At 43.8% G+C, this 121046-nt stretch overlaps 1 protein-coding gene across 6 annotated transcripts; it reads right to left on the reverse strand.

Annotated features, from left to right (window-relative positions):
• Positions 1-29355: 29355 nt before the first annotated feature.
• IWS1 (interacts with SUPT6H, CTD assembly factor 1) lies at positions 29356-73609 on the reverse strand. 6 transcript variants are annotated; one of them, XM_081142017.1, is made up of 14 exons: positions 72840-73609; positions 70847-70962; positions 50349-51483; positions 49297-49486; positions 48431-48488; positions 43734-43831; positions 42496-42646; positions 41353-41435; positions 40141-40270; positions 39171-39288; positions 36769-36880; positions 36190-36246; positions 34861-34972; positions 29356-29716 (listed from the first exon to the last, which is right to left on the reverse strand). In XM_081142017.1, exons 1-14 carry the CDS (start codon positions 72871-72873, stop codon positions 29585-29587), a joined length of 2526 nt encoding a protein of 841 aa, XP_080998143.1. In that variant the 5' UTR covers positions 72874-73609; the 3' UTR covers positions 29356-29584. The 6 variants fall into 6 exon arrangements, with proteins under 6 accessions (XP_080998143.1, XP_080998147.1, XP_080998148.1 ...); XM_081142021.1 differs by having other exon boundaries at positions 49297-49483; positions 72840-73163; XM_081142022.1 differs by having other exon boundaries at positions 70847-70965; positions 72840-73137.
• Between the last annotated feature and the right edge of the window lie 47437 nt (positions 73610-121046).

Genomic DNA, 121046 nt, shown 5'->3' on the forward strand with positions numbered 1-121046 from the left:
TGGCATAGCCAGACAGCTTCTAGAGTGATGGCATGAGATCTGCCGCTCTGCTTGCCATGAAATTAGTGAAAATATAAAAACAAACATTTAAAGTCTCTGGAAATGATTCTAAGGGCAAACAAAACAGGGATAGAAATACAACTTTCAAACCAACTTGACCCGTCCAACGGAAAACAAGCGTAAAGACAACCAGCACAAAAATCAATTGCGTTTCTACATACAACAATGAATATGTGGAACTCAAAGTTAAAAACAGAATACTGGTGCCAATCACTTGTAAAAAAGAATAGAAATGAACCCACATTAAAATAGAGCTGGAGCTACCCTGCCAGAGGAACTGCCTTGCTGGTCTTACACCTCAAGCCTCTGTGATGTTAAAACAGGGCAAAACAACCTGTGGACTGGGCCTTGGGCAACCTTGTGTCCCAAAGAACTGCTTGCAGAGGTAACAAGAGAGCAGATATGATGACTCCCAGAGTGAAAATTAAAAGCATTATTTAGAACTAACATCACTAGATTATCTTCTCTGCACCAATAGAAATGCCTTCCTTCTGCTGATGTGATCGTTCCCCTTTCCATTCTCATAAACACCCCTTGCCTTGGTCTCCTGATCAGAACACTATTTGGGATTCTGCCTGAACCAGTGCTTCCCAAATAACTTTTCAAAAATTTCAAATAACTGCCTGTTGTGTCTCACTTTGGCCTTTTATTTTTAGGTTAACAAATTCTAAAGAAAATGAAGTACTGAGCTATAAATTATAGAGGCCACGTACCCAGATCTGTGTGATGAAAGTTATAAAATAGTGATAAAAAAAATTAAGGAAGACCAAAATACACAAGGAGACATATTGGGAGACTCGACACAGAGAAGATGTCAATTTTGCTGAACCGATATAATCTAGATATAGTAATCAAGGCTGTGTTATAGTATTGGCGGAGGGAGAAACACAAAACAGAGAATCCAAAAATAGGCCCACGCAACTATGGCTGTCTGGTTTGGACAAAGGTGCAGAAGCAATCCAATGGAGGCAGGAGAGCTTCCCAATACAGCGGCAGCCTCCACAGGCCAAAGCATGACCCTTGGCCCGCTGGCAGGATCCAGCAAAGGGCCCACTGAGCCCGCCCGTCCCCGCCCATTTGTTGAACTTCCGTGTGTGTCCCTTGGACCTTGGACCTTCTCTTGCTTTTGGTAGAGGGTCAGGCTTTATTTGAGTTGTATTTTTAAATCCTCGAGGTGTAACTAAGGTTAAGGGTCGACAGAGCCCAGGCTAAGGAGAGAAAGGAGGAAAAATGGGTGGCTGGTTTTAACTCTGGCTTTTCAATTGGAATTGCTTTCTGAGAATCTGAGCAAAAACCTTCGCTGTATAAATGAGACCTGAATTCGTTCAGTTCTGAAGTCCTAATAAGTTTGCTCAGACTCAACAGATATCAAAAAAAGAAACGAAAAATTAATATGGGAAACTGTCCCTCCAAGGCCAGAAACTCCCAGACCCCGGCCTTCATTAATATCCCTGATAGGAAGTCTTTACCTGCGAGTGCTTTACAGAAATGGGAAGATTTAACTAGCAAATATCAACTTACAAATGGCCAAAATGCAGTTGTCTTTGGGTATCTAAATTAATATTTTGCATGCATTAATTAGAAAAAAAAAGCCAGCTCTAAAATTACCCTTTGTGAATGATCTGCTGTGCACACTAGTAAATAGTACATGTCTCTGGTCATTGTTTTGTGCCTCTCTGTTGTTTGGTTTAGTCCCACTTTGCTGGCGGCGGCTGCTTTTGGGGAGCGGGGGTGGGGGCGGCCCCGTGAGCAGGGGCGCCCCTCGCTGCGCGGCGGGGCGGCGGGGCAGCAGGCCTGGGGCCGAGGGCCGGTTCCTCCTTCGGGGGAGACTCGCTGGTTTACTTTGGGGCGGTCTTGTGCCTGTTCTGAAATAGGGTAAGATCCCCTCTTATGCGCAAGGCTTCGCGTTGCTAGGTTGCGCGCAGGGGGACGGCCTGGAGAGCCTCGCCCCGCGGCCGCTCTGCGCTAGGCGCCGCGCCCGCCGCCGCCAGGACCCCGGGCCCGGGAGCGCCGCCGGCGTCAGAGCCGGGGCAGCCGTCAGGACGTGGGAAACGGACGTCAGCGACACGCAAGGCTGAGGGCACAGCTTGTCGGTAATAGGCATGTACACGCCCAAACAGCCGTCCAAAGCCTTCAGTAACTTAGGCTTTGGAGTCCCCCGGGTCAAAGGGCAAACGGGTCGCGGCCGGGCAGGCGGAGCGCCCGGGGCGCGGGTTCCTCCGGCGCGGCCGGCTCCACCCCAGCCACGCGCTCGTCGTGATGTCTCTCCCCCCTCTCCGCTCCTCTCTTGGAAATCAATAAGGATATATTAAAATAATAATAATAACAAAAATTATTAAATATCTAGGTATTTTGAAATAACAGGACACTGGAATATTAGTTAATCCGAGTTGCCTACTTTTGACCTCTTATTACAGAGAATCTACAGGATGGATTGGAATCTGTTAATGAATATGTCTTGTATTTTATTTAAAATATATCTTAAAAATTGTGAATGTATTGCTAACTTGAGGAATACTAATTATCGACTTGTCACCTAAAAATTAAGGTTTCTAAGAGTTAAGAATTCTAACTTATTGGAAAGAAATTGTATGGTTTTGGTAGAGAAGACATGAGGTATGAAGATGCATTTTGAAGAAAAAAAAAGTGAGTTGTTCTAAAGCTGGTTATTTCTGAATGGGTAAGAAAGTTTGTGAAAGTTGTAGAAAGGTTTGTAAAATGTTATGAAGGTTATTAAAGTTGGTGAAAGTTTTAAGTTTGTAAAAAATAATTATTGCGTCTTCTCTACAAAAAGTAATAATTCAAATTATGTATATGGCCTTGATATGTATTTAGTCTTAATGTGTATGGTCTTTATATGTTTGTCTGTGTATTATATGTGGTGTGTTTTCAGCCTCTGGATGGCATTACTTAGGGGTGATATTTTATTGGCTTAAAACGATTAAATACTTACAGAATTTTGTGGTCTGGACAAAATATTTAATATTAAAACCAGTTTAAGTTTGATTAATGTCTTTTAGAGTTATTACCATAAAATTATGTGTTTGTTTTACCTGGATTTACAAAGAGCTTATGATATATAATCTTTTAAAAAGTATATTTGACAACCTTTCCAAGGTTTAAATTTTAGGAGACCTTTTAACCGAGAGATGACTTGGAGTCATTCCAGTGGGCCCTGGAGTGCTGCAAGGATTTATTCTCTCTTCTTATAAAAGAAATGTGTGGTTTTTAAAACTAATTAGGCCTATTTAATATACTTGAAATTACATGAGAAGCTTTGTGAAATAAAAGTTAATAACTATGTTCTATTTGTATACATATATTTTATTAAAGTGGATGTACTAGAAATTTCATTCTGCTCTAGAAAGGAATTTGCAAAGATTCAGAGCCAAGTTCAAACTCTGAGGGGTGGCAGGTGTCCAGTTAGTGACACTGGGCAAGCCAAGAGTGATGTTTCCCTGTGAGGGCATCCAGCAGTGGTACTTAAGACATTGGGAGTCTATGAATTATTTCCAGTGCTGAATACACACTTCCAAAAAGCCATGCAAAATGTTTTAAAATCTTACATATTTGTGTCGAAATTTGTGTATTGAATCTAACTGTACATAGACTTTATATTCTCTGTATCTTTTTATAGTAATTACTATTTACCAAGAAATTGTTGTCTTGGAATATTATATCTTATAGAAAAGCAAAGTTTTTATCAATTGCATTATAATCAAATCTCTAACCATGCCACTTTAAGTTTTATAATTTATCGGCAGTGATTGTTTTACTCTGATGCATTTGGAGATACATCTTTAGAAAATCCATGAAAAGGACTCTGACTTACTCTAATTATAGGCTTCTAAGCAGGTCACATCTTTGAAGTGGATGAAGATTGATAGAATCTAAGGAATAACTGAATTCACAAAAATACTGGCAAGTAATCAGGATAAACAAAAAATTTGGTTATAGGACTAAGTGAACTGAGGATGATTATTGTTCTTATGACTTTGTTTAAAACGTTGCTGATTTTTAAATATTTTTGTTATCCAAATATAAGGAAAACCAAAAGCAGACATTCTGTATTATTATCAATGACACATTAACAAGGTCACAGGGACTAATAAATTAGTAACATTCATTTCACAGTACTCCCAGGAGACAAAGACTCCAAAGTCCATAACTTACAACCAGGAGATTTTGTCCATTGAGAAAGACATTAATTAAAGGCTCTAACAGTGTTAAAAAGGACCTTACCTTATCAGATGCCTAACCACAAAAGGATGTCAGCCCCTGGCTCTGAAACTCCTCTGCAGTGGAGATCAAAGACTTGAATGATGGAAGCCGCTGACCATGGAGGCAGACAGCTATCCCAAGACGTCAGCAGAGCCTGTGTGCTCGCACATTGCTGCTGCTCAAACCTTGTTCTTATATCACCTAATTTTTATTGACTGAATGTGCATAAAATGATTTTATATTGTTATCTTCCACACGGTTTCCTAGTGGAAATAGCATCTGTCTCCCCAGGCCCCTTCCTTATTAGAGAGGAAAACATTAACTTGGGCACCTGCTGATCTTTCCCACCTGCTGGACAGTAATGTTCTGATGATCAGGTATGGCGATGAAGTTAACCCTTTGTTGGCAACACAGTGGTCTTCTCCTACTATCAGCATAAGCTTCCATCAGCTAATGAACATCATCCATTAGAAAAAGACTCTTTATCTAAAACAAGTCATGTAGAGGGATGCTGTTTCAAGAAGGAAAAGGGTGGGAAGCAGCAGGGAAAGTCAATAAAGCCTTAGCTCAGTGGGTAGAACAGACTCAGACTACAGACACTCCTGCACAAGCCAACACTGGGACCGTGCCTGTGCCCTAACTCAAAGGGTCCTACTGTCTGTGCTAATGCAAAAGGAAACTGAAGTAGCCATGAAACAATGGCCAACTATAATGGGGGCCGAAGCCCAGGCCAGACACTTATGGGACTCAGCTGGTTCCCATGGAATTTGGAAAATTTTGGATGGGAAATGTGATCTATGATGTTGTGTCTTAAAAGCCCAGGCACCCTGGTTGGATCCTAAATTTAAATTCCTAGTAGTTCAACTGGCTGGCATAGGGACCATACTTAATAATACTATAATATTTCCATTGGGAAGTAGATGGGACATATTTAAAAATAATAAACAGTGGGAACCCATCTCACTACGTGATTGTGAAAATTGAAAAGGCAAATGGTTATGCCCCAATCTATATGGAATACTGAACTCACCCAATCTTGGCCTAGTGTATCTACCCCAACAAATAACAACATATGGTATATGGGAAAGGGGAGTTTTTGTTGGGAAGGGTTAGAAAATTCTTCTGTTATACTAAGTGATTTTTATTGTAATGACACCAGGTTTACATTAAATACTACTGGACTATGGTGTAATACTGAAATTATTGGCAGAATAACTTGCCTGAGGTTAATAAGACCTATGATAGTATTGATACTGAAAAGCCAATATACTGGGAGATTGGACTTAATCTTCCCCGTGAAGTCATTTCTATGGAAACTAACTGGCCAGAAGAAAAATTAGAGCTAATTGGTGTTACTGGTTTAATATTGTTTCTTTTGTTCCTGGTATATAAATGTTATACTAGATGCAGAAAAACAAAACTTAAGCAGCTAAAAGACTCGAATCGTGGTAGCTCAAAAATTAGAAATGATCCAGAGTATTTTTAACAAGGACATATAGGACCTGACTGTCTCCCATTCACCTGCCTTTTTATTTTTGATAATAATAATTCAACCTTGAATGCCATCTAAGGTTATGGTCTTGCCCCATCCCCAGTAGTCCACCCTGTTCAGTAAGACAAATGCTGACCCTGATACTTCCTAGGAATGAGCATTCCTAGCACCATGGGACCTTATTATCTGACCAAAGGGTTGGTCATCAATGCATCCTTTAGATTGATTTATGACCAAAAGGGGACCGTGTGGACAAAAAGGGGCCACATGCTAACCTGACAAGCTCAGGGAAGGCCTACATGGCGACCTTGCAAACTCAGAGACCTAAAGGTCACCAGAGGATTTCATGTAACCCATTTACATCTTCCCCTTTGATTGTAATGTACAAAGCAAGTGCAAAACTGCAATTTTCCCAAGCGTTATCTCAATCCATTGAGGCTTTGGCTTCCCAGCAATTGTTAACAGTGTGGCTCAAATAAACTCACAAAAGTTCTTCACAGGTTTGAATGATTTCTTACGTTAACAAAATTAACCATCACAAAGTGTTATGGGTTGAACTGCGTCCCCTCCCCCACAATTTGTATGTTAAAGTCCTAACCCCTAGAACCTCAGAAGGTGACCTTATTTGGAAATAGGGTCATTGCAGATGTAATTAGTTAAGATGAGATGATACAGGAGCAGGGCGAGCCTCTAATATGACTGGTGTTCTTGTAAAAGGGGAAATTTGAACATAGACACACCATAAGGGAAGATGTGAACACAGGGAGAATGCCTGTGGGCAAAGGATCAGGAATAGGTGGCTAAGCCCCAAAGGGGCAAGAGAGGCTTGGCAGAGAGAGAGGCCCAGGGAGGAGGCCACTGGTTGGGGAGTGTGGTGCTGAACACTTCCGCGCAGCGGACCCTGTCACAGTCTCCTCACAGCAGCCAGAGGGAAATGCAGACAGACTCTTTCCCTTTATTTTATCTTTATTGTTGAAAGTAATACAGATGTCTCCTCCCCCCCCCCCTTTTTTGGTACAGTGTTGGTGGGAATGCAGACTGGTGCAGCCACAATAGAAAACAGTATGGAGTTTCCTCAAAAAAATTAAAAATGGAACTGCCATTTGACCCAGTGATCCCACTTCTAGGAATATATCCTAAGAATCCTGAAACACTAATCAGAAAGGACATATGCTCCCTTATATTCATAGCAGCCTAAGTGCCCATCATTAGATAAGTGGATAAAAAATCTGTGGTCCATTTCTACCACGGAATATTATGCAGCTATAAAAAAGAAGGATCCCTTACCATTTTAGACAACATGATGGACCTAGAGAGTATTGTGCTAAGTGAAATAAGCCAGTGAGCCTGGCCTGGTGTGGCTCAGTGGTTGAGCATCAATCTATGATCCACAAGATCAAGGTTCGATTCCTGGTCAGGGCACATGTCTGGGTTTCGGGCTCGATCCCCAGCAGGGGGCATGCGAGAGGCAGCCGATCAATGACTCATCATTGATATTTCTATCTCTCTCTCCTTCTCCCTTCCTCTTTCTGAAATCAATAAAAATATATTAAAAAACAAAAATAAGCCAGCTAGAGAAAGACAAATATCACATGATCTCACTCATATGTGGAATCTAATGAACATAATAAACTGATGAACAAAATAGATCCAGAGTCATAGAAGCATAAACAGAGTGAGGAATCTCAGAGGGAAGGGGGTGGGGGTGGAAGAAATTAACCAAGAACTTATATGTATGTATGCATGACCATGGACACAGACAATAGTGCGGTGAAGGCCTGGGAGGAGGCGGGAGTGGGGAGGAGAGGATCAATGGGGAAAAAACAACAAACAAAACAGACTCTTTCCCTTTTGATGAGGAGGGAGAGGTCCAGAGGGGCTCCCTGAGGTACTCCTATTGGGGGAGCCCATGTGGGAGCAGGGGAGGCTCCAGAGTTCATGTCCTCTGTGACATGGAACCAGGCTGTAGGTGAGCGAGAGGAGTCATGTACGGTTGGACAGTGGCAGGACCTGGGCTCTGTCAATATTTGGGGTGGCTCAATCATTAGCCAACTTCAGCCTGTCCTTTGGCATGCTCCCCTCGGGCAGGTGCTGGGCTAGCCTGGCCCTGGCACTAGCCCTTGGGGACTAGGTCTCTGACCCCCCTGCCTGCCGGGGGCTCCTGGGCCTTGGCCAGAATTGCACGTGGAGGGCAGGCAGGTGGCAGCACCGGCCCTCTCTGCTCAGATCTCCCCACAGGAGGTGGTTTCTGACCTGCCCGGGTGCCAGACAAGCGAGCACTTGAGGCACGGAAACAGTGGGGGAAATGAGTCTTAAAAGAATCTGTCAAGGAAAAAAAGCTTTGGAAGTGATCATCATCGAAGGTCAGAATTTGGATGGACTTTATTGTACTTATTTCGTGGTTTAGTATTATTTTTATTTTAAATTATGTATTTGGGCACAGGGAGCACACCATAACTTTTCTTTTTTTAAAAAAAAAATCCTCACCCAAGGATTTTTTCCCATTGCTTTTTAGTTAGAGAGGCACATCGATTGGCTGCCACCTGCATGTGCCCCAACTGGGGCAGAGCCCACCACTGAGGCACATGCCCTTGGCCAGAATCAACCCGGGGACCCTCAGTCAAAGGGCAGATGCTCTCACCACTGAGCAAAACCAGCCAGGGCCACACCATGATCTTTCTAGTGCTCTGCTCACCTGATCTGTGCCTAGGGCCAGGGGACCCTTCGAGGCCCATCATGTGCATTGTTTGATTTAACCCTCAGATACATGCTGCTGGTCTCCCATTTTACCCAGAGGAGCAAACGGAGGCTCAGAGAGGTGAAACTACTTTCCAAATGCACACAGTGAGTATGGAGAGAGTGAAGTCTGCCCCCCAGTCTGTCTGACTTGAGGAGAGGACCCTTCAGTTCGTGTTGGTCCTGGAGAGACCTCGGCAGAGTGAGTACTGGGCAGGGGTTGGGGGCAGGTGCAGGTGCCCCCAGTTTTGGTAGAGAATGGAGCTGGATGGAACACAGGATCTTAACGGCTGACATGCCTCTGTTGTGTGGTCTCCACAGATGGGGGTCTGGTTCTATTACAAAGTGAGGTCCAGGAGAGAGTGACCGCCGCTCTCCCAAGATGAGGCACGTGTGCCGGAGCTGGGGAGGAACAAGCTCCGGAAAATCTGTGTTGTTTGGGCGCCAGTCGTTTCACCCCACTGGAACAAAGCATTCATCAAACTGTCGTTTGGAAGGCAAGAAAACCCAGGTCCCACAGCTGGTTGGTGGTAGAGCGAGGCCTCTCCACCCTGTGGAATGAGCACAGGGCCAGAGCGTGGGTGCTGAGTCCCACGGACCCCTCACTGGGCAGGACTGCCCAGCCCGCGCAGGGAGCTCAGCATCAAATGGCACAGAGGGTCACGGCTGCCATCCGCCCCCATTGCTCCTTCTCTCTGTGCTGCTTTAAGCAGTTCCTATTACCTCCCTTCAAGGCCACTGGTTCTGCCTTCTCCTGAGTCCAGTCCCTGTGAAACCTATCCAAAACGTTTTAACCTCAGATATCGAACTTTCCAGGTCTAGAATGTCCATATGATTCTTCTTTGCATATTTCATTTCTTTGTGAAAACTTTCCATCTCTTTTACCCATTTTGCCCAATTTTCTTCTGTCTTCTATTTTTTTAAATCCTCACCCAAGGATATTTTTCTCCATTGATTTTTTTAGAGAGAGTGCAAGGGAGGAAGGATGGGGAGGGAGAGAAAGAAACATCGATGTGAGAGAGACATGATTGGTTGCCTCCCGCACACCCTGACCAGGGCTGGGATTGAGCCTGCAGCCCAGGTACATGCCCTCAGCCTGGAATCAAACCCAAGACCCTTCAGTTTATGGCTGACGCTCTAACTACTGAGCCAACTGGCCAGGGCTCTTCTATCTTCTTTTTAAAAACTATATCTTTATTGATTTCAGAGAGAGGAAGGGAGAGGAAGAGAGAGAGATAGAAACATCAATGATGAGTCATTGTTGATCGGCTGCCTCCTGCACGCCCCTGCCTGGGGATCGAGCCCGCAACCCGGGCATGTGCCCTGACCGGGACTCGAATCACAATCTCCTGGATCCTAGGTCGATGCTCAACCGCTGAACCCTGCCCCGCCAGGCTCTTCTATCTTCTTTAACATATTATTATAGTCTTTTTAAACCATTGTCATCTAATTCCAACATCTGGATCATCTTTGGGTCTACATATATTGATATTTTTCTCTTTATTGTTGGTTACATTTTCCTGTTTCTTTGTCTTATAATTTTGGCAGTATGTTAAAACCTGTTTATAAAGGAACCACACAACTTAAGAGTACATTTTTTTCTTATCAGAAAACGTTTTCTCTTTCTGGTTCAATCAAGAAGTAAATCTGGAAACAGCCCACGTGCCCATCTGTAGATGAGTGGATAAAAAGCTGTGGGACATTTACACCATGGAATACTATGCAGTGTAAAGAAAGATCTCTTATTCTTTAAGACAGTATGGAGGGACCTGGAGAGTATTATGCTGAGGGAAAGAAGCCAGGCAGCAAAACACAAACATCACATGATCTCACTCATATGTAGAATCTAAAGAACATAATGAACTGATGAACAAAAGAGATCCAGAGACGTAGAAGCATGGAACAGACTGAGGGATCTCAGAGGGAAGGCAGGGATGAGGGAGGGGGTGGGGAGAGATTAATTGAAGAATTTGTTTATAAGCATAACCCATCGACACAGACATTGGTATGGAAAAGTCCTGGGGGTGGGGTGGATGTGGGGTGGAGGAGATCAATGGGGGGGAAAGGGGACATCTCTAATACTTTCAACAATAAGGATAAATTTTTTTTAAATTTACATAAAAAAAAGAACTTTAAAGAAGAATAAAAAATCAATAAATAAGTTGGGTCCTAGACGGTTTTGCTCAGTGGTTAGAGCTTCAGTCCTAGGACTGAAGGGTCCCAGCTTCAATTTTGGCCAAGGGCACGCACCTCGGTTGCAGGCTCAACCCCCTGCCCTGGTCAGCTAGGGAGCGGGAAGCAACCAATCAATGTGTCTCTCACGTTGGTATTTCTCTCTCCCCTCTTCCACTCTCTCTGAAAAGCAATGGGAAAAAATATCCTCGAGGGAGGGAGGGAAGGAGGGAGGAGGAAGGAGGGAGGAGGGAGGGAGGGAGGAGGGAGGGAGGGAGGAGGAAGGAGGGAGGGAGGGAGGGAGGGAGGAGGGAGGGAGGGAGGGAAGGAAGGAGGGAGGGAGGAGGAAGGAGGGAGGGAGGGAGGGAGGGAGGGAGGGAGGGAGGGAGGGAGGGAGGGAGGAGGAAGGAGGGAGGGAGGGAGGGAGGGAGGGAGGAGGAAGGAGGGAGGGAGGGAGGGAGGGAGGGAGGAGGAAGGAGGGAGGAGGAAGGAGGAGGGAAGGAGGGAGGGAGGAGGAAGGGAGGAGGGAGGGAGGAGGGACGGAGGGAGGGAGGAGGAAGGAGGAGGAGGGAGGAGGAAGGAGGGAGGAGGAATGAGGGAGGGTCTCAGTGCATATTCACCGTCCCTGGTACTGCTGAGTGAACATCCCAGCTTTGGACTGAGAGCCTGAGTGGTCTGTCTTGTTCACCCCAAAGATGCAGGTAGTTGTCCTTCCCTTTGGCAGTTTTGAACTCTGCTGTTCAGTTTCCCACTCACGCTGTTTCCAAATTTGGCAAATATCCTAAAAAGGAGCCTGGCAGTGTGTTCGAGGCAGGCCCTCTTCCTGAGAAGGACATTTTCTCCAGATACCTAGGCTAGACTAGCTCTGGCATTAAGACATCCCCTAGGGGCACACACAGTTAAAAAGTTAATAGATGTTTTAAGGACAGTTTTACCTTTACAAAAACAATTGACTGCAAGGTACAGAGGGTTTCCACATATTCCTCCCACCCCATTTCCCCCGGTTTCCCCTATTATTAACATGGTACATTTGTTACATCTGAGCCAGTATCAATGCATTATGAACTAAAATCCAGTCTACATAGCAGCTCTGCCTTTGTATTGCACGTTGTGCGGGTCGTGGGAATGCACAGTGACGTGTGCAGCATTGCATGCCCACAGGCTAGCTTCGCTGTCCTAAAAAGCCCCTGTGCCGCCCACTCACCCCTTCCTCCCCCAAGTGCCTGACAATCACCGTTTTTTTCCTGTCTCCACAGTCTGGCCTTTTCCAGGTCATACACTTGGGATCATGCAGTGGGCAGCCCTTGCAGGCTGGGCTCTTTCGCTGAGCAATATGCAGTTAAGCTTCCTCCATGTCTTTTTGTGGCTTGATAGGTTTTTTCTTCAATCACTGAGTAGCATTTCACTTCTGAATGCCCCGCAGTTTGTTTACCCATGCCCCTATTGAAGGCCGTCTTGCTTGCTTCCAAGTTTGACAGTTATGAATAAAGCTACTTAAACATCTGTATGCAAGTTTTTGAGTGAACATAAGTTTTCAACGCATGGTAACATAAATCAACATTGGTGTAAGTGCCAAGGAACATGATTGCCGGGTTGTATGGTAAGCCTGTTTAGTTTGTAAGAAACTGCCGAACTTTCTTCTGAAAAGGCTGAACCGTTGCATTCCCAACGGATGAGTGTTCCCGTTCCTCCTCATCTTCACCAGCGTTTGGTGGTGTCGCTGTTTTAGATTTTTGCTGTCCTGATAGATCTGTAGTGCGATGTCACTTAATTTGTGATTCCCTAGTGACATTTGATGTTGAGCATCTTATCTGCCACTTGTGTATCTTCTTTGGTGCAGTATCTGTTCAGATCTGCTGTCGACGCTGAAGTTCGGACTGTTCGTTTCCTCGATGAGCGTGTGTGTACAGCAGGTGCACAAACCCAGTTTCACTCAGTGTCATTTTGTTACGTCGCTGAGATGCTGTAGGAGCTTAACTCTTGTTTATGTCAATTAGCCTGGGATAAAATCGGTATCGTTACATGTTGTTTCACTTGAACATAACCTATTGCAGAACCTATCAATGACACTTAGTGAGGACAACGTATTTTGGACATCGGCCCCTGATCAGATGTGCATTTTGCAAAGATTCTCTGCCAGTCTGTGGCTTAGCTTTTCATTCTCTTTGCAGTGTCTTTTGCAGAACAGCTTTTAATTTTAATGAAGTCTAAATTATTTTTTTTTTATGAATTGTACTTTTGGTCCTGTAATTTAGAAGTCATTGCCAAACCCAGCGTCACCTAGATCTCCTCCTAAGTTATCTTTTATTTAGGTCTGTGATCCATTTTGAGCTAATTTTTGTGGAAGATGCATGGTCTGTATGTGTGGAACAAAGGCAACTCCATCTTGAAACTAACCCCCCATCTTGACCCCTGAGTGGACCTGGGCCCGTGGCTCTTGCCCTGGATCTTGGAACGTACAAGAGATCTCTGTGCTAGTCACGCAGTTCCCATTGGCTTCGCACCTGCAGGGAGGGGTCCTTGATGTCATGTCTCTTAAGCCACTCTGATGCACGAAGTGATCCACACCTCCCAGCACCTGGTCCTCTGCTTGCCCACACATTTCTTTCCCAGCACATGTGCCCACTGCGTTAGCTATATAACTCACAGTCTGGGGGCTGGCGGGCACAGAGATATGACGTCTTGCAGTCACCCAAGGCGATGTTGCTGTTTGTAACTCTCTTATTAAACTCATTAACCGACCAGCTGGACTTGTCTGCCTCATTCCTCGTCTCTCAGCTTCTTCAACATTTGGGAACCCCTTTGCATATACGGACCTTTCACAAAACATCTGTGTCTAGACTCTTTTTGTTTTTTTAACATGTGGGTGTCCAGTTGTTCCAGATACAAATTTTTTAAACCCTCACCCGACCACTGCTTTTCAGAGAGAGTGGAGAGAAAGAGAGAAACATCGGTGTGAGAGAGACACATAAATTGGTGGCCTCCCCCACACACCCAACTGGGGCAGGGGATGGAGCCTGCAACTGCTGTACGTGCCCGTGGTCAGAATCGAACCCGGGACCCTTCAGTCCAAGGGCCAACGCTCTAACCACTGAGCCAAAATGGCTAGGACCAGAAACTTTTTTTTTTTTAAACTCTCATATATATATATATTTTAAAATATATCTTCATTGATTTCAGAGAGAGGAAGGGAGAGGGAGAGAGAGAGGTAGAAACATCAATGATGAGAGAGTCCATGATCGGCTGCCTCCTGCGCGACCCTGACTGGGGATCGAGCCCACCACCCGGGCATGTGCCCTGACCGGGAATCGAACCCCGATCACCTGGATCCTAGGTTGACGCTCAACCACTGAGCCGCACCCGGCCGAGCTAGAAACATTTTTTAAGACTATTCTTTATCCATTAAATGGCTTTTGCTCCTTTATTAAAGATTACTAGACTGCATTTGTGTGGGTCTGTTTCTGGGCTATTTATTCTGTTCCACTGACCTGCTGCTTTTTGTTCACGAATGCTGTCATGATCACTAGCTTTACAGTCAGTGTGGAAGGCAGACAGTGACAGGCTCCAATTTTGTTTTTATTCGATATTGTGTTGGTTATTATGGGTCTTTGCCTCTCCATATAAGCTTTAGATTCAGTTTATTAATTTCCATAAAATAATTTTCTGGGATTTTGTGTGGGATTGGATTGAATCTGTAGTTCAAGTTGGTAAGAACTGACATCTTGACAATACCGAGTCTTCCTGTTCACGTAATGGAACATCTCTCCATTTACTTAGGTCTGATTTCTTTCATTAAATTTTTATAGTATCTCTCACATAAATCTTGTGCATATCTATATGTTAGATGTATACCTAAGTATTTTCATTTTAGGGGGTATTAATGTAAATGGTATTGGGTTTTAAATTTCAAATTCCAGCTGTTCAGTGCTGGTATGTAAGAAAGTAATTGACATTTGTATATTAAGTTTATGTCCTGCCACCTTGCTATAATTCCTATTCATTCCAGGAGGGTTTTGTTGTTTCTTTGGGATTTTCTACATAGGCAATCTTGTCATCTGTGAACAGACAGTTTTCTTTCTTCCTTCCCAATCTATAAACTTCCCATTTTCTTTCATTCCTTCTCTTATTGCATTAACTCGGACTCCCAGTACAGTGTTGCGTAGGAGTAGCAAGAAGGGACATCTTGCCTTGTTCCTGACCTTAGTGGGAAAGCATCTAGTTTGTCAACATTAAGTATAATGCCATTTTTAGTTTTTTTGTAAATGTTATTAATCAAGTTGAGAGAGTTCTCCTCAATTCTAGTTTGTTGAGAGTTTTTATCATGAATGAGTGTTGAATTTTGTAAAATGTCCCTGATCATGTGATTTTTCTTCTTCAGACTGTTGATCAGGTAAACTGCATTAATTTATTTTCAAATGTTGAAAAGCCTTGCATACCTGGTCATGGTGTATAATTATTTTTATGCATTATTGGATTTAATTTGTTAATATTTTGTCAAGAATTTTTGCACAACTTTTATGAGAAACAGTGGTGTGAGTTTTTTATTCTTGTAATGTCTTTGTCTAGTTTTCGTATTAGGGTGTTTCTGGCCTCATAAAATGAGTTAGGAAGCGTTCCCTCTGCTTTTATTTTTGGAATAGATTTTACAGAATGTTTGATAGGATATACAAGTGAGCCCATCTGGCCTGGCACTTTCTGTTTTGGGAGGTTATTAATTATTGACTCAATTTCTTCAGACATTGACCTATTCAGATTATGTATTCCTTCTTGTGTGAGTTTTGGTGGCTTGTGTCTTTCAAGGAATTGGTCCATTTCCTTTAGGTTATCAAATATGTGGGTACAGAGTTGTTAATTGTTCATTGTATTCTTTTATTATCTTTTTAATGTTCTTGGGGTCAACAATGGTGGACTCACTTTCATTTTTGATATTAGTTATTTGTGTCTTCTCTCCTTCTTTCATAGTTAACCTGGCTAGAGATTTATAGATTTTATTGATATTTCCAGGAACTAGCTTTTGGCTTTGTTAATTTCCTCTATCCATTCCATTTCCTGTTTTCAATTTCATTAATTTCTGCTCTAATTTTTATTATTTCTTTCTTCTGCTTACTTTGTATTTAATACACTCTTCTTTTTATAGTTTCCTAAGGTGGAAGCTTAGATTATTGATTTGAGACCTTTTTATTTTCTCTTTTTATGTTTTAATTTATCTTTATTGTTGAAAGTATTACAAATGTCCCCCTTATTCCCCCATTGATCCCTTCAACCCTGCACCCCTCCTCCCAGGCCTTCACCACACTATTGTCTGTATCCATGGGTTATGCATATATGCACATAAGTTCTTAGGTCAATCGCTCCCCCCACCCCTGCCTTCCCTCCAAGCTCTCTCAGTCTGTTCCATGCTTCTATGTCTCTGGATCTATTTTGTTCACCAGTTTATTTTGTTCATTGGATTCCAAATATGAGTATAGTCATGTGATACTTGTCTTTCTCTGATTGGCTTATTTCACTTAGCATAATACTCTCCAGGTCCCACCATGCTGTCTCAGAGGGTAAGGGTCCTTCTTTTTCAGAGTTGCATAGTATTCCGTAGTGTGAATGTCTGAGAAGATGCTCGATATGATTTCAGTCTTCTTGAACTTGCAGAGACTTGTTTTGTGTCCTAATATGTGGTTTATCTTTGAGAATGTCCTGTGTGCACTTGACAAGAATGTATATTCTGCAGCTTTGGGGTGAAATGTTCTGTAAATGTCAATTAAATCCATCTGATCTAGTGTGTCACTAGGAGTCACTGTTTTCTGGTTGACTTTTTATCTGGAAGATCTAGCCAGTAAAGTCAGTGGGGTGTTAAAGTCCCCTACTATGACTGTATTGCTGTGGATCTCTTCTTTAAAGTCCTCCAGAAGTATTTTGGTGTTTTTTTTTCCAGCTTGTGTAAATCTTTTGTTCTGAGGTGGGTCTCTTGTAGACAGCATAAATTTGGGTCTTGTTTTCTTATCCATTCAGCTACCCTATGCCTTTTGATTGGAGAGTTTAATCCATTTGTATTTAAGGTTATTATTGATAGGTACTTATCTATTCCCATTTTATTTCCCTATGCCTATGTTTCTCATTCTCTCTATTTCAACTTCTTATTACAGCAGTCCCTTTAACATTTCCTGCAATGGTGGTTTGATGGTAATAAACTCCTTTAGCCTGTTTTTGTCTGGGAAGCTCTTTATTTCACCATCTATTTTGAATGATAGCCTTGCTGGATAGAGTAGTCTTGGTTTGAGATCCTTGCTTTTCATTACCTTGAATACTTCATGCCATTCCCTTCTGGCCTATACAGTTTCTGATGAGAAATCAGCTGACAGCCTTATGGGGGCTCCATTGTAGGCAGCAGACTGCTTTTTTCTTGCTGCCTTTAAGATTCTCTCTTTGTCTTGAATTTTTGGCATTTTAATTATGATGTTTCTGTGTGTGGGCCTCTTTGGGTTCTTGCTTGGGGCTCTCTGTGCCTCCTGATTTTTTCTTTCACCAGGTTAGGGTGAAGGGTGAATGGAAGTTTTCTGCCATTATTTCTTCAAACAGATTCTCTAAATCTTGCTTACTTTCTACATCTTCTGGCACTCCTATGATGTGAATATTGTTATGTTTCATGTTGTCCCTCAGTTCCCTTAAACTGTCCTCCTGTTTCTTGTTTTTTTCTTTTTGGTTCTCTGATTTTTTTTTCCTTACCTTGTCTTCTAATTCAATGATCCATTCCTCAGCTTCCCCTAATCTGCTGTTTATCGTTCCAATGTTTTGTTTTTTTTTATTTCTACTATGTCATTTTTTTTTTTTTTTAATATATCTTTATTGATTTCAGAGAGAGGAAAGGAGATGAAGAGAGAGAGATAGAAACATCAATGATGAGAGAGTCATTGATTCGCTGCAGCCCACAACCCAGGCATGTGCCCTAACCGGGAATCGAACCCTGTTTGCCTGGATCCTAGGTTGACGCTTAACCACTGAGCCACACCCAGCCGGGCTCTACTATGTCATTTTTAATTTCCTTCATAGTTTTCATTTATTTTCTTATGTTGTTGAGCATCCTTATGATCAGTATTCTGAACTCTATATCTGATAGATTGCTTATCACCATTTCACTTAGCTCGTCTTTGGAGAATTCTTTTTTTCTTTCATTTGGGGCTTGTTTTGTGTGTGTGTGTGTGTGTGTGTGTGTGTGTGTATTTTTGTCTCCCCATTTTGGCTGCCTGTTTGGGTTTGTTTCTATGTATTAGGCAGATTTACTGGGACTCCTAGCCTTTTGGATGGTCACTGGTGCAGGCAGATGCTGTTTGTGACTGGCACTGAGTACCCTATTTAAAGCTTTCTGCACTCCACAGCTTGTTTTTACCTCTACTGGGGCTGGGTGTGCTTGGAAAGGACCAAGATGTGCACCAAGATCTTTCTTCTCCAAGCCGTGGGTCCAGAAGCAAATCAGGCAAAGACTCAAAGCACCCAGAAGCTAATTGCTCTTCAGTCTCTTAATGAGCCTCAAGCTGTAGGAACTCCACAGGGTGGGGGGAGAAGTTTTCCAACAGGGTGGGGCAATTGCTTGAGTGGTAAATGTTTGCTTGAGAAAGATGTCCTCTGCAATATGGGGGAATGACAGGAATCCAGATGGCTGCCCTGTGAGCTCTATCCCCAGAGCCAGAACCTTAGATTCTCCTCACACAGCTCTAGTCAACCCTGCCCTCCCTCTGCCAGAGCCCAAGGTGAGTGGCTGCACACAAATTTTGTGTGTTAGCCCTTTAAGAGGGTGTCTGTATTTCCAGCTGTCTCTCCTTGGCAGATGGCAACCCTGCTTTATTCACAGCCAGATGTTATGTGGGCACCTTTCTCAGTTCTGGTGCTCTTGGCTGGGAAGCCCAGCTTGGGGTTTAGAACCCAGAGTTTCTCAGTGGGAACCCCCACAGCTGAGATCTCCCTCTGGACCTTCAGCTGCTGACTGTGGGATCCCAGCCAGTTCGCACCTCCGCATTTTCTCCCAGCTTCTATGCAGTCTCTGCTTTAGGTCCTTGGTTATAAAGGTGCTTTCCAGCTAGTCCTCAGTGAATTATTCAGGATGGTTTTTCTATATTTTAGTTGTAATTGCAGTTTGGTCCTTGGAGAGTATCAGTGTAGAGTCCACTCAATCCCTCTCTATCATGGAATCCTCTCATTTTTATTTCCTATGTAAAATGTATAAATTATGCATTCAGTGCTCTAAATTTCCCTCTAACACTTCCTTTGCTGCATCTCACAAATTTTGATAAGTTGTGTTTTCATTTTCATTTAGTTGAAAATATTTAAAAATTCCCGTTGAGACTTGTTATAATTGGGGGTTTCCCAGCTATCTCTGTTATTGATTTCCAGTTTAATATAACTGTGGACTGACAGCAGACAGTGTATGATTTCTATTCTGTTAAACCAAAGGGATTTTTTATGGCCAACAAGGTGGTTTATCTTGATGAATGATCCATGTGAGCTTGTGAGGAATGTGCATTCTGCTGTCATTGAATGAAATACTCTAAGATTTCAATTTGGTTTACTTGATAAATGGTGTTATTCACTTTAACTATGTCCTTAATGATTTTCTGCACACTGCATCTGTCAATTACTGACAGAAGAGTGCTGAAATCTCCAACTATACTAATGGGTTTATCTATTTCTCCTTGCATTTCTATCAGATTTTGCCTCACATATTTTGACACTCTTGCTAGGTGCATACATATTAAGCATTGTTATGTCTTCTTAAAATTGACCCCTTTGTCATTATGTAATGCTTCTCTATCCCTGATAATTTTCCTAGCTCTGAAGTTGGCTTGGTCTGAAGTTAATACAACTATTCCAGCTTTTTTTTCTTTTAGAGAGAGAGGAAGGGAAAGGGATAGAGATTTAGAAACATCGGCTGCCTTCCACATCCCCCCCTACTGGGGATCTAGCCCACAACCTGAGCATGTGCCCTGACCAGGAATTGAACCAGTGATCTCGAAGTTCATGGATTGACACTCAACCACTGAGCAACACCAGCCAGGCCAGCATTCCTTTGATTAGTGTTAGCACAGTTTTTTCTCTATCATTTTGCTTTCAATTCATGTCTTAATATTTAGAGTAGATTTCAAGTTTCTATTCATTGCCCTTGTTCTTTGTTTATTTTTTCCTTCCAATATTTTTCTACCTTCTCTGGTATTGAACATCTTACTCGAGTTCCTTTTTTCTCCTCTCAGCGCATTAATTACACTTTTAAAAACTTTTTGTGTTTTTCTTGAGTTTGCAATATACTTTTACACCCAATCCAAATCCTCTTTCAAATAAAACTATACCACTTCATGAATAGTGCAAATAACTTATAAGAGTATTCAGGTTCCCATGGAATTTTGCTCCTGGGTTTCTGGTACAATAAGTTCTGATTCTCTGTATCTGCCTTCCTGTCTCTTTAATTTTGGAGGACAGCAGTTGCGATCTTGAAACTCTGATGGTTCTAAGAATAGTAGTTTTCAGATTATTCATCTTTTTTCTTGTGAGATTGGCAGTGATGACTTTCAAGGTTTCTTACATGCTACACTGAAATCTAGCAGTGTTTTTTGAAGAGCAAAAGTTTTTAATTTTGAAGAAACCAACTTATAGATTTTTTCTGTTATAGTATGTGCTTATCTGTCATGTTTTTAAAAACCCTTGAGAGACTCAAGGTCATTAAAATTTTCTCCTAGAAATTTTATTGTTTTAGCTCTACAATCAATTTCGAGTTATTTTTTTGTATGTGGTATGAGGTCAGTTTTGAGGTTTAATTTTTTGTATATCCAGTTGTTGAAGAGTTCTTATAAAAATTTCTTTCTTGTAAAGATTATCCTTTCCTCATTGAATTGTCTCAGAAACTTTGTCAAAAGTCATATGTGTGTGAGTCTATCTAGTCTCTTTATTTTGCTCCATTGATCTGTTTATCTCTCTTTATGCCAATACCACAGATTTTATTACTGGAGCTTTATGTCTTTAAAATATGTAATCAATGTAAGTCATCCAAAGTTTTTCTTTTTCAAAAAAAACCAAAAATTCAACATTAATTCTTTTTCAAAGTTGTTTTTGCTATTCTAGGTCTTTTTTATTTTCATATAAATTTTAGAATCAGTTTGTTAAGTTTTATAAGAAGTCTCCTGGTATTTTTGTTGGTTGCAATGAATTTATTGATAAATTTGGGGAGATAATTCATATATAAAAATAGTGAAACATGATCATAATGTATCTCTCAACTTATTTAGGAATTCTGTAGTTTTTCTCATCAATTGTATCTGTCAGTGTAAAAAACTCACACATCTTTTGTCAGTTATTCATAAGATTCAGTAATTTCAGTGCTATTTTTATTTACAGTGGAACCTTGGTTCTCAAACTTAATTCGTTCCAGAAGGCTGTGGGAAAAGCGATTTGTTCAAAAACATAACCATTCTTTCCCCTTAGAAATAATGTAAATTGAATTAATCTATTCCAGACCCCCAAATGATTCCCTGTTTTAACCTTTATTATATACAGTACATATCTAAGCTCTGTCATTGTTCTCACCACTTTCCTTTTCACTTTGCTGATATCACTAACCTTAGCACCCATGGTGACCTTGACTGATCATATTTCATAATAATAAGCATCAACAAAAGCAAAAAAACAAGAAAATATTACAGCATAATTTCCTAAGATGTTAACAATTTGAGGTTTAGTGGTAAACTGACTCATACTCACACATTTTCTCCTTTGTCACCTGAGAGACACAGGACTGACTGAACATACAGGCATTGGCATGAAAAGGTTGTTGGGTCAAGAATCAAAGTTTTGTTCAACAACCAAGACATTTTTCTATGAACAATTTGGTCAAGAACCAAATTGTTCAAGATGGGAGACTTTTGAGAATGGAGGTTTGACTATATTTATTTTTAAATTTTTTTAAAATTAATTTTCATTAAATATTTTGTATTAGTTTCAGATGGATTGCACAGTGGTGAGACAACCATATACTTTACAAAGTGTTACCCTTGATATTTCTGGTATCCAACTGGCACCATACATAGTTATTACACTATTATTGACTATATTCCCTATGCTGTACTTTACATCCCTATGACTATTTTGTAACTACCACTTTGTACTTAATCCCTTCACTTTTTTCACCCAGTCCACACCCTCCTCCACCCTCTGGCAACCCTCAGTCTGTTCTCTGCATCTATGAGTCTGTCTCCGTTTGTTCACTTACATTGTTGTTTAGATTCCACCTGGCTCCTGCCCCACCCCAGGCATTCACTGAGTTACAACTGACATGCAATATTAGTTTCAGATGTACGCCCCCGTGATTAGACGTTATATAACTTACTAAGTCATTATCCCAATAAATATTGTACCCAACACTATACATAGTTATTAGACTATTATTGACTATACTCCCTATGCTTTCTTTACATCTTCATGACTACTGCATAACAACCAATTTGTACTTCTTAATCCCTTCACCTTTTTCACCCAGTTCCCAACCCTGCTCCCATCTGGCAACTGACAAAATCCTGTCTGTATCTATGAATTTGTTTCTGTTCTACTTGCTCATTTATTTTGTTTTTTAGATTCAATTGTTGATTGATATGTATTTATTGTCATTTTCCCAATTGTATGTTTTATCTTTCTTCTTCTTCTTAAAGAACATTCTAACGTTTCCTGTAGTACTGGTTTAGTGGTGATGAACTCTGTTAGTTTTTTCTTGTCTGGGAAGCTCTTTATCTGTCCTTTGAGTCTAGGTGATAGCTTTGCTGTGTAATCTTAGCTGCTTTTCATCACTTTGAATATTTCTTGCCAATTCCTTCTGGCCTGCAACGTTTCTGTTGAGAAATCAGCTGCCAGTCATATGGATGCTCCCTTGTAGGTAACTAACTGCTTTTCTCTTATTGTTTTTAAGATTCTCTCTTTGGGCCTGGCTGGGCGTGGCTCAGCGGTTGAGCATCGACCTAGGATCTAGGAGTCAAGGTTGTATTCCTGATCAGGGCACATGCCCGGATTTTGAGCTCCATCCCCAGTAGGGGGTGTGCAAGAGGCAGTTGATCAATGACTCTCTCATCATTGATGTTTCCACCTCTCTCTCTCTCTCTCTCTCTCTCTCTCACTCTCTCTGAAATCAATAAAGGTATATTAAAAAAAAAAAGATTGTCTTTAACCTTTGGCATTTTAATTATGATGTGTCTTGCTGTGGGCCTCTTTGGGATCCTCTTGTTTGGGACTCTCTGTGCTTCCTGGACTTGTAAGTCTATTTCCTTCACCAGGTAGGGGAAGTTTTGTGTCATTATTTTTTCAAATTGGTGCTCAATTTCTTGTCCTCTCTCTCCTCCTTTTTTCACCCTCATGATGCGAATGTTGGTACAGTTGAAGTTGTACCAGAGGATTCTTACACTATCTTCATTCTTTTTATTTTATTTTACTTTTTTATTTATTTTTTAAAATTTATCTTTATTGTTCAGAATATTACAGGTATACCATTTCCCCCCCCAATTGATCCCCTCCACCTCGCTCCCACCCCCTTCCCAGGCCTTCACCTCGTTATTAACTGTGTCCATGGGTTATACATATAACTTCTTTGGTTAATCTCTTCCCACCCTCCACCCCTCTTCCCTCTTTCCCCTGAAATATGATCGTCTGTTACATGTGTCAATGTCTCTGCATCTATTTAGTTCATCAGATTCTTTTGTTCATTAGCTTCTTGTTAAAGAAGACCCTTCAACATTTCCTGTAGTGCTGGTTTGGTGGTGATGAACTCCTTTAGCTTTTCCTTATCTGAGAAGCTCTTTATTTGATGTTCAATTCTATTTTTTTTTTAAATTATATCTTTATTGATTTCAGAGAGAGGAAAGGAGAGGGGGGAGAGAGAGAGAGAGAGAGAGAGAGAGAGAGAGAGGGAAACATCAATGAGGAGAGAGTCACTGATCGGCTGCCTCCTGCACGCCCCTGACGGGATCAAGCCCGCAACCCGGGCATGTGCCCTGACCGGGAATCGAACCCCGATCGCCTGGATCCTAGGTCGACGCTCAACCGCTGAGCCACGCCCGGCCGGGCTGACGTTCAATTCTAAATGATAGCTTTGCTGGGTAGAGCAATTTTGGTTGTAGTTCCTTGTTTTTTATCACTTTGAATATTTCTTGCCTCTCCCTTCTGGCCTGCAAAGTTTCTGTTGAGAAATCAGCGAACAGTCATATGGGTGCTCCCTTGTAGGTAATTAACTTCTTTTCTCTTGCTGCTTTTAAGATTCTCTCTTTGTCTTTAACCTTTGGCATTTTAATTATGATGTGTCTTGCCGTGGGCCTCTTTGGGTTCCTCTTCTTTGGGACCCTCTGTGCTTCCTGGACTTGTAAGTTGATTTCTTTCCCCAGGTAGGGGAAGTTTTCTGTAATTATTTTTTCAAATAGGTTTTCAATTCCTTGGTCTCTTTCTTCCCCTTCTGGCACCCCAATAATATGAATGTTGGGCCTCTTGAAGTTGTCCAGAGGCTCCTTATACTATTTTCATATTTCTGGATTCCTTTTTCTTTTTGCTCTTCTGGTTGGGTTTTTTGTTTCCTCATGTTCCAAATTGCTGATTTGATTCTCAGCGTCCTCTACTCTGCTGTTGATTCCCTGTAAATTATTCTTCATTTCAGTTCCTGTAGCCTTCATTTCAAATTGGTACTTTACTATGTTATCGATTTTCTCAGTTATTTCCCTAACAGTCTGCATAAACATCCTTATAACCAAAATTCTGAACTCTCTATCTGTTAGCTTGCTTGGATCTATTTCATTTAGTTCCTCTTCTAGAGATTTTTTCTGTTCTTTCCTTTGTGACATCTTTCTTTGCCTCAGCATTTTGGCTGCTTCCAGGTGTTTGTTTCTATGTATTAGGTAGAGCTGCTATGTCTCCTGGAATTTGTAGAGTAGCTTTGTGTAGTAGGTGTCCTGTGGGGTCCAGTGGCTCAGCCTTCCCAGTCACCTGAGCTGAGCCTTCTAGGTGCTCCCATGTGGGCTGTGTGCACTGTCCTGTTGTAGTTGAGCCTTGGTTGCTGCTGGCGTCCCTGGGAGGAACTGACCCCCAGGCCAATTGGCTGTGAGGACCAGCTGCAACTACAGCCAGAGAGCTGCTGTGCTGGAGACACCCTTATGGATCAGGATTTACTTCAGTGTGCACCCCTTGTCACTCGTGGATGTGGTAGGGTTGTAATCCAGTGTGGTAGAGTCTGATCACCAGGTGCACTGTCTCTGGGGCCTCCCAGGAGGTGCCAAGTCAGCCTCTGCCAGTGCCTTGCCCAGGGCCACCCAACATGAGCTACACAGCAAACCGTAGTTGGCTGCTACTTGTGCTGGGCTTAGAAGTGTCCAGGAGAGACCAAGCTATGAGCCAATGCAGGCTGCCGCTAGTGCCAGGACTGGGGCCACTTATCAAGCTGTATGGGGGACGCTGCTGCTTGTCTGAGAGATTTTAGGAAAGTCCTAAGCATGAGGCTCGAGAGGCCACTTGCATAGAAAAGCCCCTGGAAATAGCCTGGATGAGCTGCAGGTGGGGAGGGGAGGGGCCAAAGGTGTGAGTCAGATGCTGGTGATTCACATATGGCGCCTGCCTGCTGGCTGTGTCGGGGAGGACTTGCCAAAGGAGCCATGGCCTCCGCCAGCCCTTCTGCCTGGGAGGAAGCCACCCTCCACCTCTCGCCCCGACTTCAGGCAGGTTAGTTCCTCCCCGAGTATCCCAGGTCCTTTCAGGCTGCTGCCCGGCGCTGGGCTCAGAGGGAGCGTCCGAGTGAGTCCGTGCACAGGCCCTTTGAGAGGAGCTACTGGGGCTCCTGCAGCCTCCGCGACCCTCAGGGACAGTCCCCGCTGGTTTCACAGCCCAGAGTTGTGGGGACGTCTCTTCCCGGCCTGGAGCTCTGGGCTGGGGGCCTGCTGTGGGGCTGGGACCCCTCCCTCCTCCGGGAAACCTCTGCCAAGATTCTCTCCTGGGTTTGAACCGCGGCACTGGGTGTGGGCCCACAGCACGTCTTTGTGATTCAGCCCCAATCCGGCAGGATCTGCGCCCCTCCTACCGGTCTTGGTGCTTCTTCAGGTCCCTGGTTGTGGGGCTTCTGTTCAGCCAGATTTCAGGAGGCTCAGAGTGATGGTGGTTTTGTATTTTAGTTTTAATTTTGATGTGGTTGAGGGAGGCGGTGGGTGCAGCTGTTACCTACGCCGCCATCTTGTTGTTCCTCTTCATTCTTTTTTCTTTCTTTTTGCTGTTCTGATTTGTATTTTTTGCTTCCTCATATTCCAAATTGCTGATTTGCATGCTTCATCTACTCTACTGTTGATTCCCCGTAATTTATTCATTTCAGTTAGTCTTCTTTCAGCTAGTGGTTCTTTTTAATAGTTTCTGTGTCCTTTTTATGCTGTTGAAGTTCTCATTAAGTACCTTGAGTATCCTTATAACCACGGTTTTGAGTTCTATACCTGGTAGTTTGTTTGCCTCCATTTCATTTAGTTCTTTTTCTGGAGATTTGTATTTTTCTTTCATCTTGAGACCTGTTTCTTTCTCCCCTCATTTTGGCTACGTCCCTGTTTTGTTCAATGTATTAAGCTGCTATGTCTCCTGGAATTGGTAGAGTGGCCTTGTGTAGTAGGTGTCCTGTAGGGCCCAGTGGTTTAACCTTCCTGGTCACCTGCGCCAGGCACAACAGGTACTTCCCTGTGTGGGCTGTGTGCACTGTCTTCTTGTAGTTAAGCCTTGATTGCTGTTGGCATCACTTGGAGGGACTGACCATCAGGGAGATCTCCTGGGAGGACCGGCTGTCACTAGAGGAGCAGCTGCTGTTCTGGGGCCCATCCTATGGAGGACTTGCCTCAGTGGGGCTTTGGTACTCACTGAGTCTACCACTCAAGTGTGTCTCTTGAGGTGATATGGTTGTAATCCAGCGTGGTCTGAAACTGCCCACTGGGTGCACTGGTTCTGGGGCCTACCTGCAGGTTCAGGGTCAGCCACTGCCTGTGACCTGCCCAAGTCCACCAACCACCAGCTACAAAATGATCTGCAAATGGCTGGAACTTGTGCTGGGCTTGGAGGTGTCCAGGAGAAGACAAATTGCAATCACAGGCCAGCTGCCACTAGTGCCAAGCTTGGGGCCACTTAGCAAGAGGTACGAGGTACACAGACACCAGATGCTGCTTGAGATTTTAGGAAAGTTCGAAGCATGAGGCAAGAGAGGCCAATTGTATGGAAAAGCCCCTAGAAATGGCTTGGATGGGCCTAGAAGTTGGCAGTGGGGTGGGGGTGGGGGGGTGCCTCAGGAATCACCAGGGCAGGGATAACAGTGTGAGCTAGGTTGATGGAGACTCAGATATGGTGCCCACCTGCCACATCCATGGAGAAGGACTCAGCAAAGGAACAATGGCCTCCTACAACACTTCTGGGAGAAAGCTGTCCCCCCAGCTTTCACCTTGAAACCAGACAATTCAGTTCCTCCCCCTTTGTCCAAGGCTCTTTTTGAGCTGCTGCCCCAGTGCTAGAGCTAAGAGAGAGCGAGTGCAAGTCCGTCCGCGTGGGGTCCCTTTACAAGGAACTCCAGCAGCCCTCCGTCTCACTCAACCACAATCCCTGATGGTTTTCAGACAGAAGTCATGGGGGCTTCTCTTCCTGGCACTGGAACCCTGGGCTGGAGGTTCCTATGTGGATCTGTGACCTCTCACTCCTTAGGTGGGAACTTTGCAGCCGATTATTTTTACCCACCCCATGTGCGGAGGACCAGCTCATTCAGCATTTCCACTCTTCCTACCAGTCTCGAAGTGGCTTTTTCTGTATATCCTTAGTTTCACCTAGATTTCAGGCAGTTCCGAGTGATGGTTATTCTGCAGCTTAGTTGTAATTCTGATGTGGGAGGATGTACGTTTATCTACACTGCCACCTTAACCAGAAGCCTAAACTAATTTCTATCAGAGTAGGATTCCTGTAATTAAAATCAATTACTCATTCTTTCAATTAGCATCTGGACTAATCAGTGTTTTCTAGTTATATCTGCACTTAAAATAATTTAAAAGTATCCCCAAGATAGAATATAGCCATAAGCTATAGTGATCTCTATCTTAATTGCCTGTTATAAGCAGTTGGTATAGTAATGTTAAATTGTACCCACACTTCCTCTAGGACAGTATTTCTCAACCTTTTTTTCATTATAGCATCCCCAAAGGAGACAATTGCAGACACATCTCATTTTATTGCACTTCACTTTACTGCACTTTAATCGTCTGCGCTACCTGCCCCCAAAGTTTGTGGCAACCTTGTGTGTGCAAGTCTGTCAATGCCACTTTCCCTATATTTGCTCACTTTCTGCCTGCCACATTTTGGTAATTCTTGCAATATTTCAGACCTTTTCATTATTTACATTTGTTATGGTGATGTGATTATCAGTGATCTTTGAGAAATTGTTTGTGAAAGGAAGTCAACCAATGCTGCCACCTTCACTGTCTTAAGAAATTGCCATAGCCACCCCAGCCTTCAGCAACCAGCACACTTACCAGTCAGCAGCCATCAACACAAGGCAAAAACTTGCCACCAGCAGATTATGACTTAAAGACTCAGATGATGGTTAACATTTCTTAGCAATAACATATTTTCATTTATTTAAATATGTCTTTATTGATTTCAGAGAGAGGGAGGGAGAGGGAAAGGGAGAGATAGAAACATCAATGATCAGAGTCACTAATCAGCTACCTCCTGCACACCCCCTGCTGGGGAGCAAGCTCGAAACCCAGACATGTGCCCTGACTGGGAATCGAAATCAGGAAAGCACTGAATTCACTAAAATGACTCAGAGAAATTAGGAAAGCACATATATTTACAGTTCTATTATAAAGGATTCAAATTAGGAGGACCAGCCAAATGAAGACACACACTGGGCAAGGTGGGGAGGAAACAGCTTCCATACCTTCTTTTGGTGAAATCAAGGCACATCACCCTCTCAGCACATCAGTATGTTCACCCCTCAGAAAGCTCTACTGGGCTTTGGTGTCCAGAGTTCTTTAAAAAAATTATTTTTTAAAAATTGATTTTAGAGAGGAAAGGAGAGGGGGATAGATAGAAACATCAGTGATGAGTCATTGATTGGCTGCCTCCAGCACGCCCCCTGCTGGGAGTTGAGCCTGCAACCTGGGCATGTGCCCTGACCAGGAATGGACCTCAATCTCCTGGATCATAGGTCAATGCTCAACCACTGAGCCACGATGGCCAGGCAGTGTGCCCAGAGTTCTTAACTGGGGCGTCACTCTTTAGGCACAGCCGATTAAATCATTACCCATGTGACTGAATGACTGTACTCAATCTTCAGCACCTCTCAGGTCAGGCCTGCCCCAAATCCCAACCCTCTAAAATAGACCTCTAAGGTCTTTCTGGTGTTTAGACCCATCCTAAGACTGTATAGGAGCCCACCACAAGCCACCTCATTAGAACCACAAATATACTCCCATTGCCCAGGAAACCCATAGGCTTTAAAGGCTCTTAGGAACCCAGGACAGAGACCAGATGCCTTATTATATATACCACAGTAGGGAGGGCTGAACTTAGAAAGATCACAAACCACTAATAATAGCTGAGATTCTCCACTACCCAAGAACCAGTTTTCACCCCCACTAATGAATCCTCTAAGACAATGAAGAGACAGTCTCCCAAAACCAGACTGGGATTTTATTATGTAAAGTTTATAGAAGTGTGACTAGTATTCCTCTGTACAAAGCACACAACAAATGGTTTTAAATAAAACAGAGAAATGCAAGTGCTATGACAACATCTGATACAAGCTGAACCATTTACAGATATACTAAAAAAATTTAAAATATCATCTTTCTCCAGAGTCCACCACGCATTTCTTGGAGCCGAGGTGGGCGCTCTAGCAGGTCACAAAGGCATCTTGTTGCCCTCGATGCTGATTTTCACTGCATGTGCAGATCGACTTTTTTTCCTGATATCTGTGAACTTTCTCATCTGTTTATCCAGTCGACTGATACCCTTCTTGGAGGTCCCCTGAAACTAAAAGTGGGGTAAAAATTAAAAAGCAATTTATTGAAATGTTTAAATCTAGTTTTGTCTTTCCCCTTTATCTGGACAAGAGCAGCCAGAAGAGCTCCTAGCTCTGGGAAACCAGAATATGCTTTGGTGACCTCAGGAACCAAAGAGCAAGGGGACGCAGCAGCATTAGAAACAACTCTCAGTGAAGAATAATAATGTTGTGCCTGTGCCTTATTGGCAAATTTTGTCTCAGTCCATGGAAATCTCCCAGATGAGAGGAAGGAGGAAAAATTGAAACTATGATACTCCAATTCCATCCAAATACATTCTGACTGTATGCTTTTCCTTTTCAAAGACTGAACGTGGAGTTGACCACATGACATATGCACCTTCAAACAGTGCTGGTGTAAAGAATGATGATCTTCTAAGAAAAGGAAAGTCACCTGAGAAAAAGCTGTAAGTATGATGACGGGGTCAGAGGGTTAGCAAAGCAAACCCACAAAGTGGTGGAGCCCTGGTTTCACACTCGGGGGAATCCCTGCTCTGCCTTAGCAGGTTCTGACCCTGGGAAGATCATGCCCCTGGTTGGTACTCCTTTCAGGACTGCTGGGAGAAATGAGAAAATACTGTCAAATATAAGGACAGAGGCTGGCACATAGTGCTCAAAATGAGTATCACTATGACTATTATTACTACTACTTTGCAGTCACTTAGATTTAGTGTAGTAAGTGTATTTGACACAAAAAGAAAAGAAAATTAAGTCAACCCAAGGGGCTTCCTACTTCTTATTTCTCTTCTTGCTTGCCCTTTATGTCTAAAGATTTGGTTATTAGGTTTTCTTTTATATTGAAATGATTGTATGTTTTAAAAAGATGTGGTCTCCAAAAAACTGACCTTTTAGCAGTGTTGAAAAGGCCTCCAATTTATGTCCAAGATCAGAGTGAACTCTTTTTTTTTTTTTTAAAACATTTACTTTTTTTAATATATCTTTATTGATTTCAGAGAATGGAAAGGAGAGGGAGAGAGAGATAGAAACATCAATGATGACAGAGTCACTGATTGAACCCGCAACCCGGGCATGTGCCCTGACCGGGAATCGAACCCCGATCGCCTGGATCCCAGGTCGATGCTCAACCGCTGAGCCACGCCCGGCCAGACCAGGGTGAACTCTTCTTGCTGACTAGTGTTGCTAACAATCCCAACCTTGACAAATGCTGAATGGTTAAGAGAGGGGTGCCTGGCCAGTGTGGCTGAGTGGTTGAGCGTCAACCTATGATCCAGGAGATCACGGTTCAATTCCCGGTCAGGGCACATGCCTGGGTTTCAGGCTTGACCCCCAGTAAGGGGCATGAAGGCAGCTGATCAATGACTCTCATCATTGGTGTTTCTCTCTCTCTCTCCCTTCCTCTCTCTGAAATCAATATTAAAAAAAAAAAAGACGGGTTTTCTAATTCTTCTCCCCCAGGCTTACTAATAAATCACCTGTCAAGCTCAATGCAAAGAATGCTAAATGAAGGCAGGGCCTGGGAGATGACCCAGGGTCACTGCTAGTGTGGGGAAGGGAAGCTCATCTGAATCTCGAGCCTCCCCAGTCGCTATCCCACCTCTGGACTCCAACTCCACACTCAGATACAAAGCAAGAAACTCTACAAGAATTTGAACATTCTTGAATAAGAGTCATGCTGATCAACCCTAGATTTTCTAGGGCTATCCCAATTCTAAATATTATTTTATATCAATGTTAATACTTAGCACTAATACTGAGTTAGCATAAAAATTCATTATCACATGAGAAAGCTATGCTGCCATCAGCCTACTGAATACCCGCTTGGTGGAAGAGAAGTGGAGGGATGACGAGAGGAGACTTCTGAACATCAGCCATTTGACCTTCAGGGCTTCCTGAAGAGTCCCAAAATCCGACTTCCTTTCCGACAATGTAACCTGATTTACAGTACTGCAATCAGTCCACACCAAAAACCCTACCTGCTCGTATCTCTGCCAACTACCCAACTTCCAGCAGCTCTGCATACCAGCCTGGATTTCTCCTTGCTTACTCCCAGGTCCTCCTCTACAGTCTGAGCCCTCCCACCCCACCCACTGAAACACACACACCCAGGTCCTGCTGCTCTACTCCTCGTCGCTTGTAGCTGCCAGATGCCTAGTTACCCCAAGCCTGAAAACATACGAAACACTGTACTAACATGCTAAATTCAATGACCTCTTCTCTGACTTCATCAACTCTATACACTTCCTTAGGACCGTAAAAGTGCAATGCAGTGTTATTGGTGAACAGCTTTATTACTGTTTATCAGTGAAAAACCAAAAGTGGCCTAAAAGATTAGCAAGATGGGTTTGCTTAAAAAAAAAATTATGGTACAACTGTAGTCCGACACAATGTATGTCATTAAAGAATTTACTAAAAGAATTTTTACCATGCTAAGTAAAAGACAAACCCAACAAGGAATAAAATATGATCAAGATTTTGCTTAAGAGTTCAAAAACACATCAGTAATAATGTTTATGTATGCATATACAAAAGACCAAAAAGAAGGTAACTGGAAATGTTAATGTTAAGGTGTGGTGGGTTTATGAGTGACAATTTTATTTGTGCTTTCTGTATTTAAAAGTTCATATAAAAGCATGCATTGCTCGTCACTTTAATGTTATTGAAAAGCACTCCGTGGAATAAACAAACATATAAACATACAATGTAGTGTAGGTTACTGCATTATTTAGGAAAAAGCAAAAATGAGAGAGAAATGAATAAACAAGTTATAGACACACGATACACTATCATGCAGCCATTACAAACAATAAATCTCTAAGGCGATTTAATGAGAAGTGGTCAAAATTATATATAGCATAACTTAAGTAGCAATAGAAAAAAAGCAAAAAATGTAACAAAGTGCTTTTGAATAGTGGGTGATTTTTCTCTTCACCACCCCAAATTTTTCTACAATTATAACAAGAAAAAACTAAGCTTGAAGCATTACAGGAGATATATTTAACACATCAAATTGTTATCAGTGGTGACTTAAGAGGACGGGCAGGACTTTGGAAACAAGATTATTCTACAGTGTTTAATGTTTACTTATATAATTTCAAAAATAAAAATGACATACAGGAGTGGGTAAAAGTAGGTTTACAGTTGTGAGTACACAAAACAGTTTATTCTTGTATTACTATTTATCAATTATTGTATTATTTTCCATGTGAACAACAGTAAGTCTACTTTTGCCTACCCCTGTATAAAATAAAAACTTTACTGCAATGTAAAACAGAACCACCAGCCCCCAAACATGTATTTTTTTTCAAAAGAGCTCCATAAGCCAGACTCAGGCCTAGATAAATACTGCGCGTTATGAGTTTGCGATTGCTAAGGATGAAGGAAAGGAACTCTACTAGAAGTTCCCTCTCTGCCTGCTGGTCACTTCTCTGCTCCAGCAGGAGGTTGGGTCGCCACTTCCCTCTGCCCTATGGCCCACAGTGAAGGTGGGACCAGAACCATCAACAGGAGCAGATAGGCACATGCCCTCAGGACAAAAGGAAGGCTTCCAAAGTAGAGGGGTCACACCGATTACTTAAGACATTTCCTTTGCCACACTGTCATTATCAATTCTCACGTGCGCTGGGGAAGAGAAAATATGAAAGAGAGGGATAAAAAGAGGGAAGAGACAGTGAAAAAAGTAAAGGTAAAAAGAAACAAGGGTATTTGGGGGCAGTGAAGGGATATCGAGGGGCATGGATATGGGTAAAAGAAAAAATGGGAAAGTATCAATGAAAAAGCCTGTGGCATGGAGCTGGTGCTCTTCTACCCTTTATTTATTCTAACAAATAAGAAAGCATACTTCGTTCTGACAGTAGCTTCACAGCAACGTGAACTGGCAGGAAGGTGAGTGTAAACCATGGAAGTAGCTGCCAAAGTGGGGGTTCATGGGGAGCCACAAAAGGCACACAGCATACTCAGACGCTCTCGTGAGTGAGGTGCTCTATTAATCCCAGAGCATGGCAGGTCAGGGAGACAGGCTTTATGAACATTCCAGTCTCTCATTTCCAACCACATGCCGAATATGAATTAATCAAATTTATCTCCTAAATATTAAGTGTGAGGCTTTAAGCAGTGAGTCCTCAAATGCATGTTGCTAAGCCACTGACAATAGCAAAAGAAGGCACCTCTCCCCCATCAAGAAGCTACTAACCAGTTTATACGCTTCTAATATAGAACACTATGGTTCTAGGCCCTTAACAAAAGTTCTTTTAATACAAATGGGCACCAGACAAGAACAAAATGTTTATCAGGGAGGTAATTATCTATTGGTCTCTAGGTACCAATAAAGGAGGAGACAACTTCCATATCAATTTCTAAATGTTCAGGAAGACCTAAGTGTCACCAAGTGCCTGTCAGGGTCATTATTTCGGAATCTAAAAGTGGGCCTGCTTTGTCTGGTTAAGCAAGCATACCCGCGCACGTGTGCACACACACGGCTTCACTTTAGCTACCAACAATTCAAGCCCATGCACAGAGCACACCTCCTTGGGGATACCTCCTGGATATACTCTGGTAGGGCCAGGCCTACAGGGGCATCCTGTTGCCTTCAATGCTGAACTTGACAGCACGATGCACTCTGCTGAGTCGTTTCTGTTCGGCAAATCGCCTCTTATGCTTTTCCAATCGGTTTAGGCCCTTTTTAAGAATACCAGGCTAGAAAGAGTGGTTGGAATGGAGAATAAAAAAAGATTACTGAAAAGCAATGAAGATCACTGAGCAGTATTTACAATGACTACAGAGGAAGTGTCTACCCTGAACATTTCACAATAGAATTACTTAAAACAGTTGAAGAGAAAGGAAGGAGGACACTGCAGAAGCAGGTAAGTTCTGATTCTCATGGTTCTAAAAAAACGACTGCATCAGAACACTCTAGGCTCCAAGATTTGGTTGAAATAAAGGGATGAATAAGAAAAAAACAACTTCTTGACTTGATAATGTTGCTTTAAGTCTGAAGTAAATCTCATCAGTAATGCAAGATCTAGCTGGATAAAAGAGCAGAGAAAAGCTCTCTTGAAATCAGACAAACCTGAAGAGCAGTTAAGGATTATGCATGAAATAAAAGACAAAATAGTAATTTGCATTTGCAGTCCACCTTGCTGATCCCCTGCTTGCTTACCCTGGATGACTCCATTTCCACATTCCACTTGGGCCTGACAACATAGTCCTTGTTTGAGGGCATTGGCACCCGCGCACGGGCACAGAATCCAGGATCTCCAGGTCTAAGAGCCCTGAGAATAAGAAAAACATGCTGCTTATGTAGCCAACCACAGCTGGGCCTATTCTGTTCAGATACACACCTGTTGCAAACCTCCTCTGCCCTCCCCCCCAAGCTTACCCAACCCACCCTCCCCCTCGGTCTCAGGTGGCCTCATCATCACTTGTATTACTGCATGGATTCCTCAACTTCCCTCCCAGGGCCAGCTTCCTCCTCTCCTTTAGTGAATCCCATACTCTCAGCTACTTAGGTTAAAATTTTGGTTAGTGCCTATAAATCTAGCAACTCCTCCCCCACGAAGTCACCTACTCCTGGCAATTTTGCCCCTGCAAAGTCTTTTCAACCTCCTGCTTCCCTACTGCCATCTCAGTTTAACTATTTCACTGCCTTCAGTTACTCCCCTCCACCCTATCCTACACCACACCAACATCAGCATTCCAAATCAAATCTGACGATTTCATGTCCTTGCTCAAAAACTTTCTATGGAATCACAGAGACGTGGAAGTTCTTCATCCTGATTTACAGCTGTTTAAAATCTGGTCCACTTCCACATCTCCAACTGTACCTTCCACCACCTGAGGCACACAGTACTGCCCAACCACCCGTCCACATGCCATTCCTGAATCAGGCCGTGCACACGCTTACCACATCCTTGCTTGGGTTCTCCCTTTGTCTATAATCCCTCTAAAGACTTTTTGAGAGCATGGACTTTTAAAATTCAATTTTGTATTTCCAAAGCTTAATGCTGAAGTCTAGTACATAGCAAGCAGCAATAAAGTCTTTATTATTATTTTTTTAAGACTATTGCCACCACGTGACTTTGTTTTAAATTGATTCCAGAGAGAGGAAGGGAGAGAGGGAAAGGAAGAGGGGGGACGGGGGAGAGGGGAGAGAGATGAGAGAGAGAAACATCGACTGGATGCCTCCAGCACGTGCCCTGACGGGGGATCAAACATGCCACCCCCTGGTGCACAGGATGACACACCAACCAACTGAGCCACACAGGCCAGGTCTAAAATCTTTACCGAATGAACTATTTTTCAATCTTCATACCATCCAGAGCACCCAATACCATGCTTTATGGATATTCAATGAATGTTAAACTGAAAGTCATCCCTCATCAATGTGAACATACATCATTTCATTTGCTATTTTTCTTAACACAAAGCTGCAAACAGAACATTCTCTCTATATATTAGTCTAAGAAAAAAACTAATACAAAACCCTTACTTCTCCTCTCCTGTCAGCACCTTTTCCAGGTCTCTTCGGGGTGTCTGGCCACCAGTGCTGGGAAAACAGTAATCAATGAAATATTAGGAATGTTAGAATCTTAAAACTTTATAAGAAAAAAAGAACAAAGTGAAATATCAAACTTAGGCCACAATGAACTCCTTTACACTGGAAAAATAATTCCTAATCTTGCATACCAGGGTCCATTACGGGTGAATGGTAACTGCCCTGCATGCAACTGTATCCAGTTTATTGATATAAACTGAACCAATATTTTTTTCTTCTAAGAATTTGGGACAGGATTGAGAAAGATAGAAAGTTTTTTCTGCAAGTAACCAGAACAAGAAAAGCAACCTCCAGAACTGTGGCAGAGGCCATACTCCATCAGATCAAACCAGAAGTCTGGGAGGGGGTGTGGGCTACAGATAAATGAGGAGGGCATCATGAACTACACAGACACATCAAGCTGAGAGGAAAGACACAACCCTACCACCGCAGCAGGCTTCCGAACAGCCTTGTGACAAACAGCTGTGCTGCCTGGCAGCCGCGCCTGCCCCTGCTCACCCTGCGCCCTCCTACCTGCTCATCCTCCGTCGCTGGGGCATCTGCTCCAGGTCTCTCTGCTCCCTTTCTTCTCTCGTCATTCCTTTGTAATTTGAGGTAAGGCCAAATATAGGCCGGGACCATTCATCTGTAATAAAACTGAATTATTTAGTCCACAGAGTAGTATTCCTCCTGCCATTTCTTGAAATATCTGCACTCCAGTGTTATGCCACATCCTAGGTATTTAGGATATTCTTTCCTTAGAGATACCATTATTTCAGAACCATTTATTGGACAAACACAGCATAATACCAACATTGCAACTAGCTCCAGGTGACTCAGAAATTTCAATATAAAAAGATCATTAAACCTATGATCACCAGAAGCTTACTTTCTTACTCACTCTGACAGTCATCAAGTGGTATTGACATTTCATAGAGACAGCCTACTTTCTAATTTACTAAAAGGAGAAAATCTTGAAATTCTTCTACTTTCTTATTCTAAAAAAGTTCCCTTGTTACTTGTCAAAATGGTCTAATTCTTTAAAAATTACATTTTAATAGTGCAGCTTTAAAGTCGGTACTTCATTAAATCTAAGAAAGCTGCTAAAATGAACATGAAAAAATGTACCAAAGAAAGGCCCACTGTTTAGCCAGTGAAAGCCCAAAGGTACCTACACTGTGCTTTTACTTTGAAACACAATGTAGATTATTGTTGCATTTAATACACTATCAAAACAATAAAGGATCGTTACAGACAGAACACAGGTATTGTCAAACCAATAGGAAGCAGGAGTCTCAGGGGGAGATGGTCTAAGTGTCTTTGAAAACTGACCTGCCAGCCCCACCCTTGGATTCAGAATTACTGTGGTAATGAGTAATGAGTATAAGTTTTTAGTGTAAAGGACTTAATTACTGGGACTATTCTGCTTTTCTCAGTCTAGGGCAAAAAGAGGGTCGAGAAAGATCGCACAAAAGCACCAAAAGTTTATTATTTAGTAGGTAGTAAATTACAGATTATTAACAAGATTAAAGATATAATACTTCTCTGGTTTATTTCAAAATTTAAATTTCCCTAAAAGCTTTTAATACTCTTAAAAATTCAATAGAGACCAGCCGGTATGGCTCAGTGCTTGAGCATGAACCCATGAACCAGGAGGTCACTGGTTCGATTCCCAGGCAGGGCATGCCTGGGTTTTGGGCTTGATCCCCAGTAGGGGGCATGCAGGAGGCAGCCGGTCAATGACTCTCATTGATGTTTCTCTCTCTACCTTCCTCTCTCTGAAATCAATAAAAACATTTATTTAAAAAATTCAATAGAAAAATAATTACTATCTTCAGATACAGAAGTAGTTGCACCCTGGAGGTGTGGTTGGAGCGTTGGCCCATGCACTGAAGGGTCTCGGGTTCGTTCAAGTCCCCTCCCACCTGTTGGGCGCGTGCGGGAGGAAACCAGTGGATACGACTCTCTCACATTGATGTTCTCAAATCCCCCCCCCGCCCATCCCTTCCACTTTCTCTAAAAAGCAATGGAAAAAATATTATGTGAGGATTAAAAAAAAAAAAAAAAGTTGCTTTTTCCATCTAGCTTGGGAGTTTAAAAATTCCTGCCCAACAGAGCACAGAGGGTTACAAAGAATGATGAAAATGCTCGCTTCTCATTCTTAAAACTAACGGATTCCATAATCAATATGGCGACTAATTAGATGAAGGCTTGGGAGACATTATAAAAGTAATAATAGTATTTCCTGAGTGCTTTATATATATATATATATATATATATATATATATATATATTGTACTTTACATATACTCTCTCATTTAATCTTTACAAAAACCCAAAGTAAATACACAGTTCTCCATTTTTCAGAGGAGGACACCAAGGTTAGAGCTTACACCATGAGCCTAAGGATATGCAGTGAGGTAGGTGGTGAATCCAGGATTTGAACCCAGGTATGATTAATGCCAGGACCTGTATTCCAGTACCTCTCTCACTATGTGCTCTTGATCCATGACTAGAAAATGCAACATTTTACTTGCTGTACTTAAACATACTGAGAAGCATTTTAAGTCTAAGGGGAAAAAGGTGGTGCCTATAAGAAGGTACCAAAATTTTTTTCTATTCCACTTTATTGATTCATTTTAACTTAAAAATATATATATATACTTTTAGTTATTGAGAGGAAGGTGGAGAGAGAGAGAAATGTCAGCGGTGAGAGAGTGTCACTGACCGGCTGCCTTCTGCATGTCCCCCTACTAGGGATTGAGCCCACAACCGGGGCATGTGCCTTGACTAGGAATTGAACTGTGGTCTCCTGGATCCTAGGTCGATGCTCAACCACTATGCCGGACAGGCTACTGATTCACGTTAAATAAATATTATAAAAATACAGTTAGCTTTTATATATATGTAAATGCAACAAAAACAAATGTACATACTGATTAGTTTCCCTGCCATGTCCTTGTTGGACCTTGACTCCTTGGGATGTTTATAGAGATACATTACTGCTCGTCCAATCCCACTATGCTTCAGGGTCTCCTGGCTCACACTAGGTAGCTGAGAATATAAGCACATGCACACACATTAACCACACAGAAACTGAGTCCTGCCAGTCTATTCTAGAGGATCACTCTTAGACCTGGTTGATTCACAATAGAATAACAAAAAAAACCACCACTCCATTTTCAGGATCTACACATACTGAACACACAGGTATTTTGTGTTCACATCAAGAGTTCAGTACTAGTGCTGAGTCCAAGTAAAACAACAACATGAGAAAATGTGAACTAAGCATACTCAGAGATTAGCAAATTAATACAAGAGTCAGCACTGGCCTCAGAATTAAACAGACCTGAACCCAAGCATAGCCATCTGCGAGAAACGTGACCTTCGACAAGTCATTTAACTTCTCTGAGTCTTAACTTCCTCATCTGTGAAATGGAGACGAGACACCTACCTGCAGGTTTGTTATGAGGAGTAAGAACACCTAGGATAAAGGTGGTTTCTCGAGAACTCCTTTACAAGTTAAGTAGCTTGCCCAAGGTCGTCACAGCCATGTAAAAGTGGCCCAACCTAAGATTCCAATGCAGGTTTATCTGACTCTGAAGTTGGTACTCTTTTTACTTCAAGTTCCTCCCCCAAACATGCCGACTACTGTATTGTTCTACTTAGAAACCACAGCTACTCCAAGATCTTTTTCCCTTCAATACTAGAGTTACATGAAGTTGATCAGTCCCCCCTTTTATGCTCATTTTATTTTGCTACATTCCTAAAAAACATACTGAATAAAACTCTTCTGGCAGGCTATGGCAGAGAGAATGTATAAATACATGGTAAAATACAGAGATTGTAATAACACAAAACACATTAGATAATTAATGATGAGTGAACAGATTATCTGCCTCTAACCTCTTGCAGAATCTTCAACAGCTCCTCTCGAATCTTCAGTGCTGGCAAACTCCTATCTGGGAGAGGTGAGAGCCATTCTTTGATGGCAGACATCACACCACTGTCAATAAATGTTTCTTTAAGGTCCTGCCTGCAATAACAATTAAAAAAAAAAAAAAAGTCAAGTCTATGTATGCTGGTTCTGCTATCGCTTCCTTTGGATTTTCTTCCATATTTAATGATGTTTCCAAAAACTCCTCCCACAGAGTCAGTCAGTCATGCATTCATTATTCACTGTGCACCTCATTCATGGGTTTCAAAAGCAATATAAAATTTAATTCCTATTTTCACAGACTTGACAGGCAAAGACAATTTGTTAAAAACAAAACAAACCCAAATTACACCAGATAGGTTAATGCCAATATAAATGGTACAGACAGTAAAAATAATGAGCTCCAATTATTACAACTATAAAACTAATGATTTATCTGTCAGAAAAGTGATTCTTAAACTGTTTCAGGTGAAAGAAAACTCAGAATTATGCAAGACACAAGGAAGAAAAGCATTCACCTAGCAGAAAAAAATACCAACGAAAAACTGATATTTAAATTTCATTTTATGTACCAGAATCAATTACGTTAATAGAAAACATGACAACATTAGAGGCAGCCATTTTCTAGGGAAGTCCTAGCCCATGCTGTTGGCGCCTTGGTGTGTGAATGCAATTCTCTATAGCCGTCAAAAGTAGGCTGTGGCTAGGTTCAAGGGGAAATCAAACTGTTCAGGCACGTGAGCAAAACAACGGAAGACCATGGTAACCATGGTTCATTAAGAAAAGGTCCTTTTTCCACAAGGACCAGTGGCACAGTTCATGACAGAACAGGCTATACAAGCCTTGCGCAACACGCGCTTCAGTCTCCCAGAATTTGCTCTGTTCTCACACCGGGAAAACACATGGAATTTTACCAGACTGAAAACTGTCTATAAAGAACAAAATTAGTGGTTTCCAAGCTTTTCTTTCATTAATATTAGTTTGCTATTTGTTCTGTTTGCATCAGGCATCAAGGTTTAAAAGAAATTTGTGAGAAGGTAATGTAACTTAGGAAATCTACTCGCTACCGTTCTACGACCTGACAGAAGGCAATCGTTCTTTAATCTCTCTAGAACACCAGTACATAATTTGACTATTACTCCATTAAAAGGAAAAAACTTTTTCAGTAAAACAATACTCACTTCTTAAGGTGCATAACCACAGTAGGTAATAATGTTAACTTTTTCAGTGCTGGCTTTTTTTGATTGTTCAACTGTCTGTCTTCCTATCCAGGGAGAAAAAGATTTAAAAAAAGAAAGAAAGCCATTGTTAATAATGAATTTCAACTACTATAATTAAACTCTAAAATAAAGCTGCAATTTCCCTGAGAAACTATAACTTTTCCTACAAGGAAAATAAAGTTAAAAATTGACTTTGTGTAGAGCCCCAAATTCTGTATTTGTCCATGTCAATCAAACCCATGAAGCCATCAGAATAGTTTTAACAATTACAAATTGAGAAAAATAGTTTTAACTGAAAATGCATAACTGTAAAGTTTTCCAGAGTTCATTTAAGGTATAAAATTATACCTGGGAAAATTTGGTTTATCATCAGAAAGAACTTTCCAGCTGCGAAGCCTGTATGATAATAAGATGCCATTAAAGAAGAGTTTCAGTATTTACTTGGGCATTTTTTAAATTATGAAAAATTTCAACTTCTACAAACACAGAAAAAATATATACTCCTGTTATGTACAATTAAACACACATGGTCAGTCTTATTTTAGCTATTTCTCTAGCTGCTTCCCCTCAACCATGAATTATTTCAAAACAAATCCTAGACACATATCATTGAATGTATAAATACTTCAGCAAATATCTCCAAAAAATAGAGCTTGTTTTTAAAAACAATACTTGGTCAATTAAAAGAATTGGGGCAGAATTTTAAAGTGCAATGAGTTAAATGCAATCTTTTAATCAGAGACAAAAGAAAGACATGAGTTTATAACAAAAAAAACATTAGTTTCTGACTTTTTATATGTGAAGAAACATTAAACTTTGTGGTAAACCAGCCAAACTGGAGAGTAAAATCATTCCCCCATAAAATTAGCAAAGCCATTAGGCTAAAAAGGCTCATTTTACTTAATACTGAGTCTTCACTTTTTTCTAATCATGGTACTAAAAAATTAAAATTATTTCTGTGCTTTAAATTTAGAACACTAAATGCTTTATTACAAAAAACAGTATCTTAAATGTAGTTTAAGCAAGGGTTAAGCTAAAAAACAAACCAAAAAAAGCCACACAATTAAGTGGGAGAAAGATGAAGCTAGAAGTGAGCCAACTCACCTCGGCAGCTTCATTCATCTTGACGATCATGGCGCTCACCACATCGTCGGCATCACTAATAAAAGTACCACCATCACGATTGCGTCTGCGCTTGCCGCTCATGCTCTTTTTCCGCTGTAACATCATCTCAAAATCCGACAGAAAGTCCATACTAAGCAGTAACACAGAAATCAAGTAAAATATAAATTGCCTTCTAAATACACATTTCCTCTGATCACAGTTAAGAACCACCAACTTTCTTAATTCTAATTCAACGGAGAGCTACCTTCCTTTAAAGTACTGAGTACTTATAACTTGCTTTTATAAGAGCACGTGATCCTAGGTTTTATGCTCCACCTCTCTACCACCCTATCTGCTATGCCACTAAACACTAATAGCTCTACACTTTTCATACGCTGTGTTGACACCTGTGTGTGTCAGCTTGAGAAAGAACACCTCAAATTTCAAGTTCTCTTTCGGGGACACTGCCTGCACTTCCATGGTTCAGTTACAGCTGCATTGCCTTCTGGAGGGAAGTAAAAATAAACTGCTGCTTTTTAGGGATATAACTCAAAACATAATGTGACTGAGATAAAGCTGGATATCTACAGACTTGCTAAGTGCCTCAAACCTTTACAGCTTTCACCTGAATCATTACCCTTAAAGAGGAAGTTAACTCGCTCTCTGCCACTATCATATAAATGAGATACAATTTATGTGATAATTTCCAAAGGTATCACCAAGCTCCTTCACCATGTCACTAGGAATTAAAAAGGAAATTATCTTTTAAACCATTATTTTTACAACTGTAAACAGCAGCCAATGAATCTTTCTATATTTGGCACCTTTCAAGGTACTGGATTTTTCTGAACAGATTACAACCATCTCAACAAAAGTATGTGAAATACAATCAAGTAATATTTTGTCATTAAGACTTTAGTGTTATTCCCATCAGGACCCCCAAATCAGCTTTTCGTATTTAGCACATTTTTGGGAAGAGCTTATTTGCTGGGATATAAATTAAGAGCCTGGCACCATATAACTCCACCAATTACAAAAGCTGAGCACAAGGCAAATAAAAGAAAAACGAGAGCACACAGCTTCTGGACAGCACTGTATACAGAGAGACAAAGGAGAAAAATTGAACAGGCTCCTTCCTATACTCATCAGAAGCCAAAGTAAGAAAAAAAAGTTGGATAGTCTCTACCTTTATTTTTATATTCGCTTTAAAAAATTCCTTTTAAATAAAACAAACTTACTGTTTTCCTCTCTTTATATTATCATCAGAATCTGAATCTTCAGCTTCTTTGACCTGTGTTTCACTTTTTTCTTCTTCCAAATCTTCTTGGTTAAAACCCTAAAAGCAGGCTAAGTTAACCAGAGTTATCACAACCACATGACAGATTTCCTTTTGTGTAACTACTCTTAATTTTTGTACTTTAACTGCAATGCATTCACAAAGAACGAAAATTAAATAGATATCAAAAGGTACATAGCAAAAAAGCTCCCTCCCACCCTAGCCACTAGTGTTACTAGCTTTCTTGTGTCTCCTTCCAGATATAGTCATTTAAACAAGCACTTTTACACATGCTATATTTACCACCTCTTCTATTACACAAATGGCAACATCTACTATACACACTAGGTGTATTGTTACACACTTCCCAAATATAACAATAAAATCTGGAGACCAATTCCTATCAGTATAAAGTACCCTCATTCTTTCGAAGGTTTTAGACTATTTCACCACGACTGCAATCATAGTTTGTTTATACATTCCCCTGTAGACATTTAGATATGTGTATTTGAAAGTTTGAGAAATATCTGCCAAACTGTCTTCCATAGAGGTTATGCCAATTACCTCTTCTTGCAGCAAGGCATGAATGCACTTGTTTTCCCACCTTCACAAGTGATCAAACACTGATATTTGCCAATCTCTGGACTGATAAAGCATCTGTGTAGCTCTCTTTGCATTCTGTTGTTACGAATAAGGCTGGGCATCTTTTTCCATGTTTAAAAAGCCATTTGCAATTCTCTGTGAACTCTCAATATCCTTTGCCCATTTTATGTTGGATCTTTGCCTCACTGGTGTGAAAAACCTTACAAATTCAGGAAATTAGCTCTCCTTAAGTGACAGGAACTGCACAATCCTTACATCTGTCCAGTTAGCTTTTGCTTATGGTAATGTTTTCCAGGCATGATTCTTTTATTTATTTATTTCAATTTTATTTTTGTTTAAAATATTACAGATGTCCCTTTTTCTCCCCAATGACTCATTCCACCCCATCCCATTCCCCTCCCCAATCCCTCTCCCTCTCCCCACCATTGTCCGTGTCCTTGGGTTGTGCATATATGCATATAAATTCTTTGGTTACTCTCTCCCCCTCCATCCCTCTGACATTCATCAGTTCCAGGCATAATTATTATTATTATTTTTTTAAAAAATATTTTGATTTCAGAGAGAGGAAAGGAAAGGGAGGGAGTTGAAACAATGACGACAGTCATTGATCAACTGCCTCCTGCACACCCTTGACCGGGGATCGAGCCTGCAACCCCGGCACGTGCCCCAACAGGGAATCGAACCGCGATCTCCTGGATCAAAGGTCGACGCTCAACTGCTGAGCCACGCCCGGCCGGGCCATAATTCTTTATGTAACTGAAATATATGGTAAATCTTTTCTTTATAGCTTCTCTTATGTCATATTTAGAAAGGCCTTCCCAACAGTTGTTGGGAAGTATGTTTTTCTCACTGAAATGAGCGTATAACAAAGCTGACGCTAACTCTCCAAACTAGAGAAACATATCTTATTTTTGTAAAATGCTTAACTGAGTATGAGCTTCATGAGGGCAATTTCTAAACAATCTCTGGCAGACAGGCTCTGAAATATTTGTTGATTCATCCAGTTTCATTCTCTCTTGCTTTAGTAATAAAAGATTTCTTTTTTAACCCAAGAACTGCTTAACAAGAAGTTTTAAATTTCTGAGTGACAAGGGTGTTAGCTGCTACTTTTGATAATTTTCAATTTCACTGCATTGAATTCAGAAATGTTGTCTATACTTTGTACTTTTTGCAAAAGCTTGATTTAAAATTTATATAAAAATGCAAACCAAGGAAAGCCAAGTCAATCTTGAAGAATAACAATCTTAGAGGACTAAATATAAAAAATTATTAATGGCGCAAGGATAGAGACCAACAGAACAGAAGAGATACTGCAGGAACATACTGGATAACACATATAGACACTTGGTCTGTGACAAAGATGGTATCATACGGTGGTGGGAACAAATGAGCTGGGTCAACCGAATATTCCAAATGGGGGAACCCTGGCTCTACCTCATGCGCACTACACAAAACCCACTCCAGGTGGACTGTACAACTGCATGTGAAAGACAAAACAGTCGAGCTTGTACCATGTAACTCAGGAGACTATCTTTATAACCCTGGGAAGCAAAATCTTTCTTATAATTAAAAAGTTTTCAACATAAAGGATTGGTAAAGTTGATTTATATTAAAATTAAGAAGTTTTGTTCATCAAGACTCCATTAAGAAAGTAAAAAGGCAAGCCACAGAACAGAAGACATTTTTTAGTTTTATAATCACCAAAGGACTTTTATCCAGGTTATATACATAAAAAGACTCTTCTGCAGTTTTTTGGTTTGCTTGTTCTGTACATCTGTCCATTTCTTTTTGCAGTTCTGTCAATTTTTGTTTTGTATGGACATGGCTAGGTAAAATTTAAAAAAAACTTTAGCAGTATAAAGTGATCCTGTGTATCTGAAATAATGTTGGGTGGTTGTTTTTTTACCTTAAGTCTACCTCTTTGCTATCCATACAGCCACACCAGTTTTCTTTTGGGTAATGTTCAGATAAAGTATCTTCTTTATCCTTTTATTTTCAACTTTTATCTCCTTTCAGATGAATCTTGAAATTAGTATACAGGTTTTTCAAAATCCAATCTGATCATCTTTGTCTTTTAATTGGAGAATTTAATGTAATTTCTGATATTACCAGTTTAAATCTGTCACCTTACTACTTTCTAATTGTCCCCCTGTTCAATGTTCCTTTTTATTTTTTCTTCCCTTCTTTTAGATTGATTAGCTTTTATTATTCCATTTCCCCCCCTCTATTAGGTTGGAAGCTATACATTCCAATCATCTTTCTAGTGGTCACCCTAGAAAGACTACAAAGAGCACCCTAACTGATCAAAGTCTAATGGGCTTTTACAAACATTTGCAAAGGTCTGTGAACACTTCAATTCCACGTATATTCCCAGTTTATTACTGCTGTACTGTAGTTTAATTTTAAACCACACCAGACATAACTTTATTTTATATAGACAATACTCATTTAGACTTATCCACATACTCTGTTACCTTTTATCCCTCCCTATATTCCTGATCTTCCATCTAAGATTTTCCTTCTGCCTTTAGTATGTCCTTCAGTGGTATACTGGTAAGACGAAGAAAGGAGGAAATATATATTCCTGAAAAGTGTTTTTGCTGAACAGAGGTCTAAGTTTGCAGTTATTGAATTCTATTGTTTCTGTTGAGAAGTCAGCTGTTAGTGTAACTGCTGCCTCTTTTTCTGAATGTAATTTTCCCCTCTCTGGCTGCTGCTTCGGTGCTCTTTTCTTTGGTTTCTTGCAATTTTACTGGTGTTATGTAGGTGATTTTTGGTATTTATCCTGCTTGTAATTTATAGAAGTCCTAGAATCTAACAATCAACCTATGTATCATTTCTTTAAATATTGCTTCTGCCATGTGTATTTCTTCCTCCTTTTGGGATTCCAATTCACTATGTTCAACCTCGTATAAATTACGTTTTATTCTCTTACATTTTCCACACTAATATATCTCAATACTTCACCCTAAATAGTTCCTTCTAGCCTGTCAGTTCACCCATTTTCTTTTCAAATATATCTAATCTGTTATTAAATTCATTCACAGAGTTTTCAATTTTAGTTTTTTTTACAGTTCCAGAATTCCCCTCTGGTTCTTTTCCAAATCTGCCGTGTCTTTTAAGATATTGTTTGCTCTGTCAAAACTTTAATCTTTTACCTCCCTAAACATAGTTGTTTTTTAAAGACATTACCTAAAATTCCTATATCTAGAGCCCTTAGGTCTATTTCTGTTGTCTATTTTTAGGGTTTTCTTTTTAACATTATCTATGGGGTACAATGCTGTGTTTTGAAAAACTATAGAAATAACTTGAGGCCTACAATTGTTACCTGTGTCCTAAGAGGATTATGGTTTGCACATGCCAGTGCCTAAGAACACTAGCCTGCCTGATGGGTTAAGAATCATTATAATCAAATTTCTGAGACCAATGTTCTCTAGTCGCTAGGTTATGCAAAGTTGGCCTAAAATCTGAGCAAAGGCTATTTCACTTACAGTTCACCCTTAACCCTAGGATTCTCAATCCAGAACAGGGGATTTTCAGTGTCCTCTAACATCAAGTAGGCCCTGGCCCCCAAATTTTGTCTTTTGAGCCTTAAACATATGATCAGCCTCTCAAGCCTGAACAGGCAAACATCCCAGAAAAAGCAGTTCTAAATGCTGAGCTTACCCTCTTTAGGTTTCTGTCTCTTCTCTGCTATCTTGTTCCTCTGATGATGAACATATTTTGCTACAAAGAAGTTCCACAACTACTGTGAATCTTTCTCTTCAGCATTACAAAGTGTCTTTTGTTGTCTCTTAATTTGTTCCTCAGCCCTTAATTCAATTCTGCCTGTCATTTTCTTTTTATGCCTTTGCACTCTTTTATTTCACCCTCTGAATCTCTGTGTTTGAGTTTTAAAAAAAAAAATTTAATTTCTGAAATTTAAAAAATATTTTTATTGAATACATCATAGTTGTTTATTTCTATTTATTGAACTCACCTATTAGAGAACCACTGCCATAAAAGCAAACAAAAAAAACTATGGTCACAAAGGAAATATTTCCATCTTATACTTACCGTAAATTCTTCTTCCTCCTCATCACCAGATTCTCCAAATATGTCTGCGATAAGATTTCTAGACAAGGGAATACAAAAAACTTATCATTTGCGCTCTTCTCATCTGCATAGGAACCTAAAATCTTTTTGTCATTGGGTGTTATTTACATAGGGCAGAATGTGCCCTTCTTGCATCCATTTTAATGGGCTTTGACAAAGGTATGCATTCAAATAGCCATTACCCTAATTTAGATACAGAACAGTCTCATCTCCCCAGAAGGTTCGCCTGGGGCCCTTTCGAGTCATTTCCCACATCAACACCCTAGAGCGGGCCACTATTCTATCTCCATCACCAGGTCAGATTGGTTTTACCTCTTCTTGAACTTCACGTCCGTGAAATGAGACGTGTCTGTCCTCTTTACGGATTTCATGCAAAACAGTATTCTGAGATTCACCTGTGCTGTGTATCAACAGTTCAGGAACTAAAACCCTGAACCCCCAAAGTCGTGCAGTTAGGCAGGACACACCGTACTGTTCCCTCGACACAAGCTCTGTTATATGTTTTCAATCCTCAACCCAGGATATTTTTCCCTTTGCTTTTCAGAGAGTGGAAAAAAGAGGAGAGAGAGGGGACACACAGAGAGAGAAACATCGATGTGAGAGAGACAAATCAATTGGTTGCCTCCTGCACGCGCCCTGGCCAGGGCTGGGGATCGAGCCTGTAAGCCAGGTACGTGCCCTTGGCCGGCTCAAACCTGGGGCCCTGCAGCCTGAGGGCCGACGCTCTGACCACTGAGCAAAACTAGCCAGGGCTCAGCACAAAATTTTAATACAAGTTTAAATGCACCTCACATGAACCCTTGAGCAGCTGTGATCATGTCACTTACTCTTCTTCATTCCCTGACTCGCTGTCGCTCCCAAACAGATCCTTCTCTTCATTTTTCTTATCAGACAACTCCTTCCCTGCTTCTTCTTCGCTGTCAGATGCTGTCGTCTTCTCTCTTTTGCCAGATTTGTCTGATACTACATCGCTGTCGGAGTCCTCTGCGTCAGAGACAATACGGCTCTTCTTTGCTGCTGTAGAAAAAAAAATCATTAATCTTACTCTGTCACAGTCACTGTGTGACTAGGAACAAGTACCTTAAAATGGCATTATGTGGCAAAATCAAAGGCCCCCTGACACATAGTTTAGAAAAAAAAGTAACTAAAAGGTTCATTCAGAGTCACCTTACAATTATTGTTTAGGAAAAAGTGGCCAAAAGATGGAAAGTGAAATAGCTACCTTTCCTTGTGGAAAAGAGAAGAGAGACTAGACTGTTGTACATGAGAACAGCTTCTATGCTGCTCAGTACTAGCATAGTTTAAAGGCTGGACATTATTTTGTGGAGTCCCCATGGTCCCTGATCCTCACTGGTCTGGAATTTCTCATCTCGCTGAGTAAACCAGCACGTGTGGTGCTCTTTTCTTCTCCTGTAACAACTGTCAGGTTATAAGGGAATATGTCCTTTCCAAAACAGTTTTGTAAAAAAGTAATCAAGTAGCAAAATATAAGGTCTCTAAATAAAGAGATGCGTACACACGAGAGCCCAGTCACTGTCAGGATGGCTTTTAGGCCATTAAAAGTCCCACAGCTAACTCTGGTCAACTCTTGGTTCTCTGAAACGTTACCCTTTCCAGTAAAAATACTCAATCTTTCACATCCCCACTGAAATGCAGTCTAGCTTACCATTCTGAGGCAGTCGGACCTAAGAAATACTATTAGAACACCTCAAAAGAAATTTAATATTAAGATTGGTCAATAAAAATCAGGGAAACTCATGTGCTGGTGATCCTTTGGAATGAAAGACTATAGGCCCAGCATCCCAGGAAAAGACACGATGCTTCAGTTACAAGCTTAGGCTTAAGTCAGGTTACGACGACAGCCCGCGCAGTTCCTTACATGCTCCCTCCTCTTCACTGTCGGAAAGCACGGCAGCCTTTCGCTTCGCTGCCTCCTCCCCCTGCTTCTCTGGCTCCTCATCACTGTCCATTTCTGGCCGTCTGGGGTCTTCCTCCTCGCTGTCGGAGCCGCGAGACCTCTTCCTGTCTCCCTGGCTATCTAAGCGGAAGGCGCTGTTCTGCACCTCTGCGCCCTCCCCCTTCTCCCCATCGCTGCCATCATCTGACTCTAGCTTCTGCTTGTGTCTGGAGGCCTCTGTGTCTGAATCACTGGCAGGTGCCTTCTGAGGCTCCTCACTCTCAGAGTCACTGACTCGGGGTTTGGGAAGCTCTTCATTTTCAGAGTCACTGGCCTGGTTCCTTGGGGGATCCTCACTTTCCGAATCACTAATTTGGGGTTTGGGAAGCTCCTCATTTTCAGAGTCACTGGCTTGGTGCCTTGGGTGATCCTCACTTTCTGAGTCACTGATACGGGGTTTGGGAAGCTCTTCATTTTCGGAGTCACTGGCTTGGTGCCTTGGGGGATCCTCACTTTCTGAATCACTGATACGGGGTTTAGGAAGCTCCTCATTTTCAGAGTCACTGGCCTGAGTCCTCTGAGGCTCCTCACTTTCTGAGTCACTGATTTGAGGTTTGGGAAGCTCCTCGCTTTCAGAGTCACTAACTTGAGGTTTGGGAAGCGCCTCGCTTTCAGAGTCACTGGCTTGGTGCCTTGGAGGTTCCTCACTCTCAGAGTCGGTGACTTGAGGTTTTAGCGCATCCTCTGTTTCCGAGTCACTGGCAGGACTTTTTGGGAGCTCTTCAGTCTCTGAATCACTGGCAGGGTGCTTTCTAACATCTTCATTTTCGGAGTCACTTGCATGCCCATTAAGAAGCTCCTCATTTTCAGAGTCACTAACAGGTAATTTCTTGGTCTCCTCACTCCCAGAGTCGCTCCCATGGTGATTGACACCCTCATTTTCAGAATCACTTGCAGGTGGCTCTACATGATCTTCAGACTCAGAGTCACTGTCCTTTTGCCTTTGAAGCTCCTCACTCTCAGAGTCACTAGCATTAAGATTTGAGGGGTCATCATTCTCAGAGTCTGTCACATGATGTCTTTTATTAAGGCCATCTTCTCGATCACTAGGTTCATTCTGAAAAATGAGAGAAAGTGCAAAAATGTTTGGTAGTGAAATGTTAAATTTCTTACATTGTAGGAATACACACACCTAAATGCAGAATTCTTATCCTATACCTACACAGTAACATCCCACCTTACAGAGGGCCCTTTATCTGTAAAATGGCTACCATGGCTTGGATCCCAAAGTGGGGAAAAGATAACCAGCTTTCACCAACACAAATATGTAAAGCAATTTAAAGAGCTAAGAAAGAAAGCCTAACTTTCTCACATAATTCTAGCTCCTAAACATACTTTTCAAAGAAATACAAACAAACATGTAACCAAGTTCTTCAAAAAATTGTTTTTACAGGTTAAAATTATTTTAAGAAAAAGAAACATAAAGCTTTAATATATAGGGCATATTCTCCCAACAAACAAGGAGAGGTATAATTAACATTTACCAAGTACCTAAGCCAGATACCAAGTTAGAGGCTCTCCTATTAGTTCATTTACTCTGCACAATAGTACTTTTCATGGTAAGAAAACTGAGGCTTGATCATACATCTAGTAACCCAGGTAGAAAAGTTTGTTTTAGGAAAACATGACTAATCTAACTATAGAATGTTACTTGGAAGTAATCTGAAAACATATACACACTTGGTATACATATTTTACAGCTATGTTTTTTAAAATGCAGAGAAAAATATACAAAATTAAACATACAAAGATACTAATAAAGTGTTTTAAGATCTGGGGAATTTTCCCCCCACCTAGCATCTTTCAATAACAGCGATGACATTCTGGTTTAAAAAGTTAAAGTATTTCTGTGTTAAAATAAGTGACAAGATAAATGGCCTGACATGTTTTCACAACACCTATACTTGAACTGACCTGTTCAGCTGTTGTCTAATGAGGAGCCAGCCAAATACATGGTAACACTATTATGAAGGTATGCATAATTATTTTGAAAGCCTACAGGAAGTGATCTATATGAGACTAAGCTATAAAAGGTGTTTAACAACAGGTTTTTCTGTTAACATGTGATGACTGAGTTAAGAAGTTAACTAGATTACTTATGCGGAAAGGAGAGACATACAGATACCAGCAGAGGCAACTAAAGCAGGAGGCAAAAATAAAACTGTAACTGGCTTTTGGAATGCTTTTATGACATGCCCGTGACATATCTCTTAACACCATGTTTGTGTGTGACTCTATTTTAGTTGCAAACAACAGAAACCACCTCCAGAAAAAAGGACAATCTTCTCAGAATCAAAGTGGGATGAATGACTAAAGATTCAGGAAGGGTAGGAATACCAAGACAGCTTAGAGAGCTTAGAAAAGGGAACTCAAGGATCTTTTCACTAGAGCGTCATACAAATGAGTCAGCTAACCATGCTAAATTTCAGTGTTTGGGATCTAAAAGTTAAATTCCTGGGAGAGATAATCTTAGCGGCTATAGCAATACTAGATGCTGTGAGACTCAGTGATTCAATGGGTTACAGCCAGAACAAGGGCATAGCACTGGGAGCCATGCCCCAAGAAAAGAGAGAAACCAGGAAATGGGCATTCATTCCAAAACTTACCCGCTACACTCTACCTCGGATTTCCTAACACATGATGTATGCACGCCAGAACAAGCAACCATTACAAGGACGTTATATATGATAATTACTGAACTTATGAATTCCCATCAATTTTAAGGAGTTTCATAAAAACGGGAGTATCTATCCATTATTTGTGGCACAGCGGGAGAAAAAGGGTAAGAAATTACTGCAGTAAGAAAGTGCTATTCCACAGACTCGAGTTAAAGAATGCACTTACGCAATGGCATCACTAGGTTTGGGAAAAGAGTATATTAGAAATTATACAAGCTTACAAGTTATCAAATAGCCGCCGGCTGGGTGGCTCAGCTGGCTGAGCGCCATCTGTGCACTGGAAGGCTGCTGGTTTGATTCCTGGTGAGGGCACCTATCTGGGTTGCTGGTTCAATCCCTGCTTGGGCATGTGTGGAAGGCAACCAATGGATGTCTGTCTGTCTCTCCCTCCCCTCTCTCTGGGAACCCCCTTGGGTGAGGATTAAAAACAACAAAAACAATCTTCAAAATTTTTAGACTGAAATTAGTTTAAATCGCAAACTTAAAAAATCCAAAGTACAGTTTAAGTCAGATATGAATACAGTAACTCAGTAGTAGAAATTGTAAAAAAATCCCCTCACTGTCACTGTCAGAGAAACTGAGCACTCTCAGGGTCCTCTGAGGCTTCAGAAATGCCTGCAGCACTCACATCCCCCCTCCTACAGCTACTCCCGCAGTTATAAATACCTGCGGGTTATCCACTTACCTCGGAATACCGACCAGGGCCACAGCACGCACGCACGCGCGCGCGCACACACACACACAACTGACATTCTAAAATTACAAAGTAAACAATAAACTGTCTTAAAGCAAACACCAACTTGTAAATTTTAAAGTAGTATATGAATGTCAGGTAGAAATCCTTGTAAAGAATCAAACAACTCAGAACACTTGTTTGTTCCTTACTCATCAACAGAATAAAACTCAAAACCGTCGAATGTGCATACTAACCTCCCATTATAAAGTGGTAAACAATCCAGCGCCAAGTCACAGAGTAGATTCCATGAGGAAATACCTTAGTACCAGATGATATACTTGAAATCCTCATCTTATAGTTTGTCAATACCAGCTTAATTATATGAAAGAATCTGAGAATCCAGCCATAAAACAATACTTGACCTAGTGTAGCTTCTGGAGTGCTTGCTGCAAAGCTCTGATTTTGAGAACCTCGTTTTACAGCAAGCATACAGATGATAAAATGAGGCTATACACCACAGTCTCCTTTGTCTGTCAAAAGTTAGTTCACTTTAGAATCAGACAGTCAAACACAAAGCACTCCTGATGAGAGTACTGCAAAAAGAAAGTTGGACACAGAGCTTAAGAATTTATAGATGCAGCACACTCCCAACTACCTTCCAGACTCACTTCTGGCCTTTTCACCAACATCAACCCCATGCACTGTACAGCAGTTCCTCCACTCTGGTGTAAGAATCACTTGAAGAGCTCCGGTGAAAAACATAGATTTTTCGCTTCTCATCTCAGTATTAATCCAGTAAATCTGGGGAAGGGGTCAAAGAATCTGCATTTTGAAATATAATCCAAGTGATTCTGATTGCACTTTAGATACAAATTCTACTCCAGACACATGAAACTAAAACTGGACAACAAGGGGTCCAGGCAGCCTGTCACCACTTGAGCCAATTTAGGAGAGACAAGGGTTGAATCATATATGAACGTTTATTCCAATATTGCCGGCAATATGGGAGAGCAGTAAAGTCATCCACGAAAATCTGCTCTCTTGCCTGCCTACCCCTCCCACCCCAAAAGCCAGATGCTTAGACTGTGTAGAAGGACAGACCAAATGGAAAAATAGGAAGTAGGAAATACACATGGGGAAGTAGGCAAAGTATAATGGTCACAGGGTTTCAGGAAATGTGGCTGTGGGTTGCAAAGGGCAGGTGCCTTTAAGACTCCATGTTTTGGAAACAAGGTTATCTTTCCATGATAAAAGATTGGATCGCTCCCATGTCCCTCAGGCGTACAACTCCCAGCCAGGTTAGAAAGTGCTTTTTCTAACTGGAACAGAACAATCAGAGTTAACAGAACGTGATTAATATTTCTTATAACTACAGCTAAAAGTCATGGTTAACAGAGCATAATGAATACTTCTTCCCCTAACAGAACTACTACTGACTTTATGATGTTACCTCCATGCCTTTACAAATGCTGTTCTCTTTGCCTAGAGCATTTTTCTCCTAACTTGTCCTATTTATCTCTCAAAACTAGGCAAAAATACCAGCTTCTTAAAGCCTCTTCCATCTTTCTCTATGTAGAATGGACCTCGTGCAACATAATGTGACAGTTAAGAACAGGGACTTTAGAGTCAGAAAGACCTGGGGTCCAAATCCCAGCTCGGCCACTTTCTACTGTGTGATCTAGAAAAATTTTCTTAACTTCTCAAAGCTTCAATGTCCTCAACCTGGTGGAGTTAGGAATAGTATCTATACTTTATGTAAAGCAGCTCAGTGCCTATGAGCATTCAATAAATATTATTAACCATTCATAACAAAATATCTTATTAATTACAAAACACTTGTGGACAAAAAGGGGCCACATGCTAATAAACCTGACAAGCTCAGGGCAGGCCTGCATAATGGCCTTGCAAACTCAGAGACCCAAAGTAACCACAAAAGGATGGTCTGAAACTAAAACTTTTTAAACTAAAAGCAGTCTATGGTGAGCAGTCACGTCCTAAGGCAGTATTTTTCCCTAGCAAATGTTAATTTTCACCTTAACTAAGCCTGTCCATTTGTCTTTTTGCGGTAACATACCTGATTAACATGTGTTTGCAAAACAAAGTAATTTCCCCTTCAAGCACTCATTGGAGACCACAAAACCCTTCAATATTATTATAATGTTAATTGTAACTGTTAACTATCCAACACCCACATCCGCGTAAGAAGTGTGTCTATTATTTTATTTTTTATCCATCCCAGAGATTCCACCACCCCTTTGTTTTCTCTCGCCTCCCTAATTTATAATCAATGCGTTTCCTGTAACTCACTTATGTCTCCTCTTTTGATTGTAATATATAAAACAAGGTGCAAAACTGCCATTCTCAATCCGCTGAGATTCTGCTTCCCAGCAATTGTCGACAGTTTGGCTCAAATAAACTCACAAAAAAATTATACATCTGAAACTAATATAACCAATGTATGATTATATACCAACAATACTTAAACAATAAAAAGGGAAGAAAAAAACATACTCATTCATCTGTGAAGGTGGAGCTGGTTACCCATTCCTTCAATACCCCCATGTTGCCAAACCCTTATTTCCTTTCTTATGCTAATGACGTCTCATCTGTCCATTTCAGTGTCCTCGACCTAAGAGTGGCTCTGGCCCCTCACTGAAGCGGGCATTTGTCAATGTCAGGAAAGGAGATGTTACTAGCATTTCACTTAATGCCCAGGAACCAAGACACCAAGTGTCCTGCAATATACATACCAGCCCCCAAATGCCTGCAGCTGGCTTACTCCAAATGCCTTGTTCAGGACAGCAGCACTAGATTGCGCTCTGTGCAGGGGTGGCCACAAACAGGACCCACACATAGGTAGGAAACCAAGTGAGATGAAATAAATCAAAGGGCCCAAGAAAGATTGTGGTAACAGACAAGTAAAGCCTTCTATGTCTCCCTGGGACTTCAACTGGGGAATATGGAGAGGTTTGACTAATTAATAAAAGAAATAAAAATGAAGCAGTTATAAGATAGAGGCCTTCTTCGCCCATTTACCTTTGTAAGATTATAAGGCTCACGACCTCTGGTGGGGAGATGTCAGCGTAGGTAGCTAGTTATTAATATGAGGAAGAAAGCAAAAGGGACTAAATAATCTTAATAAACTGGGAAGCCAAAGCAGGTAGCAGGGCAGCAGCAGCCAGCTAGTTTACTGGTAAACAAACACTCCAGGAAACTGCCACAGAGGAGACTTAATCCTCAGATGACAGGAAAGTCTCCCTAGGCCGCTAAAGGCTGCCCTCTGCTGGGCACATGCGCAGTAGACTACATGATGTAATGGAACTTTTGGACCTGCACAGTGAGTCAGGGTGATGAAACAGAGGGGCAGGGCCTAGCCTGGGAACAACTGGAAAGGTAACCGGATTGGACAGAGGACATGAAACCCCAACAGAATCTGCTGGGAGGAAGGCCCAGCCCAGGCCTGGGAAGTTAGAAACTTGGGTTAGTTCGAATGGTGCTCTGCCCCTTACCTGAACCAAGAAGATATATGGAGGATTAACAAAAGCCTCCTGGCAGTGTTTAGTGACTGTCCACCCTATACGTCCGAGGGTGTATTAATTCCTCTTAACTCAATAAAATCTTTCCATCACATTTAAACTTCACGTCTGTGTCTTTGAAATTCTCTTCTCATGACACTGCAAAAGAACTCATTTTTCACCAGTAACAGATTGACAGCCTGAAAAGTTCCAATGACCTGCTTTGCTCCCCAGTGAAATTGGGTAAAAGTACTTAAAAACCACTATTGAAAGCCTCTGGAAATGGTCCTGTAAGCAAAGAACGAATGAAGAAGCATCTCTCAAAGATGATCTACAAACATTCAGTAAGGGACGCAAGAGTCTGGTATTTGAACCAAGACCACTCTCCCTTCCAACCTCACAGTTCAGTGGAGGAGACTCCATTCCAGACGGCTGCAGCCGAAGAACACAGGGTACCCCCTTCCTCCAGTTCCCAGGTGGAGGGCTTTCAACCCAGGAAGCGGTTATCAGCATTTCTCATTCTGCCTCCAACTACCTACCATGAAATTAAGTTCCAGGTAAATGAAATCGAGAGGTGTGAGAATCCCATCTTATATTTAGCCCTCAATCGTGGAAAGAAGGCTCTACCTTCAGTGCAGTAAACTGAGAATACCTGAATGCCCTGGCATCAACTTTTGAGACGCGTGGTTCCATGCCAGAAGAGGTAAGCCAAGAGCACTGCAGGCTGCTATCCAATCCCCAACTGAGAGCTCAGTGTCTAGAGCTGGGTTTCACTCAGAAGTTTTCCATCATCCCCCACCATAAGTTCAAGAGCCCTGGCTCACAGATTTTGCCTGGAGAAAAAGCAGGAAGTAAAAGAGAGAGCTCCTAATCTCTCCCCAAATAAACTGACTTCATTCGTCAGCAAGCCTGGGGAATTTCAGGCATTTTTAAGAATACTGGAAGACATTGTGGAAGGCATTTGGAAGGAGAGTCAAGGTAACTGTAAGATGGCCCAGGTACAGAAACCCAGATACAGAAACTCACCAGGGAAGGAAGCCTAGCAAGGGGTGAACCTGGGAAAACAAGAACCTTGGTCCCTGGGTAACCCATTCTCCTCTAGCATATCACTGTTCATGGGGTTTAGACCCCCTGACCTTTCCTCCCTAAAGATAACATCTAGGCCTCAGTTGTACTTCAGTTCCAGGCCCAGATAAGCAGTGAAGAAATGAAGAAATCAGACAAGTGGTGTTGTGGCTGCTATAGGACCAGATACGTTGACTAATGACCCCCTACCCTGGCACCAATCAGGGGAGACCACCACCCTGAAAAAGCACACCTGGAAAGCTGATGAATATTCTATTGAGACCCTCCCCTGAGACCTCCCCTAAGATTCCCACCTGCAAGAGAGATAAATACACTCAGGACAAAGCACCCAGTTGGTGCTCCCCATTAGGGGAGCACAACAGCGCCATCTTCATCCCTCCGAGGGGTCCTCACGAGACTTGCAACCAGGGGAACAATGGGCAGCAGCAGATTGTCCCAAGTTTACCCCCTGAACCTCTCTCCAAGGCCCCTTCTCTCTGACTTCTCAGTGAGCCAGAGCAGCCCAGCCTGGGCTCTCCTGTTGCTTCCTCTATGCTCTTCCTTGTCTCACTGTCCCAAGTATATTTTGCTGCCATCATGAATCCAATACCCTTGGCTCAGTGCTGTGTACCCCTTCCCTTTGGATGTCCCCATCCCCTTTTAATAAATTTAATTTTTCTTTATTCACCCATCTGAGATGGCTGGTTAGCCTGCCTGCACCACCACATGAACCTTTCACTCACTACTGCCTTAGTGCAAAGTGTTTCAGCAAAGTTTCTTGTGTAGACCTAGTTTGCAGGAGAGAAGCAGAGAATAAGATAGCAGGGAAGAACCATCCTGGGGTCAAAACAAGTATCAAACCCAGACCTCAGAAACTATTCTCTCAAAGGAGCCAGAATTTGACTAATCTGACTGGATTAGCTTGTTGATAAAATTTTGCTATAGGGCAATGGACGTCAGAAGCAGAGGGATAAAATATTCAAAGTACTAAGAAAAAAAGTCTGTAAATGAAGAATCTTATATCCAACAAAACCATCTTTCAAAAATAAATATTAAACAAAAAAGAAATTAAAACTTTCTCATATAACCATAAAACAAGAGAATTTGTTTAGAAGACCCACCATACAAGAAATTAAGTTCTTCAGGCTGAAAGTAAGTGACCTCAGATGGTAATCCAAGCCCATGTGAAAGTACAATAAGCACTGGTAAAGGCAATTACATAATTATAAAAGACAGTACAAATGCGTGTTTGCTTCTATTTTAAATGATTTAAATAGCAGCTGGACAGAGTAATATGTAGATAGTATAGAGTTGGACCTGTAATATATAGAAAAGTAATATATGCATATTTGCCAATAACACTACAAAGGAAGTGGGTGGTAGCAAGGTTTTCTTAAGCTAAGAAAATTATTTCAGATGGTAAAGTAATAATTATAATAAAGTATTGTTCAATTTGTAACATTAACAGAGCTAATATGTATAATAATATTACAAAAAGAGAATAAAGCTATACAGTAGTAGTATTTCTACATACCGCTGTAACTAAGCTACTACAAATCTGAAGCTGATTCTGGTAAGTCACATGTGCCAAACTCTATAGCAACTACCAAAAGAACTAAAAAAACACAGTGAAAATATTATTAAAAAAATTAAAATGCGCAAAAGGTTTAAAAATGAAGTTAGTTGTTATCGGCTTAAAAAAGACTTACAAATAGGTACACAAAAGGTAAAATGAAAGGAATATAAGCACACCACTATAGAAAATCTTCAAACCACAAAGGAAGAGAGCAAGAAAAGGAACAAAGGAATTACAAAATAACCAGAAAACAATGAGCAAAATAGCAATAGTAAGTCTACACCTATCAGTAATTATTATAAGTGTAAATGGACTAAATTCTCCAATCAAAAGACATACAGTGGATGAAAAAACAAGACCCATTTCTGTATGCTGCCTACAAGAAACTCACTTCAGCTTTAAGGACACACATACAGAAAGCGCAAGGGATAGCAAAAGATATTCCATACAAATAGAAACCAAAAGAAAACAGGGATAGCTATATTTTTATCAGACAAAACAGGCTTTAAGACAAAAACTGTAGTAAGAGACAAAGATCATTGTATGATAAAGGAATTAATCCAACAAGTGTTAATACTTATAAATATTTATGTAACCAACATCAGAGCACCTAAATATATAAAGCAAAATTAAAAGACCTAAAGGGAGAAATAAGTCAGCAATACAGTAATAGTAGGATACTTTAATACCCCATTTTCAACAATAGATCATGCTACTAAATGACCAATGGGTCAAACCAAAACATATGGATGTAGCAAAAGCAATTTTAACAGGGGAGGTTACAGTGATAAATGTCTACATACCAAGAAAAAAGAAAGATCTTAAACAACCTAACTTTACTCCCCAGCGAACTAGACAACAACAACAACAAAGGAAGGAGATAACAAAGATCAAAGCAGAAATAAATGAAACAGAGACAAAAAAGACAAAGGAAAAAATCAATAAAACTTATAAACAGAAAAAGAGAGAAGACAAAATTATAAACAAAAGAGAAGACATTACAACTGATATACCACACGAATAAAAAGAACCGTAAGAGACTAAAAACAATTATACCCCAACAAACTGGCAACACAGAAGAAATGAATAAATTCTTAAAAATGTACAACCTGCCGGCCGGGCGTGGCTCAGCGGTTGAGCATCGACCTAGGATCCAGGCGATCGGGGTTCGATTCCAGGTCAGGGCACATACCCGGGTTGCGGGCTGCAGCCAATCAATGACTCTCATTATTGATGTTTCTATCTCTCCCTCCCTCTCCTTTCCTCTTTCTGAAATCAATAAAGATATATTAAAAAAAAAAGAAAACTGAACAGACTTATTACTAGTAAGGAAATTCAATCAGTTATCAAAAACCTTCCAACAAGAAAAGTCCAGGAACAGATGGCTTCACTAGAGAATTCTACCAAACATTTAAAGAAGCACTAACACTAATCCTTTTTAAATTCTTCCAAAAAACAAGAAAGAAACACATCCAAACTCACTTTACCAGGCCAGCATTACCCAGATACCAAAACCATATTAGTACACAAGAAAACTGAGGCCAATATTTCTGATGAACAGGGATGCAAAAATCCTCTACAAATTTCAGCAAACTAAATTCAACAATACATTTAAAGAATCAAACACCATGGTATAATGGGATTTACTCCAAGGATGATTCAATTTCCACAAATCAATCAATGTGATATACTACATTAATAAAATGAAAGATAAATCATATTATCTCAACAGATGCAGATAAAAGCATCTGATAAAATTCAACATCCATGCATGATAAAAGCTCTCAACCAACTGGGTATACAGGGAACATACCTCAACACAATGAAGGTCATATATGACCAGCCCAAAGCTAGTATCATACTCCACAGGGAAAAGCTGAAAGCTTTTATTCTAAGATCAGGCAAGTACAATGCTCACTCTCTCCACTTTTATTCAACATAGTACTACAAGTCCTATACAGAACCATTAGACAAGAAAAATAAAAGCCTTCCAAATCAAAAAGCAGGAAGTACAACTGTCACCATTTGCCAACGACACAGTACATACAAAAAACCTTAAAGACTCTACCAAAACACTATCAGAATAAACAAATTCAGAACTGTTTAAGGATACAAAATCAATACATAAAAAACAGTTGTTTCTATATATTACCAGAAAAATTAAGAAAACAATCCCATTTACAACTGCACCAAAAAAGAATATTACTTAGAAATCAATTTAACCAAGAAGTAAAAGAGCTGTACACTGAAAACTAAAACACACTGATGAAAGAAATGGAAGATATAAATAAATGGAAAGATATTCAGACTCATGGACTGGAAGAACTATATTATAAAAATGTCCATGCTACCAAACAACCTATAGATTCAATGCAATCCCTATCAAAATTACAATGGCATTTTTTCATAGAAATAAAACAATCCTAAAATTGCATGGAACCACAAAAAAACACAAACAGCCAAAGCAATCTTAAGAACAACAAACCTGAAGGGATCACACTTCTTGATTTCAAACTGTATTACAAAGCTATAGTAATCAAAACAGCATAGTCCTGGCATAAAAACAGGCACAAAAATCAATGAAACAGGACAGTCCAGAAATAAATCCATGTGTAATATGGTCAATTAATTTATGACAAAGGAGGCAAGAATATACAATGGGGAAAGTACAGTCTCTTGAATAAAGTGTTGGGAAAACTGGACAGCCACATACACAAAGATCAACTCAAAATGGACTGAAAACTCGAATTTAAGACCTAAAACAGTAAAACTCCTAGAAGGAAACACAGAGGGTAAGCTCCTTGACAACAGTCTTGACAATGAGTTTTTTGGATCAAATACCCAAAACAAAGGCAATACAACCAATAAACAAGTGGAAATACATCAAACTAAAAAGCTTCTGCATAGCAAATAAATCATCAATAAAATGAAAAGGCAACCTAATGAATGGAAGAAAATATTTGCAAATCATATATCTAGTAAGAGGTTCATAACCAAAATAGGTAAGAGAAATCACACAACTAAGTCCAAACACACCCAGCCCCAGAGGAGGGAAGCACAAGCTGTGGAGGGCAGAAAACTTCAAATAGGGTTCTCAAGGACAGTCATTAACAGCATTTGACATTGGCCTGCACCAGAGACCATCCAAAAGACTGGGAGTCCTAGCAGATCTACCTAATACATAGAAAGAAATCCAAACAGGCAGCCAAAATGGGGAGACAAAAAAAAAAAAAAAGCCTCAAATGAAAGAAAAAAAGAATTCTCCAGAAGAAGAGCTAAATGAAATGGAGATAAGCAATATATCAAATATAGAGTTCAGAATACTGATCATAACAGCATGAGAAAAGAAATAGAAACTATGAAGGAAATTAAGAATTACATAGAAATTAAAAAAACAAAACAATAAAAACAGCAGAAGGAATAAACAGGAGACTGGGGAAGCTAAGGATTGGATCAGTGAATTAGAAGATAGGATAAAAAAAAAATCAATCAGAGAACAAAAACAAAAAACAACAATTAAAAAACAGGAGGACAGTTTAAGGGAACTGAGGGACAACATGAAATGTAACGACATTATCATAGGAGTACCAGAAGATGTAGAAAGAAAGAAGGGGTTAGAGAATCTATTTGAAGAAATAATGGCAGAAAACTTCTCTAACCTGGTCAAGGTAAAAGTCACACAAGTTCAGGAGGCACAGAGTCCCAAGCAAGAAGAATCCAAAGAGGCTCATTCAAAATAGATGGTGAAATAAAGAGCTTCCCAGACAAAAACAGGCTAAAGGAGTTTATTACCACCAAACCAGCACTGCAAGAAATGTTAAAGGGACTGCTGTAATAAGAAGTTGAAATACAGAGAATAAGAAACAGGCATAGGGAAATAAAATGGGAATAGATACGTACCTATCAATAATAACCTTAAATACAAATGGATTAAATGCTCCAATCAAAGGACATAGGGTAGCTGAAGAAGAAAATAAGACCCAAATATATGCTGTCTAGAAGAGACACACATCAGAACAAAAGACTCATACAAGCTAGGGGGAGGAGGGGAGAACGGGACAAAAAAAACAAACCGAAACAAAAAAACTTCTGGAGGACTTTAAAGGAGAGATCAACAGCAATACAGTTACAGTAGAGGACTTTACCACCCCACTGACTTTACTGGATAGATCTCCCAGTCAAAAAATCAACAAGGAAACAGTAACTCTAAATGACACACTAGATCAGATGGATTTAATTGACATTTACAGAACATTTCACCCTAAAGCTGCAGAATATGCATTCTCTTCAAGTGCACATGGGACATTCTCAAAGAGAGACCACATGTTAGGGCACAACACAAGTCGTCTACAAGTACAAGAAGACTGAAATCATATCAAGCATCTTCTGGGACATTTACACAATGGAATACTATGCAGCCGTGAAAAAAAAGGATCCCTTATCCTCTGAGACAGCATGGTGGGACCCGGAGAGTATTATGCTAAGAGAAATAAGCCAGTCAGAGAAAGAAGTATCACATGATCTTACTCATATGTGGATTCTAATGAACAAAATAAACCAATGAACAAAATAGATCCAGAGACATAGAAGCATAGAACAGACTGACAAATCTCAGGGAAGGCAGGGGTGGGTGGGGAGAGATTAACCTAAGAACATATATGCATAACCCCTGGAAACAGATAATAGTGTGGTGAAGGCCTGGAGGTAGGGGTGCAAGGTCGAAGGGATCAATGGGGGGAAAAGGGGGACATTTGTAATACTTAAATAAAAACCTAAAATAAATAAAGGAAAGAAAATCACACAACTCAACAGGAAAAAAAAAGCAATCTGATTTAAAAAAGGGCAGAGGAATGGAATATTTTTCCAAAGACATACAAATAGCCAACAGGTACATGAAAAGATGCTCAACATCAGCAATCATTAGGGAAATGCAAATCAAACCCACAATGAGATCACCTCAAACCTGTTAGAATGAATGTCATAAAAATGTCAAGAGGTAACAAGTGTTGGTGAGGATGTGGAAACACGGGAACCGTTATACACTGTTGGTGGAAATATAAACTGGTATAGTCACTATGGAAAAACAGTATAGAAGTTCCTCACAGAATTAAAAATGGAACTGCCATAAGATCCAGCAATTCTACTTCTGGGTATATACCCTAAGGAAATGAAGCCAGGGTACTGAAGAGAGGGCTGCACGGCCATGTCACTGCAGCATTGTTCACTATGGCTAAGACATGGAAACGATCTAGTGTCCATCAACAGGTGAGTGGTTAAGATACGGTCTATACAAACATACATATATATAAGGGAATATTATTCAGCCCCAATAAAAAAGGAAACCTTACCTACTCCAACAACATGGATGGACCTTGAGGGCATTATGCTAAGTGAAATAAGCCAGGAGGAAAAAGACAAATACTACATGATATCTAAAAAAGAAGTCAAAAGCAGAGAAACTGAGAGCAGTAGAAAAGTGGCTGCCAGGGGTTGAAGGGTGGGGGAAATAGGGAGAAGTTAGTACAAGGGCACAAACTTTCAGCTTTAAGGTGAATAAGGTCTTGGGATCTAATGTGTAACATGGTGACTACAGTTGATTACAACGTATTGTACACTGAAATTTGCTAAGGAAACAGAACTTAAATATTCTTGCGCACACACACACACAAGATAAATATGTGAGGTGATGAATGTATTAAATAACCAGATAGAAGGAATTCTTTCACAATATATATGCTTATCAAATCATCACAATGTCCACTTTAAGTATCTTATACTCTTGTTAATTACATCTCAGTAAAGTTGAAAAAAAATTGCATATATGCATCATGTCCTCCCCCCTCAAAAAAGATTTGAAACTTTTTAATAGGACTGAGTATTCCAAAAAGCACAATGGTATGAGCTGATTTAACTACTAAAAAATTCAATAACTAAGTTGAATTACTCTAACTTATCTAAAAAAATCTCTTATTTTACAATGATAGAGATCTGACCTAAAAAAATTTAAATGCTACATTAGAAAATATTCACTTAATGACAAAACATGTAAAGGAGGAACAGATTAACTACAAAAAGATATGAGACGTATAGAAAACAAAGTAAAATGACATACTCCAACTCTATCAGGCCAATCAGAAGACAGAGACTGGAATAAGAAGTGATCCAAATATATGTTGATCACAGGAGACACACTGTAGATTCAAAGACAGAATATATGAACTTAAGTACATATGGAACATCTCCAAATGTACTTACCTCAAGACCACAATGAAGTAAACTAGAATTAATAAGAAAAATGTCTGGGAACAATCTGAATATAAAATTCATAAAACAAGTACACTTACTAAGCATTAAAGAAAATAACATACTTAGGGACAAAATTAACAAAGAAATGCAACATTTGTACACTGAAAACTAAAAATTATTGTTGAAAGAAATTAAAGACCTAAATAAAAGACACCCCATATTCATGGATCAAGGGACCTCATGCCTTCAAGATGACAACACTCACCCAAACTGATCTATGGATTCAGTGCAATCCCTACCAAAATCCCAGCTGACTTCTTTGCAGAAATTGACAAGTTGATTCTAAAATATATATGTAATTTCAAGGGACCCAGAATAGACAAAACAATCTTGGAAAAAAGTTGGTTTCACACTTCCTAATATCAAAACTTACTCAAAGCACTATGGCACGAGGATAGACATAGATATGAATGGATTAGAATCGAAAGTCCAGAAATAAACCCATATATCCTACAGTCAACTGATTTTTTTTACCATCCAAATTTAAAATTAATTTATTTAATTTTTACTGAATTTATTGGGGTGACATTGTTAATGAAATTATATAGGTTTTAGGCATACAGTTCTATAATACATCATCTGCATATTGTACTGTGCATTCACCACCCCAAGTCACGTCTCCTTCCATCACCATTTATCACTCCTTTAGGTAAACTGATTTTTAAGAGGGTGTGCCAAGACTCTCCTATCAGACAACTGGATAGCCATGTGCAGAAGAATAAAATTGGATCCTTATGTAAGAGCTTAATCCATAAAATTCTTAAAACAGAGGGGTAAATCTTCATGCCTGGATTTGGAAAAGGATTGTTAGTGATGTCTCTAAAAACACAAACAACAAAAGAAAAAATGGATAAACTGGACTTCAAATTAATAAAAACTCTAGTGCTTTAAAGGACACCAACATGAAAAGACAAGACATATAATGCAAATATCTGCAAATCAGCCATCTAACAAGGACCTTGTATCCAAACTATTTTTAAAAACTCTTACAACTCAATAATAAAAAAGAAACATAGCCCAATTAAAAAATGAAGGATCTGGCCCTGGTCAGTATCACTCAGTGGTTAGTGTTGGTCAGTGCACCAAAGGGTTGTGGGTTTGATTCCTGGTCAGGGGGCACATAATTGGGTTGCAGGTTTGTAGTATACAGGAGGCAACCAATAGATGTCTCTCTCTCACACTGATGTTTCTCTCTTCCCTCCCTTACTCTCCCTAAAAATCAATGTAAAAAATATCCTCAGGTGATAGGGACAGGGAAAAGGGGCGGGGGGGGGGAGAGACAGACAGACAGATAGACAGACAGACATGGACATGAGAAACATCGGTATGTTGCCTCCCACACATGCCCCGACAGGGAACCTGGGCATGTGCCCTGATCAGGAATTGAACCATCGACCTTTCGCTGCACCAGACAACACTCAACCAACTGAGCCACAGGGGCCAGGGCAAATCTTTGTTGTTTTAAGCCACAAAATGTGTGTCAAATTCTTAAGACAGCAATAGGAAACCAATACACATCTTTTAGTTTTGGGACCTGTAATCTGCACTGTTCCTTTTAATACAATATACTCTTAACATACCATTAGCTTCTAAAAAACAATTTAAAATTTCTCCTTAGAAGATATTTTAAACAGGAAAAAGAGCATTAATACAGAACACAAGTACAACTGGCACTCTCAACCTACTAACCAATAATTAAGCAAATTAAGATAACATTTCTGGAGAGGAATATCTATGAAAAGCCTTACAATATCTTAGCCTTTTTATTCTGGCTAATTCTCCTGGTAGATTTCTAAGCAAGCAAAAAAAAAATGAGGACAAGTGTTTATGTTCAAAATGTTCACAGCAGCTTCACTTGTAATGGCATAAACAGTCTAAATGTCAAAAATTAGGAAATTGTTGAATAAGTAATGGTGCATCTATATTATTAAAAAATATTATTAAAAATTATGCTAGTGAGAATCTTTAGTGACATGGAAAATGTTATACAGACCCGATACATAGTAAAATCTTAAGTAAATTAAAACAAATACATACATTATATACATGAGGGAGAAAAATGCAGAAGTAGTAATATATAAAAAAGTTAAGTCATTTCTGTAATAGAAGTATGATAATTTTAATTTTCTCTTTAAACTTTTAAAATTTCCAAATTTTGACAACATGCACATTTATTTCATTATTTCCTCATCTGAAGATATTTTTTCCATTGCTTTTCAAAAAGAGTGAAGGGGGAGGAGAAAGAGAGAACCACTGATGTGAAAGAGACACATCAATTGGTTGCCTCCCACATGCACCCCGACCAGAGCCAGGTATTGAGCCTGCAACCGAGGTACGTGCCCTTGACCGCAACTGAACCCGGAACCTTTCAGTCCACAGGCCGATGCTCTAACCACTGAGCCAAACCAGCTACAGCAACATGTGCATTTATTTATTTAGAATCCATCTCATTACAAACAAGTAGTTTAAGGTGCTAAAAGGTAAGCCTTTTTATGGTTATAATTGAATCGTGATGTCATGAGTCAAGCTCCTGATGCTGTTTTCCAAAGCAGAAACTTAAGATATTACATACTGCCCGGCCGGTATGGCTCAGCAGTTGAGCGTCGACCTAGGATCCAGGCGATCAGGGTTCGATTCCCGGTCAGGGCACATGCCCGGGTTGCGGGCTCGATCAATGACTCTCTCATCATTGATGTTCCTGTCTCTCTCTCTCTCTCTCCTTTCCTCTCTCTGAAATCAATAAAGATTTAAAAAAAAAAAGAAAAAAAAGATATTACATACTAAACACACTATAACAATGTTACATTATCAAGAAATTTCTACCTATCAAATAACATATTAATTAAAATTCAGTCTAAATGTTTAAGAGTATACAAAAAAAACTGAGTGATAGTAAAACAACTAGAAGATAAGCCTTTCTCCCAGTCCGTTTAGCTCTCTCATCACTCCTCCATACCCCACTCTAGCCACACTGGCTCCAGGGTATTCCTTGAAGACATCAGCACAGTCCCATCTTAGGAATGTTCTTCCCCTGTATGGCCAAATGGCTATTACCTCACCCTCCTTCACGTCTTGATTCAAATGTCACTTTCTTGCCCAGCCAGCATGACTCAATGGTTGAGTGCTGACCTATGAATCAAGAAGTCACAGTTTGATTCCCTGTCAGAGCATATACCTGGGTTTTGGGCTCAATCCCCAGTAGGGGACATGCAGGAGGCAGCCAATCAATGACACTCTCTCATCATCAATGTTTCTCTCTCTCTCTCCCTCTCCCTTCCTCTCTCTGAAATCAATAAAAACATATTAAAAAAAAAAAATCAAATGTCACTTTCTTAATAACACCTACTGTACCTCCCTATTTAACACTGAAACCTGCCCTTCATCCTGGTATCCTTCACTCTATTCTATCTTTCCCCATAGTGTTTATCATCTTCTAACTTTTTAAAAAATGTATAATGTTTAATGTCTTTCTCCTCCTACTAGAAAATAAATTCAAGAAGTGAAGGATTTTGGTGGTGGGACCTCATTTGGTCACTGATATGTCAAAAGAGCCTGACCCAACAGGTACTCAACATATATTTATTGAATATATGAATACACTAATGACATGTCAAGGAAAGAGTGAATAACACAATTATACCTAATACTTAAAAACTGGACAATTTTCTGCACATGCATAATCAAGCAAAATATATGGCAATATTAAGCTCTTAAAAAGAAAATTTGGCCATATTTATCATTCTTATGTGTTTCAGTTTATGTTTACCAAAAACTCATAGCTGACTTATTGAAAAGTATCCCAATTTTACTTTGTTAACATTGTGTGATACAGATGATATAACCAGGGAAGCAAATTAAACAGTTCCCAATATGCCAAGATTGGAAGTTTGATCACCAGTTGGGGCACATACAAGAATCAACCAATGAACGTATAAATAAGTAGAACAACAAACTGATATTGATCTCTCTCTCTAAAAATTCATGAATAAAAAATAATAAGTTAGGAATTTAACAAAACTTTTACTCTGAATGCTACAGAACATGTTGAAAGAAATTGAATTAGTACAAAATAAATAAAATATGTACGCATTACACCAAATATGTTGAAATGCTGTACACAAGATCCAATACTATTCTATATTACTAAGCAAAAACAACTTTTTAAGTTACGTGCCTTATTATTTCGTACACTGGAATAGTTCAGAAAGCCAAATTCTGGTAATTTTTGCCAGGTGATAACCCTCATAGCTTTTGATTTCAACTGGTATATCTTCGGTTTCCAAATGCTCATTGCCCCAATAAGTCATCAGTTTGGGAATGGGGAAGCATAGTCAAATGTCAAATATCAAAAGCCTGGCCCATTTTCTTAATAAAGAACTGCCTAATATCTGAAATGGGGCCCAACCCAGAACTTAATTCCCTGTGATTTCATAAGTAACCAAACTATCCCTACTTATTTTTAAAGTCGTTCTCTATAAACTTACAATCCTTTACTCCCAGGGTTTGAAGCCTAAACCTTGAGACAGGGTCTCTACAACCCCTAAATAAAACAGGTCTCACATAATGCAAGGGAAGCCTCCCGGAAGATGTTGTTTAGCCAATACCTCTGAATGATGTTCTACACTTCCAGTGTCTGATCCAGAGGGCTGCTCATTTACATCATCCTCAACGTCTGACCCTGAATCCCGTTCATCCTGTACTGGGGTAGCGCCACCATCATCTGCTTAAAAATAAAACAAAAACCCACTTCAGGTGTAAGATGGATGACATCTACGGATGAAATGAACACAATGAATCAAGAATTATGTAAGAGCAAAGGTCATTGATGAAGCATAACTAATAATGCTAACGTTGTAAACAAGACAACAGTACAATACTCATAAACACCAACAATTGTAACATGTACTGTGACATATATGGCAGAAAAAAATAGACCATAAAAGGAATATGAAGATTAAGAAACATAACTAAATCAACAACCTCTAAGTAATAGTATGCTCTGTAACTACTTCAACTTTCTTAAAAACTGAGTCTATTCTGTCCACAGCACTTACTTACCAAATTCTAATGTACTACATGATTTATCAAGTAATTTGTTTAATGTGGTTCTGGCCTCACTTGAATGAAAGTGCCAAAAGAGCAGGGATTTTGGTTCACTGGTGAATGCTGGAGCCCAGAACAGTGCCTGGTACATGATGCACAGTGTTTGTTTATGAGTGAATAGCACAAGGAACTGCAGTTCAGAAATAGTGTGATCTCCTTCAAGAAAAACTATACTATACTATTACAAAATGGTAAAAATGAATTGGTACCTCACTTTAACCAATACTTTAAAAATATAAAGTAAAACTGTATTGAGAGGAATTTAGGGCTGTTGCAGAATATGGGAAGACCTGGTAAAAAGTTTAAAAAATATATTTTTTAAATGAAGCAGTCACCTACAGGAAAACAAAAAAGGTGCATAAGAGTGGAATCACTATCCTACTAAAGAGCAACTCTACTTAGGCTAAAGGGTAAAGAATAGACAATCATAATAAAACCAGTTATTTTGAAATTTAACAATTACACTGCAACAGCGACAGTATGGGGGAGAAAGAGGGCACATAAGATAAAATCCTGTCCTCCCATAATAGGAAATCATGGAATGCCTACAAACGAATCAACGAGAGAGCATAAATCAGGAGTAGGGAGGTAAACATCAAAAGGAGAATGTAAAGTTAGGGAACTGCTATTTTGCAGCACTTAATCTTTAATATGTATTACACACAATTACTTAAGAAATAATTTAAAACCACAAATGAACTGAAAATCTATTTTGAAAACATTTTTAGCAAAACAACAGTGCATGCTTAGAAAAGCGTTTGTAGTCATAACTATTCTGTCACACTTGGTGAGTCGAAGTGAACTCAGGACAGAAGAGAGGTTAACATTTAGACAGTTACTTAAGCACTTTGACAGAGAACAGCCAATGGAACTAGGGCACAAAGGGAAAGCGACCGTAACGTCTTCTCTCCCCACTAGGTCCTGCCTTACTCGCCTTCGTGCCCGGTGCCCAGCACAGCGCTGGCAGAGGGGGACCCAGTGTTTACCGAATAAACGGAAAAGGAGACCCAATTCAGGGAGCGGAAAGAGAAAAGATCTCAAGGTGAAGAAGAGGCACAAAACCCACCAGCAACTGCTACAGGTACATTAAATGTTTACTCTAAAACAAGGACCCTACGTTCCCTTTCCTGGGAAACCAGTGTTGCGAGTGGAAAGTCCAGGTAAAGCCCCGCAACCCGGCTCCCACCCGCACCCAGCCCCTGGAATTCTCAAACGCGCTCGGCTCCGCGGAAACACCCGGCAGCCGGAGGCGCTCCCGGGCGCGGTCCCAGTCTCACCCACGCCCCCGGGGCTCCGCGGCGGTGCCCCCCGAGTCCGCTCCCCCGGGGCTAACTTCCGGGCCCGCGGCGCGCTCAGGGCCGCCTCGCAGCCCACGTCGGGCCGGTCCCGGGGGGAACGCCTCCGCGGCCTCCCTCCCTGCCGTCCTCCGCCGGGTGCCAGGCCAGCCCGCCGACCAGCCGCTCCCCCGGCCCGGCGCCCAGGTCCCGGCCCCACCTGACTGGTCGCCGCTGTAATATTCCGAGTCCATGGCAAGCGGGCTCTCGGCGGGAGTGTCCGCGCCCGCGCCGCCCCCGTCACCTCCTTCCTGGCGAAGCGACCCCCACCCCCGATGGCGCGGCCCGGTGCTCAGAGGTTCCGCCCGACCGGAGCGCTGGAGGGCGCGCAGAGTAAGACCGCAGCGGCGGCCGCTGCGAACGCCTCGACCTCCGAGCCCCGGCAGGAGCCCGTGCCCCGCAGAAGGGCAGGCGTGGGAGCCGGCGCTCCACTTCCCAGAAGCACCTCTGGGGCCAAAATGGCGCCTGCCCAAGACCCTCAGAGGGACGCAGCGCGCAGGCGCCGTGCCCTGCCCGCCGGCCAATGGGGAGGCGCAGCGGGAAGGACGCAGAGCGCGACGGGAAGGAGGGCGCCGGGAAAGGGGGCGGAGCGCCGCGCCGTGGGCTGCGCTCGCGCCTCGCTGGGGGAGCTCCCGAGTTCCTCTTCCGAGAAGCGAAGGCCCCCAGTTACACTTTCCACCGTTCCGCCAGTTAACCACCTTCCCGAGACGCGGCGCGGCGCCAGCCTCCGTCCGTCCGTGCCGCCCTCCTCCGGTGCCTCCGGCCGTCCGCCGGGTCACTCGAGCCCTGCGGTCCCGGGAAGCGGGGATGGCTAAGCAGCCCCGACGCCGTGGGCCGGGAGAGGCTCCGCGTGGGGAGCACCCTCCCCGTGGCGAGCGCGCGCCCTCCCGGGCCGGGGCCTCGCGGTGGCCCCTCGCGCACCTGAGACGGGGTCAGACGAAGCCCGCCCTGCCCCGGGCCCGCTGCTGAGGGCGCGCTCGCCCCTCCAGGTCCTTGTCTCGGGGAGATGAGCAGAGCTGAGGACGGCGCTCCTTGAAACGGCCGGACGGGGACCCACACTCCGCGCGCCTGAGCGACGGGGAGTTCTGGGCGAACCCCCGCGGGCCGTCCCGCCCCCCCCCAGGCTCTCGGCACGGCCCCCCCCCCGTTCCCTCCCCCGAGGGTCTCGGCACGGCCCCCGCCCCCCGTCCCCTCCCCCGAGGGTCTCGGCACGGCCCCCCTGAGGGTCTCGGCACGGCCCCCCCCCCCGGTCCCTCCCCCGAGGGTCTCGGCACGGCCCCCCTGAGGGTCTCGGCACGGCCCCCCCCCGTTCCCTCCCCCGAGGGTCTCGGCACGGCCCCCCCCGTTCCCTCCCCCGAGGGTCTCGGCACGGCCCCCGCCCCCCCGTCCCCTCCCCCGAGGGTCTCGGCACGGCCCCCCCCCCGTTCCCTCCCCCGAGGGTCTCGGCACGGCCCCCCCCCGTTCCCTCCCCCGAGGGTCTCGGCACGGCCCCCCCCCCCGTTCCCTCCCCCGAGGGTCTCGGCACGGCCCCCCCCCCGTTCCCTCCCCCGAGGGTCTCGGCACGGCCCCCCCCCCGTTCCCTCCCCCGAGGGTCTCGGCACGGCCCCCCCCCCGTTCCCTCCCCCGAGGGTCTCGGCACGGCCCCCCCCCGTTCCCTCCCCCGAGGGTCTCGGCACGGCCCCCCGCCCCCCCGTCCCCTCCCCCGAGGGTCTCGGCACGGCCCCCCGCCCCCCCGTTCCCTCCCCCGAGGGTCTCGGCACGGCCCCCCTGCCCCCCCCGTTCCCTCCCCCGAGGGTCTCGGCACGGCCCCCCTGCCCCCCCGCGAGGGTCTCGGCACGGCCACCCCCCACCCCCCCGGACGCCCTGAGCTTCGTGTCCCCGCCGCCCCGTGCCCGGCCTGAGTAGAGCCCGTTTCCTTACCTGTCCATGTAAGTGCTTTACACAGAGAACTGTGTTGCCCTTCGGAGGAGGGACAGTGGAGGTGCAGGCACAGATCCCCCAGGAGGTGCCTGCTTGCGGAAACGGCCTTCCGTGGGCGGAGTGGACGCCCCCCGCCGCCGGACTGCAGGCCTCCCTCGTGCCCGCGAGGCCGCCTCCGGCCTGGAGGCGAGGCGCGGCCTCCGCTGCCCCTGGGGCGGGGTCCAGCCCCATCCCAGCGGGGATCCTCCGGCCCGGGGGCGAGGCGCGGACTCCGGGGTCCAGCCCCATCCCAGCGGGGATCCTCCGGCCCGGGGGCGAGGCGCGGACTCCGGGGTCCAGCCCCATCCCAGCGGGGATCCTCCGGCCCGGGGGCGAGGCGCGGACTCCGGGGTCCAGCCCCATCCCAGCGGGGATCCTCTGGCCCGGGGGCGAGGCGCGGACTCCGGGGTCCAGCCCCATCCCAGCGGGGATCCTCCGGCCTGGAGGCGAGGCGCGGACTCCGCTGTAATGAGCGCGGGTGGATCCCGGCTGGGATCGTCCCGGCACCTGCTGTGAGCCAGTCCGTGGGCTGGCGGGACGGAGCTCTGGGCTTCAGAAAGGACGTGGGAAGGGAAGGAAGAGAGAGGTGCGGGTGACAGGCCATGGGTACTCCTCCCCTGAACTGTGGGAACAGCTTTGAAATCCAAGCCTGCCCCTCAGCTGGGGGAATGACATCTTCTCAGGCTGTTGTGAGAATCACAAGAGCAAGGAATTAACAGGATTTGGAACCAGACATACGAAATTTAAATCTTTCTTTCTTTGCATTCGATGGAAGAGACCCTAGGACCTAAGCTCTCCTGGAGGGCGTGAGACTGCACTGTGCCAGGGCAAGGCGGGCAGGGGCACTGGGAAGAGGCCGGCCACGGGCAGCGGGCAAACCCTGCTGAGGAGGATATCGGGTTTCTTCAGAGGTACCGGGCCAATGGCCATGCAAGAGATTGGGATAAACAGTGCAATCCCAAGAGGGTAATTAGTGGATTTTAAAAATAAAGATTCTAACTGTCCTGGTGGTTTGGAGAATGGAGATGAGGCAGGATAGAAAGAAGTTAGGGAAGGGTCTTGATAAGTGGTACGAGGAAGTAGGAATGGACATGACCGGCAGACAAGCTGCTGGGTCCTCTCACCAGAGCCCCCACCTCCAGGCATGATCAAAGGGAATCAGTTTATGGCAGAAAATTCCTCCGGTGGTCACAGAAATCAACAACACCTGGCTAAAACCAGGTCAATCCAAGATGGAGGAAAAATTGACCAGAAAAACGACCCCATTCATTATACCATCATTAAAATGAAAATTGACACCACAAGTAGAAGGGGGCTAAGAGGGACAAACACCATGACACTTCCAGGACAGACCATATTAGGAACAAGATCCCCTCCCAACTACAGGACAGAGACAGAATTTGGCACCACAAAGTTTAGAACAACCCACCCTTGGAAACACAAAACCCCAAGGCCTGACTGCAGCATGCAACTCATGAGTTCCCCTGCGTCCGGGCGGACGTCTGCTTTTACTGCTTTCGCAGAGGAGCCCTGTGAGACTTGCAAACGGGAGCAGTGGGGGGCGGCAGTTTGTCCTGGGCTTACCCCAATCCTGTCTCCAGGAACCCACATTGTGACTTTTCTATCAACTTAAATAAAACTTGCTTTTGCTTTCACATGGACTTGCTCTTGAATTTTTTCCTGTGTAAAGTCAAGAATCTGCAGGTCACAGAGTGCTTAGGGGCCGCATTTCGGGTCTGCCTCCAGTGACAGAGAGAGAAGCGGACTGAACACACGGCAACATACTGAGCCCCAGAAGGCTGCAAAGAGGTTTTTGTACAAAAGAAGCCAATAATCTAGTTAGTGAAGCAGGATACACCTTTGAAATAAATATAGTCTTAGTTAAAGCAATGTGCTTGTTAATGCAAACGCAGCTCCAGGAGAGCTCCCCAGAGCCCCTTTTTACCGGCTGGCTGTTCCTTAGGCCCTGACTGAGAGATGTAAAGCAGCACAGATAGATGTGCCTGCCTTAGTCTTGGCTGCCTTGCATTTTGAGGACTGCCATCTCACCAATCTCCATGGCCCTCTCCAACTCCAGCACAGTTGGTCCATGCTGGTGGTGGCGGAGAGGCACCCACAAGGGAGGTTGCTTTCCCCACCAAGCACATTAAACCCAGAAAGGGGGGAAGAAAGAAGTGAACCTGCAGCAGTCCAGTACTCTCTTTCCCTTGACTAATGATAACCCAGAGATACTGATTTCCCTTAGTGAATGCAAGATTTTTTTGGGCCAGCCTTTGAGACACTGTAACTTGCTGAACATGGCGGGGAGTGAGAGCTCACACAAAATAAGAAACAGCCTGGCACAGCTGCAGAGCAGGGGCTGAGAGCCCTGGGTTCTAGGCTTATTGTGCTAGGTGAGCTAGGACAAGCTACCAGCCTGCTAGGAGTCTCAGTTTCCCCATATGTCAAAAGAGGGAGTTGAATCAGAAGACTTCAAGGCTGCTTATTTTCATTATTCTATGTAGGAGAGGCCAGGTCTCCAAGCCTGAACGTCCTTCTTGTGCTTGAGCCACCAGGGGGCCCTGCCGGTGCAGAAACAAATGAAAACAGGTGTGTCCTAAGCTTGCTTCCCGGCCATGCTTCTTCTCAAACGTCCAGACTCAACAACTCATTAGGACGTTGCAAGATTTGTTTGTAATATTGAAAACTGGGGCTCACTTGAAAGCCCATTAATAGTGGATAATGAATCACTAAACATCAGTCCATGGGACATCACACAGCTATGAATACAATTGACCAGGCACACCAGGCTGCTATGAATACAATTGAAGTGGATCTTTAGCATACAAATGTTGGGGAACACAATTCAGCCCATAACATTTGGTTGGGATAGTGTCTTCAAGGTTTTTCTAATGTCAAATTACTCTTTTTCTTTCTCCATACTTTAATCTTTGGAAATGAGTGACTAAGTCCAGCCTACAAGAGGAGGTTGTGGAATTCTTTAATTAAAAACAAACACTCAAGCAGAGTTTTCTTGGCACATTCTTCCCATGTGTTCTGTGTGTGTGAGCACTGAGGTGTGGGGACCGTGTGAGCCCTCTCTCCACACTGAAACCCAGAAGGGTTTACTGCAAAGCAGAGGCTCAATAAACGCCCACCAAACAAGTGACTGAGTGACTCACCATTGAGGGGGTTCCACAACGGACCACCTCAAGACCCTGGACTTCCTTTTGGCTCCAATAGCCTATCTGAAGGCAGTTTGTATTCTTGGGTCTAGGTTTAACAGGAGATACAAAGCTGCAAAGATAATTATACTAAGAGCAGATTCAGGAGAAGGGACTAGCGGTTGTATCCCTAGTTTAGGAACTATGCAGAAGAAAAAAAAGTTATATTTCAAAGCCAGTTTAAAAGCAGTGAGTTTTCATGGACTGCTTGACACTTTTTCCAGGGCTCTGAACGATAAATACATACCAGCACGAAAAAAAAAATTCTGCCCTGCTTGCACAATTTGCTTCCAGCTGGCCTGCAGCTCCCTTAGTTAGGAGGTGTGGGTAACAGACAGCTCCTCTGCACCTGGCCAGCTTTAGATATCAGAACAGGTGAGATGGACACCACTGGTCCCTGCCCCAAAGGGGCTGCAGTTTCACTGGACATAGAAGCTCATATTCCTGAAACAATTGTGATTAACATGGTATAATTTATTGGAAGGTCATTTATTACTCAAGTTCATTGGTTTGAATCCTGGCTCTGTCACTTTCTAGCTGTATGATTTTGGGCAAGTTACTTAATCTCTCTGTGCTTCAGGTTTCTCATCTAGAAGTTGGGGATAATAGTAGAATTAAATGTGTTTATATATAAATAATGATTTGGGGGATATATATGATAGTTATTATCATTACTATTCTCAGGTGCTGTGAAGATATTAAAAATATATGATTCTTGCCTTGAGAAGCTTACAATCCATCAGGAAGTCCTACTCTGAAAAAAATACATGCTAAGAGGTAAATTCTGTGATTTGAGTAACAAGTGCCATAGGAATTAAAAGGAGAGTGAGAATAGAGTGAACTGTAGTAGTCAGGGCCAACTTCCTGCGAGAGGAGTGTTTGAGCTGGTACTTGGAAGACAAAAAGCAATTTGGATGGAAGAGGGGTCATGTTTCAGTCATGGTAGGTTGACTATTACAACAACACAACAAATTTCAGTGGCTTGACACAGACAAGTTTAATTCTTGCTTTTGTAAATGGGCAGGGGGGTCAGTGGCAGGGGTGGAGGGGGTAATCTTTTTAGCGTAGGCAGCTAAATAATACAGGAAGGAAGCAAAGGGACTCAGACGTTATGAAGCCTAATAAACTAGGGAGCAGAAGCCTTCTTGATTCACAGGAAGTTACAGCTTCACACGCTCCCCAGGCAGCCAACTGTCAGTCCTAGCAGCTGAGGATAGAACAAGAAAGGGGGAGGTGAGCACATGTGCATTAAGAGCCAAAATGGCAGCCGTAGAAGCCTGTCAGTCCAGCCTGGGAAAGGGACCTAACCGGGTAGGACACAGGACCCCGGAAGCTCTAGGAAATGGATAGGTTAAGGGTGGACCCAGCAGAAACCACCCAAAACTTGGGGAGTTGATTGACTAGCTTGAAAAAGCGCCTGGTCTGTCGCAAGCCTGAGATACTATAACCTGAGCCTAATAAAGACAAAGCCCCTCTTCTCTCTCTCCCGGTCACTCTCCCTCACCATTGGTGCATTCTCTTTCCTTAGCAACCATGTGGCCTTAGCCGCCACGCCAACTCTGCAGACTCCAAACGCGGGGTCCACACAGAAGACTGGGGACAGCAACACAGCAACAGATTGCAGCCGAGAACAGCACTGAGCTACCTGCACAGGGTCTGAGGCTGCTGATGCAGGGCCAATGGCACAGAATCTTTGGACACTGGCCTTTGTTTTGGCCTTGATGAAGATGAGGCTCAATTTTTTCCATGGCGAAATGGATAGAAATGAGACATTTGGCACCTAATGTCTTCTAACCTTCTAACCTTACCACACCACAACCTCCCACATGTGGGTCTCTAGAAATGCTTTCCTTGGGACTCCGTGAAAGAACATGATTTCCACTGGCAGCATTCTATTCCCTGCAGTCATCCAGGAGTCCAGGCTCTTTCCATAGTGTGGCTCTGCCATTCCCTAGGACCTCAGAGTCAACTGCTGGATGCTCTGTACGCCACCAGCTGAGGGGAGAAGAGAGGGTGCAGGATAGCACAGCAGGTTATAATGAGCCTGGCTTGCACGTAGAGCTTGTTACTTACCCTCATTCCATGGCCACTCCTAAATGTGAGCAAGGCTAGAAAGAATGTCCCAGCTTTGCAACCAGGAAGAAAAGAAAACTCATCTTGGTGACAAAGAGTATTATAGCCAGGGGTTAAGAAATCCATCCTATTGCTTCTTTTCTCAGAAATGAAACTTTTATCAATGAACCTCTCACTCTCAACCTCTCCCAAGAGCTAAACAAAGTATCATGATCACCATCACAATCAGAACCATCAGCATCTTTTACCTGGTTTATAGAGTTTGGCATATAATCAAGTTTTGCCTTCCCCTCCCACTAACTCAGGCTCCTCAGGGCAATCAAGTTAGTCACCAGGATGTAAAAGGCCATGGTCCTGGGGCAGAGGCCTCTGTTTATGACTAGTTGCCTAGGTTTAAATGCCAGGGCCCAAGACAGATTTATTCACTGGATTGCCCACAGCTCTTCAGAGAGGAGAAAGTGACTCTTACATTTTGAACCCCTACTTTGCCCCTCCTATTGCCCTGGACAAACCTCTTGGTGGGTTCCTCAGAGGGTTATGGTGCTATGTCACAATCAGAAATGAGTCATTTCCTCCTGCACTGAGAGGGTGGACTGAGATGGCCTCCCCAATCAGGACTTTGGGCCTGGGCTCTGCCCAACCTAAGGACGACTATCTCACACCTGCTGGCCCTGGCTGGCCTGATGGCATTGATGGCAGGCCCTTTCCATAGCACACTGGAACCCAGGTCCTCTAGGGAGCACAAGTCCAAAAGGCCCCTCCCTGCACCCCCACACCTTCTGAGCCACGTTTTCCTGCCATTTGAGGAGGCCAAGTGTGTGGGCATCTGTTCCAAGACAACATCCCGTTTCGGCCCTTGCTGGCCCCCTCTTTCTCCCGGCCTCAATTGCACCTGGACTGTGAGCTCTACATTGGTTTTCAACTGGGCATGATCTTGTCCCCCAGGAGACTTTTGGCAGTATTCAGAAACATTTTGCATCTAGTGGATAGAGGCCAGGGGTACTGCTAAACATCCTATGATGCACAGGACAGCTCCTCCTAACCTCCCAGCAAATAATAATTTAGTTCAAAATTTCAATAGTGCCAAGATTGAGAAGCCCTAAGCTACACAGATAGATCGTGCCCTGTGATCTGCACATTTGTACTGTACATGCTGTTTCCAGGGAAGCAAGGAAGCCCTGCTTTTCCCGATATTCCTCTGCCCTCACCCTGGAGACCATGGGAATGAACAGGAAAGGCCCTTCAGACCCTGGACTGGGGCAAGCAAGGTGGGAAAGCACCTTCCCTGAAAATCTTTAAAAATAAGGTGTCTCATTCATCCTTGGGCGTGGGGAGAAGGGAGACCCGGTTAGTTTGAAGGTTGGTGTGATGTACTGAAGTGCAATGAGTGCCAGCCTTAGAGTCAGGTCTACCTTGGTTCAAATATTGCCTCACCACTTTTAGCTGTGTGATCTAAGCAAGTTTCTTAGCCTCTCTGTTTTTAACTTTCTTACTATGAAATGAAGATAGCACTCCTAATTTGCAGGGCTTTGATGAGGGTTGAATGAGATGGCATATACAAAGAGCCCAGCACATCGAAGGCTCTCATGAAATGCTGGCTCTTTGAAACTAAGGATTCTAAAATTCTCTGACGAGCAGCTCAGTGACAGAGATCTGTGCTGGCCTTTGTGCTATGTTACAGCGTTAATGGATAACTTGTCTGTTGTAGGCTAGATGGGAAGATAAGGGCCACCAGGAAGCCAGGAAGCTCAGGTCACTCAGTGGTGTGTTGGTAGAGCTGAAATGAAATGCTCACTGTGCTCTGCTTTAGTTGCTATGACAACGCTACAATGAGGCTATATCCTTGGACAGAAATGGAATGAAACATGTTCCATAGAGGCATTTTGGCTCAACTCAGAAATATATTTTAAAGGTTAGCGGAATATTTGCATATTGAGAATTGTAGAAGTAGAACTAGGCTGTGGGAGAGCCAAGTTTTGTCACAGGTATGACAAGGAAGAGACTGTACTGACTGCTCCTAGCCCATCTTCTTGATTTTCAGGGCACGGGGTACCTCAGTAATGGAAAACCTGAGGCCCCAGGAGAGCTGTCCCTCAGAGTGCCCTGCTCTGGGCCCTGCCAACTCAACACAGCAGTCAGGCCAGGTCCTTGCAGTGACGTGCACACCTTTTATTGGGAAGGAGGACTTGACGTCCCACTTGAGAGAGGTTAGCAACAAAATATTTGTGCCTCTTGTTTCCATAAGTTCCCTTCTCAAATAGTCCTATAATGACATAAGGCTAACAAAGCTGTGAGCACATACTGTTCACTGCAGTGTTGTGGATGACCGCAAAGGATTGGATGCCTGCTGATGTCTGTCCAGGGAGGATGGTTACCAAAAGATGGAGAGCTTGTAGGGTGGAGTATGTGCTGTCTTCAAAGCCTGGTGGTTCAAGTTCAGTGCAATGTAAGAAAAAACTCATGATATAATGCCAAATGTAAGAAGAAGCAGGAGACGAGTTTGTAAGTATCTAAAATGTATTTCTATTAAATGCTGCTTAAGATAGGCTCTGGATAGACATGTTTTAAATCGTTTTCCTCTATACAGATATATTCTGTCCCACTATTAAATTTTTTTTAATTTTTATTTTTTGCACAAGGGCAATGACAGAGGGCTGTAGAGTACCCAGACTAGTGCTCAGACTCCCATTTCTGAAGCTGCCAGGACACATTGCCAATCCTGTGGGAACCAAATGGTATTTTTTAAACTAGAGAAGACACGTGCCATGTGAAGCTCCCAAAAAGCAAGTGTTGGCTCAGAAATTGGGTGAGATTTTAGGGGGTAGGAAGCTAGCTGGAGCCAGGGCAGAGCTTGAGCACAGGCTCCTGGTGGGTAGCAGGGAAGGGCTGGCTGAAAGGCTGAGAGCACAAGTCCTCCAAGGTCCCTTTACTAAGTCATCTCCCGTTTGTTTCCCTGCCTTTGTTATGGCTGCTAAGTTGTAAGAAACAACGTTCTTCAAGCTGCCTCGACAGAAGGAGCATTTAGCGGAAGGAAGCTGGAGCCTCCACAGACCTCTCCTCATCCCACCCCACAGGAGGTCCAGGAAGCCAGGGAGCTGTAGGCCAGGGCCAGCCTCTGCCTCTCCCAAGGGCACACATGCCTCCACCTCTGGGGCTCTTCTCTCTCCTACCCGCACTTGGTTTCTGTCCTCAAAAGAGGCCCAACATCAGGGTTGCCACCCTGCTGTGGCCTCAACTCTAAAAATGATAGCTAGGTCCCACACCTCTGCCTGCAGTCCCCGAGTCCCTCCCACATACTGGGAAAGGGAAGGAACCTGACTGGCCAACTGTCGGACCACCGAGGCCTCTCTTCACCTATGGAAAGGGCTGCAGCGAGCTGGCACCCTTAAAACCCTCACCTTCACACTCCCTTCCAGGGACTGCAGCGCCCTTCATCCAGTCTGGCCTCTCCCGAGGCACGCTGCTTGATGCCTTTCCCTTTGAAAGGACCTGTATTTGCCTTACAGCAAAAATCCTCCCTTTGTTCAAGTTCCAGCCTACTCTGTTCCCAGGACCCTACTGGGAATCTAGCTGCCCAGTCGCATTTAGCTCTGTTATAAGGCTTCCTGACTGCCCCAGCTGTCTACTGTGTGTGCGCCTCAAATTAGGACACGGGTGCTTGAGAGCAAAGCTCCTGCTTTCAGGTTCCTTGGAGTCCCCATGATGCCTGGGAAGATGCTTAGCTCCTGAGTGATCAGCTGATTGTCACCAGGGATTTTGCTGATGTTCAGCAGCAGGTATGTGAGGCAGGTATGTGATTGCCCGTGAGGCCTCTGCTGAAGAGGCCTGGGTTAAAGAGCAGAATGTGGTGAGGCTCTGCTCTCTGGGCTGCAGGAGCTTGGGAGTGGATCTGCCTGGATACCAAGGGCAAAGTTCAGTAATAAATTACGTGGGCCCAGAGTGCGGTGCCATTTCCTCCTGGGCCCTTCTGCTTCTCCCTGCTGTCCTTTACTCTCAGACACACCCTGCACCCTGGCACTGCCTGCGGTCCTGCTCTTTCAGAGTGCCTAGGGTGGAGGGAGGGGAGGCAGCCAGACCCCAGACCTGACAAGGTAAGGGAACGCTTGCGGCTTCTCTCCTGTGGGATGCGGGGCCCACAGACCCACAGGACTAGTCCTGCCAGCTGTGAGAATGGAAGGAGGTCGCCTCTCGAAATAGGGTGGCTGGGCCAGTAGGAAGTTGGGAGGCACAGATGTGGGGAAGTGCTGTAGGACTCACCTGGAGGCAGGGTGGGACAGACCAATGAAGCAGAGAGCTGACTGGATACTAGAAGCGCAGCCCAGAGCCTTGGCCCATCCGGCTATGGGGCTGCTGTCCTGGCCTCCACTAGAGGAAGGCAGATTTGCTGGCAGAGGGGGATGGGATGGTAGGCGCCCAGCCGCCCAGCCCGGCAGCCTTCTCGGAGCAGGAGGGCCTCACGGTGTGGGTGGCGTCCAGGGCATGAGGCCTGAGGCCATCTTAGGTGCGCTGCCTGGGCACCTGGTGGATCCCCCTGCGCGGCATGTGTCTCAGTGCCCGCTCGCAGCACAGCAGCCTCATCGCCTCCGTTTGAGGATGGGGAGACTGAAGACCGTGGGTGCTGAGTGCCCACAGGAAGGAGCAGAGCTGGGGCTGAGCTCTAAAACTAGGGCTTCCCTGAGTCACATGGGTGCCGGCCTGGACAATTGTTACGGGTCAACTTAGTCACCTCTGGAGGGCCTGGTCCCCAGGGTGAGGCAGGACCCTGCCTGTCTGGTTTCCAAGCCTCCTCGGTGTGGCCTCTTGGTTGCTGGGGTAAGGGGTGGCTGAGGGGAGGCCCCCAGGCTGCCTCACCCAAGCTGCTAGCAGTGAGCATCTGTCCCACTCCCCAAAGGAGGAAATTTGAGACTGGGAGGTTGGTAGGGACTGGCCAAGATCAGGCTCTGGCAGGTGTGGGGCCCCTCCCAAATCTCCTACAGTTAGGCTCTTCTAGCTCTGGACTTGAATTTTGTTCTAACCCTAAAACCCCTGAATCCAGTTCAGGATTTTAGTTTGAAGAAAACCAAAACTCTGTGTGGAGCTCTCTAGGTCTGGAGCACTGAGTGAACCACTCAGCTCTGCGCACTCCCCAGCGGTAGCTTCCCCCATCACCTGGCCCCCCAAGGCACCTGCTCGCTGGCCCTCAGGGGCCTCTTTCAGGAGGACCTACTCTCTGTGTGTCTGCCTTGGGCCCTGCTGCATCCTCAGCGGGGCAGGTGCGAGGGAGCCCAGGTCTGGGAGAGAGGCGACAGGAGGGACAAACACTTCCTGTTACCTAGATGGCGTTTACGTAACTCCGCGCTCCTCAGGTCTTACCAAGGCTCTCGCTCGCACAGCCTCACTCAGTTCACCAACAAGCCGTGCTGGGGGAGGAGCAGTAGCTTGTCACCAGGGAAGCATTGGCATGAAGCAGGGTAAAGCTTTGCTCAGTTCCACCGGACGATGAGCATCTTACGGGCCCGGGCTGGACCACCTCAGGACTGCTCTGTCCCCTTGTTTTTATCACACTCACCCAGGGCAGGGCAGAGAATGGGCACTTGGCAAATACATGTTGAATGTACTTTGTAGCAGAAGTAAAGCTGGGAATGGAGCCAAGTTTCTAATCCAGTGCCATTTTAGACCCTCATGTCTGCCTTCTCAGCCAGGCGTCGAGTTCCCTCATTGCAGGGTGGCAGGATGACACTGTGCAAAGGAAAAGGGGCCCAACCAGGGGCATCAGGAAGCCAGAGGCGGAGATCAAAGGGGACAAGACAGCTTGGGGAGGGGCAGAGCGGAGAAGGGGGCTGTGGGGGAGGGGGGCCATGGTGCAGGGCGGGGGATGTTCCAGGCTGTTGCAGCAGCACAAATGTGCAGAGGAGAGAAAGTCCCAGTCCACTTGGGGGTCTCTCAGCAGCACGTTGTCACACACGGCAAAGTTTCGGGCGTTGGGAGTGACCAGGCCCTGTGCCTACTGAGGGAGGGCAGGCTGGAGGACTATGGCTTCACACCCTACCCCGGGGTTACATGGACAGAAGAGAAGGGAGCCCTGCTGAGGACCCAGGGGCATTTTGTCTCTGGGTCATGTGGGGAATAGGCAGTTAGCTGGTGGCACAGGACAGCTTCTACGTCTCTCAATCCCTCACCCACTTCCCAATGCCCTTCTGTCCACAGAATGCTCACCCTCACCCCCTTCCTGGGGCAGTGCTACGTCAGCCCTCCAGGGTAGGGACCTTTTCTGGCATTCCATAGACCAGTCTCAATGTTAGTTTTGCTCCTCAGATCCCAGGCTCCTCATCTGTGAGGTGGGATGTCTCCAGAGGGTTCTCGTGTAGTTTAAATGAGAGGATTGGACAAAGCGCCTTGCATGCCACCTGGAACACTCTGACCCCACCCTGGTCTCAGCAACACTTTGATTTTATCCCCAGCTCCACCTCCCCACTCACCTTTCATCATTTTCTTATCTACTCTCCTGTACTCCATTTCAGTGATGCCCCAGAAACACATTTTAATGGCGAGCTTTAGACCCCCAGCAGCTCTGAGGATGACTTTGGGAACCAGTGCAGCACTGACCCCCATGGCCTCAGTCACACTGATCTGCCTCAGGGCTGGAAAAGGAGACCTGAGCTAAGAAGACATCTCACCTCCAAGGAGCAGGACTTGCAAATATCCCAGGACATCCCCTTAAGGGCAACACCTTGCCTGCCTTCCTGGGATGAAGGGCAAGGTGATACTCCCAGTGGCTATTCATCCATCTACACACCCACACAACCATCTACCTATCCATCCATCCATTCACCCACCCACCTACCTATCCATCCATGCATCCACCTACCTACTCACTTATCCAACCATCCATCCATCCATCCATCCATCCATCCATCCATCCATCCATCCACCCACCACCCACCACCCACCCACTCATCTATTTATCCAGCCATACATCTACTCACCCACCCACCAACCCACCCACCCATTCATCCCTACATTCAACAAGCATTTCCTGAGCCCCTACTGGGATGAACAAGGCACTATCCTGCTCTTAAGTCGAAAGTATGAGAGAGACACTCAATGGCACATTAAAATAGGATTAAATGCTGAGGTAGAAAATTGCAGCTGCTGTGTGTGAGGATGTCTGTGCCTGTGTGTATGTACATGTGTGCATGTGTAGGTGTTCCTTCCACACTCAGACCCAGTACAGAGACACTGAAATAAGGGAAGATATAGGACATTTCAGGAATTGCATGAAGTTCAGTGTAACCTGGGGGGAAGAGGTGAGATACAAGGCAAGCTGAAAAGGTTATGATCCTGAGAGACCTTGAATACCATAAAAATATGACATGCTCAGTTTTTTGCATCTTCTAAAGATCACTTGGTTGGTGGGCCCTGGCCGGGTGGCTCAGTTGGTTGAAATGACATCCTGTACACCAAAAGGTTGCAGTTTCCCTTCCTGGTCAGAGCACATTCCTAGGTTTTGAGTTTGATCCCCCATCAGGGCGTGTACAGGAGGCAACCAATCGATGTTTCTCATATTGACATCTCTCTCTCATATCTATGTTTCTCTCTCTTTCCCCCCTAAAATTAATAAAACCATACCCTTGGGTGAGGATTTTAAAAAAATCACTTGGTTGGTGGAATGGAGGATGGTTTTTGGAGAGACCAGAAGAAGCAAGTCCATCTAGGAGGTGTCTATTCTCCCAAGTGAAGGGTGATAGGGATTGAAGGGTGGGAATGAGGGGAGAGAGCCTCTAGTTTTCCCTTCTTCTAATGTGTTTTATCTAATTTTGGTATTAAGGTGATGGTGGCCCCATAGAATGAGTTAGAAAGTGTTCTCTTTGTTTCTGTTTCTTGGAAGATACTGTAAAGAATTGGTATAATTTCATTCTCAAATGTTTGGTAGAAATCATTGGTGAAATCATTTCCTTGTGTGAGTTTTTTTTACTTTAAATAATTTTTTACTTTTTAATTACAGTTGACATACAATATTATATTACTTTCAGGTATATAATCCAGTGATTAAACATCTACATAACTTATGAAGTGACCTCCCAATAAGTCCAGTACCCATTTGACACTATACATAGTTATTACACTATTATTGACTATATTCTCTGTGCTGTATTTTACATTCCCATGACTATTTTGTAACTACCACTTTGTACTTCTCAGTCCCTTCACCTTTTTCACACACACCCCCAAATCTCCTCCCATCTGGCAACCATCAAAATGTTCTCTGAGTCTGTTTCTGTTCCGCTTGTTCACATATTTTTTCTTTAGATTCCATATATAAGTGAAATCATATGGCATTTGTCTTTCTCTGCCTGGCTTATTTCACTCAGCACAACATCCTCTAGGTCTACCCACGTTGTTGCAGATGGCAAGACTTCATTTTTTGTGTGACTGAGTCATATTCCATTGTATGTATGCATCACTTCTTTATCCATTCATCTATTGGTGGACACTTAGGTTCCCTATTGTAAATAATGCTGTAATGGACATATGGATATATATATTTTTTATTTAGTATTTTGAGTTTCTTCAGATAAATACCCAGAAGTGGAATTGCTGGGTTCTTCTTTGTCTGTTATACAGCCTTTGTTTTAAAATCTATTTTGTCTGGTATAAGTATTGCTACCTCAACGTTTGGTTTGTTTCCATTTTCATGAAATATCTTTTTCCATCTCTTTACTTTCAGTCAGTATGTGTCTTTTGATCTGAAGTGAGTCTCATAAACAGCATATATAAGGGTATATTATTTTCTCATCCATTCAGCCTCTATATATCTTTTGATTGGAGCATTTAATCCATCTGCATTTAAAGTGATCATTGTGCCCTGGCTCATCTGGTTGGAGCATCATCCCATACACCGAAAGGTTGAGGGTTTGATTCCTGGTCAGGGCTCACACCTAGGCTGCGGGTTTGATTTCTGGTTGGGGTTCATACAGGAAATAATGGATGGATGTTTATCTCTCTCTCCCTTCCTCTCTCTGAAAATAAATAAACATATTCTTAGGTGAAGATTAAAAAATGAATAAAGTAATTGTTGCTAGAGATATTTTTATTGCCATTTTATTATTCATATTTTTTATTTCTTCTTCTCTTCCTTCTTCTTCCCGCCCCCCACCCCTCCTCCTCCTCTTCATGTTCTTCTTGAAACCCTTAAACACTTCTTGTGACACTGGTTTGGTGGTGATGAACTCCTTTAGCTTTTTCCTGTCTGGGAAGCTCTTTATCTGTCCTTTGATTCTAAATAATAGCTTTGCTGGGTAGAGTAATCTTGGTTGTGGGTTCTTGCGTTTCATCACTTTGAATATTTCTTGCTACTCCCTTCTGGCCTGAAATGTTTCTGTTGAGAAATCAGCTGACAGTCTTATGAGAACTCCCTCATAGGTAACTAACTGCTTTTCTCTTGTTGCTTTTAAGATTCTCTCTTTGTCTTTAACCTTTTGCATTTCAATTTGATGTGACTTGGTGTGGGCCTCCTTGGGTTGATCTTGTTTGGGACCCTCTGAGCTTCCTGGACTTATAAGTCTATTTCCTTCACCAGGTAGGGGAAGTTTTCTGTCAATTTTTCACATATGTTTTCAATTCCTGACTGTATCTCTTCTCCTTCTGGCACTCCCATAATGTGAATGTTGATACATTTGAACTTGTCCCAGAGGCTCCTTACACTTCTCACTTTGAGGGGATTTTTTTTTCTTTTTGTTCTTCTGATTGGGTGTTTTCTGCTTCCTCACCTTCTAAATATTTTATTTGATCCTCTGCTTCATCTACTCTACTGTTGATTCCCTATAATGTATTCTTAGTTTTAGTTACTGTGTTCTTCATTTCTGACTGGTCCTTTTTTAAAAAAACATGTCTTCATCAATTTCAGAGAGAGGAAAGAAGAGAGAGAGAGAGAGAAAGAAACATCAATGATAAGCAAGTCATTGATCGGCTGACTCCTGCACGCCCCCGACTGGAGATCGAGCCCGCAACCTGGGCATATGCCCTGACCGGGAATTGAACCCCGATCTCCTGGATCTTAGGTCCACGCTCAACCACTGAGCCATGCCCAGCCAGGCTGACTGGTCCTTCTTTATGTTTTTCTATCTCCATTTTTATGTGTTCTATTTTTGTTGTTGAAGTTCCCACTAATTTCATCTACTCTTCCCCTAAGTTCATTGAAGATCCTTATAACCAGTGTTTTGAACTCTACATCTGGTAGATTGCTTATCTCAATTTTGTTTAGGATTTTTTTACAGTTTTGTTCTGTTCTTTCATTTGGAGCATGTTTTTTTGTCTCCTCATTTTGGCAGGCTCCCTGTGTTTGTTTCTGTGTAGTAAGAAGAACTGCTACATCCCTGGGTTTGGCAGAGTGGCTTTTGTAGTAGGTTTCCTGTAGAGTCCAGTGGTACAGCCTCCTGATCACTCAAGCTGGGAAGTCCAGGTGGGTCTCACCATGTGGGCTGTATATACCCTCTTATTATAGTTGAGCCTTGATTGGCAACTCAGTGGGAAGTATCTACACCGAATCTGATAGGCTGCAAGGACTGGCTTTGACCACCACTAAGGATCAGCTGTGCATGGGCCAACCTCACAGAGCAGGATTTACTTTATTAGGGCTCTGGTGCCTGCTGAGTTTGCCTCTTGAGTGTGTAGCTTGTAAAGGTGGTTGGGTTGTGCTTTGATGTGGTATGAAGCTGTCCACAGGATGCACTGGCTCTGAGGTCTCCTTGGAGATGAAACCAAGGTCAGCTGCCACCTGTGTACTGCCCACGGCCACTATAAAGTGATCTATAGATGACTGCTACTTGTGCTGGGCTTGGAGGTTCCTAGGAGAGGCCAAGCTACGAGCCAAGGCTAGCCGCTTCTAGTACCAGGCCTGGGACCACATAGGAAGAGGTACAGGGCACGCAGAGGCCAGATTTTACTTGTTTGAGAGATTTTAGGAAGTCCAAAGCATGAGCCAAGACAGGCTGTTTGTAAGGAAAAGCTATTGGAATTGGCTTGTGTGGGCCTAAAACTTGGGTGTGGTGGGGTTTCAATGAATTACCAGGGCTGGGGTAACAGTGTGAGCCAGGTTTGATGGAGACTCAGATATGGTGCCCGCCTGCCGGCTCTGTGAGGAGGGGCCTCAGAAAAGGAACAATGGCCTCTTCCAGCTTTTCTGTCTGGGAGAAAGCTCCCCCTTCAGCTCTCACCCTGTTGCCAGACAATTCAGTTTTTCCCCATAGGTGCCTTTCAAGCTGCTGCCCCAGTGCTGGAGCTCAGAGGCAGTGAGTTTGAGTAAGTCCATGTGCAGGACTTCAGCAGCTCTCATACATTCAGCCACATACCTGCTGGTTTTTACATTCAGCAGTTATAGGGATTTCTCTCTCTAGCACTGGAACCCTGGGCTGGAGGGCAAGGTGTGGGGTTGGGATCCTTGCTTTTCAAGAGGAACATCTGCAGTTGAGCTATTCCTCCTGATTTTAACTGCCACACTTTGGTGTGGGCCCAACATGTTCCATGTCCTACCTCTCCTCTCAGTCTCAATGTGGCTGTTCTTTATATCCTTATTTGTAGGACTTGTGTTTAGCTAGATTTCAGGTGGTCCTATATGATGGTTGTTCTGTAGTTTAGTTGTCATTTTGATGTGATTGTGGGAGGATTTGAGTACCCCATTTACATACCCCACCATCTTGATTAAAAAGCTCTCCTTGTGTGAGTTTTGATAGATTGTGTCTTTCAGGGAATTGGTCCATTTCACCTTAAGTTACCAAATTTTTAAGTATAGAGTTGTTCATAATATTCCTTTATTATCCTTTCAATAGCCATGAGATCAAGTCAACTGTTCAAGGGTTGTCCCTCTTTCATTTCTGATAATTGAGATTTGTAGTCTTCTCTCTCTCTCTTTTAATCCTCACCCTAGGACATGTTTTCCATTAGCTTTTCAGAGAGAGTGGAAAGGAGAGAGAGAGAAAAAAACATTGATGTGAGAGAGATACATCGACTGGTTGCCTCCCGCATGCACCCTGACCAGTGCTAGGGATAGAGCTTGCAACTGAGGTATGTGCCCTTGGCCAGAATCAAACTTGGGACCCTTCAGTTCCCAGGCTGATGCTCTAACCATTGTGCCAAACCAGCTGGGGCTGCCTTCTGTATTTTGAAGGCACATACACATTAAGTATTGTCATGTCTTCTTTGAGAATTGGCTATTATGTAATTCCCTTCTTTATTTCTAATAATTTTTCTTGCCCTGAAAATTTGTAGAGCTACTCCATCTTTCTTTTGATTCATATTAGATGGTATATCTTTCTCTTTCTCTCTACTTTTTATCTACCTATGTCTTTATATCTAAAGTGAGTTTCTTATAGACAATGTATAGTTGGGACCTTCAAGTTTTTAAGAGAGAAAATATTCAGTTCCTAGCAATCATTTTAAGATGAGGATAATAGGAGGCCCCAAGTGTTTTCTTCAGTGATTGATAATTTCATTCATTGAGATTAAGAATGCAGGAGAAGAAAACCTGCCCAACCCCAGCAGAGAGAACCACAAGATGTAGAGTTCAGAGAGCTTCAAACAAAGTACTCAAGGTCAGTCACAAGCAGCGTCTGAAATTGGCCTGTACTAGGTCCAAAAGACTGGGAGTTCTAGAAGATCTATCTAATACATAGAAACAAATCAAACAGGCAGCCAAAATGGGGAGACAAAAAACAAACAAACCAACAAGCCCCAAATGAAAGAAAAAAAGAATTCTCCAAAGAAGAGCTAAATGAAATGGTGATAAGCAATCTATCAGATATAGAGCTCAGAATACTGATCATAAGGATGCTCAACAGCCTGAGAAAAGAAATAGAAACTATGAAGAAAATTAAGAATGACATAGTAGAAATAAAAAAAACATTGGAAGGATAAACAGCAGATTAGGGGAAGCTGAGGAATGGATCAGTGAATTAGAAGACAAGGTAAAAAAAAAAAAAATCAATCAGAGAACCAAAAAGAAAAAACAATTAAGAAACAGGAGGACAGTTTAAGGGAGCTGAGGGACAACATGAAACATAACAATATTCACATCATAGGAGTGCCAGAAGATGTAGAAAGTAAGCAAGATTTAGAGAATCTGTTTGAAGAAATAATGGCAGAAAACTTCCATTCACCCTTCACCCTAACCTGGTGAAGGAAAAAGTCAGGAGGCACAGAGAGTCCCAAGCAAGAACCCAAAGAGGCCCACACACAGAAACATCATAATTAAAATGTCAAAAATTCAAGACAAAGAGAGAATCTTAAAGGCAGCAAGAGAAAAGCAGTTTGTTGCCTACAATGGAGCTCCCATAAGGCTGTCAGCTGATTTCTCATCAGAAACTGTATAGGCCAGAAGGGAATGGCATGAAGTATTCAAGGTAATGAAAAGCAAGGATCTCAAACCAAGACTACTCTATCCAGCAAGGCTAGCATTCAAAATAGATGGTGAAATAAAGAGCTTCCCAGACAAAAACAGGCTAAAGGAGTTTATTACCATCAAACCAGCATTGCAAGAAATGTTAAAGGGACTGCTGTAATAAGAAGTTGAAATAGAGAGAATGAGAAACATAGGCATAGGGAAATAAAATGGGAATAGATAAGTACCTATCAATAATAACCTTAAATACAAATGGATTAAACTCTCCAATCAAAAGGCATAGGGTAGCTGAATGGATAAGAAAACAAGACCCAAATATATGCTGTCTACAAGAGACTCATCTCAGAACAAAAGACTCATATGCTGGAAAAAAAAAAGAAAGAAACTTCTGGAGGACTTTAAGAGAGATCTACAGCAATACAGTCATAGTAGGGGACTTTAACACCCCACTGACTTTATCGGTAGATCTTCCAGATAAAAAATCAACAAGAAAACAGTGACTAAATGACACACTAGATCAGATGGGTTTAATTGACATTTACAGAACATTTCACCCCAAAGCTGCAGAATATACATTCTCCTCAAGTGCACATGGGACATTCTCAAAGAGAGACTACATCTTAGGACACAAAACAAGTCTCTACAAGTTCAAGAAGGCTGAAATCATAGCGAGCATCCTCTCAGACATTCACACCATGGAATACTATGCAACTGTAAAAAAGAAGGATCCCTTACCCTCTGAGACAGCATGGTGGGACCTGGAGAGTATTATGCTAAGTGAAATAAGTGAATCAGAGAAAGACAAGTATCACATGACCTGACTCATATGTAGATTCTAATGAACAAAATAAACCAATGAACAAAATAGATACAGAGACATAGAAGCATAGGACAACTTGACGAATCTCAGAGGGAAGACAGGGTGGGTGGGTGGGGAGTGATTAACCTAAAAACTTATATGCATATATACATAACCCATGGACACAGACAATAGTGTGGTGAAGGCCTGGGGGAGGGGTGCAGGGGGGAGGGGATCAATGAGGGGAAAAGGGGGGCATTTGTAATACTTTCAACATTGAAGATAAATTAAAAAGAAAAAAGAATGCAGGGAAGAGCAAGTTTGGGGATAGAGGAGATGAGTTGCAGTGATCCTGTTGCGTTTGATGTGGCCATGGCACATCTGCTGGAGATAGCCAGGGCAATAGACCTTGGTGGGCCCAGAGCTCAGAATAATGATGAAGTTTGGAAACATTGATTTGAAACTCAGCTGTGCTTTGACTCTGACAGTGGCCCTGGTAATGGATGGGAATGCAAAATGGAAGTGTGCAGGCTGAAAGAGAATAGAATGAGGGCCACCAGATTAGTGAGAATTTCTTGGTTTTGATGACAGAATCCAAATAGCTTAGCTCAAATAATCAAAGTACAAAAAAGCAGAGACAGGATTTCTGTCTTTTGTCTTCTTCCCTCTCTTCCTGCCAACTTTATTCTCTCAAATAAGCTATTTTCAGAAAATTAGGAACATAGTTCCTGGCAGTCCTGGCATCACATTTTATAACATTAAGACTGAAGACGAAACCAATCCCTTGCTCCAATTCAGAACGTGGCAGGGAGAGCCTGTGATTGGCCCTTGCGTGGGTCTTATGCCCTCTCTGGGGTACTATAATTCATGGTCACTATCAGAAAAATAGTGCAGTGAAGGGGAGAAGAATTTTCCCCAAAGGAAACAGAGGAAGGCATGCCAGACAGAAAAAACAATCAGCATAGCCCTCAGGCACCAAGAGGTCAAGGTGAGGGAAAGGGCCCAAGGAGACCATTGAAGGTGTCCCCAGAGGCAAAGGGGAGGCAGGGAGGTGAAGCCCTGCAGAAGCCAAGGGGATGTGGTTAGGAAAGGGTGCGTGGCTGAGAGCCTCAGCAGAGACAGCAGGAACAAGTGGAGCTGTAGGACGTGGATGACGTGGGCTCTGGGGGTCAGTGTGTGTTTGTTGGTACACACGTGTAACCTAGGGCTGAGAAGACAAGAAAGGTGAGGCAGTGGAGGCAGCATGATGGGGCAACATTTTCTTTTTTTCTCTCCTTTTTATTAAGTTTTTTTGGGTGACACTGGTTAACAAATGTATGTGGGTCTCAGGTACACAAACCCACAACACATCATCTGTACACTGTGTGTGTGTGCACCACCCCACAAGCCTCCGCCCACCACCACGTATTCCCCCGTACCCTCCTCCCCCTCCCCCCCCCCCCCGGCAGTCATCACACTGCTGTCCATGGGTTCTTTCTCTTTTCTTCTTTTTTGCTCAATTCCTATGCTTCCCCACCCCTGCAATCAGCCGCCCCCTGCACCCCTCAGCTCTCAGCCTGCTCGCTATCTGAGTCTGTCTCTGTTTTGCGTGTTAGTTTATTTTGTTTATTAGATTCCACATATGACTGAAATCATGTGGTACTTGGCTAATTTCACTTAGCATAATGTTCTCCAGGCCCATCTATGCTGTTGCAAAGGGTAAAATTTTCTGTTTTTACAGCCGCATATTATTCCATTGTGTAAATGCACCACAACTGTTTTATCCACTTATCTACTGATGGAACTTGGGCTGCTTCTAAATCTTGGCTATTGTAAATAATGCTACAATGAACATAGGGGTGCATATATTCTTTTAAATTAGTGTTTTTGGTTTCTTCAGATACATTCCCAGAAGTGGGATCCCTGGGTCATAAGACAGTTCCATTTTTAATTTTTTAAGGAAACTCCATATTGCTTTTTATAGTGGCTGCATTCCCACCAATAGTGCACGAGGGTTCCCTTTTCTCCACATCTTCGCCAACACTTTGTTTGTTGATTTATTGATGGTAGCTATTCTGACAGGTGTAAGGTGATATCTCATTGTTGTTATAATTTGCATTTCTCTAATGATTAGTGACATTTATCATCTTTCATATGTCTATTCGCCATTGGTATGTCTTCTTTGGAGAAGTGTCTATTCAGGCCCTTTGTCCATTTTTTAATTGGATTGCTTGATTTTTTGGTGTTGAGTTGTATAAGTTCTTTATAAGTTTTGGATATTAACCCCTTATCAGATGTATCATTGGCAAACATGTTAAATGGGTTGTCTTTTCATTTTGTTGACAGTTTCCCGTGCTGTGCAAAAACATTTTAGTTTGATATAGTCCCATTTGTTTATTTCAGTATTCTCTCTTTTTTTTCTTGATGAGTCTGGATAAGAGTTTGTCAATCTTGTTTATTTTTTTAAAGAACAGCTCTTGGTTTCATTGATCTTTTGTATTTTTTTAGGCTCTATTTTGTTTATTTCTGTTCTGATCTTTATTATTTCCTTCCTTCTACTCACTTTGGGTTCTGTTTGTTGTTCTTTTTCAAGTTCCTTTAAGTGTAAAGTTAGATTGTTTATTTGAGATTTTTCTTGTTTCTTGAGATAGGCCTGTAATGCTATGAATTTCCCTCTTAGGACTGTTTTGACTGTGTCACATAGATTTACAGTTGTTGTGTTCTCATTTTCATTTGTTTTCAACTATCTTTTGATTTCTTCCTTGATATCATTGCTAACCTATTCATTGTTTAGTAACATGTTTTTAGCCTCCATGTCTTTGTGTGTTTTTCAGTTTCCTTTCTTTTGATTGATTTCTAGTTTCATACCATTATGGTCAGAGAAGATGCTTGAAATGATTTCAGTTTTCTTAAATTTATAGAGACTTGTTTTGTGTCCTAACATGTGATCTATCCTAGAAAATGTTCTGTGTGCACTTGAAAAGAATGTATATTCTGCTGCCTTGGGGTGAATGCTCTGAAGGTATCAGTTAAGTCCATCTGATCCAGTGTGTCATTTAAAGCTGCCATCTCCTTGTTGATTTTTTGTCTGGAAGATCTATCCATTGATGTCAATGAGGTGTTAAAATCCTCTTGTTGTATTGCTCCCTTTATCATTATATAATATGCCTTTGCTTCAAAGTCTGTTCTGTCAGATATAAGTATTGCCACCCCAGCTTTTTTTCCTTTTCCATTTGCATGGAATACCTTTTCCATCCCTTTACCCTAAGTCTGTGTGTGTCTTCCATTCTGAGGTGGGTCTCTTGTAGACAGCATGTATATGGGTCTCATTTTCGTAGCCATTCAGCTACCCTATGATTTTTTATTGGAGCACTGAAGCCATGTACATTTAAAGTGATTATTGATAGGTACTTATTTATTGCCATTTTATTCTTTTAACTATGTTCCTCTTCACCTCCCTCCTCCTCCTTCAAGCAGGCTCTTTAACACTTCTTACAGAGCTGGTTGGGTGCTGATGGACTCCTTTAGCTTTTTCTTGTCTGGGAAGCTCTTCATTTCTCCTTCAGTTTTAAATGATAGCTTTGCTGGGTAAAATAGTCCTGCTTGTAGGTCCTTGTTTTTCATCACTTTGAATATTCCATTCCAATCTCTTATGACATGAAATTTTTTTTTTGAGATATCAGCTGACAGTCTTATGGGAGCTCCCTTGTAAGTAAGTAACTGCTTTTCTCTTGCAGCTTTTAAGGTTCTCTCTTTGTCTTGAATTTTTGCCATTTTAATTCTGATGTGTCTTGGTGTGGGCCTCTTTGGGTCCATCTTGTTTGGCACTTTCTACACTTCCTGAATTTGTACGTCTTTTTGCTTCACTAGGTAAGGGAATTTTTCAGTCATTATTTCTTCAAACAGGATCTCAAGCCCTTGCTCTCTCGTCTCTTTCTAGTATCCCTATGATGTGGATGTTGTCATGCTTCATGTCGTCCCAAAGGTCCCTTAAACTATTCACATTAAAACAACTTTTTTTTCTTTTTGCTGCTCTCATTGTTTTTCCCTCCCTAGCCTTTCTTCCAAATTGCTGTTTGATCTTCTGCTTCATTCAACCTACTGTTTATTCCTTCTAGTATTCTTCATTTCAGATATTGTATTCTTCATTTCTGACTGGTCCTTTTTTATAGTATCTATGTCCATTTTACGCTGTTAAGCATCCTTATTACCATTATTTTGAACTCTATACCTGATAAATTGCTTACCTCCATTTCATTTAGCTCTTTTTCTGGAGAATTCTCTTGTTCTTTAATTTGAGGCCTGTTTCTTTGTCTCCCTATTTTGGCGGCCTCTTTGTGTTTGTTTCTATGTATTAGATAGAGCTGCTATGACTCCCAGTCATGGTAGGGTGGCCTTATGTAGTAGGTGTTCTGTGGGACTCAGTGACACAGTCTCCTCGATCACCTGAGCTGGGTGCTCTCAGAATGTCCCTTGTATGGGTTATGTGAGTCCTCCTGTTGAAATTGAGTCTTTTTTGTTATTATTAATCCTCACCTGAGGATATTTCTTTCATTGATTTTTAGAGAGAGTGCAAGGGGGGAGGAAGGGAGAGAAAGAGGAGGGTGGAGAGAGAGAGAGGGAAAAAACACACACATCAATGTGAGATAAATACATTCATTCGATCAGTTGCCTCTGGCACATGTGCCAACCAGGGCCGGGGATTGAACCTGCAACCTAAGAAGGTGCCCATGACCAGAATCAAACTCAGGACCTTCCAGTGCACAGGCGAACTCTTTAACCACTGAGCAACATCAGCCAGGGCTGTAATTGAGTCTTGATTGCTATTGGTCTATTTGTGTGTGGGATTGACCCTCAGGTTGGCTGACAGTGAGGCTTAACCCCCAGCATGGCATTCGAGCTGCTGGGCAGATGCTGATCATATGAAGTGGAATTAGCCTCAGCAGGATCTGGTGCCTGCTGAGCTCTCCCTTTGGATATGCTTCTTGTGAAGCTTATTGGGTTCTGCTGTGCTATCATCTGAAGTTGGCCACTGGGTATATTTGTTCTGGACCTCTTGGAAGGGACTCTGATTCAGGTCCATGTCATATGCTGCCTGTGGCTGGCCCTGGGCAACCTGTTTGGAGGTATCAGTGATCCACAGTTTGTGGCTGCCTCTACTGGGCCTGGGTGCATGCAGGAATGACCAAGCTATGCACCAGGCTAGCTTTTACCAGCACTGGACCCAGGGGCAGGTCAGCAAAAGACCCAAAACACCCAGAGATCTGGCTCTGCCTCCCTTCACATGCTGGCTGCCTGTTAGGCTCCGTTATTGAAAGAGCCTCTGGCTATACTTCTCAGCAGGGTGTAAACGCCACAGGGTGGGGTGAGAGGGATTCTAAAGGCGGGGCTATAGTTTTCCCCCAGGCTGATGCCACACGGAGGGGAGTGCTCTGCCTGAGAAAGATGGCATCTGCGGTGTGGGGAAGTGACTCAGCACAGGGGTCCTAGCGGCTGACCCTTCAGCTGTCTCCCCAGAGCCACAAACCCCAGACTCCTCTCATGTGACTCTAGTCCACTCTACCCTCACTCTTCCAAAGCCCAGGGTGAGTAGCTATGAAATTAATTTTGTGCATTGGCCCTTTAAGAGTGTGCCTGTGTCTCTAGCCATCTCTCCCAGGACAGAAACCCTATTTCTTTTCACAGCTGGATGTTATGTGGCTGCCTTTTTCTGGCTCTGGTGCACTGGGCTGGAGAGCCAGCTTGGGGTTTAGGCCCCACCCTTTTCAGGAGGAACTCCTCTCAGCTGAGATAACCCTCCTGAACTTCAGCCGCTGCCTGTGGGAACTGGCCAACTGGTAGGAAGGCATCTCTGCCCTTCCTACCAGTCTCAATGTGGCTTCTGTAAATTCTTGGTTATAAGGCTTCTCTTTAACTGGTTATTGAGGATGATTTTTCTATAATTTAGTTGTAATTCCAGTTTGGTCCTGGGAGGGGGTTAGTGTAGCTTCCACCTAATCTGCCACCATCTTGGATCTTGGAGCAATTTTTCAAGCAGCTCAGCTGTGGAGCAAAAACAAGAGGAGGGCAATAGCTGGAAGGTGTCATGAGGTCAAAAAAATCCATTTTCAGGTGGACCAGGCCTGAGTTTATCTCTATGCAGGGCTAAAAGTCCAGGAGAGTATGAATGAATGAAGATGTGAGAGGTGTATTAGTTATATTGCTGCATAAGAAATTATTCCAAAATTTTGCAGCTTGAACTACAAATATTTATTATCTAACACAGTTTCTGAGGGTCAGAAATCTAAGAGTAGCTTACCTGGGCATTTCTGGGCCAAGGACCCTCATGAGATTTGTATTAGTTTGCTTGGGCTGCCATAACAAAATGCCACAGACTAGGTAGCTTAAACAACAGAAATTTATGTTCTCACAATGCTGGAGCTGGAAGTCCAAGACCAAGGTGCTGGGAAGGTTGTTTTTTATTGAGGCCTCTCTCCTTGGCTTTCAGACAGCAGCCTTCTTGCTGCCTGGTGCTCATATGATCATCCCTCTATGCATGCACACCTCTGGTATCTCTTCCTCTTCTTATAAGGACACCAATTATATTGGATTAGGGCCCACCCTAACAGCTTTGTTTTAACTTCATCACCTCTTTAAAGGCTTTACCTCAAAATACAATCCCATTCTGAGGAACCAGGATTAGGATATCAATATGAGTTTGGGGGAATAAAATTCAGACCATAACAAAATTTCAGTCAGGATGTTGGGTGGGACCATGGTGATGAGACCTCAACTGGGGCTAGAAGATCTACCTCCAAGATCACCACCTGTTGACTGGAGACCTCAGTTCCTCACCACATGTGCCCTTGCTTAGGGCTGCTTGAGTCCTCATGACATGGCAGCAAGGTTCCCCAGGCCAAGTGGTCTTAGAGAGAGCAAGGAGGAAGCCACAAAGCCTTTGATGCACTAGTCCTAGAAGGTGTACTTCATCACTTCCACCCGATTACATTTGTGAGAAGTGGATCACTAAGCCCACACTCGAGGTGGGAGAATGAGCCTCCATCCTTTTTGAAGGGTGGTTGTTGAACAATTTGTAGATTTGTTTTAATCACCACAGTAACTGATAAAGCACAGGCCCTGATGGAGAAAGTCAGGGAAGGCAGAGCTGGAAGGGTGACTGTTGGGTGCCAGGGGTCCCTTCCCCTGGGCATACCCGTAAGTGCTCACAAGTATGGGGGAGGCAGGGAGCAGCAGAGCTGGAAGCTGAATGTGCTTTCCCTTTTTTCAGTGATGCAGATCAAGATGTTTTGCAGAGTGAATGGTGAGAGGAAACTTTGAAGTAGGGTTTTTTTTTCGGTTTTGCTTGGTTTGGTTATTGCTCAGCAGGGCCCACATAAGGGTCCCTTAGAGGTCATTTCTAAAGTTCCAGGGGAGGTGCAGGCCATGAAACTGCCCTGGCTCTTGTTTTGGCGGGGATATGACCCATTCTTGACCGTGTTAAGCTTGGGGCTGGAACTTTGTTCACAAGAGAGTGGTGGACCAAAGGGTCCACACAGTGTGTGAATTATTGTAAATTTTGTGTTTATTTTGTTTATGGGTATTTGTAAAACCACTGGTTGGGATAGAAATTAAGCTAGAATGCAAACTGCTAGACAAAAGAGAAACAGGGGCCTAAGGGTCATGATGAAATGAGGGAACAGTTGCTCATGGGGGTAGGATGTGGTGCTGACTGGGTGTGGCTGGAGAGGGGCAGCCTATGGAGATGGCTTCAGGTGTAGAGCAGCCTGGGACACAGCAAGACCAGAGCCAGTCATGGGGGAGTAGAGATCACTGGAGCCTGGGGGTCAGAGTAGTGAGAGTCTAGGATGTGTGGCAGGTCACTCCCCCCCCAGGGAGAACAGGACTGGCAGGGGGCACCTGTGAGGCAGACCCTGGTGTCTGGAGAGGGGTGACATGGTGTATATGGAGGTCAGGTGCCATGGGTGACAGAGGAAGACAGAGCCAGGAGCCATGGATAAGCCTCAGATTTCTACCTGGTGCGGAGAAGTGAGGAACCAGAGCAGCAATGGGGAGCCAGAGGCAGAACGATGCGCTCTGAGTCTTTCCTACCCACCCCCTCCCTGGGTTATGTGCAGTGGGAAAGCGGACCAGCCTCCCCTCTACAAAAGCTGCCTGGGAGCCAGGGTTTGGTTAAGGGCTCCTTCGCACTTTCACACAGACTCTAAGCTCCCCTAGGGCAGAGGCAGTGGGGCAAAGAGCATGGATTTCAGAGCCGAGCGGGAGGGTGCCCTTCTTCACTTACTAGATGGATAGATTTGTGAAGTCTCAGCAGTTCTCACCCCTGTAAATGGGGGCAGCAACGTTTCTTCACACAGCAGCGTATCTGGGAAGGTCTCCCCCAGGGCAGCTGTTACTGCAGTTTGTCCCATTCGCCCCTTGTAAAAGCCTGACCTGCCTGGGTCCATGTTGACAGTGGTGGGCAGTCACCTAGACCTCTTCTCCTAGGACAGAAGAGAGGGAACCTGGGGGACCCGGTCAGCAGTCTCCTGCCTGGACATAATTCCTCAGGGACCTAAGGAGTGCTTCCTGGGAAGGCCTGAGGGCACGAACAAACATTTCAGGAGTCCCGGGTGTGTCTCTGACCTCACAGTGACCTTACGAAACCCAAGCAGTCCCATTTCAGGAAGGAGCAGGCTAAATCAGTGGCAGGACCTGCTCTGGTTCCTGCAGCTAGTGAGTGGAAAGCCCCGCTCTCCCAGGCCCCTGTGGACACACCCTCACACAGGGACAGCACCGGGGCTGGGGGGCCCAGACACTGAGCCTCCTGGGGGCTGGGCTGCAGCATCCCCAGGACGCCCTTTCCAGGTTCTCAGACTGTGCTGCAGGCTCTTTCTTCCCCTCTGTCCCCAGGAGACAAGAGTGTGGACAGGACTTGGGGAAGAGAAAACATGTTCCTTTGGGGTTAGGGAAGAAAATGTAAGTTTATATTGTCATTAAACATATAAATGCTTTTATGCACTAAATAAAAATTGGAATAAGAAAATTCTTCGTCCAATAGAACAGAGCGGCAAAAAGACTTGGCCACATTCAGGGGCCGCCTACACTCACGCTGTCCTTACCTCCCACTCAGTCTGCTCGGCCCAACGTGCTGCTGACCCTTCGCCTTCCCTGAAGCTGCCCTTTCCTAGGAGAATGCCCTTCCCTCCTCCCACTATGAGTCCTGACCCACCCGTCAGAGCCATTGTCTCTAAGGACTTCATCCAGTTTCATTAACATCTCTTGGGTCTCCCTGGAGGGGGTCTGTGCTAGATGCAGGGAGCTTGCTGAGAAACAACACTGCTTAGCTGCTCCGTGTGATGTGACAAGGGCAAGGAGCCCGGGCTCCAGGCAGGGCAGGGCTCCTCCTTCATGTCAGGGCTGTGACCCCCAGCCTCTGCTTGCTCGAAGCTAACCAGGCCCTCCCCAGGTGTGAAGGGGGCAGGTCTGGGTTGGATTCCCAGCTGACAACCAACGGGGCCACCTTCCTTTGTCAAGCCCCATGTGTGAAATGGGAGCACCTGTGTTTTGGGGTGCTGTGAGGATTAGATAAAGATGTCATGTGTCTGTAGCTAGGATGACTGCTCATCTTGGAACTCTCATGGTGTACAGTGAGGCTAGTTTTCATGGGTGTCTGAGAGACAAAATTTGTGCTTCTGGGTGATAGGGATAGTGTCTTAAGTATGTTCAGAGCCACCCCCACTCCCTACATTGAGGCCAGGGCTGAGTGCAAAATAAATATTCAGTAAAGATGAGATAGGATGAAAGAAATCAAGAAAGTGTCTTCTTACATTTGGTGGGACAGTGACTTATTCATTTATTCAAGTCATTTCTTGAGCCAGGCCCCAGGCCAGGCACTCTTGCTGAAGAGCACACTCAACCCTCCAGGGGCTTGTCAGGGCCATGAGGACTGATGATCTGCTTTCTCTCTGCACACAGGCTCGAGGAGCAGCTGTCTCAGGATGTCGGTCTTCAGGCAGGTAAGAATTGCATCTCCTCCGTCTCCGGATGGTTTGTGGCAGCTCCAAAAGACTGTCAAATTACTCCCAAGGAAAGAAGAGAGAGGCAATGAGACCCTACAAGGAAACACCAGAGATGTGGAGTTTAAGAAACAGGATAGATTATATTACCTAAAGAAAACCAATTTGGCCAGCCTCTGGGCCTCAGCAGGGGGCCACATGTGCTCAGTAATCCCTCACTTATATTCAGATTTAAAACATGCAGAGAGGGTGGGAATAAACATTGGGCCTTCAGCTCAGCGAGCATCTGTCGCCTGCCTGCTGTGTCCAGTGGCCGGGAGATGCTCCAAGTGAGAAGAGAGTATCTGAGCCATGCATTTACTGTTAAGATGACACTTAGACACTGCCCTGCCTTGGGGTAGTGGTGGGGTGACAGGCTTTTAGGTAACCTGGGTGGGCTGGGGGAGCCCAGAGGAGAGCCCCCAAACCAGCCCAGGCATTCTTCCCTGCCCTCCAGAATTCTAGCCCAAACCCAGGAAGGCCAGATAGTGCTGCAATGTCCTCTTTGATAAGAAAATGATCCAAGTGTTCTCTTCCCGAATGCAAAGGCACAAAGTGGCCATCATCTCCTGGCTGCTGGGTCTGCACTCCTGAGACGGGGGCAGCACCCCCAAGCAGGGCTCCTGCAACTGAACCCTCAAAGTGTCTGAGTCACAGGATGGATGGCCAGGGTTGATTTTTTTCAATTACAGAGAGAGGTTGTTTCTGGCTAGAGAGAGAACACATGTGGTCTACAGATTCAGGTTGCAAGGGCTTTCTGTAACTCAATTGTAAACATTAGAATTTGGCACCAGGTGTGAAGGCAACGCCAGGCTTATTTCACACAGGAATGCTTTAGCTCCAAGGGTCCCGCTGGCAACGTGACTAACTTCAAGCAGAGTTTAGGAAGATACCCCTTGAGGACATATCACTCTCAGTTGCAATTATATCCTGCTCTGTCTTCTAAGATTGAAAGTGCCTCCTTCAGAGGGCCCAAATGATTGCTGGCTAGAAGGCAAAACCTTGCTGAGCTTATGACTGGCGTATCCTCTATCTGTGCCTGCTGTACTCTTAACACTATTTGGGCTCCTTACCCATGTTACATGCCATCTTTACAGCAGCCCTGAGAAATCACTGCTTTCAACAGATGAGGAAACTGAAGCTCAGAGAGGTTAAGTGACATGCCCAAGGCCATATAGCTCATGGAATGTAGGATAGGGATTGGAACCCAGGTCTGTCAGACTGAAAAGGGGTTTTCTATTAGTCTGCTCAGATGGCCGTAACAAAATACCACAGAAGGGAGGGCTTAAATAACAGAAATTCGTTCCTCACAATAAGCTGGAGGTCCAAGATCAGGATGCCCTCAGGGTTGGTGTCAGGTGAGACCTCTCTACCAGGCTCACAGATGCCCACCTTTTCACTGTGTCTTCACATGGCCTTCCTTCTCTGTGCTCACAAAGAGAGAGAGAGGAGGAGGAGAGGGAGAGAGATCTGGTGTCTCTTCCTCTTCTTATAAGGACATCAATTCTACTGGATGAGGGCCCTACCCTTTTGACCTCATTTAACTTTAATTACCTCCTTAAAGGCCCTATGTCCAAATACAGTCACATTAGCAGTTAAGGCTTCAGCATATCAATTTTGGGGTGATGCATTTCAGTCCCTGACAGGCTTTAATATTTACTTAATCTCTATTATTAAGAAAATTCAAGCATATTGAATAACTACATCGTGGAAAGAGTTTATTTTTTTAAAGCAATTAGCAGTGGACACCCTAGGCCAGTGAACTCTGCTAGTATAATTAAAATAGGATTTGAGTTGGAGAATATTGATTTGCATGCTTCACAAGTATGAGGGCTTTGCCATTCGCTTGCTGTGTAACCTAGTCATGCCTCTCCATTCTCTAGACCTTAGTTTCACCAGCTGTCAAATAAATGAGTTGTCTGGGTTTTAGCCACTTTAATAAAACCCCCAAATGAGAACTATGAATGTTTACATACCTGTGGTGCAGAGGGACTGGGGACCCTTCAATGTACAAGACCAGAGGGAAGTAGCTTGAAATTCAAAGTGCCTGTTAGATTGGTACAATCCCCAACCCATGAAGCCATAAACACTTGTTGGGCTTGATGGCAAATCCTTCATTCCTATCCGCAGTCAAACATGCCCTAACAAACTTACTCTCCAGGGCATTTGAAATATTGCTTCCTCAGTTTGGCTCAAATAAACTCTTACAAAAAATTAAAAAAAAAAAAAAAAAGCCAACAAAAAACTTGCCTTAACAGATGGGATGGGGGTGGGGAGATCCAGTGACCAGGCACGGAGGAGGCGGGGGCGGGGACAGGGCCCTCACCACCAGCAGTTACCATGCTGTCTGTCCTGTGGAGGGGCCAGGCCTCCCTGGGTCGGCTGATGGACCTGTGTGAGGGCTTAGACCAGAGAGGCCTCTGATGGAGGTGCCTCCATGCCCCGCCTGTAGCCGCAATGCTGTCTCTAGGCCCATCTCTTCTACAGGAAGAGGAAGACAGGGCCGGTGGGCGCAGGGCCCGTTTTGGCAAGTGGGCCAAAAGAGCCTGCACATCTTGGGACACGGTAGAGTGAGAGCACCCGAGGAACAGGTCTCCCAGAAGTGAGTTGTTCATGACGTCAGGTCTTTGGGTTTCCTGTGGTGATTTCTGTCTAGGCTGGAGGACTCCTACCTTCTCTCCCGCAACAGCTCTTCCTGCAGCTCAGGCTGCAGCTGTTGTCAGGCATTTCTTATCGAAGAGCAGTGAAGGCTATTTAGAGCTCTCTGATTTCTGTACCTCGGCCTCTATTTCTTGAATTTCAATGTAGGACTTTTACTTTGTTTGCCTGTTCTCTTCTCATTCGCTCCTTTCTTGATTGGGCTGCTTCTGCATAGTCACCTTCTTCTGCCGGTAGAGTTCATGAAGATGCTCTGTTTTCTGCTGGTTGCCCTCTCATTATTTCCTAGTAGAGCTTTGTCCAAATGGAGTGAACAAAAGTCATGTTCCAACTCTGTTATTTATTCTTGCAGGTCACGTCTGATTGACATCTCATTGCTCAGTCTGGATTACAAGTGGTCTTTCTTTTTATCCGTGTCTGTGACTTTCACCTTGCTTTGGTGATTTTGCACACTGCAACTATTCACACTGGAATTTCCTCTTGTTTAAGAAAGCTCCTCCTAAGACTCAGAGGTTCTGATGTTATTTAATTAGTTCGCTGAGCAGCGTATGTTGCTCATGCTGGTCTTCTGCATTCTGTAGCAATTGTTCCTTGCTGTTCTTGTTAATTTAGCTTTTATTTCTATAAAGTTGTATAGGCACCCAGTTTAAAGAATCAGCCCCCCACTTCCTCTTCCCAGATCTGAGCACAGTCAACCCTTCAGGTTGATTCTTTGGTCTTTCCCTTTCTGTCTCTAAGGAACATGCTACAGTGCTACTTGGGTTTTTGGTTTCAGGCATCATTTCTTATTGACTTCCCACTGTGTAAAAAGGGCTTTAGCTTCTCTCCCATGACTCCCACCCCTGCACCCACATATGTACCATGTGCCTCTCCATCTTCCAGAGCTTGCTAAGCCCTAGCTTTGATCCAATCTGCAACAGAATTTACTTGTTTCACCTAAGTAAATGCTACTCTCAGCTGAGCCGTGCAGCACACTCTAAGTGCCTGTTCTTTCCTTTGCTAGACTTCATAATCTGCTTCCCCTCATCTGCTTAGTTTTCTATATATTTATCACAACTTTTTACCCCAACTTTCTCCCAGATATGTTCATTTCCTTTCAAAATGTTCTGATTCATTGGGAGTTCAATCAGTTTCATCCTCAGGAAGAAATCTCTCCCAGAGTTGCTGACCTGCAGTATCCAGACTGGTATCTTCTGTTTCTGAGGCACACCTGTCATCTTGGGATGTCCTTCAAGCTACCTGAACACCCCTTCTTCTCCCTTTTTCACTTAATCCCTTTTCCTGGACCAGAGGTCTTTCTTTCTCTTGGTTTATTCCCCATTTTGATCTAGCAAGTCCTATAATTGCTTCCTGAGGAAGGGATACATTGGAGGTAAATGATTGTTAACAATTTGCATGTCTGAAAACATGTTCAATTTCATTTGAGGTTAGATGGGCATAAGATTCCATTCTGGATATAATTTTCCCTGAGGATTTTGAAGATATTTGTTCCACGTTGTCTTCAGGCATTGTGGTTGAGAAATCTGGAACCATTCTTATTCTTGAGCCTTTGTATAAAACTTGTGGGGTTTTTCTCTCTGAAACCTTTTATGCTCTTCTCTTTGTCCCAAGTATTTTTGAAACTTCCTGACCATGTGTGTTGACATGGATCTAATTTTCATCTTTTATATTGTTCATTGAAGTTTATCCCCTATTTGTTTTTTCCAGAAGGCTTATGGGAATAATATTGTATCTTCAAAAATGTTTGTTACCTTTGTACTGGAATGACAGTTTGGGTAAAAATTTATTAAATTGCTTTTTTCTATTGTGATAAAAACACATAATATCAAATTTAATATCTTAGCCATTTTAAGCATAAGGTTCAGTTGTGTTAAGTATATTCGCATTGTTGTGCAACAGACCTGATAACTTCATCTCGCAAAACTGAACCTCTATACCCATTGAACACTTTTGTCCCTTCTCCTTCAGCCCTATCTACTTTAGTTTCTACGATTTTGACGACTTTAAATGCTTCATATGAGTGGAAAAATACTTCATACAGTATTTTTCTTTTTGTGACTGGCTTATTTTGCTTAGCATAATGTTCTTGAGATCCACCCACACTGTAGCTTATGACAGAATTCCTTCTTTTTTAAGGCTGCATGATATTCCATTATATGCATATACTACACTTGGTTTTATCTGTTCATCTGTCAGTGGACGTTTGGGTTGCTCTCACTCATTGGCTACTATGAATAATGCCACAGTGAACATGGGGGTACAGATATTAAGTTGAGATCCTGCTGTGAAATCTTTTGGATAAATACCCAGAAGTGGGATTGCTGGATCATAAGTGGGATTGGTAGTTCTATTTTTAATTATCTAAGGAGCCTCCATACTGTGTGCCCCAGTAACTGCACCAATTTACATCCCCCCAACAGAGCACAAGGGTTCCAGTTCCTCCATATCCTCACCAGCACTTGTTGTTTTCTGTTCTTTTGACAGTAGCCATTCTAATAGGTGGATTGCTTTTTCCTGAGAGCTTTTAGCAGTCGTTCGGCCCTCATGCAGGATTTGAATTTGTCCTAAATTTTCTCCTTATAAGTGAACTGATCTTTTTGTCTGCCTACCCCTCCCCCCAAATTATTTCTTTGTTTCTGAAGTCAAATAACCTTTACTGGTGTATGTCCTGGAGTTGATTTCTCTTTGTCATTGTTTCCTGGTGTGCTTTCAATCTGTAGATTCAAGGCTTCTTTAATTTCTGGAAAGTTGTTTTAAATTATATCTTTAAATAATCTTTCCCTTTTTTTTCTAGTTTTCTTCTTTAGGCTTTCCAATTATTTGTATTTTTGCCTGTCCTCCATATCTATTCTTTTCTTCCTGATTCTAATCTTTTTAAATTTCTATGTCCTTTTGCTCACTTTTCTCTTTCCTGTTGTTAACCTAAAAATAAAAGGCCAAAGTGAGAGGAAAGAAGCATTTATTTGAGATCAGAGAATAGTGATTTGGGAAGCACTGATTCAGGCAGAAGCCCAAATAGTTTTCCGATTACAAGACAAAAGCAGGGGGTGTTTATGAGAATGGGAAGGGAAACAATGACATCAGTAGAAGGAAGGCATTTCTATCGGTGCAGAGAACATAACATGGTGATGCTAATTCTAAAGATTGTTTTGTTTTAAATTTTCACTCTGGGAGTCATCATATCTGCTCTCTTGTTATCCTTGCAAACAGTTCTTTGGAATACGGGTTGCTTTAGGCCCAGTCCACAGGTTGTTTTGCCCTGTTTTAGCATCACAGAGGCCTGAGGAGTAAGGTGTGCAAGTCAGTTCCTTTGGCCTGGCAGCGCCAGCTCCATCTTACAGTGGCTCCTTTCATCGGGTTGTTTACATTGTCGTCTATGTTTTCATGCTTTTAGCAGTGCTGTTCTGTTCCCCCGCTGGTGTTCCCAGTTTTGCTGTCATTTCTGACCTGTGTTTATTGCTTTCCCCCGTCTCTTACATGAGCTGCCGGCTAAAGTGTTACCTTCCAGTGGTCTCACCACCTCTTTTTTGCTTCTTCTCTGCACTTCAATCAGTTTTTGGAAGTCGCGATGAAATACTTGGCGACAACTTTGCACTGCCCTGTGGCAGTTCTGTTTGTTTCTCCTGGGGCTAGCCGCCTGCTCCATTCCTCCTTTCACATTTCAGATTCCTTGCATGTAGGCCTCTGCTGGTCCCTTTGGGTTTACTCTTCTTTGAATAGGGTGAGCTTTGTGATCACAAGGAGGTCAGTGTGGGTCAGTGACATGTTGCAGGCTAGCAAAAACCTAGTGAGGTTTTAGTCTTCACTTCTCCCCAGCCAATGGTTTGGGTAGTACAAGGTCATTCACAGGGCAAAGACTCTCTTTTTCTACCTCACAGAGAGACTGCTTCCTGCAAATATGGCTTGTCCTCTTTTAGAACCAGCTAGACAGAGACACGTCTGCTACCACTTCCCATTACTATCCTGGCAAGAGTGACCAGGACAGGGAGGGAGGGATGGAAAGCCGGGAGAAGAGGGAAGATGGAGGGGAGAAAGCACCCAGCTGCCTTGGGAGCTTTCAGTTGGAAGGGATGGCTCCCAGGAAAGGTAAGTCTTGAGGGGAAAGAGAAGGTGGGGCAGGGATCCAACGGCAGTTTTCTCTCTGCCCTCTAGGGTGACCATGTGTGGCTGAACCCCACCTTTGCCAACGAAACCAACATTGCCATTGGGGGCATCGTCAAAGAAATAAAGCCTGGCAAGATCTTGGTTGAAGATGACGAGGGCAAGGTCAGTGGCCTTGCTTTCCCAGGAGGCTGGGCCCAGCCTCCCCAGGGCTCTGAGCCCCTCTTCTTCTCTAGTGCTGCTCCCCAGTATCAGAAGTTCCAAAGTCCAACTGAGGGCCTGTGAGGCAGGCCAGCCTGTAAGGAGCCTTGCCACGGCGAAGTTGCCTGTCTGTTTAGGTGACTGTTTCGTGGTGAAAATGCAGGTGGAAACTCGGACAATTAGGGGAGCAGGAAGGAGTGACGTGGATAGGGGCTGCGCAGAGAGGAGGGAGTGCAGAAAGCTGGTTTGCCAAGTAAAGGAGGCTGAGCTGGAAAGATAGGAAACTTAACCCTCGGCAGCCTTCTGCTGATCTTAGCAGCCCTCCAGGGTGAGGGTGTAGAAGCTCAGCTTCCAAGGAGATGCCAGGCTGTGGCCTGGGAGCCCATACTGTGTAAGCCAGTAGAATAGTAACAATTGCATCTCTATTTGCAAAATGATGTTATGCAGTTAAAAAAACACTTTTACTTGCATACTTTTATTCCAACAATCCGTTAGGCTCCCAGCTGCAACCTGCCCTCAATACCAATCACAGCCAAAAGTAACCTCTGGCTACAAGCTCCTCTGACCTTGGTCTGAAATTCACCCTTAGCCCCCAGCTGTACACTGACACCTGGCCCTGGGCATGTGCTGACTCCAGCCATAGACTAACCTGATGCTGTCCCAGGTGTTCCTTGACCTTAACTACAGACTGATCTGGTCAGAGATGGATCATTAGGTCAGCTAATCTGTTGAGAATTTGGAGGAGACGTGCAGGGGGTTGGCCCATGCAGAGCTTGCCTTTCAGGGGAGTCTGCCCTTCATTCTAGGAACACTGGATCCGAGTAGAGGACCTTGGTACCCTCAGCTCCATGCACCCCAACTCGGCCCAGGGTGTGGACGACATGATCCGCCTGGGGGACCTGAATGAGGCAGGCATGGTGCACAACCTCCTGATCCGCTACCAGCAGCACAAGATCTATGTGAGTCCCCATGTCCCTGTGGGGCTCCCCACAGGAGGATCTGTCCACACATGCTGGCCTCCTGGCTGGGGAGAAACACCTTGCACCAGAGGTGTGCAGCCAGGCACACCTGGTTCAATCCCCACTCCCCCGCCCTCCCTGTGTAACATGGGCAAGGTGCCTAACCTTTCTCCATCTGCTCCCTAATCTGAAAGAGGGTGATAATGTTTTGGAGGGCACAGAAAGCTCCCGAATAGTGTGCAAGCGCAGTGCCTGGCACACAGTAGGTGCTCAACTGATGCTGCCTCCTCCCTGAGCAGAAGGCCTGCTCCGATGCCCAAGTGGACCAGAGGTCATGGGGACAGGCACAGTTTTCTGCAGGGCCCCTTCCTAGGCATGTGGCAGAGACAGGGTCACAAGGTCATCCTGCCTCCTGTGAAGTGAGTCTTGAAACAGCCAGGAGGGCCTTGTGGATTGATGGGGTTTCTTTTCCCAGATCTGGTGGTGGATGGTAGGTTCAGCCCAGCCCTAAGGCTCCCATCCCTGTTCCAGTGCAGACTTTCCCAGGACAAGTAGTATTCCAAAATTGACACCAGCCCCGCCCTAAGGGGGTGTGGCCTGGGAAATCCCTGCATTCCAGGGCCGTGGGGGAGATGAGGCTCTAGTGGCTCTTCTGGACCGCTCAGAAGAGTGGGAGAGTGACCAGGGTCCCCGAGCAGGAGGAGGGCTGAGAGAAGAAAAGGAAGTGGCCCTGGGGGGAGGGGGCACAGGGCTTTCTGAGCCACTCCTGCTGATAAGCATTAGAGCTCCTAGGTCTGATAACGCAGTTAGCTTGTCTTCTTTTGTCTGGCTGTCACAGTCCCTGCAGCGAGAAAGCTCATCTTCTCTATTCCCAAAACAAACTAATGGTATGATCCTGTGACTTGCAGAGGTGGCTGCCCTGTCCCACCCCCAGAGGGGCAGGCGGGGCAGGTGGGGTTGCACCTGAGCAAGTGCCCCAGGAGGGATCAGTGGGGGCTGAAATTGTTGACCAGCCTCAGGAGGCCTTGTGGGAGACAGTGACCCCCACCTCATACATCCAGCCCCTTTTTATCCAGGTTCTAAATACGCCATAGCCTGGCAAGCTCCCGCCATGAGCACCTCATGCAATCTTCCTGGGAATACACGCCCACACCGGAGTTCTCACTCATGGTGAACACCCTGTCTTTCCAGAGGAAGGATCTGAGCAGCTGAGTGTCTTGTTTCCCAGCCAGAATCAGACCCTTCCCCATGAGAGTCAGCCACCCCAAGGCCGAGGTCAGGGCTGGGAGCACTGGCCCCGGAGTGGAGGGCACTGACCTCCCGCTCCCTTCCCCAGACGTACACAGGCTCCATCCTGGTGGCCGTGAACCCGTTCCAGGTGCTGCCCCTCTACACCCGGGAGCAGGTGCAGCTGTACCACAGCCACCACATGGGCGAGCTGCCCCCTCACGTCTTCGCCATCGCCAACAGCTGCTACTTCAACATGAGAAGGAACAAGAGGGACCAGTGCTGCATTATCAGGTGGGGGCGGACTCCACAGTCCTGGGACTGGGCGGATGGGCCCGGCTCCTCCTCTGAGCATCGTGTAGCGGAAGGAGCACCTCCTCTCTCTAAACCTCTCCCACAGACCAACCTGTGATTTAGGGGCTCCCATTCAGCTGCAAGCATCCTCCCCAAAAGTACATGAACCCTCAGGCATCTGGCCCTGCTGCCCCTCTTCCCTTCCAGGACTGCCTTCCTTCAGAACCTACTCTTCCACTGTGACCAGGGCCTCGGCTGCCCCACCTTCAGTGACTGATTCTGAGACAAGGAAGGATGGGGTGGCTCACTTAGATATGGAACCTAGCATAGGCATTTGGGGGAGCCGTGGTCAAATGCTGAGGTCTCACTCAAAAAACAGCAAGAACAACTCAGAGCAGGCCTCAGGTGAGGACAGGGCAACAGCAGCTCCAGGGGGTAGCTCTCAGGTCACTGGGGCCCAGGAAGAATGTGTCCCCTCCAGTCCAGGACCTGACCCTGCTCCAGAGAGCCCTCCCCTGGCTTCTGCTTTTGACACAGACCCTCCTGGTACCAAGAGAAGGGAGAGTGAGAGGAAGGAGGGGGGAGTTTGACTCCAGGGCACATTGCTTGGTGCTCTAGTAGTCTTCATTCATTCATTCATTCACTCATTCATTCTTCATTCACGTACTTATTGGAGGTACTATTGTGGTGCAGTTGTGTGCCTCACACCATGCTAACATGGGGACACCACAGAAAATGGAAGGGATGACAATCCCTGCCTTGAGGGGCTTACATCTTATAGAGGGAGACAGACAGGCAGACAATAAATAAGCAAGTTTTTCCAGCAGGTAATAGGAGCTTTGAAGAAAAGCACTGCAGGGAAAGAGAAAAGAGAGTGATGGGACCCCTGCTTCAGGTGGAGGGCAGACCAGTCACAGCCTTTCTGGGGAGATGTTGGAACAGACCCTGGAATGAAGTCCCATAGCATAGGTTATCTCGCTTCACGTTGTCAGCAACCCCCTGAATAGGCATTCTCATTCCTGTTAGACTGTTGGGAAAATCTACAACCAGAGAGGTTGAGATCCCTTCCCTGGAATTGAAACCCAGGACTCTGGAAAAGAAGACAGAGTGGTGGGGTGATTTTCACTTCTCCAAGTGACTGGGGTTTCTGTGCCAAGTAGCTAGTGCTATTGTTACCGGAAACGGAACTTGGCCCTCAGCAGGTCTGCCTAGGGCCAGACAGTAGTGTGTGGGTCTTGACTTCGTGCAGGAAAAATTTCGCAACATGAGTCCAAGTGACTGTGAGGGAACGTTTATTAAAGCTGAGGACAGTAATACAAGAAAGGGCTTATCACAGAAGAAGCAACAGGAGAGCCTAGGCTGGGCTGCCTGAGGTCTCTGGGAAGTCAGAGGAAAGGGGGCCTTGGGGACAGGCTCAGGGGATTAGCCTGGGACTGTTCTGGCCACCATTGCCAGAAGAATATACCTAAGGAACTAACAGTAAAGGTAAAACAAGATCCCTACTGTACAGGACAAGGCCAGACAAGCTAGCCCAATAATGACTGCTCCCCCTGAGTTCCCATAGAAAGAACAAACCAGTCATGCTCCGGCCCAGTGTAACCCCATTACTCACTGTAAAACATTGTGTTTAAATTGTCCCTTTTGTGTTGCTAAAGGTCCCCCCTTGTTTCCTGTAACAAAAGCTGACAACCTAACAAATTCTTGGAAACCCCTTTACCACAGTGCCTTTGTGATTACTGAGTATAAAATGAGGGAAGACTAAGGGTCAGGGCTGCAGTTCGGCTCTTACATGAGTGAGACGCTGCAAATGTAGCCGCTGATCAGCTAATAAAGGCTCCAAAATTCAAACACAAACTCTGGTGGTCATCTGCCGAGGGTCGCCCCAGAACAGGACGAGCTGCCTCTGCCCATTGCTGCCCTGGCTGCAGGTCTCGTGGGGTCCTTTACAGTTTAGGAGATGCCTGCCTGTGGGGGAAGAAGTGGGGAAAGGAGAGGGGGAAGGGAATGGCGGGGCTGCTCCCCAGAGGGAGAGCATGCGCTGGGTCCCTTGTCTTGAGGCTTTTCTCTCTCTTGGAGGCGGGAATCTTAGGGGACCTTAGGGAAGGTCTCAGGGGAGGGTTTCAGCAGAATATTCCTCAGTTTTTCCAGGTGTGCTCCTTGAGGGTCCTGGTCTCCACTGATTGGTCAGCGTCAGGGCAGGGGGTTGTCAGTCATTGCAGCTGGTCCTGGTGTTGCCCACCTGGTTTTGCTGCTTTTCTGGGTCTGGAGCTGAAATACAACTGAGGCCTAGATGTTATCTCTAGGGAGGCGACCTTCTGTATCTGCTGTAAATTGCTCTGTCAGTTTGTTCAGCTGTCTGCCTCAGTTTTCACTTGTCTTACTGGCCTGTCTCACTCTGACCCCTCTCAGGCTTTGCCTGCCTGGGTAACACCCTCCCAATCTGCCCCTTCGGCTGGGAGCCAGGGGCCTTGCTACCAGAGGCCTCCAGGAGCTGGGCCCTAGGCTGGCTGAGAAGTTCACAGGACTCACCTTCTCACCTCCAGGACTCAGGGCCTGAGAAGGGGGCAGAGCACTTTGGTCTTCCGCCCTTTGTGTGAACAGATCGCTCGGTCAGTTGAGTTGCCTTCTGTTTCGGCCCGCCCCGGGCCATGGGCTGACCATGCGGCTCTCTGCCCCTACTTCTGTCTGCAGCAGGGGTTCACAGAGTCTGATTCAGCGGCTCAGTGAGACGGCTGACTTCACTGGCAGAGCGAGTGTGCAATTTTGACCAAAACTTTTTAAAAAATTAATATTTTCGGATGAAACAATATTTGTCTGGGATTGGCTTCAAAGTAGTTCAAGAGGCAAACCAAAATTCACCAGGAGCAGAAGCTGGAAACGGAATTGTGGGAGTTCATTATGCAGCTGTAAAGCACAGGAACCCCCTGAGGATCACGAGGAAATGCAGATTCTGACTGAGCAGAGCGGGGTGGCGCCTGGGAGCCTGTCACTCAAGTGACAGCACTGCCGGCCTGGGGGCATACTTTTATTTACACAAAAGTAACATTTAACCCTTAATAATAATAGTAATATTAATCATTACAAATTTGAGTGTGTGCTATGTGCCAGACACAGTATATTTTCTAACTTAATTAAATGTCCTAAGTAATTTTTTAAAACTAGTTTTCATCTCATCACCATGAAATTAATACATATTCACTATGAAAATTTTAGCAAATTTCAGAAAAATATTCTCAGAAAAAAATTGCGAGATATTTTTGGAAGAAAAGACCTTCTTGGTTGAAATTATACTGAATAGCTCCAACATATGTCCTTTCCTGTGACTCGTAAGCATGCCCACACGCTGCAAGCCCCGCAGACTTGGTGGTAATGGCTGCATTGCGTTTTCTGGCTGGATGGACCATAACTAATTTGCCCTATTTAGGCTACTTCTGATTTTCCACAATTGCAATAATAAATAATGCTTAAATGAGCAGAAAACTGTGGAGAAAGCTTTTTCTGATTTTAAGATTATTTTCTTAGGCTAAAAGCAGGATAATCCTGAAGTTTTTGATACCTGTGCCAAATTGCTTCCCAAAAGACTAATGCAGTTTCCCTCCAGCCAACACAAGCTCGCTGCTCACAGAGAGAATGTCACAAGGCATCGCGTCAGCTGGTCTTTTTCACGCATCTGTTACCACTGAGCACTGCCTGTGACCCTGGAATGAACCAAATAGACCCTACCTCCCAGGGCTAACAGCTGAGCAGGGTCAAAAGACAAACACAGCAATAACTAAGACAGTATAGACAGTCCGAAACCACAGGGGACTTGAGGGCAAGTGCTGTGGAATTCTGCACAGGGAGAGACCATCTCTGTTCGGACTATCCCAGAAAGTAGGCCTGTGGTGGGTTTGCAGGAGAGTTAAGATGTGCTGAAAATCTCATTTTTCTATTGACTAATTCCCTGCATACTGTCTTTGCAGTGGTGAGTCTGGGGCGGGGAAGACGGAGACCACCAAGCTCATCCTGCAGTTCCTGGCCACTGTTAGCGGTCAGCATTCGTGGATTGAGCAGCAGGTCCTGGAGGCCAACCCCATCTTGGAAGGTAAACTGTCACCTCAGGACCAGCCTCCTCCCTAGGCCTTCCTGTGGGCTGGAACATTCCTGCCAGGAGGTGCCCCTGGGGGAGGACAGGAGAGGCCACCCACTTTCAGAGACTTCTCAGGATTGCTCAGGACGTGAAAAAATGGGATGGGTGCTGGTGTGGGGCCTCCCAGGAAGCGTGAAAAGACTGATGACTTTATAAGCTTTTACTAAGTGTGTTTTCCTTAGCATCAAAACAAGTATTCCTTTTAAAAGGGGTCCAAGATGAAATCAGCTTCGGAAATGCTGGGTATGTGAGTCTGGGTCCTCTTGGAAACAGTTGCCATCTGAGGTTAGGACTGCAGGAGGTTTACTGAGGGGTAACTGCTGCTGAAGATGAAGGGGGAGGAGGCAGGGATAGCAGGAAAAGCCTCCGGATGGGGATGATGGCAGGACACTTGGGAGAGGAAGGAGCAGACTTGGGCAGGATGAGATTCACACTACAGTGCAGGCCTGACAAGGTCTTGGCCAACCAACCCCAAGGTGAGTTCTGGAGCCAATGCTAGTTAGAGGATTCTTGCACTGGGCCCAGTGACAGGCCCCAGTGCCCCCTCATTCAGTCTCTGGTGGGGGTGTCCAGAAGTGGGTGACCTCAGCCCCAAGACTGTCAGCCACGGGTCAGCAGGTTCACTCTTTCTTTATAATTGAGGTGTCATTTACATACAGTAAACATTCACCTTTTTGATGTACAGTTTTATGAATCTTCACAAACTCACGCAAATCATATAACCCTATCATAATCATGACATAGAATGTTCCCATCACCCCCAAACTTCCTGCAGGCCCCTTTGTAGTTAACTCTCTTCCCAGCCCCAGCCCCTGGCAACCACTGATTTGTATTTTTCCCCTATAGTTTTATCTTTTTCAGAAGGTCATACAAATAAAATCATACAGTTTGTAGCCTTCTATACTTTCATTAGCACAATGCATTTGGGACTTTTTCATATTTTTGCCTGTATTAAGATTCACTTCTTGCCCAACTGATGTGGTTCAGTGGTTGAGCATAGACCTATGAACCAGGAGATCAGGATTTGATTCCTGGTCAGGGCACATGCCCGAGTTGTGATCCCCAGCGGGGGGCGTGCAGAAAGCAGCCTATCAATGACTCTCTCATCATTGATGTTTATTTCTCTCTCTCCCCCTCCCTTTCTCTCCCTGAAATCAATTAAAAAAAACACAAAAAAAAGATTCACTCCTTTTATTACATTGTATAGAGGTCCACAGTTTGTTCACCAAGCGAAGGCCATCTGAGTTGTTTATAGTTTCTAGTGCTTGTGAATAAAGCTGCTATCAACAATTGCATGCAGGATTCTGTGGGAATATGCTTTTCTCTTAAATAAACATGCAGGAGTGACACTGTTGGATGGTAAGTGAGTGATTTAACGTTTTCAGAAACCGCCCCCAGCCTCGTCAGCACGTGGTGCTGTCAGGTGGCCTTCTGCACTCTGCCCTGAGCCAAGAAGCATCTCACCGCAGCCCTCCAGTGCCTTTCCCTCGCCGCCACGGCTGCTTCTCCTGTGCTCATTTCCCGTCCGTGCAGCTTCTCTGGGGAAGCATCTGTTCACAGCTTTTGCCTGTTTTTTGATTGAGATGAGTCCTTATTTATGATTTTGTAAGAGCTAGTTCTGGATACAACTAACTCTTACAAGATCGGTGTTTTGCAAGTATTTTTTCCCCAGTCTGTGGCTTGTTCTTTTATTCTCTTTACAGTGTTTCTGTAGCGCAGAAGTTGAGATTTTGATAAAGTTCAACTTATCATTTTTTCTTTTATTGATTATGCTTTTGGTGTTGTAGCTAAGAAATCTTTGCCTAACCCAGAGATTTTTCTCTTATGTTTTCTTCTAGATGTTGTGTAGCTTTAGGTTTTACATTCAGGTGTATGACCCACTTTGTATTAATTTTTGTCTGTGGTGCGAAGTATCCGCTGAGTATTTACTCTCTTTTCTTTCCTTCCTCTCTCCCACCCTCAGTTCCTTCCTTCTTCCCATAAGGATACCCAATCTTTTCAGCCCCATTGTCAAAAAGACTATTCTTCCTCCACTGAATTGCTTTTGTACCTTTGTCTAAAATCAGTTGACCATACATTAGGTCTATTTCTGGATTATCTAATCTACTCTATTCCTCTCTGTTTATCTTTTCTGCAATACCACACTGTCTTGCTTTCTGCAGCTTTGTAGTAAGTTTTGTGATCATGTAGCACGTATCCTCCAATTCTGTTCTTTTTCAAACTCAGCTATCCTAGGTCCTTTGCCTTTTCATATACATTTTAAAACCACCTTGTCATATACTGTTCTTTCGTGAAGAGGGATGTGCCACTGGTTTCAACAACATTAGGCAGGTTTCTGAGTGGCAGCCCTTCTCTGAGCCCCTGCTGTTCACTGGGGTTCCTCCAGGGCAAGACAGTCAGTTTGACCAAGGAAGCTTGTCCTGGTCTCATGGGGCTAATGCTGCACCGTGGCACAATAATTTCACACTGCACCCCAACCACCAGTGGGCTGTGCAACGAGTCTAAATAGCATAGAACAGGAAATCCCCCAGCACACTGCTCTTGGTAAGAACCATGCTATTTTCTCTTAATTATGGGTGCAGGTGGGGGGGTGTACGTACTAGGACCTTCCTTCCTGTGGGCCACCTCTGAAAAGCCTTAGAGAGAGCTGTATGGGATGCCCTTTGGTTCATGTTGCAGCCCAGTGCCTCCTGGGCTGACCTCCTCTGTGCTCTGGCCTGTGCCAGCCCCTGCCACTTTCTCCCTGCAAGCTTGCCCTCTCTAACCCAGCCTCCACTCTGCAGCTTGAGTGATCTTTCTAAAATACCTATCTGCTTCCACGTTCCCTCAGAAGCTTCCCCATCTCTCCCATCACTTGTGGAATTAAAGCCAAATTTCTTAGCCTGGCATTCAAGGCTCTGTGCCTCTAAGGCCCATCTACTAATGAGTTCTTTGTCTTCCACTGCCTTCCTCCTGTACCTTGTGCTCCAGCCAAATTTCCCACTCTGCAAGCACACCCCATGCTTCCTGACCTCCAACCCTTTGCCTGCACTTAGCCTTCCTCTTAGCAAACCCTTGGTTGCCACCACTGTCCAGTGCAATCCGACCTAGTCTTCAATTCTGGGCTTCGCCACCTCCTCCGAGAAGCCTTCCCAGATGACCCTGCCAAAATTACCTTTTCTCCTCTCTTTTCCGATCACGGGCACCACCCTCCGGCCCTTAGCTTTTGGAAATGCCAAGACGATCCGAAACGACAACTCGAGCCGCTTCGGGAAGTACATTGACATCTACTTCAGCCCCAGCGGGGTGATCGAGAGCGCGCGCATCGAGCAGTTTCTGCTGGAGAAGTCCCGGGTCTGCCGGCAGGTGAGGCGCCGGGCGCGGGGGCGCGGGGGGC

Source organism: Miniopterus schreibersii (assembly GCF_964146895.1).
Source record: "Miniopterus schreibersii genome assembly, chromosome: 7".
Classification (NCBI taxonomy): Eukaryota; Metazoa; Chordata; class Mammalia; order Chiroptera; family Miniopteridae; genus Miniopterus; species Miniopterus schreibersii.

Excerpts from the sequence above, each read along its gene's own strand:
- IWS1 (XM_081142022.1), bottom strand. The coding sequence starts at position 72,873 with ATGGACTCGGAATATTACAGCGGCGACCAGTCAG. Across the intron at positions 40,271-41,352 it reads GTGGTTATGCACCTTAAGAA|GCAGGACCTTAAAGAAACAT; the intron begins GTGAGTATTGTT and ends TTGTTATTGCAG. Across the intron at positions 29,717-34,860 it reads TGGAAATGGAGTCATCCAGG|TTTCAGGGGACCTCCAAGAA; the intron begins GTAAGCAAGCAG and ends CCCCACTTTTAG.